We start from the raw sequence: 142,892 nt of genomic DNA on the forward strand, positions 1-142,892 counted from the left end.
GGCTTAAACAATTGTTAACATTTTGCTATATATGCTTTCTCTTTCATGTTGTCTCATACTCTCACTATAAACACACACACACACACACACACACACACACACACACACACACTTTTTGTTGTTGAGATGAACTATTTGAAAGTAAGTTTTTGCTTTAAGTGGGATAAACTACAGGATAAAAAAGAAAGTAAGTTGAGGCTGAGCATGGTAGCTCATGCCTGTAATCCCAGCACTTTGGGAGGCCAAGGCAGGTAGATCACTTGAGGTCAGGAGTTCAAGACCAGCCTGGCCAACATGGTAAAACCCCATCTCTACTAAAACTGCAAAAATTAGCCAGGCATGGTGGTGGGCGCCTGTAATCCCAGATACTTGGGAGGCTGAGGCAGGGGAATCACTTGAACCCAGGAGGCAAAGGTTGTAGTGAGCCAAGATTGTGCCACTGCACTCCAGCCTGGGTGACAAAAGCAAAACTGTCTCAAAACAAATAAACAAACAGAAAAGAATAAGAAAGTTGGCACATATCATCCCCAAACCCCCTGACATGCATCTCCTAAGAATAAGGACATTCTTCTACTTAACCACAATGTCATTAATACTCCTAAGAAAATTAGCAAAAATTCTATAATGTAGTGTATTACCACTCCCTCTGCAACTTTCTCCAACTGTCCCAAGAATATCTTTTATAGTTTTCCCCAACTGAACCAGAATCCCATCAAGGTTGACTAATTTTATGTGGCATGCCTCTTCAATCTGTTTTCAACTATTCTATTGACATCCATTCCATGACATTGACATTTTACAGAGTCTCGGCCAGTTGTCTTGTAGAATGTCTCACATTCTGGATTTTTCTGATTGTTTCCTCATGGTTTTAAACTTTTTACTCTATCCCCTGAATTTCTTGTGAACTAGAAGTTAGGCCTGGTTTGATCAGAAAATTGGGGAACTCCTGGCCAGGTGCAGTGGCTCACGCCTGTAATCCCAGCACTTTTGGGAGGTCAAGGTATGCGGATCACTTGAAGCCAGGAGTTCGAGATTAGTCTGGACAACATAGTGAAACCTCGTCTCTACTAAAAATACAAAAATTAGCCAGGCATGTTGGCACGTGCCTATAATCCCAGCTACTCAGGAAGCTGAGGCAGGAGAATCGCTTGAACCAGAGAGGCATAAGTTGCAGTAAGCCGAGATCATGCCACTGCACTCCACGCTGGGCAATGGAGGAAGATTCATCTCAAAAAAAACAAAAGAAAGAAAGAAAACTGAAAAATTGGGGAACTTCCTATTAGAAGCACCTAGTGTCAGATTGTTCCAGTTAGTGAAGCGAAAGTGACGACAGCCAAATCTCTCCATCATAAACATAAATTATTTCTTTCGAAGTTCCTAAGTAATCATTGGCTCTAGCCTTTTTAACTATACTTTAACACAAACCAAGATTTTAATTAAAAAAAAATTTAAACATTGAGAGGGCATATAAAACATATCTAAAAAGTATGAACAGTGAGATAGGGCAGCTCTGCTTTTTACCAGAGAATGCCTTAATAACTAAAGCATAATGGCATCAGAGCATAAAATACTGGCATTGAAATCAATTTAAACATACATCCTATAGTAGAAAATAATGTTAGTTGGACGGTACCCTAGAAGTAAAATTGAGTTCAACTGCCTCACTTTGCAGATGCAAAACCTGAAGCTTAATCAATTTTGTTAAGGCCAATTCATTAAGGCCAGAAAGCAGAAGTAATTTTTGAGTGCTTACTCTATACTGGGCATTGTTCTAAGCACTTCACATGAGTAACTCATTTAATCCTCCCAATAGCTTTACGAGGATAGGTTATACATTCCATGCCCCCATCCCCTGCCAGTCCTATTTTTTACCAATGAGAAAACTGAGACAGAGAGAAGTTAAGTGACTTATCCAGGATCCACACCTCATAAATTAGGGAGCTAGGATCAGAAGCCAGGGAAATTGACTCCAAAATCTGTGTTTAGCCTTACAAGCTATGTTACTTGTGGCTACATGGCCACAGCTAGTTAGGAATCAAATTAGGCTCTAGGTTCTCTAAGAACAATTCTACTCTCTATCCAGAATTCTAAAACCGGAGTGAATTGACAGGTTCTTGCAACCTGGCACAGTACTGATTTCAGCTTGCACTGGGCTCTCTATATGAGCAGGCAGCTGCTAATTACCTATGAAAATGAAGGATGGGCCGGGCGTGGTGGCTCAAGCCTGTAATCCCAGCACTTTGGGAGGCTGAGGCGGGTGGATCACGAGGTCAAGAGATCGAGACCATCCTGGTCAACATGGTGAAACCCCATCTCTACTAAAAATACAAAACATTAGCTGGGCATGGTGGCACATGCCTGTAATCCCAGCTACTCAGGAGCCTGAGGCAGGAGAATTGCTTGAACCAAGGAGGCGGAGGTTGCGGTGAGCCGAGATCGCGCCATTGCACTCCAGCCTGGGTAACAAGAGCGAAACTCCGTCTCAAAAAAAAAAAAAGAAAATGAAGGATGGATAGGCACTGAAGATTCAGCATAGCTGAACACCAAACCCCCTCCCCGACAAAACCAATAAAAGCACTTGGCCTTTGGGTATAATACTGTATCACGTTTGCAGCAGATTTGTTTCTTAACTATGTTTTGATAGGATTGCTATTAAAGTCAGTTTCTATTCTTTATACAACCTCAAAACAGCAAGGGATCATGACTGGTGGAAATGCCTTGCATGATATGCCTCTGTGGAAAATGAGAGTGGACTGCAAAAGCTCTTCTCCACCCCGTTCTTTCAATCCTGCATCCCAGGTCTTGGTCTGTGTCTTACTGATTTCCCATGTTAATTATTTTAACCTTGTTCTCAGTGGCCTCCTTTGCCTCTCATTGCCATAGAAACCCATTCTATTGTAAGAATTGTCTTTCTTGCCCGTTCCTTTGACCCAGGCCCTCTACTTAAGTCCTCCTTCAGTTCCAAATCACCTGCTGAATTAAATCTAAGCTCCTTGATCTTGGCTTCCAGGATGTTCTATAATTCGCTCCTCTTTTTTTCTCCTTTTAGAAATAATACATTCCTGGAGTGGAGGTTAAAGTAGATCACTGTCAACCAAAATATTAACTGTAATAACTAACATATTTACATAGAACTTTAGAGTTAAGTAAAAACCTATCCACCTACATCACCTCATTTAAGGCTCACACTCTTCTATATTATGTATAATTATTTTACATTTACATAAATATAGATAGATAAAGCAGATAACATGATTATCGTTTTAAGTTTGATAAAATTGGGGCCCAAAGAAATTAAATGACTTGCCCTATAAGAATTTATTGGAGCTGAAGCTACATCCTTTTTCCGTTTTTTTTCTTTTTGAGATGGAGTTTCACTCTTGTTGCCCAGGCTGGAGTGCAATAGCCCGATCTCCACTGCAAACTTCCACCTCTCAGGTTCAAGCAATTCTCCTGCCTCGGGCTCAACAGTAGCTGGGATTACAGGCATGCAGCACCATGACGGCCAATTTTGTATTTTCAGTAGAGACAGGGGTTTCTCCATGTTGGTCAGGTTGGTCTTGAACTCCCGACCTCAGGTAATCCGCCCGCCTCAGCCTCCCAAAGTGCTGAGATTACAGGCCGAAGCCACCATGTGCGGCCGAAGCTACATCTTAAAATCTAATATTCGGGCTCCCAGGCCATGTATGTTATACTACACAATGTGATTAATAATCCTGTATTTACCAAAACAATTTTTTTTTACATCCTGTAGCAGGCAGAATTCTAAGACATCCAAGATCTCCTTCTGACTCCACCCCCACAGTACATGACATACATAATCCATGGGGCGGTGACTATGAAGAGAGATCACTCCCCTGATTCTGTTATGCAGTGTAGCAGAGTTGATCTTTTTTTTTTTTTTTTTTTAAGACGGGGTTTCACCATGTTGGTCAGGCTGGTCTTGAACTCCCAACCTCAGGTGATCCTCCCGCCTTGGCCTCCAAAGTGCTTGGATTACAGGCATGAGCCACCACGTCCGGCCTTTTTTTTTTTTTTTTTAATTTTTAATTTTTTATTTTTATTATTATTTTTTTTTTAGATGGAGTTTCGCTCTTGCTACCCAGGCTGGAGTGCAATGGCGCGATCTCGGCTCACCGAAACCTCCGCCGCCTGGGTTCAGGCAATTCTCCTGCCTCAGCCTCCTGAGTAGCTGGGATTACAGGCACACGCCACCATGCCCAGCTAATTTTTTGTATTTTTTAGTAGAGACGGGGTTTCACCATGTTGACCAGGATGGTCTCGATCTCTTAACCTCGTGATCCACCCGCCTCGGCCTCCCAAAGTGCTGGGATTACAGGCTTGAGCCACCGCGCCCGGCCTGCCTTTTTTTTTTTTTTTTTTTTTTTTTTTTTCCACAGACTGGAGTGCAATGGTGCAATCTCCACCTCTTGGGTTCAAGCAATCCTTGTATCTCAGCCTCCCGAGTAGCTGGGAAAACAGGAGCACACCATCACACCCAGCTAATTTGTTGTATTTGTAGTAGAGACGGGGTTTTATCATGTTGCCCAGGCTGGTCTCAAACTCCTGATCTCAGGCAATCCGCCTGCCTCAGTCTCCCCAAGTGCTAGGACTACCGGCGTGAGCCACCGCGCCCGACCAAGAGCTGATTCTAAAATCCGGAGATTATCCAGGTGGGCCTGATCTAATCACACAAGTCCTTTCAAAGCAGAGCATTTTTCTCCAACGGTGGCAGGAGAAGAGTCAGAAAGGTGTGCTTCAGCTGGCCCGGAAGAAAGTAAACATCCATGTAGTAAACTACCGATAGGGCTCAAGCGGGATGGACTTCAGAGCGACCCCTAGGAGCTGAGGTTGGCCACCACTAACAGCACACAACAGGCAACTCAGTCCCACGACCGCCGTGATCTGAATTCTGCCTAAAAGAATGAGTTAGGAAATGGATTTTTCTCCAGAGCCTCCGATGCGATTTCGGCCTTGTCTTACCCTGGGCAGAGAACCCAGACACCCAGTAAATTACCAAGGATTACAAAGTGTCTCCCGAGGAGAGTGGTTTTTGTTTTTTTGGTTTTTTTGCGGGGGGCGGAGGTGGGAGGATACGGCTTAAAGAAAAGTTTTTAGTGTGAATGTTTTCAGAGAGTCCAAGAACTCTCCCTTAGCCAGTCTCACTATTTCCTATCCTTTTAAAAGCCCTATCACCCTTTCACTTAAAGCAACTGTCCCCGGGAAGCTTTTCTATTTTGTACGCCTTCTAGGGGGAATGGGACTGAGTAGGGAATGAAATAAAGCGGCCTATAAGGCATCTCACTGTATCTTTTGCCTAGGGAACGCCCTATCATGTCATAGCATATAAACCATCGAGTTATGCATTTGCTGCTAGCTGAAGAGATTATTCCTTGACAATCGTTCGGTCAGAATAGGAACGAATGGTACTCCTGTTCCGAGAACTACAAATCCCAGAAGGCCGTTCGGCTAGAGCGCCTGCGCATCGCGCACCCCTTCCTTTTGCGCTTTTCTTCATCTGGAAAGACCCGCCCCGCGGTGCTGTCGCTCGCGCTGGAAGAAGCGGAAGAAGATGGCGCTCACCAGGTGGGTTGTTGATTGGGGTCCTCGATACGGAAGGGTCTGGGAGTACCAGTCCTTTTCATTACTTTTCCCATAACCTCCGGGCGGTGACCTGACCCGGGGCACAGAATGACGTGGGCCAAGACTACGGCTAGGCCCTCCCGCTGGCCGCGGCTACGACTAGGCCTAGTGAAAGCTGGGGTCTTTGAGCGGTTTCCCCGGTTTAGTTCACCCCCTCACCAAGGCCGAAAGCCGCGGCGTGGCCTCAGACGCTGAGGAGCGCGTTTTTCGCGTAAGCGTCTGGCGGGGAGTGGACAGCGCTCCCTCAGGTCCGCGGCTTGGGCGAACGAGATGGGGTTAGGTTCGGCAGTGGCTTCTTCGGGCGGAGTGAAGCGCGCGGGCGGCGACTGCGCGGCTTTCCGGCCGTTTGCCTGGGGTGGTCTCTCTCCTTTCGCTGTCCGTTCGGTGTCCCGAAATAAGGATTCCTGGCAAAAAGGGGCCCGGAGCTGAACAGAGATTTAAATGAGCCACAGGAGTGGCCGCTGTCTGCGGATATGCACCGCTGCTCCGCACTTCAACTTTGGATCTTAGAATTTCTTCCATAGATAGAACCGCCTCGGAGTTTTGCTGTTTTCGGTTGCCTTAGTAACCGTTGGTAAAGTGCTCCCCGCCTTTAAGAAAAAGATGCTTTTCAGTGGCAGCGTCCGAGAAGTTACGCAGCTCCTACTAGTCCCCAACCTGGCTGCCCCATCTTAAGTGGAAAAACTTTCCATGCGAACTCAGCAGGAAAAGTCTAGTGTTCAGGAAGGTTGTAGGGGACGTAGTCATTTTAGGACATCAGCTTGAGCCCTCTTAACACCCTTCATTCCCCTCACCCATGTTTTTTTTCCTGGCTGATGACAGTATGAATCCAAAAAATGCTTTAATCAAAAACTTATTTTGGGAATTACTGTTGGTGCTTTGCTCTGTCCTGGGGTTTGCGTATACAGAAGGAAATCTGTCCGTGGCTACGGGGAAGATGGGGTGCAAGGCATACGGACATGAAACAGTTACGGAACACAAAATGTATATTTGTGTAATACTAACCTGAATGCAAAAAGAATTAGATGGAATAAGTTATGTGGGCTAGAGAGTTTTCTTCCCCCCTCCTTTCCAAAATTTTCTTTTGCTTTATTTTTTTTTTAAATTTTGTTTATTTTTTGAGATGGGGTCTCACTGTGTTGGCCAGATTGGTCTTGAACCCTTGGCCTCAAGAAGTTCTCCTGTCTTGGCCTCCCAAAGTGCTAGGATTGCAGGCATGAGTCACCATGCCCGGTGTCTGAATTTTTTTTTTTTTTTTTTTTTTTTTTTTTTTTTTTGAGACGGAGTTTTGCTGTTGTTACCCAGACTGGAGTGCAATGGCACGCTCTCGGCTCACCGCAACCTCCGCGTCCTGGGTTCAAGCAATTCTCCTGCCTCAGCCTCCCGAGTAGCTGGGACTACAGGCATGCACCACCACGCCTGGCTAATTTTTGTATTTTTAGTAGAAACGGGGTTTCACCTTGTTGACCAAGATGGTCTTGATCTCTTGACCTCGTGATCCACCCACCTCGGCCTCCTAAAGTGCTAGGATTATAGGCGTGAGCCACTGCGCCCGGCCTGAAATACTTTTCAATAAAAAAATTAGAAATGAGGTCTCACTACGTTGGCCAGGGTGGTCTCCAACTTTTGACCTCCAGCAATCTTCTCATCAGAACCTCCCAAAGGGCTGGGATTCAGGCATGCGTTACCATGCCCAGCCAAGAGTTTTCTTTAGTGAAAGTTACAGGCAGCAAACATTTGACTGCCCCCCCACCCAGGTGTGAGGCACTGTATCAAAGACTAGTAAAGTTATGAGGGGAGACTTTGTGGAAAAGGTGGAATTTGAAATGGACACAGGAAAAATTTCTAGAGATGTCATGGGTATTTTTTATTTATTTTATTTTTTGATACAGGGTCTCACTCTTGCCCAGGCTATAGTGAAGTGGCCCAATCACAACTCATTGCAGCCTCAACCTCCCAAGGCTCAGGTGGTCCTCCTGCCTCAGTGCCCCTGAGTAGCTGGGACTATAGACCCTTGCCATGATGCCCAGCTAATTTTTCTATTTTTAGTAGAGGTGGGGTTTTGCCATGTTGCCCAGCCTGGTCTTGAACTCCTGGGCTCAAGGGATCCACCCATCTCAACCTCCCGAAGTGTTGGCATTACTGATGTGAGCCACCACACCTGGCCTGTCATGGGTATTGTGTGCTTAAAATTACAATGGCAGAATGCAGTCTTTAAATGGCTAGTCTTGGGGACTCCAGAGCTTTCAATACCTACCATCTAGTGTTCATCACTATTCTTTGTAATATCCTTTAAAACAGTAAACGAATTTCCCTGAGTTCTGTGAGCTGCCCTAGCAAATTAGTTGAACCCAAGGATGAGGTCATGGGATCCTGGTGTGTAGTCAGTTGGCCAGTGGCCCGAACCTACTATTGGCATCTGAAATAAGGGCAGTCTTGTGGACTGAGCCCTCAACCTGTGACATCTGACACTGTCTCCAGGTAGATAACATCAAAGTTGAATTGAATTAGAGGATACTTAGCTGGTGTCTAGTAGAGAATTGATAGCTTCCTTAATATGTAGGGAAAAACTGTCACACATCTGGTATCAGAAGTGTTGTATGTTGTTGATTATTGAGTGAAAGAATAGAAACTGAGTTTATTTTAACATTCGGTCTACATGGAGTTTACATTCTAATGGGACAGAAAGACTGTATGAGTAAAATCAATAATGCAATTTCAGGTAATACATGCTAGGAGTAAGATAAAGATAAAGGGTTAGAGAGTGACTCAAGTTTGGGGTGAAGTGGCTATTTTGGGCAAGATGGTCAGAAAACAGCTCTAGAGAGAGGTAACTGATCAGAGACATGAGTGCTAAGATGCAAGCTGTTGAAAGATCTGGAGCTACTCTAGGTGCACTGCCTTTGGGATAGCCCTGCTCTGCAAGGAGCATCAAAAAAGAAAAGATCTGGAAATCTGGAGAAGAATTTTCTAAAAAGCATACAAAAATTTGTTTTTGGGTTTGTTTGTTTGTTTGTTTTGTAGGTGAAGTCTCTCTCACCTAGGCTGGAGTGCAGTGGAGCAATCTCTACTCACTGCAAACTCCACCACATGGGTTTAAGTGATTCTCCTGCCTCAGCTTGGATTACAGGTGTCTGCCACCATGCCTGGCTAATTTTGTATTTTTAGTAGAGATGGGTTTTCACTATGTTGGCATAGCTGGTCTGGAACTTCTGGCTTCAAGTGATCTGCCTGCATTAGCCTCCCAAAGTGTTGGGATTACAGGCATGAGCCACTGCGCCCAGCCGGAAAAATTGTGATTGATTGGTAGATAGATGATATGTAGAAGATAGATTGATAGATAGATTTTGTGGCAGAAGGCATAGCCAGTATAAAGATCATGAAATGGCTTGTTTATGGAAAGATAAGTTTGCAGTGGCATGAAAATGGTGAGTGCCAGGGGAAGCATGTATTTATTTCTCCTATAAACACTTAAGGAGCCCCAGCTGTGAGCTAGAAATCCTGGAGCATTAGGGATGAAAGAAGCATAAGGGATGATTCCTGCAGAGGTACTCAGTCTAGTGAAAGCAGAATAGGTAAATGAGTAGATAATTGCAATAGTTAGATATTCTAGTAGTGGTATATAGAGGGTTTTGGGGGATCATAGAGACAGATAGTTAACCTAAACCGGAAGAGTTATGGAACAGCCCTAAAACAGTCAAACATACAGAATCTGTATTGAACAGTATTTAGATACTATGCTAACTGGTTCATGTATTTTTCTCATTTAATACTTACAAGAGCCGGGCGCGGTGGCTCAAGCCTGTAATCCCAGCACTTTGGGAGGCTGAGGCGGGTGGATCACAAGGTCAAGAGATCAAGACCATCCTGGTCAACATGGTGAAACCCCGTCTCTACTAAAAATACAAAAAATTAGCTGGGCATGGTGGCGCATGCCTGTAATCCCAGCTACTCAGGAGGCTGAGGCAGGAGAATTGCCTGAACCCAGGAGGTGGAGGTTGCGGTGAGCCGAGATCGTGCCATTGCACTCCAGCCTGGGTAACAAGAGTGAAACTCTGTCTCAGGAAAAAAAAAAAAAAAAAGAAATACTTACAAGAACCTTATGAAGTAGATACTTTTATGAACTATTATTACAGATGAGAAAACAGATTCAGTTCTAATCCTAGTTCTTTTGTATTTATACCAAAGTAGTTCAAAGAAAAGAGCATAAGGATAAAAATGTTAAAAATAAGGAGTAGCCAGACATAGTGGCTCATGCTGCCAGCAATCCCAGTACTTTGGGAGGCCGAGGCTGATGGATCACTTGAGGCCAGGAGTTTGAGACCAGCCTGACCAACGTGGGCCAACATCTCTGCTAAACAATAGAGACAGTAGAGACAACCCTGTCTCTACTAAAAATAGAAAAATTAGGGGTGTGGTGGCATGTACCTGTAATCCCAGCTACTCGAGAGGTTGAGACATGAGAATCACGTGAACCCAGGAGACAGAGGTTTCAGTGAGCCAGGATCGCGTCACTGCACTCTAGGCTGGGCAACAGAGCGAGACTCTGTCTCCAAAAAAAGGAGTATAGGAATAAAAACCTGTACACTGCAGTTTAACTCTGGATTATTAGGAATTTTTACTTGCTTGTTATAAGAAATATGGAAACAGACCAGGCATGGTGGCTCACACCTGTAATCATAGCATTTTGGGAGGCCGGGTTGGGCAGATCACCTGAAGTCAGGAGTTCAAGACCAACCTGGCCAACATGGCAAAACCCTGTCTCTACTAAAAATACAAAAATTAGCCATGTGTGGTGATGCACATCTGTAATCCCAGCTACTTGGGAGGCTGAGGCAGGAAAATCGCTTGAACCTGGGAGGTGGAGGCTGCAGCAAGCTGAGATCGCGCCACTGCACTATAGCCTGGGTGACACAGAGAAACTCTGTCTCAGGGGAAAAAAAAAAAAATATATATATATATATATATATATATATATATATATGGAAGCATGGCCAGGTATGGTGGCTCAAGCCTGTAATCCCAGCACTTTGGCAGGCTGAAGGGGGCAGGTCAGTTGAGTTCAGGAGTTCGAGACCAGCCTGGCCAACGTGGTGAAACCCCACCTCTATGAAAATTTCAAAAGTTAGCTGGGTGTGGTGGTGGGCGTCTATAGTCCCAGCTACTTGGGAGGCTGAGGCAGAAGAATCACTTGAACCCAGGAGGCAGAGGTTGCAGTGAGCAGAGATGGCACCACTGCACTCCAGCCTGGGCAACAGAGTGAGACTCTGTCTCCAAAAAAAAAAGGAAATATGGAAGCATAAATGCTTGAGTTTGTCTGTTATGTGAAATACCTGTTAATTTTTGTTTCTGGACATCATTTGCTTTAGTCATAAAATAAAATGACTAGTATTGAGTACTGCCATAAATTATTGAAAAGTATGCTCTTTTGCTGAAAAGGAAAACCATTATAGGAAAAATTGTCTCTGATGGCCAAGTTGCAGAGGTTAGACTAAACATAAGAGTTTTTAAAATTTCTGACTTTTATTATCTTTGCTTATAGCTTTTTACCTGCACCTACTCAGCTATCTCAGGACCAGCTCGAGGCTGAAGAAAAGGCAAGATCCCAGAGATCACGGCAGACCTCATTGGTCTCCTCGCGAAGAGAGCCTCCCCCGTACGGATATCGGAAAGGCTGGATACCTCGGTTATTAGAGGTACATATGGATCTTAAATTTAGATTTATTAAATTGTGCTGAAATTTATTATAGCACACTATAACATAAATTTAAATGTTAGAACCTCTGATTATGAATGTCAGTGTGATAGAAATTCTGGTTATGAGCTCTCAAGATGTGTATTTCCCTCAGAAGATATATCATATTCTTTTTGCCTATTATCTATCACTGCTTTGTGGTCACTAGAGAATTGTACCATTTGTCTATTCCTATATCAAACTATTAAACGTTTACAAGAAAACTAACATTTCATTAATCCAGGAATTGTAGCATATAGAAAATAATCGAAAGTAAAAGATAAGAGAGATGAAAGTGGATTTCATGTTTGGTCTGTTCCTCCTTCCCTCCAGTAATACCACATAACCCTGAAGAGACAACTTTCCTTCGCGAAAAACTCCAGTAGCACTTCCTTTGCTCATTTCTTTCTCATCACTTGTTTTCTCATTTTTAATTTGAGAATGTTAATATATATCTGATACATAGATTAAATATATTTTTAGGGGTATAAGACACAATTTGGTTGATTTGAAGGCAATAAGGGAGAGGGAACCATCTGGCTTCTCCATCTAGCTTGTTGCCAAAGAACAAACTTCTGCTGGGTGCAGTGGCTCACGCCTGTAATGCCAGTACTTTGGGAGAGTGAGGCAGCAAATCACCTGAGGTTGGGAGTTTGAGACCAACCTGACCAACATGGAAAACCTCCTCTACTAAAAATACAAAGTTAGCTAGGCCTGGTGGCGTGTGCCTGTAATCCCAGCTACTAGGAGGCTGAGGCAGGAGAATCGCTTGAACCCAGGAGGCAGAGATTACAATGAGCAGAGATTGTGCTATTGCACTCTAGCCTGGGCAACAAAAGCAAAATTCTGTCTCAAAAAAAAGAAAAAGAACAAGCTTCCTTGGCAGCACCTATTATAATTACTCAAAATACTTCACATTAATTAATTAATTAATTATATTTATTTATTTTTTTGTGGGGGAAGGATGGAGTCTTGCTCTGTTGCCCAAGTCAGAATGCAGTGGCATGATCTTGACTCACTGCAACCTCTGCCTCCCAGGTTCAAGCGATTCTCCTGTGTCAGCCTCCTGAGTAACTGGGATTACAGGCACGTGCCACCATGCCTGGCTAATTTTTTGTATTATTTTGTAGAGACAGTTTCACCCTGTTGGCCAGGCTGTTCTCAAACTCCTGACCTCAGGTGATCCACCTGCCTCAGCCTTGAAAAGTGCTGGGATTACAGGCATGAGCTACTGTGCCCTGCCTACATTAATTTAATACATACTCCTTTGCCTGATTATAGGATAGCCTTCCCATTCTTTTTTTCTTTTTTCTTTTTTTTTTTTTGAGACGGAGTTTCGCTCTTGTTACCCAGGCTGGAGTGCAATGGCGCGATCTCGGCTCACCGCGACCTCCGCCTCCTAGGTTCAGGCAATTCTCCTGTCTCAGCCTCCTGAGCAGCTGGGATTACAGGCGGGCACCAACATGCCCAGCTAATTTTTTGTATTTTTAGTAGAGACGGGGTTTCACCTTGTTGACCAGAATGGTCTCAATCTCTTGACCTTGTGATCCACCCGCCTCGGCCTCCCAAAGTGCTGGGATTACAGGCTTGAGCCACCGCGCCCGGCAGCCTTCCCATTCTTGACCACTTTCTTAACTAGGGAGAAAAGCAAACATTTGAGACCAATATTTTGCCTCCTCAAGACCTCCTCCACTTTAATCAAGCCTTTTTCTTCTTTCTCTCCCAGTATTATTCTGATTCCTGCCTATTTTGCTTCCTAATGTCCCAAGGAATGTACTTACCCTATTAAAAATCTGAAGTGCCTATGCCATTCCTAGTTCTTGTCATTTTATCACTTTTCTTCTTCTTTTTTTTTTTTTTTTTTGAGACGAAGGCTTGCTCTGTCACCCAGACTAAAGTTTAGGGGTGCGATCTTGGCTCACTGCAACCTCCTCCTGGGTTCAAGCGATTCTCCTGCCTCAGCCTCCCAAGTAGCTGGGTATAGTTACATGTCATCATACCTGGCTAATTGTGTTTTCAGTAGAGGCAGAGTTCTGCCATGTTGACCAGGCTAGTCTCAGACTCCTAACCTCAAGTGATCTTCCTGCCTTGGCCTTCGGAAGTGCTGGGATTATAGGTGTGAGCCACCACACCCAGCCACCACCCCATAACTTTTTTTCTGTCCTTAGTAGTTACGATTTTTACTTTACAAATATGAAGGGCTCCACCTTTTTTCACATGCCTTCAATTAGTGATCATAGTATTCATTGAATTGAAAGTTGTAGCTTAGAGCCCTACCAGAAGCCATCTGTATTCTCAATCTCTTCCATGTGTCATTCCCCTGGCTACCAGACTCTATTTTTATTAGAGTTTATAAGAGGAACACGCAACTAGATCATATCTTGTCCTGAGTATTCCAAAAAAACCACATGTGGGTTTCTTTGTTGCTTTTTTGTCAACTCTTTTTCTGGTCCTTATGAATGCTGGTGTGTGAAGGCCAATCATATCGCAGTTATTAAGGGATTTTTGTCCTTTTGTTTTCTCTGATTGTGTAATTTGTGGGAGGCAGAGAAAGTGGGAGGCAGAGCAAGATGAAAGATCATCAAGGAGTCTTATCTGGGGTGAAAAAGTAGTGATCGGCATCATCTTATAGAGGAGTTGAGTGTCTCTGTTGAGACATTATAAATATTTGATCTGTCAGTAGATTGCACAATGGGGGTAACAGGCATCATCTTAAATAGAATGGAAGAAATCTCCTCCATGCATTTCAGCATTATGATACTAGATTGTTTTTAGCTTTTTAGATTCTTACTTGACTATCAGTCATTTTGTATATCCTGGTAGAACAGAACAGTTTATTTGAAAATCAAGCTGAAATGGCCAGCTAATCTGGAAATGCTATGGATGCTTCTTGAGGGGAGTGAATGTTCTGTGGAAGAAGGCATTTTGTTCTAGTTTTCAATGTAAAAGCTGTGATTTTTCTGGCAAGCTTAATGACCACATAATGCTACATCTACAGTTCTGAAGTGCTTATTATAGTTGAAAAACTCTAGCAAATCCAGGCATGTGTCAGATTGATGGCCTGGGTACGGGAAGCACTTTTCTTAGGAATGCTTTAACTCTTTCTCGTTTACAAGAAAATGTCTCTCAGCTTTATTCTCTTGGTTTTCAAAAACTGCAAACATCTCTTTAGCAAATAACTATATTGTGCTTAGGAACTCAGATCTTAGATCTAATGGAGTATTTCTTAAAGAGGTCTTGTAAAAGTGAATATTTGCTTTTTTTTTCATCAAGCCCATTCTAAATGATTAATTTTAATTTGTGTTTTCTATCATTTCTTAGTAGTACTCATTTGGCTGTTTTGAGCTCAAAGAAAGGTATTTCGCAGTAGTAGAAAATACAAACCTTTTTGGAGTCTCAGAAGATCTGGGTTCAAGTCCTGCATATGCTACCTGTGAGAGCTCAGGAAAACCGCTGAATTTTTCTAAATCTGAACATTTCCATGTAAAATACAAGGATGTTAAAGAGTTACAAAGATTAACTAAGATACAAGTATGAATCATGTTTAAAGTGTACTAAGCAAATACTAAATTTTTTAAAACTACTTAAAAATTATACTTGATCCTCATGTTTATTTGATAAACTTGTTAAAATGTTTCATCAGCAAACTTTATTTAGCTTGTTCTGCTTTAGCAGTCTCAGTTTTCTCTCCTAAATAATTATATATAATCACTAGTAGAAACGTAGTAAATTCATTCCTGGATCCTTCCTATTGTATTCATTTGCTTCTCACATAACAATGAATAAATGGTATCATGTTAATAAAATCTAATTCCAAGAAAAAAATCCTTTCTATTTATGCCCTAAGTATAGCTTTACCTGTTCCTCACTAAAATATTATATATATGCTATAATATATACATATATATTTTGCTTTGTCCCAATCATTTTGCTTAGTTTCTTTCTGTATATGTAAAATCCACATTTTCTTGCCATAGCCTGTAAGTTCTTTCATGATTTGGTGTTTTTCACTCATGTTACTTGTGCCTCAAGCTCTGCTGTCCTCAGTAAGCTGTTAGCCCCACTGAATTCTCATTTCCTAAAATATGCCAAGCTCATTCTTGCAGTACGCCCTTCACATTGGCTATTTGCTGTGTCTAGAAAGTGTTTCCCTCGTGTATATATATGTATATGTATCTTCCCATGGCGGCTTTCTCATCATTCAGGCTTTAGTTCACGTTGCTTCTTCACAAAGGCTGTCCCAACCACCCTATCAAAAGTAGCCCCTTTTCCCAGTCTTTGTATTACCTTCATGGTACTTATCACAAACCAAAGATTGTGTTTTTTTATATCTTTGCCTACTAGAATGTAAACTCCACAACAGACCTCTGCTGTATCTCTAACATCTAGCATACTAAGGCCTCGATAATTATTTGCTGAATGAATGTATTTTGAATGTCAAATGACAATTAACTGTTTTATTTAACTACTTCTAATGTATAGGATTTTGGAGATGGAGGTGCTTTTCCAGAGATCCATGTGGCTCAGTATCCACTGGATATGGGACGAAAGAAAAAAATGTCGAATGCACTGGCCATTCAGGTGGATTCTGAAGGAAAAATTAAATATGATGCAATCGCTCGACAAGGACAGTCGAAAGACAAGGTACTCCTCTCATGTTTTCTCTTAATGATAAATATTTTAGGAAAAATTTTTAATTTTGTGGACATGATAAATTTCTTGCTGTTCGAGTTATGTTAAAAGTAGCAATGTCTGAGCATGGTGGCTTGTACGTATATGCCCAGCTACTTGGGAGAGGCAGGAGGTTTGATTTAGCCCAAGAGTTTGAGGATGCAGTGAGCCACTGTACTCTTTTGGGGTGACAGAGCAAAACCCTGTTTTTGAGGGTGGAAAAAAAGTACATTTTAATGCAGTAAATTTTTTAAAATCTGCAATCCCAAAGCCTTACCATCAACTTGTAATTTTTCCTATAGTTTCTTCTAATTTTTCCTATAGTCTTCTGGTTTCCTCCACGTACTGAGAGTACTTAGGTATTTATTTTAATAGTTCATTTGAATATAATAAATTACACAGACTTCTTTTGCCCTAGATTAAGTACAAAACTAGCATTTGCTATCCAGATTTAGGATGGCCCTGCTACTAAGTAATCCATAGGCCAAAAATAAAATTTGCTTAAAATAATGTCATCACAGAACAGCTACACTCAGGGCCAAGGAACTATTTTTAAGAAGACCTAGTTTTTTTTTCTTGTAAATAAATACTCAAGATAGAAGTAAAAGATTTCTTTAGAACTGATGATGTTTGGAAAAATACTTGAGAGCTTTGAGTACCTATCATTTGCCTCTCTCTCCACTGACCAAACTTTTTCAATTTACCCTCTAAAATAGCACTAACAACCCATCCTTTGCTTCTGCATCGTGGCTGCTGAGCTTTTGGGGAAAACAATTATGCAATCTGCAGATTTATATCTCCTTTTTCAGCTCAGCTCCCTTGGTACTCCCACCAAACTTTTAATTCTTACTGCTTTTATACTGTCTCATCCTTAGTGAGTGACTCCCCCCATCTCTTTGAATATAAAGACTATTGGAAGAAAATTGTCAGTTTTCTTTATCCTGCACTTGTTTTTCTTTTCCTTTTAATTTTGTTTCTGCATGAAATGCTTTCTTCTGTCTAAGTGTAATCTTTTTTATTTTATTTCATTTTATTTTTATTTTTTTAATAAAATAAAGATGGGGTTTCACCATGTTGGTCAGGCTGGTCTTGAACTCCCGACCTCAGGTGATTCGCCTGCCTTGGCCTCCAAAGTGCTTGGATTACAGGCGTGAGCCATCACGCCCAGCCTATTTTATTTTTTATTTGTTTTTTGTTTGTTTGTTTTGTTGGTTTTTTTTTCTTTTTTTGAGACAGAGTCTTGTTCTGTTGCCCAGGCTGGAGTGCAGTGGCACGATCACTGCTCACTGAAGCCTCAACCTTCTGGGCTCAAACAATCCTCCCACCTTAGCCTCTCAAGTAGCTGAGACCACAGGTGTGCACTACCATGCCCATCTAATTTATTATTTTTTGTAGAGGTGGGATCTCCCTGTGTTGCTCAAGCTGATCTTGAACTTCTAAGCTCAAGCAATCCTCCTGCCTCCGCCTCCCAAAGTGCTGGGATCATGGGCATGAGCCACTGCACCTGAATCTATACCTAATCTTGCCATATATATTCTGGATCTCAATCCCTTCCCTCTTCCTCTATAAAACTTACCTACTAGTCATTCTTTTCAACAGTTCTACACCTCTCCTCTTGTATTGGCTCTTTCCTGTTAGCAGTTGAATGTGCTTGTTTTTCTTGTCATTTGTTTGTTTATTCTTTTTTAGATTATAGTGTCATGGCACCCTCATAGCTCATTGCAACCTTGAACTCTTGGGCTGAGGTGATTCTCCTACCTCAGCCTCCTGAGTAGCTGAGACTATGGGCATGCACCACCATGCCCAGCTGATTTTTTAATTTTTAGTAGAGAAGAGGTCTCGCTGTTTTGCCCAGGGTGGTCATGAACTCCTGGACTCAAACAGTCCTCCCTCCTCAGCCTTCCAAAGTACTGGGATTATAGATGTGAGCTGCCATACCTGGCCTTGTTTTCTGCTTTCTTTTTCCTTCATAACAACCACCTCAGCAAAGCCATAACTTTGCTAAACAAATGATCATGGCTTTTATTTTATTTTATTTATTTGAGATTGGTTCTTCCTCTGTCACCCAAGCTAGAGTACTATGGTGGGATCATGGCTCACTGCAGCCTTGACCTCCAGTGCTCAAGCAATCCTCTTACCTCTGTCTCCTAAGTAACTGAGACTGCAGGCATACACCACCATGCCTGGCTTTTTTTTTTTTTTTTTTTGTAGAGACAGGGTCTCCCTATATTGCCCAGGCTGGTTTTGAACTCCTCGGCCCAAGCAGTTTTCCTGCCTCAGCCCCTGCAGAGTGCTGAGATTACAGGCTTGAAGCCGCCTGGCCTTTCTTATCTTTTGAAAGATAGGCTTTTCCCCGAGTACCTATTCTCAGTGTTCCCGCTAGCTGCCACTTAATTTTTACCTAATTTTCTTCACTTTTTTTTTTCAGGCTTCTGGTAGGAGTTGTTTTGCCCTCTCTACCTCTTCACTTTCCTTTCACTCTTCAGTTCACTGCAAAATGACCTCACCTAAACCAGTTTGATGAGGTGCTCTCTGGCAAAAGTCTCTTAACACTTTTTTTTTTTTTTTTTTTTTGAGACAGAGTTTCGCCCTTGTTACCCAGGCTGGAGTGCAATGGCATGATCTCGGCTCACCGCAACCTCCGCCTCCTGGGCTCAGGCAATTCTCCTGCCTCAGCCTCCTAAGTAGCTGGGATTACAGGCACGCGCCACCACGCCCAGCTAGTTTTTTGTATTTTTAGTAGAGACGGGGTTTCACTATGTTGACCAGGATGGTCTCGATCTCTCGACCTCGTGATCCACCCGCCTCGGCCTCCCAAAGTGCTGGGATTACAGGCTTGAGCCACCGCGCCCGGCTTTTTTTTTTTTTTTATAACACATTGTCTTTACAAATTTTTTTTTCTCACTCTGTGAGGCTAACCAAAGAACACAGCATATTCTCTTTAATGTAATTTATTTGCCGTTCATATGCTGATGACTGTTGAATCTGTGTTTCCAGCCCAGTATTCTCTACTGCACTTTAGGTCCTTATATCTTCCTGGCTACAAGGGCAAGTGTATCTAGATCTCCCTGAAGTACTACTTAATCAAATCCAAACCTAAATACATAATTTTCCACTTAATCTACCTGCTATTTCTCTAACTCTGTAAGTGGTAGTGATATTTTCCTAATTGTTTATGCTGAAAGCCTGGGAGTCATTTTTCCTTTTTATTATACTGATTTTTAAAAATTACACAAATAATATATTGTCATGGTAAAAGATGCCATAGGCATATATCATAAGTATATACAGTCCTGCCCACTTTTCTCCTGCTTTACTTCCCAGAGGTAACTGCTGTTACTACAGTGATGTATATAATGCCAAATTTTTATTATGGATTTAGATATTTAAGTATATCCTCATTTTACATATACATACACACTTACAAACTTTTGTTTACACAAATGGAATTTTAATGCCCATAACTTCCTTTGACTTGCTTTTTTTAAAAAAATATATTTGACAATTTTTGTTAGTACATATAGGTCTCCATTTTTTAAATTAATCTATATAGGATTCCATGGTGTGGATATCTGCTGGTTTTGTTAAGCATTGGTGGCTTTTAGTTTTACAAACAGAAGTATATTCAAGATCCACATACAAACATCTTTTTGAACATGAGTATTGGTTTAAAATTCTTAGATGTGGACTTACTGGCTCAAAGGATATTCAAATTTCACGTGTGACACATACTGCCATTATGTTCTCTTTGCTTAGTAATCATTCTAGTTCTTGTTTCCCTCATACCTTCCATCTATTTAGTCACTGTGAACAATCTTATTTCCTTAACAGTTCTCAAATATATTCCCCTCTCTAGTACTTAGTGCAGGCCATTGCTGGCCTGAACAAACAAATGCATCCATGTCTGTTTATCTTTCTCTCTCACTGTATGTATACACAGGTATGCAGAGCTAAAATCTTTCTGTGGCTTCCATGGTCTGTAGGGTAAGGACTAAGCTGCTATGGCATGCCTGACCCCTTACTCACTTTTCTAGCCTAGCCTCAGCTCTCATGAACAGAATACTGAAATCAAAAAATAAACAGTTCAGTTTTAGCCATTCTATTTTCACTATAAAATAAATACCAGTATAGGTGTTTGTTTGTTTGTTTTTGAGACAGAGTCTTACTCTGTCACCCAGGCTGGGGTGCAGTGGCACAATAACGACACAATGCAGTCTTGAATTCTTGAGCTCAAGTGATCCTCCCACCCCAGTCTTCTGAGTAATTGGGACTACAGGTACACACCACCACACGCCTGGCTAATTTTTGTATTTTTTGTAATGACGGGGTTTCACTGTGTTGCCCAGGCTGGTCTTGAACTCCTGAGCTCAAGTGATCTGCCTGCCTTGGCCTCCCAGAGTGTTGGGATTACATTTGTGTGCCACCGTACCCAGCCAAGGTGGTTGTTAAGGAGATAAAAACTTTCTTTTTTTTTTTCTTTTTTTCTGAGAGAAAGTCTCACTTTGTTACCCAGGCTGGAGTGCAGCAAGGTGATCTCGACCTCCCAAGTTCAAGCAATTCTCCTGCTTCAGCCTTCTGAGTAGCTGAGCTTACAGGTGCCTGCCACCAGGCCTGGCTAATTTTTGTATTTTTAGTACAGACGCGGTTTCACCATGTTGGTTAGACTCGTCTCAAACTCCTGACCTCAAGCAGTCCACTTGCCTTGGCTTCCCCAAGTGCTGGGATTACAGGCATGAGACACTGTGTCTGGCCAAGAAGAAAAAACTTTCTTTCCTCCCCCCACCATTTTTTTTTTTTAAGAAAAAGCTTTCAAACATTCCCTGTAAATGTTTGCCATGAGGAACTACTTGTAGTTCCCCTAATGTAATGCTTTCTCTCTTTAGACTTTCCATGGATATCCTCCTTTTCCTAGAAAGCTCTACCCTTATTCGTCGTCTGACTTAATTCTATTGCTTTCCATTCTTAGCTCACTCTTCACTATTCCAGGGTGTTATCCTGGACCTTCCCTGGCTAGAGTGAGTGTCCCTCTTTTCTGCTCCCAGTGTTTATCGTAGCAATCATCACCTTTTGTTGTAATTATCTGTTCACTCATAATCTATATCATTTGACTATAAATTTTTTTTTTTTTTTTTTTGAGACGGAGTTTCACTCTTTGTTACTCAGGCTAGAGTGCAATGGCATGATCTCAGCTCACCGCAACCTCTGCCGCCTGGGTTCAGGCAATTCTCCTGCCTCAGCCTCCCGAGTAGCTGGGACTACAGGCGTGCGCCACCATGCCCAGCTAATTTTTATATTTTTAGTAGAGACGGGGTTTCACCATGTTGACCAGGATGGTCTCGATTTCTTGACCTCATGATCCACCCGCCTCAGCCTCCCAAAGTGCTGGGATTACAGGCATGAGTCACCGCGCCCAACCGACTATAATGTTTTTAAGGGCAGGGATTATATATTTATATTTTCCTCTTTGATGCCTTACATACTGCCTGAAAGCTTCAGACATAGGCATCCACCAGTGTTTGTTCGGTGAATAATAGTGGTTTTCATTGTGTAACACAAAACCACTCCTTCTGAAGCCAGTGAGGAAGTATAGTCCACTCCTGCAAAAGGAAAATTCGGTCCCTATACATGGAGAACATATGCTGGGAATTTAACCCTGTATCATGGAGGCCTTCACTTGACTCCAGCTGTCTTTGTTTTGGTGCATCTCTCCTTGGGGGTAATCACTCTTCTTTATTGGTACGTGCTACTTCTCTAGTCCCATTTGGCAGGAAAAACAACATCTAAGGGCAATAATTTGGAGTTGGCAGGTTGTGTTATTTAAATGAAATACAGCTTTAGTCCGTTTTGCATTATATTTCAAGACTGGAAACCAAGAGTTTTATCTGATTTCTAGGGAATGATACTTAAATCACAATCTATATTTTGATTATTTTGTATTCAAAATAGAGTAGAACTGTTCAAACTGAACTGTTTATTTTTGGATTTTAGTATCTTGGCCGAATAAGATCTCTAAAGCATTGTTCCTTCTTTTTTCTTTTTCTTTTTGAGACCGAGTCTTGCTCTGTTGCCCAGACTGGTGTGCAATGGGGCAATCTTGGCTGACTGCAACCTCTGCCTCCCAGGTTTAAGTGATTCTTCTGACTCAGCCTCCCACGTAGCTGGGATTATAGGTGCACACCACCATGCCCAGCTAATTTTTTTTGTATTTTTAATAGAGACAGGGTTTCACCATGTTGGCCAGACAGGCTGGTGTCAAACTCCTAACTTCAGGTGATCCACCTGCCTCAGCCTCCCAAAGTGCTGGGATTACAGGCATGAGCCACTGTGCCTGGCCAGATCGTTCCTTTTGTCTATAATGCAGCCACTAGAAATGAATACCAAACTGGTACCACTCTCAGGTTTATATCTTTTTGTTGTTGTTGTTGTTGTTTTCTAGAAGTGGATAGATTCATGCATGAAGTTTTGGAATGCATTGAATAATTCAACATTAATTGAGTAACTATTGGCATTATGGGAGCACTTCTTGATTGTTTGAGAATGTCTTCAGCATTGTACAGTGTTTAGCCTAAGTGGCACTACCTATGAATGCCAGTAGTATCCCCATCCCACCCCCATTGTCTTAACCAGAAACACCTCACACATTTATGGAGGCACTGGGAGAGAAGAGTTAGAGGTGGCAGTGATGCCCTGTTTGACAACCACTGATTTAGAAGAAATAGAAATTGACTGTATAATGTACAAAGTAGGATTTTTAAAATTTTGTTATCATTCCAGAGACTAAACAGTTTATTGTATTTCTGAATTCGGACCAAGATTTCTGATTTACTTCAAAGAAGTCTGGTATTCTTTAGAAACCAGGGAGTTCTCATTGAAGTATTAATAGTGAAAGAGTAAGAATGGAAAATGCTAGCTGTTAGGTATAAGAGGTGAGAAGAGTCAGTGAGGATTCTAAGATGTAATATTCTAGGACAAGTCTAAGGCAATTGATCTCTCTACATGTGAAGTAAGTACTGCGTATAGGACTTATTAGTAATACAAAATTGGGAAGGAAAAAGTTTTTTAGCGTAAATCTTCATAGAATCAAATGCTTTTTTCCGAATTATGATTTGAGTGATAAATGTTGAAATAAGGGGCTTGGTGTATGAATTTTTGCCTCTGAAATAGTTATATAAGAAATATCACATACAGGCTAAGTGTGATGGCTCATGCCTGTAATCCCAACACTTTGAGAAGCTTGAGGTGGGAACAAAATTTGAGGCCAGGAGTTTGAGATTGGCCTGGGCATAATGAAACCCTGTCTCTTAAAGAAAAGAAATGTTACATACATACTGTACCTAAAAAATGCCTTCAAGCTATTACCCCAAAAAAACCCTAACAATTTTAAACTGACTCCACTATAAATTGTATGTTATCTTATTTGTGTGATTTCACAAACTAGCTATGGGAGATAGTGTTTTCTTTCTGTCTCATGTAGTGAACGTTTTGACAGGCTTATCCTTTCAGTCAGTCTAGTTCTTTGCTAGTTATCCGTAATAAAATATCTGTTTCACAGATGAGTTACTGCTTTATCTTGTTGACAAAGCTTATTTGTTCCTCTGATACTTTTAAGAGTATAGTATTTTTCAGATTACCCTCCCCAGCCCCCTTGCCTCCTAGAATGGACCAGTTTCTTTAGCACATTTAATTCTCAGACTATAAAAATTTGGGGGTTTGGCTGGGTGTGATGGCTCACGCCTGTATTCCCAGCACTTTGAGAGGCCAAGGTGGACGGATCGCCTGAGGTCAGGAGTTTAAGACCAGAGTGGACAACATGATGAAACCCCGGCTCTACTGAAAATACAAAAATTGGCCAGGCATGGTGGCAGGCACCTGTGACCCCAGCTTCTCAGGAGGCTGAGGCAGGGGAATCACTTAAACCCAGGAGGCGGAGGTTGCAGTGAGCTGAGATTGCCTTACTGGACTCTAGCCTAGGCAACAAGAGCAAGACATTGCATAAAAAAAAAAAAAAAAAAAAAAGAAAGAAAAAACGAAAAAAATCGGGGTTTTATAGTTAATTACTGTGGAGGAATCTTGCTTTTCAGATGTCCTTCACTCAGCCTTGTGAGATGCTAAAATCTTACTGATGCTCATTTGAAGGGTTATTAACTTTGGAATACCCAAATAAGAAGCAGCAAATGACTCTTGTATGCTAAATTACTATTGACATTTTATGTTGAACATGTATGACTACCAGGGACCCATTTACTTAGAATCCTTTCCCTATAACGATTGCTATGGAGAAGTGATAAACTCGTCATGATTAACTCTTTCATAGACTCGGTATTTTTTTCTAGTGTTGTTATATAATTTTCACCTTATGGTTGTATAAGTTTTTCCATCTTGGAAGGAAATAAGACTTTTGAGGTCAGTTAATAGCTATGTGATCTTAATGTACTGAGCCTCACTCTTTTCAATAGAGTGAGTTTTATGATCCCTTCCAAAATGAACACTCTTAGAGTATGGTGACACTAATAGCTCACATATCAGTAGTATGTGTTTTGTGCTAAAACATCTTATGCTGTCCTACCTGATCCCTTTTCTCATTCTTGAGAAAAGCAAGCTGGAGATTTCAGCGTATAGCTTATATAAAGTTATGTAGGACCTAAAATATAAACTTATTTTTTTATTCATTCATTCATTCATTTACTCTTTAAAATAGAGGTGGGGTCTTGCCATGTTTCTCAGGCTAGTCTTGAATTCCTGGGCTCAAGCTATGCTCCAACCTTGACCTTCCAAAGTGCTGGGATTACAGGCACAAGTCACTGTCACTGTTCCTAGCCTATAAACACCTTTAGCATGTGATAGAGCATCTCTAAAATTCGTTTATATATTTGTTTGTACAAAAAAAATTGATTGAATATCACCTTCGGACTAGTCATTATTATAAGCACAGGAGATACTTTTTTTTTTTGAGACAGAATCTCGCTCTGTTGCTCAGGCTGAAGGCAGTGGCACGATCTCTGTTCACTGCCACCTCCTTGTCCTGGGTTCAAGTGATTCTTCTGCCTCAGCCTCCCAATTAGCTGGGATTACAGGCATCAGCCCCCACAGCCAGCTAATTTTTGTATTTTTTTAGTAGAGACGGGGTTTCACCGTGTTGGCCAGGCTGGTCTCCAACTCCTGACCTCAGGTGATCTGCCTGCCTTGGCCTCCCAAAGTGTTGTGATTACAGGCGTGGGCCATCACATTTGGCCAGTAGATACTTTAATAATAAGGTTGCCCAAGGCTGGGCACAGTGGCTCACGTCTGCAACCTCAGCACTTTGGGAGGCTGAGGCAGGCAAATTATGAGGTCAGGAGTTGGAGACCAGCCTGGCCAATATGGTGAAACCCCGTCTCTACTGAAAAAAAAAATAACAGAAATTACCCGGGCCTGGTGGCACGTGCCTGTAGTCCCAGCTACTCTGGAGGCTGAGGCAGGAGAATCTCTTGAACCCGGGTGGCGGAGATTTTAGTGAGCTGAGATTTCGCCACTGACTCTAGTCTGGGTGACAGAGTGAGACTCTGTCTCAAAAAAAAAAAAGAAAAAAAAAAAATATATATATATATATATATATTTTTTTTTTTTTTTTTTTTGCTCACAAGTAATATGGGTATTATCATTGTGCATACCTCATAGGGTTGATAAAAAGGTTAAATTTAGTTAATAAACTCTAAAAACAGGCATGTAAAGTGCTTACTAAATAGTAGCTATTATTATTTTGATTTTTTTTTTTTTTTTTTTTTTGAGACAGTTTTGTTATTGTTGTTCAGGCTGGAGTGCAATGGCGCAGTCTTGGCTCACAGCAACCTCTGCACCCTGGGTGCAAATGATTCTCCTGCCTTGGCCTCCCATGTTCCTGGGATTACCATGCCAGGTACCCATTACTATGCCAGGCTTATTTTTCTATTTTTAATAGAGATGGGGTTTCACCATGTTGGTCAGACTGGTCTTGAACTCCTAACCTCAGGTGATCTGCCGCCTCAGCCTCCCACAGTGCTGGGATTACAGATGTGAGCCACTATTCCCGGCCCTATTTTTATTGTTTTAATAAGGGAGACAGATAATAAACAAGTAAGGTAGATAAATAATTTCATGCTGTGAACAACAGTCTTCATCACAGGAAACAGTGTTATGGAGCAAATGATTGGGTGGGGAGGGGTTGCCACTTTAGCAAGGGCAGTCAGAGGAAGCCTCGCTAATGCAGGACCTTTGATCTGAAACACACAGATTGGGAGCTTACTTGAAGAACAATGAACAACACTCTGTAAAGTCCTAGAATTGGGGAAAAGCATGTTATGTTCAAGAAACAGAGGATGAGCTAGTGTGACTGAAGCATAATGAGTGAGAGAGTAAGAGTTATAAGGGGAGATTGAAGGCATAGGCAAAGTCAGGTCAAGTTGTGTAAGCCATGAAGTGGCTCACACTTTTTTGCTCTGTTGTTTGGAGTATAAAATTAGAAATAGCATCCATTTCCTTTAAACTGTTTTAAAGAATGATGTATGATAGACTTTATTAATATAAGACTTTGCTTGTAGTAGTAAACATTTCTACAAAAAAAAAATTCTGAAGATCTCAAGTGCCTAGGAATTTTATTTTCTTCGATATTTATAAGTTGTCCTTTTAATGTACATCAGAATTTCTGACCAAAGCATTAAAGTGTAGAATGTCTATTATTTATTGAATTTTCTGTATTTCTTTTTTACTTTAAAATATGCAATGAAACTTTTTATGAAAATATTTAAGAAGTATAGACGGACCTGAAAGCAACCAATATTCTGTTTGTTAAGGGCCTGCCACATCAGCGTCACCGTTAATAGCAACCATGTTGGGCCTAGTAGAAGTCATATAACAGGCCTCAATTTGGATAATGGATATAAAATAAGTTATATATATATATATATATATATATATATATATATATATATATAGAATATATATCTTTCTTTTTCTTTTTTTTTCCTTTTGTCTTTTCACAGAAGAAAGGGTTATGGGTTTTTTAACTGTGGCACACGTTTATTTTCTTAGTCTGTGAATAGAGTTGATGGCAGAAAAGAGAAGCGTTGTAAGTAGGATGAGGTCAATAAAATTTTCCAGACCCAGTGAATTTGGAAATAATACTTGGTAACCTGACTTAAATTCTGTTGAGTTTGTAATCCAAGATAATGGTCCTATAGGCAATTTCCATTATCATTAATTTCAAGTCCTAGTGAGCCTCAAAAATAGAGATCATCAATGCATGATTTTGTTGGCACAGTTTATTTGGATACTGACTTGATTAGAAGAGCTCAAATAATTTAAATGCATGAGGTCAAGGGAAAATTACTAACTTATAGCCAGGGTAGCAATTTATGTTTATATATTTTAAGCTTCCTTGATTTTAAAATCTAAAAGACAAAATCTGTGTGTCCCAAATTTTTAAGTCTACTGAGAGGACGTGTTGACATCTGAAGCGCCTGAATGAGGTTTCTTTTCATTGTTTGCTTTTCTTAAGCCTACTTGTGTCTGAACATTTTAGGTCATTTACAGCAAATACACTGACCTGGTTCCAAAGGAGGTTATGAATGCAGATGACCCAGACCTGCAAAGGCCCGATGAAGAAGCTATTAAAGAGGTAATGGGGAATTGATGTATTTGATGACCATTTACATCCTGATTAACTTCCAAACTCTCAGTGTGATGTTTCCTATTTCAGATAACAGAAAAGACAAGAGTAGCCTTAGAAAAATCTGTATCACAGAAGGTTGCTGCAGCCATGCCAGTTCGGGCAGCTGACAAACTGGCTCCTGCTCAGTATATCCGGTATGAATCTTGCCAAGAAGACTTAGTTTCATTTTGGACTCGATTCAGCTTGGGGAGTCACTAACCCACTTAGCAACTATTATAATGCATTGTTTTGAATAATGACTTGAAGCCTGTCTACTCTCTTTACAGACAATTGAAAGCAATATTTAAGTTGTCCACTTTGGTTTTTGTTTGTTTATTTGAGGTAAGCACTCTCTGTTGCCCAGGCTGGAGTGCAGTGACACCCTCACAGCTCACTGCAGCCTGACCTCCTGGGCTCAAGTGATCCTCCTGCCTTGATGCCACCATACCTGGCTAATATTTTAATGCTTCGTAGAGACGAGGTCTCACCATGATGCTCCGGCTATTCTCAAACTCCTGGACCCAAGCGATCCTCCTGCCTTGTCATCCCAAAGTGCTAAGATAAGGTGTGAGCCACCACACTTGGCCTCTTTTTATGCTTTTTTTTTTTGGAGACAAGAGTCTTGCTTTGTTGCCCAGGCTGGAGTACAATGGTGTGATCTTGGCTCACTGCAATCTCTGCCTCCCAAGAGATTCTTCTGCCTTAGCCTCCCAAGTAGCTGGGATTACAGGTGCCCGCCATCATGCCTAGCTAAATTTTTATATTTTTAGTAGAGACAGGGTTTCACTGTGTTGGCCAGGCTGGTCTCAAACTCGTGACCTCAAATGGTCCACCCTCTTTGGCCTCCCAAAGTTCGGGGATTACAGGTGTGAGCCACTGTGCCCAACCTATGCTATATTTTTGTTTTTCTTTTTCTTTTTTTCTTTTTCTTTTTTTTCTGAGACAGAGTCTCTGTCACCCAGGCTGGAGTGCAGTGGCATGGTCTTGGTTCACTGCAACCTCTGCCTCCTGGGTTCAAGTGATTCTCCTGCCTCAGTCTTCCAAGTACCTGGGATTGCAGGCATGTACCACCATGCTCAGCTAATTTTTTTTTTTTTTTGCAAATAGCAGAATTTCCTTTAAGGCTGAATGATATTCTGTTGTGTGTATGCATGTATGCACACACACAAACACACATCACATTTTCTTTATCCATTCACCCACTGATAATCTGATTCCATATTGTGGCTATTGCAAATAATGCTGTGATGAACATAGGAGTGCAGATACCTCTTTGAGATACTGATTTCATTTTCTTTTTTTTTTTTTTGAAGACTTAATTCTCTTATATTCCTACTTCTCCTTCCCTATTCTCTCAGTATATTGTAAGTTATAGTTAAGCACTAATATTTTCATTATTGTAACAATTCACTGCTCAATCAGGTGGTTTATAATGAGTATAATTCCATTTCTGCATAACTGTTTTTCTGTGATGATGACCTTATCATTTTCTTTTCTTTTCTTTTCTTTTTTATAAGAAAAAGAATAAAGAAAAGGAAGAAAGAGAAAGAGGAAGAGGGAGAGAGGATGGGGGTATTGCTTTATTGCCCGGGCTAGAATGCAATCTAAATATGGGTATGCCTATAATTGTCCTTAATAATGGAGATATGAAAGAAAATGAGGGAAGAGAATAACAAAGAGCCAACCAACATTTCGTTTAAACTTCTAAGTTGATATGATGTGGTACTGATAAGACTGTATATTTAGTATATTTAAAGTGGAGAGTTCTATAAATGTTAATTACATTTACTTGTTCCAGATCTGAGTTCAAGTCCTGGATATCGTTGTTAATTTTCTGTCTCATTGAGCTGTCTAATATTAATGTTGAAGTCTCCCACTATTATTATGTGGGAGTCTAAGTCTGTTTATAAGTCTTGTGTGTCTGTGTATTCCTGTATTGGGTGTGTATATATTTAGGATCTTTAGCTCTTCTTGTTGTTGCATTGATCCTTTTATCATTATATAATGTCCTTCGTTGCTTCTTTTGATCTTTGTTGCTTAATTGTAACTTCTGCTTTTTATTTATTTATTTTAGCGCTCTGGTTGGTTGGTAAATCCTTCTCCATCCCTTGTTTTGAGTCTTTGTGTATCCTTCAATGTGAGATGGGTCTGGATGCAGCATACTGATGGGTTTTAGTTTTTTATTCAAATCGCCTGTCTGTCTTTGGATTGGGGGATTTAGTCAATTTAAATTTAGAATTAATAATAATATATGTGAGTTTAATACTGCCATTTAATATTAGCTGGCTATTTTGCCCATTAGTTGATGTAAATTCTTCATTATATTGATGCTCTTTTTGGTATTTTTTTAGAAAGGCTGATACTGTTCGTTCCTTTCTGTGTGTAGCGGTTCTTTCAGAAGCTCTTGTAAAGCAGGCCTGGTGGTGATGAAATCTCTGAGTGCTTGCTTATTCACAAAAAACTTTATTTTTCCTTCACTTGTGAAGCTTAGTTTTGCTGGATGTGAAATTCTGGGTTGAAAGTTCTTTTCTGGCCGGGCGCGGTGGCTCAAGCCTGTAATCCCAGCACTTTGGGAGGCCGAGGTGGGTGGATCACGAGGTCAAGAGATCAAGACCATCCTGGTCAACATAGTGGAACCCTGTCTCTACTAAAAATACAAAAAATTAGCTGGGCATGGTGGCACGTGCCTGTAATCCCAGCTACTCAGGAGGCTAAGGCAGGAGAATTGCCTGAACCCGGGAGGCAGAGGTTGCGGTGAGCCGAGATCGCGCCATTGCACTCCAGCCTGGGTAACAAGAGCGAAACTCTGTCTCAAAAAAAAAAGAAAGTTCTTTTCTTTAAGGATGTTGAATATTGGTCCCCACTCTCTTCTGGCTTGTAGGGTTTCTGCTGAGAGATCTGCTGTAAGTCTGATAGGCTTCCCTTTGTGGGTAACCTGACCTTTCTTTCTGGCTGCCCTTAGTATTTTCTCCTTCATTTCAACCCTGGTGAATCTGACGATTATGTGCCTTGGAGTTGCTCTTCTTGAGGAATATCTCTGTGGTGTTCTCTGTATTACCTTGAGTTGAATATTATCCTGCCTTACTAGGTTGGGAAAATTTTCCTGAATAATGTCCTGAAGCGTATTTTCCAGCTTGGATTCATTCTCTTCGTCACATTCAGGTACACCTATCAAGCGTAGATTAGGTCTTTTCACATAGTCCCATATTTCTTGGAGACTTTGCTCGTTCCTTTTTATCCTTTTTTCTCTAATCTTGTCTTCTTGTTTTATTTCATTGAGTTGGTCTTCGACCTCTGATATCCTTTCTTCTGCTTGATCAATTCGGCTATTAAAACTTGTGCATACTTCACGAAGTTCTCGTATTGTGTTTTTCAGCTCCATCAATTCACTTATATTCCTCTCTAAATTGTGTATTCTTGTTAACATCTTTCTTAGTTTCTTTGGCTTGGGTTAAAACAAGTTCTTTTAATTCACAGAAATTTCTCATTATCCACATTTTGAAGCATGCTTCTGTAATTGGAACACACTCGTTCTCCATCAAGCCTTGTTCTGTTGCTGATGAGAAACTATGATCCCCCGCTGAGGGAGAGGTGTTCTGATCTTGGGTATTCTCCGCCTTTTTTGGCTGTTTTCTTCCCTTTGTTATAAATTTATCCATCTGTGGTCTTTGTATTTACCATCTTTGTAATTGGGTTTCTGAGTAGACGTCCAACTTACTGATTCTCAGCGCCGAAATCTGAGCAACCCACTGCACCGACTAAATCAGCGGCGTTAAGATTGATGGTGCTTTTCTGACTCTGCACCAAGAGTCGCGCTGGTGACCCGTGGGGCTTCTCCGCTGGGAATCTCCTGGTGCGTGAGCATCAAGAATTCATGTGAAGGTGTGGCGTCCTCTTGTTCTTTGCGCTTTCACTGGGAGCTACAATCCCGAGCTGCTAGTGATCAGCCATCTTGGATCTCTCTCCAATTTTTATATTTTTAGTGGAGATGGGGTTTTACCATTTCGGCCAGGCTGGTCTCAAACTTCTGACCTCAGATGATCTGCCCATCTCAGCCTCCCAAAGTGCTAGGATTACAGGCATGAGCCAACTGGCCCGGCCCTATGCTATTTTCAAAATACATTTTTTGTTCTTAGAAATTAACAGTCACTTGTAGTATATGACCTAAATCACAATTATTATTTATAGTTTTCCATTTATGGGTAATAGATATCTTTATAATACTTCTAAATTTTGAGGTGTTTCACTTGACTGAATCTTTGCATAGAGATGAATCACATGCAGGTATTAAGGGAAAATTCAGAGCCTGTAGGGCTGCTGTTATTATTCTTTTCTCTGTTTTATAACCTATGATTAATCAAAAACTTCTGACTGTAAATTGCCTGCTGGGATTATTATGAGTGTTTTTTCCCTAGATGCAGGCATAGCAAATAGGTACTGTTTTCTAAACTGCTTATCTGTGAAACTGAACACTGCATCTTCGATGTTGGAAAATGTATGAGGTTGGGTTATCTGCACACTAATACCACTCAAGCTTTTATTTCATCTGTAACTCATAATTTCTGTTCTTTTATCTCTCTTACTGTCTGCTTTGTCTAAATATTTTGTTAATTTTCTATTAATACTTTGTGAAAGGAATTGAAAATGTAGTCTAGCTTAAGGTTGTAACAGAAGGAAAATGCCTTCTGAAAGCTTGAACTAGTTACACCTTTAGTTTTTATCTGCTTTCTTCAGATACACACCATCTCAGCAAGGAGTGGCTTTCAACTCTGGAGCTAAACAGAGGGTTATTCGGATGGTAGAAATGCAGAAGGATCCAATGGAGCCTCCAAGGTTCAAGTAAGTAAAAAGGAGGAGGCTACTAATACACACAAAAATATGGATGAATCTCAAAACAATTATGCTGAGTAAAGGAAGCCAGGCAAAAACAAGTATGTACACTATGATTCCATTTATACAAAACTCTAGGAGAGAGTTTTTCTGTAGTGACAGAAAGATCAGTGATTGCCTCTGTGGAAGGAGGTAGGGACAAAGAGGAGATGGGAGGGACAAGAGGAATAGACAAGGGGCAAGCAGAAACTTCTGGGGATGACAGGTATGTTCACTATCTTGATTGTGATGATGATTTCACAGGTGCTTATTTGTGTCAAAATCTAATCAAATTGTATACTTTAAATATGTACAGCTAATTAAATGTCAATTATCTCAATAAAGGTGCTTTTTTAAATGAAAAAAGTTATATTACTCTGCAAAATGACAATAATATTGGGAGGTGGGGTGAGTAACAATGATGACAAAGTTGGCCATATTTTATTCATTGTCATAGTGGAGTGGTATGTGCATTTCATTATACAGCCTCTGTTTTTGTCTATGTTTGAAACTTTTATGCAAGAAAAAAGAGGAGGGGAGACTTGATGTGATGACTAAAAGGGAGGAAACTATATCACTCTCTGGTTGTGTTTTGATTTATACTTCAGGATTAATAAGAAAATTCCCCGGGGACCACCTTCTCCTCCTGCACCTGTCATGCATTCTCCTAGCCGAAAGGTATTCTTTGCTGTAGTCTAAAATCTTTTTTTCTACTCATGATTATTAGTTTTATAGATAATTTCCCGATACCTATACAGGTACTTGTCACCACACTGACTTGTAGTTTCTTTTTTTATTTTTCAAGATGAAGTATCAAGAACGCCTATGAAAATTTATGTAACATGTTAGCTATAAGTTTTGTTATTAGTAACCCAAATCCTCCTTTTAATGGAATGGACAGGGTCTGCCGTTTCACTTAAAAAGATGTTACAGGAAGTGAATATATTGGTTCATTAGGTCTCTGATAATTTGAGTGACTTTTAAGATACGTTTTGTTACTCCAAAGAACAGTTTTTCATCCAAAAGAAGTCACATTGGCTGGGCACAGTGGCTCACACCTGTAATCCCAGCTCTTTGGGAGGCAGAGGCAGGTGGATTATCTGAGGTCAGGAGTTTGAGAACAGCCTGGCCAACATGGAGAAACCCCGTCTCTACTGAAAAAAAAAAACAAAAAAACCACACACACAAAATTAGCCGGGTGTGGTGACGTATGCCTGTAATCTCAGCTACTGGGGAGGCTGAGGCAGGAGACTTGTTTGAACCCAGGAGACAGAGGTTGCAGTGAGCCAGGATCACACCATTGCACTCCAGCCTGAGCAACAAAAATGAAATTCCATCTCAAAAAAAAAGTCATGGAAAAATACTAGCCAACATTTATAACTGTCAAAAATAATTTCTAGATTATTTTCCATTTTTCACAGTAATTCAAAGTTATCGCTAGAATTAATGATACAGTAAACTAGTGCTAGCAAACAAATGGATTGTTGGCCTTTCACTATGTATGTGCATATGTCAGTGTATTTGGAGCTGTCTTTGAAGATAAAGATGATACTTAGATTACTTTGTAGACTATGAATCTAACCCTGTCTCTTCTTTCACTCTTAACTCAGATGACTGTAAAGGAACAACAAGAGTGGAAGATTCCTCCTTGTATTTCTAACTGGAAAAATGCAAAGGTAAGTAAGTTGTAAAAAATATCAGTCTCTGTTAGTACTGTAACCTACTGGAAAACACCAATAAAAGCAACTACAGCCTAGGTAACTATAGTTGAAACAACACATGGCTTAACTGAAGATTTTCAAAAAGGAATGCCCAAATTGGTGACTTTTTTAATGTAATAAAAATGTTAGTATGCCAGGCACATGAATACCATGTCAGTTTTTCTTTTTGTTTTGTTTTGTTTTGTTTTGAAACAAAGTCTCATTCTGTCACCAGGCTGGAGTGCAGTGGCACAATCTCAGCTCACTGCAACCTTTGCCTCTCAGGTTCAGGTGATTCCCCTGACTCAGCCTCTTGAGTAGTTGGGACTATAGGTACATGCCACCACACGCAGCTAATTTTTTATATTTTAGTAGAGACAGAGTTTCACCATGTTGGCCAGGATGGTATCTATCGATCTCCTGACCTCATGATATGCCTGCCTCAGCTGCCCAGAGTGCTGGGATTACAGGCGTGAGCCACCAAGCCTGGCCCCATGTCAGTTCTTTTAGTGAATTGTAGCTAGCAGAAGCACATAGAGAAGGAATAAATACAATAAAGTGCCGTATAAATACAAGATGGTATTTAGAAACTCAAATTGATATCAAAAATTATTTCTAAAAGAAACTGGTGGAAAAGATTATATGACAAAAGAACAGAAGTTTGGTTAAGTGCTTTATTTTTTATTTAAATGGGGTTTCACCATGTTGGTCAGGCTGGTCTTGAACTCCCGACCTCAGGTGATCCACCCGCTTTGGCCTCCAAAGTGCTTGGATTACTGGTGTGAGCCACCACGCCCAGCCTGGTTAAGTGCTTTAATTTTCAACTACTTGGCTCTGTAGTAGCGAAGATTTAAGCTATGTATTTCTAATAATTGCCGAAACTTTCAGGAGTTGTTAAGAATCTATCGATTGTGGGATAGATTTTCTAATCACTCTTTCCTCTTCCCTGAATCATAGTTCATGATTTTATTTTTGATGGGTGAAGAAGACCATTAAGTTTCTTAAGGGAATTTATGTATTCATCCTAAAAGAATTTGTTGGCTGGTCTGATTTAATATTATGTAACTGGATGGTATCTTGAGCTGGTTCTGTAACACTTTATTTTATTCTGAAACTGTGGACTAAAGGACAACATTTAAGAGACTAGTCAGAAATCTGGAAAGTAAAGCTAAGCCTGAAAGTTAACATAGATATTCAAGCATAGTTCTTGAGTTACTGAGATGCAAAGTTTTGTAATGTAGAATTTTAGTTGTCTATCTAACCTTTTTTTTTTTCCTTTTCTTTCTTTTTTTTTTTTATTTTCTTTTTTTTGAGACAGTGTCTCACTCTGTTGCCTAGGCTGGATGATTATGGCTCACTGCAGCCTCAACCTCCCAGGCTCAGGTGATCCTCCCACCTCAGCCTCCCGAGTAGTTGGGACCACATGTGTGTACCACCATGCCTGGCTACTTTTTTGTATTTTTGGTAGAGATGGGGTTTTTCCATGTTGCCAGGCTGGTCTTGAACTCCTGGACTCAAGCAATCCACCTGCCTTGGCCTCCCAAAGTGTTGGGTTACAGGTCTGAGCCACTGTGCCCAGCCTTTTTTTTTCTATTTACTAAAACTTCGGGGTTCTAAGAATACAACAGATCATTAAGACAGTACAGCAGATTTAACTTCTGTAAGTGCTAAGATCATAGTGATTTATTCTATCTTTATTTGACTGTTATATTTACTTGAGCAACTATTGAACTGTTTGACAATGACTTCCTTTTATTATAATCCACAATTACTAATACAAGTATTTAGTTATCCAGAGCTTGGCTTCTGAAATCCTGTTGTCTGAGTTTAAATCCTAGTTCATCCACTTAACAGAATGACCTTGGGGATGTTACCAAAGCATCAGTGAAATGGACACAATAATGTTAGAAGCTTTGTAGAGGTATTGTGAAGGTTAAATGAGACCATCAGTGTATTTGATCTTCTACATAAAGCACTCATTGATAGCTCCTGTTGTTTTGCATCATTATGAAGAAAGATATAAGGAAAAAGAACCTCCAGTTAAGTGGTTCTCAAAATGTGGGCATATTTAAATTTAATTTTAGCCAGGTTCGGTGGCTCATGCCTGTAATCCCAGCACTTTGGGAGGCTGAGGGTGGATCACCTGAGGTCAGGAGTTCAAAACCACCCTGGCCAACATGGTAAAACCCCGTCTCTACTAAAAATACAAAAATTAGTCAGGCATGGTGTTGTATGCATGTAGTACCAGCTACTCGGGAGGCTGAGGCAGGAGAATCACTTGAACCCAGGAGGCAGAGGTTGCAGTGAGCTGAGATCACAGCACTGCACTCCCGCCTGGGTGACAGAGCAAGACCTCATCTCAAAAATAAATAAATTAGGCCGGGCGCGGTGGCTCAAGCCTGTAATCCCAGCACTTTGGGAGGCCGTGGCGGGTGGATCACGAGGTCAAGAGATCGAGATCATCCTGGTCAACATGGTGAAACCCCGTCTCTACTAAAAAAAAAATACAAAAAACTAGCTGGGCGTGGTGGCGCATGCCTGTAATCCCAGCTAATTAGGAGGCTGAGGCAGGAGAATTGTCTGAACCCAGGAGGCGGAGGTTGCGGTGAGCCGAGATCGCGCCATTGCACTCCAGCCTGGGTAACAAGAGCGAAACTCCGTCTCAAAAAAATTAATTAATTAATTAATTAAATTAATTAAATTAATTTAACTTTAAGTACTTCTGTGACTGGGTTTTCTGTCTGCTTTCCTTCTAGGGTTATACAATTCCATTAGACAAACGTCTGGCTGCTGATGGAAGAGGACTACAGACAGTACACATAAATGAAAATTTTGCCAAACTGGCCGAAGCCCTCTACATTGCTGATCGGAAGGTTGGTTGGTTATCATTTAATGCTCTTGTTACTTTTAAAATCCATTCTTTATTACCTAAGGTACTGATAATTTAACTATAGTACTGAGCACCTAGAGAGTCTCACCTATGGTATGCGTGTCAGAGATGACAGCTACTAATTGCAGCTCTGTGTATGCTCCCAGCCTTTGTAGATGTGTACACACACCCCACAGTGGTGATCCAACTCCCTCACAACATGCCAGAATAATGATTTGATAGGACGATCCATTTTATGAAGATTGCTAGGTTTCATAATTCTCAATTTCAAATTTTCCTCTATGTTACATGTCCCCCAAAAGGGCAGTTGCAGGAAAAGGCGGATAAACATTCTGATGAATTGAATGCTAAATGGCATTAATAGCATTGGCCATCTATTAATATTATATACTGTATTAAATATTATGGAATTAGGCTGGGCACAGTGGCTCATGCGTATAATCCCAGCAGTTTGGGAGACCGAGACGGGTGGATTGCTTGAGGTTGGGCGTTAGACCAGCCTGGCCAACGTGGTGAAACTCCACCTCTACTAAAAATAAAAAAATTAGCAGGGTGTGGCATGCACCTGTAATCCAAGCTACTTGGAAGGTTGAGGCAGGAGAATCACTTGAACCTGACAGGTGGGGGTTGCAGTGAGCCAAGATTGCACCACTGCACTTCAGCCTGGGCAACAGAATAAGACAGTTCATCTCAAAAAAATATATATAAATATTATGGAATTGATATGTAATGTTGAAATTCACACACATCATAGCATGTGTTTAGAACATAGAAAACTGTGTCTTCTGTATCACAGTGAGTACCCTTATAAAAGTTCTCTAGCAGATGTAAGTTAAGATTTTCTCTTGAGTTGACTTGCTTAATTTTGAACATGTAAACAGTCCCTTATTTATTTATTTTTGAGATGGATCTCACTGTGTTGCCAGGCTGGTCTCAAGCTCCTGAGCTTAAGCAGTCCTTCCACCCTGGCGTCCCAAAGTGCTGGGATTACAGGAGAGAGCCACTACACTTGGCTTTAATTTTGTTTTTTAGATTGTTTCTGAGAAAGCATTATTGAACTACTTGACTTACAAGATTAATTGTGGTCACTATAGTTTCATTCACTAAAATATTCCCAGAGAAAAAAACTGACCTTGCAGTGTCTTCCAGGCAGGATATCTTTTAGTGGAAAAGAATCTTTGTTTTAATTAACAGTAACAAATCTGAATTCTGTATAATTGCTCTTACCAGCCAGATGTTAGGGAGTTGGATGATAGCTATAAATATTTATCCCGTGATAGTGTCTTGTTTAACAAATGACTTTACTAACAGGCTCGTGAAGCTGTGGAAATGCGTGCCCAGGTAGAGAGAAAAATGGCTCAAAAAGAAAAGGAAAAACATGAAGAGAAACTTAGAGAAATGGCCCAGAAAGCCAGGGAGAGAAGAGCTGGGATCAAAACTCATGTGGAAAAAGGTATGACATTCTCATTACTGAACTGAATTTACTTGGTGAACAAAATATATCTCATTTTAGAAAATCTTTTTTTCCTACTGCATATAAAGTAGGTACATATAAACAAAATTTAGATATTTCAGGTATAGTTTAGAAATGGAAAGTAATCTGTGCGTTAGTAAGCTGAAGCAACAGGCGATAAGAGTATATATTTAAAGACGGGCCTTCAGTTTGGGACAGTACCAGAAGTTTTTAAACTTCTGAGCAATATATTTTTCAAAATTGCATTATTACTCAAATGATAGGCTTGATTTTTCTCTTATTTTAATTGCAATACTTAAGAGAAATCAGGTCTCTAACTGAATAATTCCGCTCCCTCATACGGTAAGATAATCCAGAGTTTTTCTGTCTTGTAGTCTAATGCATTTCTAATCATTAAATCTTCCAGTATTTTCTCTCTGGCTTTACTTAGTGGTCTACATTGGTGTATTAATTCAATTGAAGTGGGAAGATGAATCCTCATTGAAATTTTTTAAGGGTGGTTTTTCTTGCATTACTAAATTCTTACCTAGTACATTTATTCATACTTTCATTTATGTAGTTCATATTGAGCATCTGCTTTGTGCAGGGTTCCCTTTTAGACGTAAGGGGTTTTTGCTAGACAGTGGATGGGGGAATGGGATGCAACAGTTAACATTCTAGTGAATGTAGACAGAAAAAAGTTAATCATGTAGTGTAGTAAAAGGTAGTAATTGCTGTGGAGGAAAAACAATACAGGGAAGGAGGATATAAAATTGCCAGAAGGTGAGAGTGGTCAAAGAGCCCTCACTTCTGAGATAGTACTTTTAGCAGAAATACTTGAAGGAAGTAAGGAAGCAAGCCATGTGACTATCTGGGGGAAGAGCATCCCACAAAGAAGGGCCAGCAAGTACAAGGCTCTGAGATGGGAGTATGCCTAGTGTGGCTCAATAAAGAGCAGGCAGGACAATAAGGCTGGATTGTTTGAGAAAGAAGGGGATGAGTAGGAGATGAGGTGTCAGAATAGTTAGGGCAGGTGGGAAGAGTAGTGGCCAGATTATGTTTGGCCACTGCCTAACCATTGTAAAGATAAACTTTCTACTTCAAGTGAAAAGGGAAGCAATTGCAGGGTTTTGAGTAGAGTGATGCGATCTGACATATTGTTTTCCAGCTTTATTGAGGTATAATTGACAAATAAAATTCTATAAAGTATACAAGAAGATGTTTTAGTATATACTGTGAAGTGTTCACCAGTGTCCTGCCAGTTAACTTACCAATCACCTCTTACAGTTACTTTTTAAATTTTTTGGTGAGAACATATAAGATCTACTCTCTTATGTTACTAGATGGAAAGTTTCTACTGTTGTCAAAAAAAAAAAAAGATCTACTCTCTTAGCAAATTTCAAATATACAATGCAGTATTGTTAACTATAGTTACCATACAGTATATTAGATTTCCAGAATTTACTCATCCTGCATAAATCAAACTTTGTACCATATGACCATTTCCCCTAACATACATTTTTGAAAGACCTCCCTGGCTGCTGTCTTAAAAATACATTACTGTGAAATGGGCATCGGTTAATGCCTTCCAAATAAACTATAAGATATGGTAACAAGTGGTAGCGAAAACATGGTCAGATATTGGATGTATTTTGGTGGTAGAGTTGACAAAATTTGTTTGTGGATTAGATGGAGATACAAAAAAAAGTAGGAGTTAAGGATGACTCTGCACCTGGTCTTTCCTGCTGTTTTATTATGAAAATTTTCAAACATACAGAAAAGCTAAAAGAATTATATAACCTACCACTTAGTCTACGCTTAATTTTTTTTTTTTAACAATTAACATTACTCCCATGAAAGAAAAGCTCAGGACTTGACAGCTTCACTGCTAAATTCTTCCAAACATTTAAAGAACGAAATACCAGTTGTACTCAGACTATTCCAAAAAATGGAAGAGAAGGGAGTGCTTCCAAATTTATTCTACGAAGTCATTAGACAAATATACAACAAATAAGAAAACCACGGCTAACATCCTTGATAGTTATAGATGCAAAAATCCTTAACAAAATTCTAAGAAACAGAATTCAACAAGACATTAAAAAATCATTCATCATATCAACTGAACTATCCTTCATCCCAAGGATGCAAGGATGATTCAGTATATGCAAATCAGTAAGTGTGATACATCACATTAATAGAACCAAGAATAAGAATCATAGCGTCATTTCAATAGAACCTGAAAAAGCATTTGATAAAATTCAACATCCCTTCATGATGAAAACGATTAACAAAGTGGGCTTAGAAGGAACATACCTAAAAATATTTAAAGCCACATATGACATACCCACAGCTGACATTATACTGAATGGAGAAAAATTGAAAGTCTTTACTCTGAGATCTGGAACAAGGCAAGGGTGCCCACTTTCACCACTATAATTCCATATAGGACTGGAAGTCCTTGACAGAGGAACGTAGGCAAGAGAAAGAAAGAAAGGGCATCCAGATTGGAAAGGAAGGCAAGGCACAGTGGCTCACACCTGTAGTCCCAGCACTTTGGGAGGCTGAGGCAGGTGGATCACTTGAGGTCAGGAGTTCAAGACCAGCCTGGCCAACAGGGTGAAACCCTGTTTCTACTAAAACTACAAAAATTAGCTGGGTATGGTGGGGCTCACTTATAATGCCAGCTACTTAGTATGCTGAAGCACAGGAATTGCTTGAGTCCGGGAGGCAGAGGTTACAGTGAGCTGAGATCATGCTACTGCACTCCAGCATGGGCAACAAAGCAAGACTCCATCTTAAAAAACAAGGAAGACATCAAATTATATTTTGTCAGAGACAGTATGATCCTATATTTAGAAAAACCTAATGACACTAACCAAAAAACTTAAAACTGATAAATGAATTCAGTAACATTACAAGATACAAAACCAACATACAAAAATTTATAGCATTTCTATATACAAATAGCATACTCAAAAAAAAAAACAAACAACAACAACAAAACAAATAGCATACTCAAGCTGAAAAACAAAAAGGCAGTCCCATTTATAATAGCTCCAAAAAACTACCTAGGAATAAACTTTTTTTTTTTTTTTTTTTTTGGAGATAGTCTCACTCCATTGCCCAGGCTGAAGTTCAGTGATGCAGTCTTGCCTCACTGCAACATCTGCTTCCTGGGCTCAAGTGATTCTCATGTCTCAGCCTCCCGAGTAGCTGGGACAACAGGCATGTGCCACCACCCCTGGCTAATTTTTTTTATTTTTAGTAGAGATGGGGTTTCACTACATTGGCCAGGCTGGTCTCGGACGTCAGGTGATCACCCACCTTTGCCTTCCCAAAGTGCTGGGATTATAGGCACAAGCTACTATCCCCGGCCTCATAAGAATAAACCACAGAAATGAAAGATCTTCACAAAGAAAATGATAAAAGACTGATGAAAGTAATTGAAGAGGAGACTGGGCATGGTGGCTCACACCTGTTATCCCAAAACTTTGGGAGGCCAAGGCAGAAGGATTACTTAAGGTCAGGAGTTCAAGACTAGCCTAAGCAACATAGAACATATATTCTCTCTCTCTCTCTCTCTCTCTCTCTCTCTCTCTCTTTCTCTTTCTCTCTTTCTTTTGTTCTAAGTACGACACAATAGCACCCTATCTCTTATTTTTAAAAAAATTAAGTTAAAAATAAAAAGACATTGAAGAAACTTTCCATAGTAAATGGAAAGATAGCCCATGCTCATGAATTGGAAAAATTAGTATCGTTAAAATGTTTATACTACCCAAAACTAGCTATAGACGCAATGCAATCCCTATCAAAATACCAGTGGCATTCTTTTTTTTTTTTTTTTTTTTTTTTGAGACGGAGTTTCGCTCTTGTTACCCAGGCTGGAGTGCAATGGCGCGATCTCGGCTCACCGCAACCTCCGCCTCCTGGGTTCAGGCAATTCTCCTGCCTCAGCCTCCTGAGTAGCTGGGATTACAGGCACGCACCACCATGCCCAGCTATTTTTTTTGTATTTTTAGTAGAGACGGGGTTTCACCATGTTGACCAAGATGGTCTCGATCTCTTGACCTTGTGATCCACCCGCCTCGGCCTCCCAAAGTGCTGGGATTACAGGCTTGAGCCACCGCGCCCGGCTCCAGTGGCATTCTTTACAGAAATAGAAAAACAATACTAAACTTTGTATGGAACCACAAGAGACCCCAAATAACCAAAGCAATCCTGAATAAAAAGAACAAAACTGGAGGCATCACACTGCCTGGCTTCAAAATATACTACAAAGCTTTAGTAACTAAAGCAGCATGGTACTGCCATAAAAAGAGACACATAGACCAGTGGAGCACAATAGAGAACCCAGAAATAAATGTATTGGTTGTAAATGCATGGAATTTTTTGTTTGTTTGGAGACAGGGTCTCACTTTGTCATCCAGCCTGGAGTGCAGTGGTGTAATCTTAGCTCACTGCAACCTCTGCCTCCCAGGCTCAAGCTGTCCTCCCGCTTCTGCCTCCCAAATAACTGGGACTAAGGCATGCACCACCATGCCTGGCTAATTTTTGTATTATTTGTAGAGACAGGGTTTTGCCATTTCACCCAGGTTGGTCTTGAACTCCTGGCCTGAGTGATCCATCCGCCTCAGCCTCCCAAGGTGCATTATAGACATGAAACCCACCGTGCCCAGCCCATGCATGGATTTTTTTTTTTTTTTTTTTTTTTTTTTTGAGACGGAGTTTCGCTCTTGTTACCCAGGCTGGAGTGCAATGGCGCGATCTCGGCTCACCGCAACCTCCGCCTCCTGGGCTCAGGCAATTCTCCTGCCTCAGCCTCCTAAGTAGCTGGGATTACAGGCACGCGCCACCACGCCCAGCTAGTTTTTTGTATTTTTAGTAGAGACGAGGTTTCACTCTGTTGACCAGGATGATCTCGATCTCTCGACCTCGTGATCCACCTGCCTCAGCCTCCCAAAGTGCTGGGATTACAGGCTTGAGCCACCGTGCCCGGTCCATGCATGGATTTTTAACAATAATGCCCAAAGCATACATTGGGGAAAGGATAGTCTCTTCAGTAAATGATGCTCTGAAAACTGAATATTCACGTGCAAAAGAATGAAAATAGATCCCTATTTCTTATCACATACAAGAATCACATTAAAATGGATTAAAGACTTAAATGTAAGGCCTGAACTATGAAACTACTAGATGAAGACATTGGGACATGCTTCAGAACATTGGTCTGGGCAAAGATATTTTGGGTAAAATCACAGAAGCACAGACAGCAGAAGCAAAAATAGACATATGGGATTGTGCCAAGCTAAAAGGCTTCTGCACAGCAAACAGTCAGCAGAGTGAAGAGGCCACCTACAGAATGGGAGAAAATGGTTGCAAACTATCCATTTAAGAAAGAATTAATAACCAGAATGTACAAGAACTCAATTCAACAGCAAAGAAACCAGATAATCTTGATTTTAAAATGGGCAAATGGGCTGGGTGCAGTGACTCATGCCTGTAATCCTAGCACTTTGGGAGGCCAAGGTGGGTGGATCACCTGAGGTCAGGAGTGCAAGACCAGCCTGGCCATCATGGTGAAACCCCATCTTTAAAAAATAATAATAATAATAAATGGGAAATGATCTGAATAGACAGTCTCAAAAGAAGACATAATTATGGCTAACAGGTATATGAAAAAATGTTCGGCATCACTAATCATCAGGGAAATTCAAATCAAAACCACAGTGAGATATTATGTCAGCCCAGTTAAAAATGGCTATCATTAAAAAGGCAATATCAGATGCTGGCAGCGATACAGAAGGGGGAATGCCAGTACATTGTTGGTAAGAATCTAATGTAGTACAGCCACTATGGAAAACAGTATGGCAGTTCTTCAAAAAACTGAAAACAGAGCTACCACATGATCCAGCAGTTCACTGCTGGTTATATATCCAAAAGGAAATCAGTGTATCAGAGTGATATTTGTACTCCCATGTTTATTGCGGCATTCTTTACAATATCTAAGATACGGAATCAAGTTATTTGTTCAGTAGATGAATGGATAAAGAAAATATGGTCTGTATATACAATGGGATATTACTCAGCCATAAAAAAAGAATGAAATCATGTAATTTGCAACAATATGGATGGTACTGAAGGTTATTAAGTGAATAAGACAGCACAGAAATACAGATACTGAATCTTCTCAGTTTTATGTGGAAGCTAAAAAAGTTGGTCTCAAGGAAGTAGAGAGTAGAATGGTGGTAACCAGTGGTTGGGAAGGATGCTGGGGATGGGAAATGAAGAGAGATTGGTTGATGATAGAAAGAGTAAGTTCTAGGGCTGAGCGCGTTGGCTCAAGCCTGTAATCCCAGCACTTTGGGAGGCCGAGGCGGGTGGATCACAAGGTCAAGATATTGAGACCATCCTGGTCAACATGGTGAAACCCCATCTCTACTAAAAATACAAAAAATTAGCTGGGCATGGTGGCACGTGCCTGTAATCCCAGCTACTCAGGAGGCTGAGGCAGGAGAATTGCCTGAACCCAGGAGGCGGAGGTTGCGGTGAGCTGAGATCGCGCCATTGCACTCCAGCCTGGGTAACAAGAGCGAAATTCCGTCTCAAAAAAAAAAAAAAGAAAAGAAAGAGTAAGTTCTGATGTTCCTAGCACAGTGGGGTGAATAGTTAATGATTATTTATTACATATTACAAAATAGTTAGAAGATTTAGAATGTTCCCAACACAAAGAAATGATATATATTTGAGGCGATGGATATCCTAATTACCGATTTGATTGTTATGTATTTTATGCATGGATCAAATATATATGCCCCATAAATATGTGTAATTATTATATCAATAAAAGTTAATTTTAAAAGCAATTAACATTGCGAGGTTTGCTTTATCACATATTTGCCCATCTCTAGAATTCACATTTAAAACTTAAATACTGTTTATTAGACTTAAATTAATTGCAAATAAGGTTTAAAAGGCTGAATGTGACTACAAAGAAATTTGGAATTTTCTCTCTAAAGAATATTCTGTTGTTCAAAATATTGGCTGGGCATGGTGGATCACTTGAGGTCAGGAGTTCAAGACCAGCCTGGCCAATATGGTGAAACCTTATCTCTACTAAAAATAAAAAATTAACCCAGCATGGTGGTATCTGCCTGTAGTCCCAGCTACTTGGGAGGCTGAGGCAGGAGAATCACTTGAACCTGGAAAGCGGAGGTTGCAGTGAGCTGAGCTCACACCACTGCACTCCAGCCTGGGCAACAGAGCAAGACTTTGTCTCAAAACAAAAACAAAAACAAACAGGCCTGGCACGGTGGCTCATGCCTGTAAATCATTTTGGGAGGCTGAGGTGGGCAGGTCACCTGAGGTTAGGAGTTTGAGACCAGCGTGACCAACATGAAGAAACCCCATCTCTACCAAAAATACAAAATTAGCCAGGCATGGTGGCACATGCCAGTAATTCCAGCTACTGGGGAGGCTGAGGCAGGAGAATCACGTGAACCCAGGAGGCACAGATTGTAGTGAGCTGAGAACGCACCATTGTACTCCAGCCTGGGCAACAAGAGCCAAATTCCGTCTCAAACAAACAAACAAAATATTAATGGGGCTGGGTGCAGTGGCTCACATCTGTAACTCCAGTACTTTGGAAGACCTAGGTGGAACGATCACAAGAGCCCAGAGTTTGAGACCAGCCTCGACAATGTAGTGGGACTACATCTTTTTTTTTTTTTTTTTTTTTTTTTTTTTTTTTGAGACGGAGTTTCGCTCTTGTTACCCAGGCTGGAGTGCAATGGCACGATCTCGGCTCACCGCAACCTCCTCCTCCTGGGTTCAAGCAATTCTCCTGCCTCAGCCTCCTAAGTAGCTGGGATTACAGGCACGCGCCACCACGCCCAGCTAGTTTTTTGTATTTTTAGTAGAGACGGGGTTTCACTATCTTGACCAGGATGGTCTCGATCTCTCGACCTCGTGATCCACCCGCCTCGGCCTCCCAAAGTGCTGGGATTACAGGCTTGAGCCACCGCGCCCGGCCAGGACTACATCTTTACAAAAAAATTTAAAAGTCAGGCATGGTGGCACCCACCTGTGGTCCCAGGAACTTGGGAGGATTAGGCAGGAGGATCACTTGAATCTAGGAGGTTGAGGCTGCAATGACCCATGTTCATGCTATTGCACTCCAGCCTGGGTGACAGAATGAGACCCTGCCTCTTTTTTTTTTTTTTTTTTTTTTTGAGACGGATTTTTTGTATTTTTAGTAAAGACAGGGTTTCACCATGTTGACCAGGATCGTCTCGATGTCTCGACCTCGTGATCCACCCGCCTCGGCCTCCCAAAGTGCTGGGATTACAGGCTTGAGCCACCGCGCCCGGCCAAGACCCTGCCTCTTTTTTAAAAATACATATATATACACACATACACACATGCACACATATGCACATATATAGTAGATAATATAGTGAAGTACTTTTCAACTGTTCAAACAGAGGATGGGGAGGCACGTGAGAGGGATGAAATCCGGCATGACAGACGAAAAGAGAGACAGCATGATCGGAATCTTTCCAGGGCAGCTCCTGATAAGAGGTAGGTGTTAAGATATATACCATTCATGAAGAGTGGCCTTTTTCTGCCTTTCAGAGCAGAATTTTATAAAGTCTACTAAGATCAGTTTTGCTTCTTTTTCTTTAATATGATAACTTAATAAATTAGCACTTAATTTTCTTGTTAACTACTTTGTTTTAGCTCTAGTTGACTGTCTCTGAAAGGAATCTTTTCTTCCATTACCTTAAGTCAGTTAGAATTGGTAATGATGGGAATATGGAAAAGGGAATTGAGATCAGGTTTGTGAAAAGGAAGTGGTAATAAATTTGGACTGTTTAGTCGGTTCTTTTCCTACCGTAAATGGTGAGACATGGATTATATGCCTCTTCCTTTAGACAGGAAATAAGCTGTCATGCCTTTATTGAGATCATTTTATATGCATAGTACTGCATCTAGTACAATTGAGAAGAGCAGTTTTGAAAGAAGTGAAAATCAGCTCATTCTTAGGAGTAGTTTAACTTACAGTTCAGAAAGACAGCTAGCCATAAAACAATTTGAGAAAATCTGCAAAGCACTTTTAGTAAGTATAAATGTATAGAACAAACTACATATATGAGGGCATAGTGTAAAGTAGGGTGGCTGAGGACTAAAAGTTCTGAAAAGTAGAGAAAATAACTGAACTACAAAGGTGAAATTCTGAGTGAGGGTTAAAGGCAAATAAAATATTTTCTTCCCAAATGAACAGTTTTTTATGCTGTGATCATCCTATGAGCTACTACGTTTTTCAAGTTACATTTTAAACAAGAAAAAGAGGTTGGGCGTGGTGGCTCATACCTGTAATTCCACAGCACTTTGGAAGGCCAAGGCAGGTGGATTACTTGAGGTCAGGAGTTCGAGACCAGCCTGGCCAACATGGTGAAACCCTGTCTCTATTAAAAATACAAAAATTAGCCGGTTGTGGTGGCAGGTGCCTATAGTCCCAGCTGCTTGGGAGTTTCAGTGAGCCAAGATCATGCCACTGCATTCCAGCCTGGGTGACAGAGCAAGACTGTCTCAAAAATTAATTAAATAAACATGAAAAGGATTCCTGCTGGTATTAATTGGCATATTTCATCTCCCTGGATAAATAATGTCATGGAGAATCAGAGACTCTTACTCTTGAGTTTAGAGTTCAGGATAAAGTACATGTAGTAGAAGGAGAAGCAAGTGTGAAAGTGTTTAATTAGTGACAGTATTGGTAATTCCTAAGTTAAAAATTACAGTAGCCGGGCAGCTCATGCCTGTAATCCCAACTCTTTGGGAGGCTGAGGCGGGTGAATCACCTAAGGTCAGGAGTTCAAGACCAGCCTGACCAATATGGTAAAAACCCATCTTTATAAAAAAATTAAAATTACAGTAGTTCCATAGATAAATTGGGCCCTCAAAACCAGTAAATTGGTTATCAGAATTGATAACATAGAAAAGCTGTAAAATTGTAACTGCATGAAAATAAAATAGCCTATAGAAATCATTTTGTGACCTGAGTTTTTAGTAAAATAAGATATGACAGTTACCATGGTTTCATTGGGATGTAGATTGCGTATATAATAAAACAGCCAGGAAACCAAATTAATCTGAATGTCAAAAATCATGCTAACCAATTCAGTTACTGACATGTTTTCCTCAAAATTCTAGTGGGATAAAATTACTAAATGTGGTTAAATAAAAGAGCTGATTCTAGCTTATTTAAAATGATTCATGTGCTGTATCTAATTTGTATCTACTTCCCAACCCCCAAACCATCATATAATGATAGTAAATGTAGACCATAGCAATTTTATACCTCAGCATTATATCTCATATTGTAAGGTGATTGCTTATATTAAAGAATTCCATGTCAACAAGTCTGTTAGATGTTCTTTTGAGCTAACAGGACGTCCTAATTGTAAAACTTTCCCTCTAATCCGAAATGCTTTATAAGGGCTACCAGCTTGATTATGTATTATCAAGGAATATCTGTTCACAAGACACGAATGTGACATATTCATGTCCTTTGCTTAAGATTGGTTTCATTTCAATTGAACATATTCAACTTGTCTATAGAGTTTTCAGTTACTGATGTCGTGTTTCAAAATAGGTCGAAACTTCAGAGAAATGAAAATCGGGATATCAGTGAGGTCATTGCTCTCGGTGTTCCCAATCCTCGGACTTCCAATGAAGTTCAGTATGACCAAAGGCTCTTCAACCAATCCAAGGTACAAGTTTAAGAACAGCATATTGTGTGTGTTGATGTGAATATCCTCAGGGAAACAAAAATTAACATACTTTTACATGTGGATGTAAATGCCAGCATGATGACAGAAAAAAAATGAAAGTTGTATGTTGAAACTTGAGACAAGAAGAAGAAACAGTTGATTTTAACTTTTAAAATCAACTGTTTCATCTTGGGATGGGGACAGGATACTTGTGTTCTGAGATTTTAACTTCTTTTTTTAAATTTTTTTTCCCACCCGCCCCCGCCCCCCAGATTTTAACTTCCTATAGTGGGTTGAGATTTGAGACACTAGGAGAAGAAAGAAATTAGTGATTAAAAACTTGGTGTTGTGGTATGTCAATCTTTTGTTTCTAAAATAGAGCCAGGGAGGTCAGGCACGGTGGCTCATGCCAGTAATCCCAACACATTGGGAGGCTGAGGCAGGCAGACCACCTTAGGTCAGGAGTTCAAGACCAGCCTGGCCAATATGATGAAACCATGTCTCTACTAAAAATATGAAAATTAGCCAAGTGTGGTGGTGCACGCCTGTAATCCCAACTACTTGGGAGGCTGAGGCACAAGAATTGCTTGAACTGGGGAGGTGGAGGTTGCCGTGATTCAAGGTTGTGCCACTGCACTCCATCCAGCCTGGGTGACTGAGTGAGACTCTTATCTCAAAAAAATAAAATAGAGCCATTGTCCTACAGAAGTGCCTCTTGGGGTTTTTGTTGTTGATCTTTGGATTTTTTTTTAATGCCATAGAAGTATGTCAACTTGGGAATCTTTTATAAATGAAACTGTAAAACTGGATTAAAGTACTAGGCTGGCTGTCAGGAAATGTGATTTCTAGTGCCAACTGCCATTAGCTAGTTAGGATATTTTAAGCCTGGGAAGACACACAAACATGCATGCACACATACACACAAGGTAAGAATACAGAAGTCTAAGTTCTACTGGGAAATAGAGTGGAAAACTTAATTACGACTTGGAGATTTTAAGGAGGTCTTCTAAGTGACAATTATTAGGTACAGTTTATATTGTTGGTATTGTTCTAAGTGTTTTGTTATTATCTCACTTAATTCTTACAAAAATCCTATAAATATATCATACCATTATCTCTCATGTTATAGATGAGGAAATTGAAACACAGGTTTAGCTTGTGACTGATGAACTACAATTCAAACTAGGTATCTCTTGATTTCAAAGCTCTCTTAACTACTATACAATGGCAACTTAACAGCTGAGAAAAGAGATCTAGGGGTGAAATTTCACATAAGTAAATATTTTGAAGATGATCACCTATTAGAAGCTTAAGCTTAAAACATTTAAAAATTGTGATGAAAATTTTGTGGCTGGGCACTGTGGCTCATGCCAGTAATCGTAGCACTTTGTGAGGCCTAGGCGGGCAGATTGCTTGAGCCTAGTTCAAGACCAGCCTTGGCAATATGGCAAAGTCCTGTCTACAAAAAAATTAGCTGGGCATGGTGGCAACACCTATACTCCCAGCTATTTGGGAGGTGGAGGTGGGAAGAACACCTGAGCACAGAGAGGTCACAGCTCTGGTGACCTATGATCATACCACTCAAACCACTGCACTCCAGCCTGGGCAACAGTGAGTCCCTGTCTCAAAAAAAAGGCCGGGCGCGGTGGCTCAAGCCTGTAATCCCAGCACTTTGGGAGGCCGAGGCGGGTGGATCACGAGGTCAAGAGATCGAGACCATCCTGGTCAACATGGTGAAACCCCGTCTCTACTAAAAATTAGCTGGGCATGGTGGCGTGTGCCTGTAATCCCAGCCACTCAGGAGGCCGAGGGAGGAGAATTGCCTGAACCCAGGAGGCGGAGGTTGCGGTGAGCCGAGATCGTGCCATTGCACTCCAGCCTGGATAACAAGAGCGAAACTCCGTCTCAAAAAAAAAAAAAAGTGTTGTTTCTTGTTGACTTAAGCTTTCCTTGGAGAGCCATATATTGTCTTACGCTGTAGTAACAATGTTCTCAGGTGATTAAGGGATATAACGTTTCACAGTTCTTTCATCTTCTTGCTACCATATCTATACAGATTGAAACTGTCAAGTACCTGCTTATCCTCTTTTTCTGAGACAGTCTTACTCTGTTGCCTAGGCTGGAGTACAGTGACGTGATCTCAACTTACTGCAATTTCGGCCTCCCGAGTTCAAAGGATTGAACTGCCTTAGCCTCCCAAGTAGCTGGAATTACAGGCGTATGCCACTATGTGTGGCTAATTTTTTTAATTTTCAGTAGAGAAGGGATTTCACCATGTTAGCAAGGCTGGTTTTGAACTCCTAACCTCAGGTGATCCATCTGCCTCTGCCTCCCAAAGTGCTGGGATTATAGGCATGAGCCACCAAGTTGACCCAATATCCTATTTTAATGACTACTTAAGGTAGTTAAACTTAATGAGTTGCCCTTATTTAATCTACACTTCTGGCTAAGACCAGTTGGCCAGTGCGGTGGCTTATCCCTATAATCCTAGCACTTTGGAAGATCAAGGCAGGCGGATCACCTGAGGTCAGAAATTCAAGACCAGCCTGGCCAACATGGGGAAACCCTGGCTCTACTAAAATGTACTAAAAAATACAAAATTTAGCTGGGTGTGGTGGCGTGTGCCTCTAATCCCAGCTACCTGGGAGGCTGAGGTGGGATAATCACTGGAATTGGGAGTGAGCTGAGATTGCACCACTGTACTCCAGCCTGGGTGACAGAGCGAGACTCTGTCTGAAGGAAAAAAAAAAAAGAATCCAAAGTTGTTAGGAACAAAAGTTTGTGCTGTAGCAGTTTTTTAATGAAGATCTTTTTTTTAATTTGCTGTTCAGATTTTTGAAAATGTGAGCTACAAATTAGCAAGAGTTTATTCTAAGCATGTTATCAGATTCAGCTTTTAATAAACATTAATGTCATCCATTTTCCACAGGGTATGGACAGTGGATTTGCAGGTGGAGAAGATGAAATTTATAATGTTTATGATCAAGCCTGGAGAGGTGGTAAAGATATGGCCCAGAGTATTTATAGGCCCAGTAAAAATCTGGACAAGGACATGTATGGTGATGACCTAGAAGCCAGAATAAAGACCAACAGGTACCACGCCATACAATTCAATTTCAGTGTTTACACTGGTGAAAACAAAGTAGTTCATAGTCTTTTCTCTTTTTCCCTAGATTTGTTCCCGACAAGGAGTTTTCTGGTTCAGACCGTAGGCAGAGAGGCCGAGAAGGACCAGTTCAGTTTGAGGAAGATCCTTTTGGTTTGGACAAGTTTTTGGAAGAAGCCAAACAGCATGGTGGCTCTAAAAGACCCTCAGATAGCAGCCGCCCCAAGGAACATGAGCATGAAGGCAAGAAGAGGAGGAAGGAGTAGACACAGGTCTCTTTCAAAGTGAATGAACTATTATCCATAACCCTAATGATGCAAGTCATATGGGGGAACACTTTGTAAATGGTCAGGATAAAAACCAAATCTGGGTGCCAGGTCCCAGCACTACTTTTTATTACTGGAGAATTGGGGGGGATAGAAAATTCTACTTTGAATTATTTAGTTTTTTTAAAGAGTAGGTTGTGTTTGTGCTTCTCCCACCTTTCAGCATTTATAGAACATGCTGCCCCACATACAAAATCAAGACCACTTCCTTTTGTGTGACACTAGTAGTTTGGGGTTAATATTTTGTGTAAGAACAGCTGCCTGTGAGTAAAGATACCCCAACCACAGTGAGTAGAAGGATGTTCACATATTGGAACTGTCCTGCCAAATAAATTTTGCCCTTATTGTGCTCTGTTTTAATTTGGAGTGGGCAAAGTAAGCTCTTGCTTGATGCAACTTGTTTCAAATAAAAACATTTAGACAAAATTCTCAGTTACGTTAACTTTATTTAATAGGTTAGCAGTCTCAAAAATCTTTCTCTTCATCAGGTATTTGCAAAATTTTTGGCCTTTGAGCTTGAACCTGGAGCTAAAAAAAAAAAATAAACACTGTAAGGAAGGAAAGGCAGTGTCTCCAAAAACATTCAAACTGAAAATTGCTTTTTTTTTAAAATTAGGGAGTCAGTATAAATAACTCAGTTGTTATTTGTACCTTGTTCTTTTGTTTTCTCTTCAAATTCCTTTTTCCATTTGTCGCTCTTACGACTCCCTACCCCTCAATTAAAAATTATAAATCAGGCAGGGTGTGGTGGGTCAAGAGGACTGCTTAAAGCCAGGAGTTCAAGACCACCCTGCAACATAGCAAGGCCCTGTCTCATTAAAAATAAATTTAAAAGTAAAATAGTAAATCAATTTGGCCCAAGATCACATGGTGGGAGAGCCAAGATTTCAGCCCCAGCTTCCCTAACTGGAACATTCCACATTTAATATCTATTTAACTGACAGTATCTACATGTATATATGTATCGGTATAGAAACAAATTTACCTTTACTCCATCTATAATATGACTTTCCTGTTGTAGTGCATTCTGAAGTTCTTCTTCTGAAGAAAACTGAACCCAACCCATACCTCTGTGAAAACCAGTCTCTTTGTCCTAAAAAGCCAAAATATATGAAAAGATTAATCATGAACTTGAGAAAGTATCCATGAGCTCCAAATCAAACTACCAACTTTTCTCTGCCAAAATCAGACATGTGTGTGTGTGTGTGTGGCAAGGTCTTGCTCTGTGGCCCAGGGTGGAGTACAGTGGTATGAATACAACTCGCTGCAGCCTCAACTTTCTGGGTTCAAGCAATCGTCCCACCTCAGCCTCTTCAGTAGCTGGGATCAAAGGTATACACCACTACTCCTGGCACATTTTTTGTATTTTTTGCAGAGATGGGGTCTTGCCATCTTACCCAGGCTGCTTTCAAATTCTTAGGCTCAAGCAGTCCTCCCACCTGGGCCTCCCAGTGCTGAAGTGCAGGCATAAGCCACATGCCCAGCCCAAAATCGGATCACAGGCTTTTTTTTTTCTTTCTTTTGAGACAGAGTCCTGCTCTGTTGCAAGGTGCCAGGCTGGAATGCAGTGGCACAATCTCGGCTCACTGCAACCTCCGCCTCCCGGGTTCAAGCAGTTCTCCTGCCTCAGCCTCCCAAGTAGCTGGGAATACAGGCGCGCACCACCATGCCCAGCTGATTTTTGTATTTTTTTAGTAGAGATGGTGGTTTCACCATGTTGGCCAGGATGGTCTCGATCTCTTGACCTCAGGATCACAGATATTTATAAATGCCAGTAACCTTGCTTTTCACCTTTTCTGATTACCCAAGGCTAAATCCCTATGTTGTTAAACTTAACTCTGTTTTCCTTGCTGCCATTAGAAAAGATAATATGTCATGAGCTTTCTGTGTCATTCTAGATCCACACCATACTAATAGTAATAACTAAGGGAAATTTTGATCAGTACTCTTGCTTCTAAGCCTCATTTCTAGAAACTAGAAAAATCAATCCTCAAAACCTTGTTGCACCTGTGATCATTTCTGAACCCAGTCAACCTCATCACCGCCACTACTATCAGCACATGTTCCTAATGAAAAACAAGAAAAGATAATATTTAGTCCTTAACCTAGTTACCAACTTCTGGCTAAACAATTTTGCTACTTTCCCTTATATAAAAGGCAGAGTGCCTTTCAACTTATACATCACATACGGAAAACAGAATCTAGAGTGCTTGGATGTACCCTGCCCCTCCAGCCCTTCAATAGAAAAAGGATACTAAGATGTCTAGACCCTGTAGATGACAAACGTCCTCATTAGTCTCATTCAAGTTATGCTGTACTTCAAAAAAAAAAAAAAAAACCTTAGAAATTGCTCCGCTACTTCAAAGATAACTTTGTAAGGATTAACCTAGAATACACAAGTTTCTGGTGATGTCGTCCCAATGATCCATTCATTGTAGATACGACAATTTCTAAGGCATTCCTTTACTGTCATGTGAGCACTTCCACAGTCAAAGGCATTAAGAAGTTTGTTTATATTAAAACTCAGGCCCAGTACAGCGGCTCAATTCCAGCACTCTGGTAAGCTGAGGTGGGTGGATGGCTTGGATGGCTTGAGGTTAGGAGTTCAAGACCAGCCTGGCCAACATGGTGAAACCCCATCTCTACTAAAAATACAAAAATTAGCCAGGTGTGGTGGTGTACACCTGTAGTCCCAGCATTCTGGGAGGCTGAGGTGGGTGGATCACCTGAGGTCAGGAGTTTGAGACCAGCCTGACCAATGTGGTACCCCATCTTTAAAACAATACAAAACTTTTTTAAAACTTATTCTGGGTGTGGTGGCTCATGCCTGTAACCATAGCACTTTGGGAGCTGAGGTGGGTGGACTGCTTGAGTCCAAGAGTTAGAAGCCAGCCTAGGCAATATGGTGAAGCCCCATCTCTAAAAGGAATATAAAAAATTAGCTGGGTGTGGTGGCACATGACTATAGTCCCAGCTACTCAGGTGGCTGAGGCCGAAGGATTCCTTGAGCCCAGGAAGTCAAGGCTGCAGTGAGCATGACTCTACCACTATACTGCAGCCTGAGTGACAGAGTGAGACCCTGTCTCAACAACAAAAAACTTAGATAATATGTACCTAAGAAAGGAACCAGGATTTCCAAATTGAGTACAATGGATTTGACTAAAAATTATTTTTCTTCTTGTCATTTTATTTTGTTTTACCAAAATCAAAGCCTTCTCTAAGATGTTTTCTTTCCAGGTCCCATTTTTTAATTATAGACCAAGAAAAATCTATTTTTTTTTTTTTTACAAGGAACTTTGCATTTAAATACTCTTGAAAAAACTGAAGTTTTCAAACTTACATAAAACATTTCATGTCCATAATACATGTGCCCAATTTTTCTATTCAACTATATAAAATTCCATTGCATCAGTGACTTAATATCTAATTGATCCTAGTGATGACCATTTAGGTTCTTTCTTCTTAAACAGTGCAGCTTTTGAGCACACATTTCTGTAGGATAAATTCTTAGAAAAGGAACTGCTAGATCAAAGCACATATAAATTCTTAATTTTGGTATTTTATCAATCACACATCAGAACTGAAGGTGCCAGTTAAACTTCTCAACAACTTGAGTGCCAGTTTCCCTATACCTTCTCTGGCACTATACATAACTAATCTCTTAGTCTTTGGGAGTCAAGTAACATCAAACCAAAAATTAAGAACTTAAGTTCCTAGGCCGGGCACAGTGGCTCACGCCTGTAATCCCAGCACTTTGGGAGGTCGAGGCAGGTGGATCATGAGGTCAAGAGATTGAGACCATCCTGGCCAACATGGTGAAACCCCATCTCTATTTAAAATTTAAAAAAAGAAAAAAGAAGAACTTAAGTTCCTTTATGTTGTTATTTTACCAATGCCCTTACAGTGCTGCAAGGAAAAAAGGGTTTCAGTGAAGTGTGTGTAAACGGTGTGTACTCACATCACACCCTAAAAAGCCCACAGAAAAATACAGCCCAAGATAAATTTATAGGCTTTCTAGACCCTCACAAGAAAACAAAGGAAATGTAATTAATATAAAAATACTGTTTTATTAGTTCTAAAAAAGAAATGGTACTCCTTTGTTTGTTTGTTTTTTGTTTTGTTTTGTTTTGAGACAGAGTTTCACTCTTGTTACCCAGGCTGGAGTGCAATGGTGCAATCTCGGCTCACCGCAACCTATGCCTCCTGGGTTCAGGCAATTCTTCTGCCTCAACCTCCTGAGTAGCTGGTATTACAGGCACACGCCACCATGTCCAGCTAATTTTTTTGTATTTTTAGTAGAGACGGGGTTTCACCATGTTGACCAGGATGGTCTCGATCTCTTGACCTCGTGATCCACCTGCCTCGGCCTCCCAAAGTGCTGGGATTACAGGCTTGAGCCACCGTGCCCGGCCTGAAATGGTACTCCTTGAAGATAAAATATCCTCTGCCAATTATCAGAGATCTCAAGTTCTTATTAGAATACTGTAGTAGGCAAAATTCTAAGATGGGCCCCATGATCTCCGTGCATTCCCCATGTTACACCCTATATAATCCCCTCCCCTTGAGTGTAGGTAAGACCTGACTTGCTTCTAACCAAAAGAATATAGCAAAAGTAATGAGATGTCACTCCTGTGATTATGTTCTATATAAGATGCCACCCTAGCAGACTGGAAAAGCCCTTGCTGGTTTTAAAGAAGCGAGCTGCCATATTGTAAGAAAGCCTAGCCGGGCGCGGTGGCTCAAGCCTGTAATCCTAGCACTTTGGGAGGCTGAGGCGGGTGGATCACGAGGTCAAGAGATCGAGACCATGCTGGTCAACATGGTGAAACCCCGTCTCTACTAAAAAATACAAAAAATTAGCTGGGCATGGTGGCGCGTGCCTGTAATCCCAGCTACTCAGGAGGCTGAGGCAGGAGAATTGCCTGAACCCAGGAGGCGGAGGATGCGGTGAGCCGAGATCGTGCCATTGCACTCCAGCCTGGGTAACAAGAGCGAAACTCCGTCTCACAAAAAAAAAAAAAAAAAAGAAAGAAAGCCTACAGACAAACCAAGTAACAAAGAACTGCAGGCAGTCCCTAGGTGAGAGCAGCTCCCAACTCAGAGCCAAAGGTCAGCAAGAAAAGACCCCAGTCCTACAGTTAAAGATGGATTCTGGCCAGATGTGGTGGCTCGTGCTTGTAATCCCAGCACTTTGGGAAACCTAGGTGGGTGGATCACTTGAGGTCAGGAGTTCAAGACCAGCCTGGCCAACATGGTGAAACTCCATCTCTACTAAAAATATAAAAGTTAGCCAGGCGTGGTGGCATGTGCCTGTACTCCCAGCTACTCAGGTGCTGAGGCAGGACAATGGCTTCAACCCAGGTGGCAGTGGTTGCACTAAGACAAGAGCGCAGCACTGCACTCCAACTTGGGCAACAGAGCAAGTCTCCATCTCAAAAAAAAAAAAAAAAGCCAACCAAATGAGGAAGCTTGGAAGTCAGTCTTTTTCCCCAGTTGACCCTCTGATGAGACACACCACAGCCCCATCTGACACCTGGATTATATAGCTATGTGTGACCCTAAGGAAAGGACCCAGCTAAACTCTGCCCAGCTGTGAGATATGTGTTGTTTTGAGCCATTATGCTTGTGATATTTTGTTATACAACAAAAAAACTAACATAAATACCTATGATAAAGCTTTTTTATTTTTTAATCAGTATCACTCAGAATGTTATCAATAAAGACTGTAGGCCAGGCATTGTAGCTCAAGCCTGTAATCCCAGCACTTTGGGAGGCCAAAGCAGGGGGATTACTTGAAGCCAGGAATTCAAGATCAGCCTAGGCAACATGGCAAGACCCCTATCTCTATAAAAATAGGCCAGGCACAGTGGCTCACACCTGTAATCCCAACACTTTGGGAGGCTGAGGTGGACAGATAGCTTGACCGCAGGAGTTTGACGAGACCAGCATAAGCAACATGGTGAAACCCCGTCTCTACAAAATATACAAAAATTAGCTGGGTGTGGTGGCGCATGCCTATAGTTCCAGCTACTCAGGAGGCTGAGGTGGGAGGATCACCTGAGCCCAAGAGGCAGAGGTTGCAGTGAGCCATGATTGCACCACTGCACTCCATCCATGGGACAGAGGAAGATCTTGTCTCTTTAAATTAAAAAAAAAAAAGTCTGGATGCAGTGGCTCACACCTGTAATCCCAGCACTTTGGGAGGCTGAGGCGGGCAGACCACTTGAGCTCAGGAGTTCGAGACAAGCCTGACCAACACAGAGAAACCCTGTCTCTACTAAAAATACAAGTGGTACATGCCTATAATCCCAGCTGTTCGGGAGGCTGAGGCAGGAGAATCACTCGAACCAGGATGTAGAGGTTGCAGTGAGCTGAGATCGCGCCATTGCACTCCATCCTGAGCAACAAGGGCAAAACTCCATCTCAAAAAAAAAAGAAAAAAAATTTAAAAAATTTTCCAGCCTAGGCAAGAAATGCCATCTCCACTAAAATATACCAAAAAAATTAGACGGGCATGGTGGCACATGTCTACAGTCCCAGCTACTCAGGTGGCTGAAGTGGGAGAATCACTTAAGCCTGGGAGGCAGAGGCTGCAGTGAGATCAGGCCACTGCACTCCTGCTGGGGCAGAGTGAGACTGTGTCACAAGGTACATAGAGAAATAATTTTTTTAAAACTTTAAGTTTTATTTTCTTTTTAAAATTTTTTGTGGGTGTACAGTAGGTATATATGTTTATGGAATACATGAGATGTTTTGCTACAGGCATGCAAAGTAAAATAAGCAAATCACGGAGAATGGGGTATCTACCCCCTCAAGCATTTACCCTTTGACTTATGGGGTATCTATCCCCTCAGGCATTTATCCTCAGAGTTACAAATAATCCAATTATATTCTGAGTTATTTTAAGATGTACAATTAAATTATTATTAAACATAGTCACCAGTCACCCTGTTGTGCTATCAAATAGTCTTATTCATTCTATTTATTTGGTACCCATTAGCCATCCCTACCTCCCCTCGTTTTCTTAATACTTACAAAAGGTAAAATACACCTTTTTATACGGCCAAACTGTGCAAAGTGTTCTCTCAACTGACCTGTGTGGCAGAAGAAAACATATTAATAGTTACTATCTTTTGGATTCTCTATCTTAAATTGTAGATAGAAACTAAAAGTGGTCCCAGGGTCACCAGACTTTTTGTGGACAGGAACTACTTTGCATTTCCTTAAAGGTTTGAGATTTGGGCCCAGTGCGGTGGCTCACGCCTTTAATCCCAGCACTTTGGGAGGCCGAGGCGGGTGGATCACAAGGTCAAGAGATCAAGACCATCATGGCCAACAAGGTGAAACCCCATCTCTAATAAATATACAAAAATTAGCTGGGCATGGTGGCGTGCGCCTGTAGTCCCAGCTACTCAGGAGGCTGACGCAGGAGAATTGCTTGAACCCAGGAGGCGGAGGTTGCAGTGAGCCGAGATCGTGTCACTGCACTCCAGCCTGGGTAACAAGAGCGAAACTCCGTCTCAAAAAAAAAAAAAAAAGGGTTTGAGATTTAGGAAGCTGCTATGGTACTGGCTATAAAGCCATAATGTACCAGGTTTGATAGGAGGTGAGGAGGGGAGATGGACTGACAAGTCGCTGAGGTGGCTACAGTCTCCATCCTCAGCAAATATTGAGTGTTTTCATCCTATTAGTTACTGTGCTATGTGGACTATGATCCCTGTGAGCAGATCACAAAGAAGAAAAAGACAAATTACAATCCAGTGTGTTTCCAGCTATACTGAAGGTTTCCAAATAAAATCCTAATTTACTGTTCTTTCATTCTTTCACAATTTGTTAAGTACTGTTCTTTCATTCTTTAACAATTTGTTAAGTTGACCTCACCTACCCTTCCTGCCTTATTTCCCCCTGCTGGCCCCTAGTTACTCTCTAGTACAACAAACTGAATCATCACTATCTGTCCTGTGGATTCCCATCTTTGCATATGTTGTTCTTTCCCCTCAGTATGTTGGTAATCCTATCTCCCCCAACTATCCTTCAAAACCTAAACCAAATACATCCACTGAGTATTATTTTATTGGGCTCCTACTGTAATACAAGACAATGTACTAGCCCTGTGAAACTTCAAAGATTAGAGTATATGATCTTAAAAACTAAAAACTACATGATCTGTTTCTCTTCTGAACTACAGTGCTTGTACTTCACTGATTTACTTTGTATAATACCTGTTTAGTTCTCCTAGTTCACCAAAACCTCACTGGTTCAACAAATGCCTAAATTTATTGTAAGTCTCTTCATCCCCACTACTATACTGTAAGCTCCCTCAGCATATAAACCACTATGTTTACAGTGACCAATGAACAGTAGAACCTCAGTATTGGCTAATGAATAAGCAAATGTCCACTAATCCTTCAACAATCAACAGAGACTAAGTTTTGAAGGGCTCTAACGGTAAGTCAAACCAACTGGCAAGATCAAGATCTCACAGAATATGATACTGGAGAACAAAATAATGTTAAACATATGTTTTATACCAGACAATTAAAGTCCTAGAAGACACTGATTTCAAAACAAACCATCTCTGGAAGGTAACCGACTTTCCAACCTGCCTAAAACTGAAGGAGAAACAGCTGCAAGCACCAAGAACAATGTCTACCACATAATAGATACTCAAATAAATATTTGCTGAATCAATGGAACAACGGAGAGAAATTTTTTTGAAGTTGTACATAATGCCGACTCTTTTTGAGGGTTTTAAACTAGCCCTTTATTGCCTGGAAACTTGCATCTGCAAGACGCTAATGAAACTCCTCAGCCTTTCCATGAAGTTTCACAGGGCCTATGGGAGACTACTGGGCTTGGTCTTCACCAACGACATGTTTAAAAGATGGGGCACAAACCAACCTATTTCCCATTCTACTACTCACATCTGAGCCACAAAAACTAAGAAACTAAATCCTGTTCCATTTTGTTTAAAGGGGCTGACCTGATTACATGAATATCTACAAAAAAGCGACCACAACTGTTTACATGTTGGTAAGCAAATATAAAAACCTTATTTCAGGCCGGGCGCGGTGGCTCAAGCCTGTAATCCCAGCACTTTGGGAGGCCAAGGCAGGCGGATCACAAGGTCAAGAGATCGAGACCATCCTGGTCAACACGGTGAAACCCCGTCTCTACTAAAAATACAAAATATTAGCTGGGCATGGTGGCGCGTGCCTGTAATCCCAGCTACTCGGGAGGCTGAGGCAGGAGAATTGCCTGAACCCAGGAGGCGGAGGTTGCGGTGAGCCGAGATCGCACCATTGCACTCCAGCCTGGGTAACAAGAGCGAAACTCCGTCTCAAAAAAAAAAAAAAAAAAAAAAAAAACCTTATCTCAAAACTGCAGTTGACAAAAATCGAAGGTGATGAGAGATTTCAGAATTATTTCAATCTTTATCTCTAGACTAGGCCTCTCCCATAAGCTACAACTTTAGTTATCGTGAAAATAACTATCATTTGTTGAGTACTTAAACTACTGTATATCTAACACAAATCTAGGAAGTTTGCATATAAACTCAATCCTCTCAACAATCCTCTAAGTTGGGTATTGACTCCATTTTATCAATGAGTAAACTGTGGCCCAGTGTGAGCCCTTTTCCCATATTAATTTCAGTTATTCAGGTAATATAGCGATTAAATGTCCGAGTTGGAATTCTAACCCAACAATTTGTCTTCAGAGTCCACTTCTCAGCGACACTGATACACAACCTCTGTCCAATTGCCTGATGGAAACCTCACGAGTTTCTCAAACTCAACACATTCAAATTTATCTTCCCTTGGCCTGCTTGCTCCTCTTAACTTCTAAATAAGCTATTCACCAATGCTAAAAACCCGGTTATAATTCCTCCCTTTCCCTTATTCCGTACACTTCCCCCTACTTAAGCCATCACGAAACGGCATCTAGTTTGCTTTTGAAAGATAAATGGATCTGACCACCCTCCTACCATCGCTCAAAGTCAGGTCCTCACCTTTTAAGTACATTAATGAAATTCCCGTTTAGCACCTCCCCACGCCTACCATTTTGCCACCTTGAATCCATCCTTCACACTACAGTCAAAATTATCCCTTCTAAATTGTAAATCTGGGTTTCCAAGTAAAAAGCCTTCACACCAAATCACTCCTAAAGGCAAAAAGCCGGTAAATTCACGCCCCCAAACGCTCAAGGGACATCCGTAAAGGGTTAATTGCAAACAAAAATTCTTTCTGCTCACTTGCATACTCAGGAGCACTATCCTCACTCAGCCACCACGCTGACGTTTAAGTACCCTGCAAAAAGCATAAGCTTTGAGGATCACTTGGATCTAAAAATTCCGTAACTCCCACATCTCCATCACTCACTCGACGCCGCGGTCCAAGGAATTTTTCTCACAAAAGCAACCGACCGACTGGCAGTTCTACGCAGCGCCACAGGACCACTCGCTGCTAAAGCCGCCATCTTTAGACTAAAGGACCTTCTCTAGCTGGGGTCGCGGGCCCGGACAAAGTTTCCGGATCCGGAATATGGGAGAATCTGCTTCCGGACCAGAACAGCCCGCGAGATGGGGAAGATGGCGGCGGCCGTGGTCTCCGTGGCGACTCTGGCAACTGAGCCTGGGGAGGACGCCTTTCGGAAACTTTTCCGCTTCTACCGTCAGAGCCGGCCCGGGACCGCAGACCTGGGAGGGGTCATCGACTTCTCGGCGGACCATGCAGCCCATGGCACGGGTCCTGGTGCCCACAAGGTACATAGAGAAGAGGGGCGCGCGCCTCTCCATCGCTTCCCCTCGCTTCTTGGAGGGGCTTCCGTGTCTTCCTCGCCGCTTTTCGCCTCCAGACCGATTGTTATTGAACGATTCCTGCCCTCCTTTGGCTGCGGAGTTGAACGTCGCACTAATCATCACACTAGCAATAGTGTTGAGATCCTCGTTTCTTCAGGCTGCCATTTCCGGCAGGAGCCTCTGTCAAAAGAGCCTGGGAATCGGTGTTTATTTCTTCCTATAACTGTCTACTCACATTTCTGTTTGGGTTTTTGTAAAACCCCACAGAAAGTCTTCGTAGGTGGTAAGGAAGCGTTCTGCCCCTTGAAAAAACCACTCCCGAGGAATCCCTGAACTGACAGGGATCCAGCGCTCTTTGTTAAGCCGCTGTGCGTAAAACTAGTTCCTGTCTTCTCCTCGGGGCCTTTTAGAAGGAGGTCATTGAAGGATTCTGAGAGAATCCCTCCGTGTTGAAAATAAATGGCAAACAAGTATATGTGGAATACAGGCACCGTCCTTTCTTTTAAATTTCCCCCATGGAGATTAAGAAAGATAATACAGGCCTGGAGTGGTGGCTCATGCATGCAATCCTAGCACTTTGGGAGGCCGAGGTGTGTGGATCGCTTGAACCGAGTGGTTCGAGACCAGCCTGGGCAACAAGGCAAGACACCCCCCACCCCCATTTCCACCAAAAATAGAAAAAATTAGCCAGTCTCATAACCCGATCTCAATTATATAGATTTTTTAAAAAATTTTTAAAGGAACGTAATAGGCAAGAGGGAAAACGGGGGGAACCAAAATCGTAGTTCAATTTACATTTCCTTTCTTTACAATCCACTTTAACCTTGAGGATATGCATCCTTTTTCTCTTGCTGTTGTCCACAGATGTCTAGATGAGGCGTTCTTTCCAAGCTTCCTAACAGCTCTGATAAAATTGGGGTGTTTTAGTATTAAGTGTTAATGATTGCATACTTGAGGTCAGCTTTTCAGCACCTTCGTTTGTTAGCAAAAAAAAAAGTCATAGAGTTGTCAACATACAGATTAAAGTCCACACCCCAAGAATAATACACTTTTCTCTGGAGAGCCCTTCAGACCCTCATTCAGCTCCTTTTACCTACATTTTACCATAATATGTACACACTTTTTGGAATGTGAGCCACCAGAGAATAAGCCATTGTGTGTCTAGTACAGGTCTTAAAAAAATACTAAATAAATACAGTATGTGTTGAGTACATGAAAGCTTCGGTGTTTAGTTCCCCAGCTCAAAGTAGATTAAAGTAGTAATTAAGAGAAGTTACTTTACAAGCCAGCTGATGGGACTAGTGGAGAAAGTGGTGGTTAACAGTCTGGCAAGGGAGAAACTAGAAAACGTTTTATAAAAGCTCAGGATGTGGTTCAGTTTAGCATATAATAGAATAGGTTCACTAACATCACCTCCAAGAGTGTGTTGAGTTATAGTGCAGTATTAAATACAGCCTATTTAAGAAATCATGACAAAATGCTTGAAAGTGTTTTATTGGCCAGGCACAGTGGCTCACACCTGTAATCCCAGCACTTTGGAAGGCTGAAGCAGGCAGATCACCTGAGGTTGGGAATTCGAGACCAACCTGACCAACAAGGAGAAACCCCATCTCTACTAAAAATGCAAAATTAGCCAGGCATGGTGGCAGGCGCCTGTAATCCCACCTACTCTGGAGGCTGAGACAGGAGAATCACTTGAACCCAGGAGGCAGAGGTTGCGGTGAGCCAAGATCACCCCATTGCACTGTAGCCTGGGCAACAAGAGCAAGACTCTGTCTCAAAAAAAAAAAAAAAAGTGTTTTATTGGACTGGGCGCGGTGTCTCACACCTGTTATCTCAGCACGTTGGGAGGCCAAGGCCGGAGGATCACCTGAGGTTGGGAGTTCAAGACCAGCCTGACCAACGTGGAGAAACCCCGTCTCTACTCAAAATATTAAGCCAGGTGTAGTGGTGCATGCCTGTAATCCCAGCTACTTGGGAGGCTGAGGCAGGAGAATCGCTTGAACCTGGGAGGCAGAGGTTGCAGTGAGCCGAGATCAGCCATTGTACTCCAGCATGGGCAACAAGCGAGATTCTCCATCTCAAAACAAACAAAAAAAAGTGTTTTGTCAGCCCCTAGGTACCTGGAAAACTCAGCTGATCAGTACTTTTAGAGGGTTTCAGATAGCCATTTTATTATTTTATTATTTATTATACATCAGCCAACTATTGATATTTTGTTTGCGAATCTCCAGACTTGGAGAAGTTGATAGGATGAAAGATCATTCTCTTTCAAAGAGAATGTTTCATATATATGTATATAATATTATATACACTCTTTTTTCCTAAGACAGCATCTCACTGTGTTGCCCAGGCTGTAATGCTGTGGCATGAGCTCAGCTCACTGCAACATCCACCTTATAGGTTTAAGCAATTCTTCTGCCGCAGCCTCCCAAGTAGCTGGGACTCTAGGCGCACGCCACCACACTTGGCTGTCTTAATGTTTTTACATCAGTGACTGTATAGTGGGTCTGGTAACCAATGTAACCAGCTATCCGTTAGATACTAATGTAAAAAGAAAACCCCCTGAAATACTAAATTCTTTTTTTTTTTTTTTTTTTTGAGACGGAGTTTCGCTCTTGTTACCCAGGCTGGAGTGCAATGGCGCGATCTCGGCTCACCGCAACCTCCGCCTCCTGGGTTCAGGCAATTCTCCTGCCTCAGCCTCCTGAGTAGCTGGGATTACAGGCACGCGCCACCATGCCCAGCTAATTTTTTGTATTTTTAGTAGAGACGGGGTTTCACTATGTTGACCAGGATGGTCTCGATCTCTCGACCTCGTGATCCACCCGCCTCGGCCTCCCAAAGTGCTGGGATTACAAGCTTGAGCCACCGCGCCCGGCCTTTTTTTTTTTTTTTTTTTTTTTTTGAGACAGTTTTGCTCTTGTTACCCAGGCTAGAATGCAATGGCACGATCTCAGCACCACAACCTCTGCCTCGCAGGTTCAAGTGATTTTCCTGTCTCAGCTTCCCGAGTAGCTGAGATTACAGGCATGTACCACCATGCCCTACTAATTTTGTATTTTTAATAGAGACAGGGTTTCTCCATATTGGTCAGGCTGGTCTCGAACTCCCAACCTCAGGTCATCTGCTCACCTTGGCCTGCCAAAGTGCACGTATGAGCCACTGCACCTGGTCAATACTAAATCCATTATAATTAACAAAAGTAGAAGTTATAGCATTGGTTTGACATTTCATCTAAAAGAGGGCAAGTATTATACTTTTAGCAAACAGGATCACCAGTGTTTTATTGAAACATTTTTCTTTCTGTTTACACAGCATTCTCTTTTCATTCTCTTTTTTTTTGTTTTGAGATGGAATCTTGCCCTATCCCCAAGCTGGAGTACAGTGGTGCTATCTTGGCTCACTGCAACCTCCACCTCCCAGGCTCAAGCAATTCTGGTGCCTCAGCCTCCCGAGTAGCTGGGATTTCCCAGCTAATTTTTGTATTTTTTAGTAGAAACAGGGTTTCACATGCTGGCCATTCTGGTCTCGAACTCCTGACCTTGTGATCTGCCCCCCTCAGCCTCCCGAACTGCTGGGTTTACAGGCATGAGCCACTGTGACGCCAGCCTTCTCTTTTCATTCTCTCACCCTCTCCAGCTTGGTGTTCCTTATAGCTCTGTTTAAATACCAACTCTACACAAGTGTCTCAAAAGCGTTACTGTTACCCCTATCTGAAGTAAATAGCTTTGTAACTCAGGATATTTCAGTACATCAAACACCTTTCATCATTCAGTTCCATAAGAAGTTGCAAAGGTATGATATCATAGGAAGAAGTAGTTTTGAAAGCCAAAATCAGTCTGCTTAAATTTTCTTATTTTCTTAACTTCGGGTGATTCTACTGTTAGTATATAGATGAGAAACTGCGATTCCAAGACATTAAGTGACTCATGTAAAATATCTAGATCAAGTAAGCAGTAGAGCTAAGATTAACCCCAAACTTACTACTCCTAGCTTTGGCCTGGCACAATGGCTCATACCTCTAATCCCAGTGCTTTGGGAGGCCAACACAGGAGGATCACTTGAGCCCAGGAGTTTGAGGCTGCAGTGAACTATGATGAATACCACTGCACTCTAGCCTGGGCAACAGAGCAAGTTCCTGTATCTTAAAAAAACAAGAATCCTACCTTTGCCTCATACAAGAAATATCTTTGGAGATTTGAGGTTCCCAAAGTTGACCTGCAAAATAGATTTAGCCCTTTAAGTTCTGTTTCTTTTCTGCCAGGTGGTCACATCTCAGCTAAATGTGTCTTCTGTCAGTGAACACGATGCACGTAGAGCAGGTCTTCAGCCCATCAGCAAGTGGCAAGCCTATGGACTCAAAGGCTATCCTGGTGAGTTTAACTGACCTCAGAGAAGGCAAAATCACTCAGTCATTGTGTCTTCAAAGAAGGAACTGTGAGCAACTGAATAGACAAAGGATACACATAATAAAAAGATGTTTCATTTCCAAACTCATTCTAGACTGTATGTTGTCTAAGATGTCCATTTTGAAAGGATAGAACAGGAGTCAGCAGTGCCTACAAATGTGGCTGAAAGTGGCATGAAAAATTAAAAAATAAAGCCGGGTGCAGTGGCTCACGCCTGTAATCCCAGCACTTTGGGAGGCGAAGGCAGGTGAATCACGAGGTCAAGAGATCAAGACCATCCTGGTCAACATAGTGAAACCCCGTCTCTACTAAAAATAGAAAAAATTAGCTGGGCATGGTGGCGCGTTCCTGTAATCCCAGCTACTCAGGAGACTGAGGCAGGAGAATCGCCTGAACCCAGGAGGCGGAGGTTGCGGTGAGCCGAGATTGCGCCATTGCACTCCAGCCTGGGTAACAAGAGAGAAACTGCGTCTCAAAAAAAAGAAAAAAAAAAAGAAAAATTACAAAATAAGAACATTGACTCTGGACTCCCTGCCACAACTCTGAACATCTGATTTGACAAAAGTGTTATGAAGAATAATTTATTATTGTAATAAATGTCAAATAATAGTTATGAATAATTCATAATTGCCGCTGTAGTCACATTCTCAAATGGCATAAAAACTGAAAACTTGTTGCTGGCTGGGCGCAGTGGCTCACACCTATAATCCCAGCACTTTGGGAGGCCAAGGTGGGTGGATTATGAGGTCAAGAGATCGAGACCATCCTGGTCTACATGGTGAAACCCCGTCTCTACTGAAAATACAAAAAAAGTTAGCTGGGCGTGGTGGTGCGCGCCTGTAGTCCCAGCTGCTTGGGAGGCTGAGGCCGGAGAATTGCTTGAACCCAGGAGGCGAAGGTTACAGTGAGCCGAGATTGCACCATTGCACTCCAGCCTGAGTGACAAGAGCGAAACTCTGTCTCAAAAAAAAAGACAAAAGAAAATAAAAGAAAACTTGTTGCTATCAAGGCTGAACATTGCTCACACCACCTTGCCAACACTTAGAAGGCCAAGTTGGGAGGATCACTTGAGCCCAGGAATTTGTGAGCAGCCTGGGCAGCATAGTAGGTCCCTGTCTCTACCAAAAAAAGAAAAAAAATTTCCCAGACAGAGCCTCACTCTGTCACCCAGACTGGAGTATAGTGACATAATCTCAGCTCACTACAACCTCCACCTCTCAGGCTCCAGAGATTTTTCTGCCTTGGCCTCCCAAGTAGCTGAGATTACAGGTTTATGCCACCACGCCCAACTAATTTTTGTATTTTTAGTAGAGACAGGGTTTCACCATGTTGGCCAGGCTGGTCTCAAACTCCTGACCTCAGGTGATCCACTCACCTTGGCCTCCCAAAGTGCTGATATTACAGACATGAGCTACCTTGCCTGGCCAAAAAAAAAATGTTTTTAATTAGCCAAGTGTGGTGGCATGCATCTGTAATCTCAGCTACTCAGAAGACCGAGGTAGGAGGATTGCTGGAGGTACAGTGAGCCTAGATCATGCCACTGCACTCCAGCCCAGGTGACAGAGTGAGACCATGTCTCAAACAAACAATTCTAATAGACTTGTCTGCAACTTTTAATTTAGTAACATTGGGTAGCTCATTTTACAGAGAAAGAAATTAAGAAAATAATGAAGAATGGTTAATGTTACTGACCATTTTTCTAGGCTCCTGGGGCCATTGTAAAAGTTTAACATTGCCCTGTGATATCAAATATGGGTTAAAAGTAAGGGAAATCTTTAAAAAGAAATGTTTTTGGCCGGCCGCGGTGGCTCATGCCTATAATCCCAGCACTTTGGGAGGCCGAGGCAGGTGGATCACGAGGTCAAGAGATCGAGACCATCTTGGTCAACAAGGTGAAACCCCGTCCCTACTAAAAATACAAAAATTAGCCGGGCGTGGTGGTGCACGCCTGTAGTCCCAGCTACTCGGGAGGCTGAGGCAGGAGAATTGCTCGAACCCAGGAGGCGGAGGTTTCAGTGAGCCGAGATCGTGCCATTGCACTCCAGTCTGGGTAACAACAGTGAAACTCCGTCTCAAAAAAAAAAAAAAAAAGAAATGTTTTCATTGTGCCAGTGGCCGGGAGTCTTTCGTACAGCTCTTAGTACATTATGACCACTGAAATACTTGTGAATAGCATGGGAAGATATAATAGCATGACTCCTCTTGAGTTTGGGTAAATGTAGAGCATGTATCACCAACAGTCTTGTTCTTGGAAGCCGTTCTTCACCTTTCAGCTCTAGCATCTGTTTTTTGTTTTGTTTTGTTTTGTTTTTAGACAAAGTCTTGTTCTGTCACCCAGGCTGGAGTGCAGTGGTGTAATCTTGACTCACTGCAACCTCTGCCTCCCAGTCATTCTCCTGTCTCAGCCTCCCAAGTAGCGGGACTACAGGCACCTGCCACCATGCCCAGCTAACTTTTTTGTGTTTTTAATAGAGATGGGGTTTCACCATGTTGGTCAGGCTGATCTCGAACTCCTGACGTCAGGTGATCCACCCACTTCAGCGTCCCAGAGTGTTAGAATTACGGCATGGGTCACTGCACCCAGCCTCTAGCACCTATTTTTAAGGCCATGATTCTCTGTTGCTCTAGGCTCTCTCCCCTTAACAGATTGTTCATGCCACAAACTTAACCCCACTTGGGTTTTATATTGTCCAAACTGCTGTACTTGATTTCTGAGGTTTTCTAGGATTTACTGCTTAATTAAACCACATCTTTTGAGTGGGTGCTTCACTATATCCTTGGAAAGTTTATTCTGTTTCTCTTCTCATTGTAAGCTGTGTTTATTTTATTTATTTAGTTTTTACTTACTTTCCCCCATAAGCTGTATTTAATAGAAATATAATGGCCAAAATATGGGAAAGAACAGTCTTTTCTTACTCTGAGTTGATCAAAAAGATTGTGGGTTTACTTCTGGATCTTTTAATCTGAAGAAAGCTGAGTATACTACAACCTGTCTGTACACTCTTGTGTGAGGACGTATTATCTATCCTCTTGAATAAGAGGATAATAGGTCTGGAAACCAGAAACAGAATCTAGGGAAGAAAAGCCTTATGGGGGAACATGACCGCATTAAACATGGAAAAATTGTCTTGCACGAGAAGTGGTGGGAAGCAGTGCAGACCAGTGGTTAAGGCATAGGTTCTGGTGTCAGGCTACCTGGGTTTATATCCTGGCCCTGCCATCTACTAACTGCAAGACTTTGGGCAAGTTTCTTAATTCTCTTGCCCTCAGTTTTGTCATATGTAAAATATATATAAGAATAGTATGCCGGGTGCGGTGGCTCAAGCCTGTAATCCCAGCACTTTGGGAGGCTGAGGTGGGTGGATCACAAGGTAAAGAGATCGAGACCATCCTGGTCAACAAGGTGAAACCCCATCTCTACTAAAAATACAAAAAATTAGCTGGGCATGGTGGTGCGTGCCTGTAATCCCAGCTACTCAGGAGGCTGAGGCAGGAGAATTGCCTGAACCCAGGAGGTGGAGGTTGCAGTGAGCCGAGATCGTGCCATTGCACTCCAGCCTGGGTAACAAGAGCGAAACTCCGTCTCAAAAAAAAAAAAAAAAAAAAGAATAGTACCCACTTTACAAGGTACTTGCTAGGCATGGTGGCTCATGCCTGTAAATCCCAGCACTTTGGGAGGCTGAGACAGTGGATCACCTGAGATCAAGGGTTCAAGACCAGCCTGGCCAGTGTGGTGAAACCCCATCCCTACTAGAAACAAAAATTAGCCGGGCATGGTGGTGGGCATCTTTAATCCCCGCCACTCAGGAGGCTAAGACAGGAGAATTGCTTGAAACTGGGAGGTGGAGGTTGTAGTGAGCTGAGATTGCACCACTGCACTCCAGCCTGGGCAACAAAGAGTGAAACTCCATCCCAAAAAAAAAAAAAAGTCCCCACTTCACAAGGTTCTTATGAGGATTACATGTTAGTATATTTGTTAACTGCTTAGGTCCGTGCATTTATCAAGCACATAAAAATGATTTGGGGTTGCTCCAGGTGTCAGAATCCAGGACCGATGACTGAAAATTATAGAGAGGCAGATTTTATTTTATTTTATTTTATTTTATTTTATTTATTTATTTTTTGAGACAGAGTTTCGCTGTTGTTGCCCAGGCTGGAGTGCACTGGCTTGATCTCGGCTCATTGCAACCTCCACCTCCTGGGTTCAAGTGATTCTCCTGCCTCAGCCTCCCAAGTAGCTGAGATTACATGCATGTGCCACCACACCTGGCTAATTTTGTATTTTTAGTAAAGATGGGGTTTCTCCATGTTGATCAGGCTGGTCTTGAACTCCCGATCTCAGGTGATCACCCACCTCGGCCTCTCGAAGTTCTGGGATTACAGGCGTGAGGCACCATGCCTGGCCAGATTTTTTCTTTTTATAATATATTTAATATATAAAAAATATATATATTTAATAAATATATATATATAATATATAAATATATAAATATAAATATATATAAATATGTATTTATTTATATATTTTCATATATATATATATATATGTATGTATGTACATATGTTGTGTTTTTGTTTTTGTTTTTGTTTTTTGAGACGGCGTTTTGCTCTTGTTACCCAAGCTGGAGTGCAATGGCTCGATCTCGGCTCACCGCAACCTCCACCTCCTGGGCTCAGGCAATTCTCCTGGCTCAGCCTCCTAAGTAGCTGGGATTACAGGCACGCGCCACCACGCCCAGCTAGTTTTCTGTATTTTTAGTAGAGACAGGGTTTCGCCATGTTGACCAGGATGGTCTCGATCTCTCGACCTCGTGATCCACCCGCCTCAGCCTCCCAAAGTGCTGGGATTACAGGCTTGAGCCACTGCGCCCGGCTTGTTTTTTTTTTTTTTAAGACGGGATTTCACCATGTTGGTCAGGCTGGTCTTGAACTCCCAAACCCAGGTGATCCGCCCGCCTTAGCCTCCAAAGTGCTTGGATTACTGGCGTGAGCCACCATGCCCAGCCAATTTTTTTTTTTAACCTGGAAAACATGTAGGTACAAAGTATGCAGATTTGGGGGGTTTTTTGTTTGTTTTCTTGAGACGGGGTCTCATTCTGTCACCCAGTGGGGTGCAGTAGCACAATCATGATTCACTGCAGCCTTTACCTCCCAAGTTCAAACGTTCCTCCCACCTCAGCCTCCCTAGTAGCGGACCATTGGGTTTCACCACTACGCCCAGCATATTTTTTTTTTTTTTTTTTTTTTTTTGGTTGAGGCGGGAGTCTTACTATGTTGTCCAGGCTAGTCTGGAACCCCTGGGCTCAAGTGATCCTCCTACCTCGGCCTTCCAAAGTGCTGGATTACAGACCTGAACCACTGTACCTGGCTGGGAGGCAGCTTTTAACCCAATAAGAAGAAGACAACAGTTATCTGAAATGGACTGCCTAAAGAGAAGTTAAATTTCCTGTCACCATTCAAGCTTGGACTAAACCGGAAGCATTATTCCATTAGTCGGATATGTTTGGATTATTATAATATTATTTATTTCATGAACTTGTGATGATAGCAGATGGTGGGTTGTGGGGTGAGGGAGGGGGGGTTCCTATCTTTTTCCAGAATATTGATGATCCTATCACTCTCCTAAATTATTTGAAGAATTTTACTGATAAATGAAACATAAAATCCAAGTGTATCTTGGAGCTACTTTTAAAAACATGAAAAATCAGATTAGCGCTTAAAGATAAAAATTGTCTGTATGAGGTTTCCTTGATGCCAAAAGGTCAATGACTTTGTTCATTAGGTTTAGTTTGGAGTATCTGCTATTGACAGTACTAAGTGGTAGAACAGGATTAATCAGCTGCAATGAGGAACCTGTCCACATTGAATATCTCTGAGCTGTCTATATATTTTTTTTCTGTATCTGCAAGAATCTAGACATAGAATTTTAAGTGCTTTTAGTAAGATTTAGTAAATAGAGGAATCTTCAGGTTCTTTTCTTTTTTTTTTTTTTGAGACAGAGTTTCGCTCTTGTTACCCAGGCTGGAGTGCAATGGCGCGATCTCGGCTCACCGCAACCTCCGCCTCCTGGGTTCAGGCAATTCTCCTGCCTCAGCCTCCTGAGTAGCTGGGATTACAGGCATGCGCCACCACGCCCAGCTAATTTTTTGTATTTTTAGTAGAGACGGGGTTTCACCATGTTGACCAGGATGGTCTCAATCTCTTGACCTCGTGATCCACCCGCCTCGGCCTCCCAAAGTGCTGGGATTACAGGCGTGAGCCACCGCGCCCGGCCAATTTTCTATGTATTTCTACGTCAGCATAACCTCCTTTTCAGCTGAATCGCATGTGGTTTTAAATCTCTTTCAAATTCTGATAGTGGACCATTGATGATGTTCAGAGATTCATTTGGTTAGAGCCTAGTATTTAAATGCAAAGAGCATAGATTTGTTGCCTGTGTGGGCTTACTGGTTTTTCTTGTTCCTTGGCCACAGATCCAACTTTGTCTGTCATATCCCAGACTGTCTAATCCCAAATGTGTGCAGGCCTTGTGATGGGCCAGGAGAGAGGGATGAATCAGTGAAGTCATGTTACCCCTCTGAGCTTCTGTTCTCTTATCTGCAAAACTGGATTAATAACTTCCTCATGGAGTTACTGAAGATTAATGAGATAGCATAAGGTTGCTAGCACAGTGGCTGACATTTGTAGGCATCTAGGTATTTTTAGCATCTACTGTAATTAATGACAGGAACAAACCTATGTATTGTTAATAGCTGTTATTAAACTTTATCATTATTCTATGTCTAAATTATATGCCAAAGAGAAGAGAGGAAAAGTCGGTAATAACAAAGTTGTTTCTGTATGAGGCTCTCAGCCCAGTGTCTTTACTGTCTGCTTACCGTAGTAATTCTCTCTAAGGATATTTCCATAAAATGTATTGTTACTGCTAATAGTCTAGACCAATAGTTGGCAAACTATAGTTTTATTGTAAACACAGTTTATTGAAATACAACCATACCTTTTTGTTTACTTACTATGTATGGCTACTTTCTGGCTACAGTGACAGAATTAAGTGCTAAAAAGACCAACTAAGGCTGGGCGCGGTGGCTCACGCCTGTAATCCTAGCACTTTGGGAGGCCGATATAGGTGGATCACTTGAGGCCAGGAGTTCAAGACCAGCTTGGCCAACATGGTGAAACCACATCTCTATTTAAAAAAAACAAAAAAAAAAAACAAAAAAAAACAAATAAGACCAAGCACAGTGGCTCACGCCTATAATCCCAGCACTTTGGGAGGCCCGAGGCAGGCAGAACACTTGAGGCCTGGAGTTCAAGACCAGTGTGTTCAACGTGGCTAAACCCTGACTCTGCTAAAAAATAATAATAATAATAGCCAGGTAATCCCAGCTACTCAGGAGGCTGAGGCAGGAGAATCACTTGAACCCGGGAGGTGGAGGTTGCAGTGAGCCAGAAATTGCACCTACATAACAAAGCGAGACTCCGTCCCAAAAAAATAAAAAATAAATAAAGAGACCAAATAACCCTCAAAGCTTAAAGTCTTTACTCTCTAGTCCTTGACAGAAAATGTTTGCTAACCTCTGGTCTAGACTAGATCTGGAGTTCAACCAGGAACTGAAGACCTTTAAGTTATTGTCAACATTTAACTCAGAAATCTTTAAGCTTTAGTCTGTTCATCTGTTTTTAAAATCCCTTTGCAAGGGGGAACATTACACTAATTATGTGATGCATGTCTTTTATATCATTGCTTAGATTCCTTCTTGTTCCTCAAGACCTGCCCCAACCATGCTCAGTCTTGCTGAGATGACCTTGCTGTTTATCTGGGAAAACTGAATCCTTTGGGCACAAACCCTTTCAGCTTCCAGTGGCCCCACACTTTTAAACAAATGTTTTCATTTCCACATCCAGTCATAGAGGAAGAGGAATTCCTTCAGTTCAGAGCCAGTCTCTCTACCCTTTGAGCTCACCTTCTTTACCTCTTCCAGCTTTGAAGACCTTGCTCGGTTTCTTCTGATTCCAACTGGCTCTTCTCTGTTGGCTCTTTCTTCACAATCTGTAAGCATACTTAGGTCTTGCCAGTCCTTAAAAAACATGACTATGCCTAAGCTTTTATTTTCTTTCATAGCTGGTCTTGAAAAAGGAGTTTAACTTGTCTTTATTGCCCCTTCTTTCTAGACAAGGTTTTTTATCCTTTAATCTCTAATTTTTTTTTTTTTTTTTTTTTTTTTTTTTTTTTTTTTTTTGAGACAGTCTGTTTTTGTTACCCAGGCTGGAGTGCAGTGGTGTAGTCTCAGCTGACTGCAACCTCTGCCTCCTGGCTTCAAGTGATTCTCCTGCCTCAGTTTCCCAGGTAGCTGGGATTACAGGTCCCTGCCACCATGCCTGGCTAATTTTTGTATTTTAGTAGAGACAGGGTTTCACCATGTCGGCCAGGCTGGTCTCAAACTCCTGGCCTGACCTCAGGTAATCTGCCCATCTCAGCCTCCCAAAGCACTGGGATTACAGGCATGAACCACTGCACCTGGCCTATTACTAATCTTTTACAGAGGAGGAAAATGAGGTTAGGTCGCTGTCAAGGTCACAGAGACCTTTAACACACTTAGAGTTGTGTGTTAGCTATAGTTGTTTACAAACACAGAGATATTACAGAGACAGTAATTGCAGGAAGCAACTGTCACCCCTACAACTGGGAGGAACAACAAAAGAGCTTGGGATTACTATATTGAGAAGCTTGGAAGAGGGACTACATGGAACTGGGGCTTAGACTTCTGAGGAGAGGACGTAATGAGACTAATTCTGGTGAAGTGGAAAAACTGTATTAGAACCAACTTCCGCCCTCCAGTCTTCCATTAGTGACCCTTATAGGTACAGGTTAGCAGAGAGCCAGCTGGCAAATAAGAAAGGGAGTTGGCAGGGTCTCAGCCCCATGTTTATGAAGTTAAATATAGAAGAGTGGATTTGAAACTGAGAGAAAATAGACCAATAATCAGCACGCCATTCATTAGATGATGACTTTCAAATCTGTTTTAGTTAAAATTTATTATAAGATTTCATATAATCATGCCTGTAATAAGTGAAATAGGCAAGTAAAGAAGTCTTGGATGTCTCTAAATGGCAAGACCTGATAAGAATTAGAGGTGTACTTTTAGCACTGCCATTTCTGAAGTTTGCTTTGGAATAACACAGTTAACCTTGTGGAATATTTGTTTCTGTTGAGACTACCCAGAAAGCCGGACACATTTGCATAGTGGTAGATGTCTAATGTTCATCAAAACCTAGCTGTTCATTAACTTGAAGCATGACCAAAAAAAAAATGGGAACTAAATTTTAAAAATAACAAAATAGTGGATATAACGATGTCAACAAACAAAAATCATTTGAATAACTGACGGATAATTTCCCCCTCTTCTTTTTTTCCCACCCATCTTTTGTATAGGGTTTATTTTTATCCCAAACCCCTTCCTCCCAGGTTACCAGTGGCACTGGGTGAAACAGTGTCTTAAGTTATATTCCCAGAAACCTAATGTATGTAACCTGGACAAACACATGGCCAAAGAAGAGACCCAAGATCTGTGGGAACAAAGCAAAGAGTTCCTGAGGTAAGTCTTGTCGATCAGAATAAAGTGTTAATACTCAGCTCAGATCCTCACAGTATTTGAAGGAACTGTTCTGTAACAATGCAGTTTAAGTGACTGGCCAGATTTTTTTTCCCCCTCATTGTTTCTAAGCAAAAACAGCACAATTGTTTTCTTTCCCCAGGAATATCTGGACAGATGCTTTGACAGTTAAATTAAATTGAGATCCATTTTGAAGACTTGCTTATCATAGCTTAGATATTGAGTTCATCCTCGTTAATCATCACCTGATCCGTTTCCATTCAGCCTCAGCCATTTTTTTCTACTCAAAGTGAGTTCGTTTGAAGGCTTGTAGTGTCCTGGGAAAGGTAGCATTGAAAGCTCTTTGCTTCTACTCTCCTAGATGGATTTAATGGTACTAGCTGTTTTATGATAGTTGTTTCTCATGAGAAGAACTAGTATTTTCACCTCATGCTTCAGCATTCATTCATTCATTCCACCAGTACTTAATGAGTATCAGTAGTGTGTCAGGCATGATGCTAGGCTTCGGACACACAAAGATAAAGGCACCTTCCCTGCCCTCAACGAGTGTCAAGAATGCATTATCTGTGGAAATAATTATTGTAGAGCTCAGAAAGTGTTACGACAGGGTTTAGAAAAATACTGTGGGAGCGTAGAGGAGGAAATAATTATTCCAGGCAGGGTACAAGTATCAAAGAGAAAAAAATGACTTTTTTTTTTTTTTGAGGTAGAGTCTCACTCTGTCCCCCAGGCTGGAGTGCAGTGGCATGATCTCAGCTCACTGCAACCTCCATCTCCTGGATTACAGCAGTTCTCCTGCCTCAGTCTCCCAAGTTGCTGGGATTACAGGCATCTGCCACCAAGTCCTGCTAATTTTCATATTTTTAATAGAAACAGGGTTTCACCATGTCCACCAGGCTGTTTTTGAACTCCTGACCTCAAGTGATTCTCCCACCTTGGCCCCTCAAAGTGCTGGGACTACAGACTACTAATCCAGAAGGTGGAGGTTGCACTGAGCCGAAATCATGCCATTGCACTCCAGCCTGGGCAACAGAGTGAGACTCTGTCTTAAAAGCCACCAAGCCTGGCCTGAAAAAAATCATTTTTTAATTGGGTTATCCTCTTTTCACTGTCCCTTTGAACTGATCCTCAAAAATGAGTAGGAGTTAGCCAGTCAGAAAAGTAAGAAGGTGCTACTGAGTAGAGAAAGCAGCCTGAGCAAAGATGAGACAGAATAAATTGTCCTGTAAGACAGGAGCACAGGATGTATACTTTCTTATGTTTATTCAATAGATACCTATTGAGTTTCTGCTGTTGTCAGACACTGTGCTTGAATGTTAGAGATTCAAAGGCAGATAAGAAACAATTTCTGTCTTCAAGAGATTTGTACTTTAGCTGAGGACAAAAACAAACAGATAATTAGACATAATTTGGAACTGGGCTTGGTGGGTCATGCCTGTAATCTCAACACTTTGGGAGGCCAAGGTGGGAAGATCACTTGAGGCCTGGAGTTACCAGTCTTGGCAACATAGCAAGACCCCATCTCTACAAACAAAAATTTTTTTAATTAGCTGGACATGGTGGTATGCACCTGTGGTCCTAACTACTCGGCAGGCTGAGTAGAGACTGTCTCAAAAAAATTTTAAATAGACCGGGCACAATGGCTCATGCCTATAATCCTAGCACTTTGGGAGGCCGAAGTGGGCAGATCACAAGGTCAGGAGTTTGAGGCCAGGCTGACCAACATGGTGAAACCCCGTCTCTACTAAAAATACAAAAATTAGCCAGGCATGATGGTGCATGCCTATAATCCCAGCTACTCAGGAGGCTGAGGCAAGAGAATTGCTTGAACCCGGAAGGTGGAGGCTGCAGTGAGCCAAAATCATGCCACTGCACTCCAGCCTGGGTGACAGAGCGAGACTCCATCTCAAAAATAAATAAATAATAACATTAAAATAAATAACTACGATTTGGTAGATGTAAGGATAGACATTATAAGATATAATGTGAATGATCATTTAAGTAGCTAGATTGGAGGTAGATTGTAGAAAATGATTCCTGGAAGCGATGGGTAGGCAGAATTGGTAAAACATGAAGCAGGAGAGGTGGATTCGGGCCAGATGGTAAAGGGTTTAGTGATGTAGAGCAGGGATCCCCAAACACCGGGCCACGTACCTAGGCAGGCGACCATTACCACCTGAGTTTCGCCTCCTGTCAGATCAGCAGCATTAGATTCTCATAGGAGCGCAAACCCTGTTGTGAACTGTACATGCAAGGGATCTAGGTTGTTCACTCCTTATGAGAATCTAATGCCTGATGATCTGAGGTGGAACAGTTTCATCCCCAAACCGCCCCCCATTTCTATCCCTACTCCATCCACGGACAAATTGTCTTCCATGAAACTGGTCCCTGGTGCCAAAAAGGTTGAAGACCACTAATGTAGAGCACCAGTTCTGGAGTCAGACTGCCTGTGTTCAAATCACAGCTCTACCACATAATAGCTGCGTAACCTTGAGCAAGCTTCTTCACATTTCTGTGTCTCATAACAGTCTTTTCTTTATTGAATAGTATGAAGATTAAACAAGATAATTTGTGAGAAGTCCTTAAAAGTGCCAGTTAACACCATTTTACCAACTTTGTGTCCTGTTTGGTGTTAAGTGGCCTTAATGGTGTAGTTTTCAAAAACTGTCATGCTGATTCTAACAGAGGAAATAGAAGATTTTCTCACGAGGAAAGGAGAAGTAAAATTCAGTGGTTTTTCTTTAAACCCTGGTCTGTAGGTTAGGGTATAGACAGGAGCAGTGAGGAAAACCCTGTCCATAAGCTTTTAGTAATGTCTTCTTCAGAACTGAGAGCCAGGGAAAGGAAGACCGTGGTTGAGTGAAATTAGTCCAAGAGAACCTACTGCTATTAAACCAGCCTGTATTTTCAAGTAATTGATTTTTTTCCTTCTGATATATGACTCTGCAGAAATCCCAGCTGTCTTCTAAGATAGCTCAGATGAATCTCTGTAATAAATCATCCTGTAAACAATGGTGAGATACCTTTTTTTTGTTTGCTTAATAAATTAGCAAAAATAAAAAATGTGATGGTCATACCTTATGTTGTCAAAGGTTTGAAGAAATTGATATGCTCAGATATTGTGCTAGCAGCATTGAAAATCGATTAAGGGCAAGTTTTCATTCTGTCACTATGTGATGCGTGCTTCAGTTTTCTCTTGTGGGAAATGAAGGTATTGGACTGGATAAGCCATTCAAGGTAATTGAATCATGATCAGTCAGGGTCATGTGGATAGTACATGACAGCTCTCCCAACTTTCCCAGAGTCTCTCAGAAAGGGAGTCTGTTGTTCAAAAAAGTTCCCCTGGAGATTCTGATTAGGTGTCATAACATCTCTGACATTGAGAAACACTGAACTAGAGGACCTCTAAGATCCTTTTGATTTTAATTTTCTAGAATTCTATGGTTAGGGAAGAAAAAACTTTTTTTTTTTTTTTTTTTTTTTTTTTGAGACAGAGTTTCACTCTTGTTACCCAGGCTGGAGTGCAATGGCGCAATCTCGGCTCACCGCAACCTCCGCCTCCTGGGTTCAGGCAATTCTCCTGTCTCAGCCTCCTGAGTAGCTGGGATTACAGGTACGAGCCACCATGCCCAGCTATTTTTTTGTATTTTTAGTAGAGACGGGGTTTCACCCTGTTGACCAGGATGGTCTCGATCTCTCGACCTTGTGATCCACCCGCCTCGGCCTCCCAAAGTGCTGGGATTACAGGCTTGAGCCACCGCGCCCAGCCGGAAAAAACTTTTAAGTAGGAAATGAAGGAGACATACTTGAACTTAAGCAAAAATAGTACTGTTGACAAAATTAGGGTACGTTAATTCTATGTTTTCTTCCAAGTGAATAGTGTAGCTAGAGATTCTTGTACAAGTGTACAAAGACTTATGTGCAAACATCTTCATTGTGACATTGTTTATAACAGAAAAAAAAAAAAGCAAAACAGTCTTTTTCATCAGGAGGAGACCAGATAAATCTAACATGACATATCCCAGACGTAGAATGCAGCCACTGTGCGAGCATTAAAAAACTTTTAAGGTAGGGTGCAGTGGTTCACGCCTGTAATTCCAGCACTTTGGGAGGCCAACGTGGGCAGATATGAGATCAGGAGTTCCAGACCAGCCTGACAAACGTGGTGAAACCCTGTCTCTACTAAAGTACGAAAATTAGCCAGGCGTGGTGGCACGTGCCTGTAATCCTAGCTACTCAGGAGGCTGAGGCAGGAGAATCACTTGAACCCAGGAGGCAGAGGTTGCAGTGAGCTGAGATCATGCCAATGCACTCCAGCCTGGGCAACAGGGTGAGACTAAATCTCAAAAAAAAAAAAAACTTTAAATGCAGTCCTCTAGCATATATCCTAGGCTTCAAAGCCAGAATAAATTCAGCCATTTCTCATCATCTCCATCACAACTGCATTGGTCTAAGCTGCCATCATTTCTTACTTAGAGCACTGCAGTAGCCTCCTAACCAGTTTCCCTTCTTAGCACAAACTCAGGTGTGGTTCCATGGGCCCACCTTGATTTAACAGTGACACTTCCGTTACTCAGGAAATTTCAAGGGTTTAGAAGCTCCCTGGCAGGAGCCAGGGACAAAGACCAGTCAAATTCTTTGTTATATAAGATCATCACATTTAGAAAAAAAATCCAGAATCCTTACCATGGCCTGTAAGGCCGAGATGATCTGGCCCCCAGCTACCTCTCTACTCTTATTTCCTACCAATCCTACCTCATTTCCTTTTCATTTGTTATTTGTTTTTTTTTCTTTTTTCTTTTTTTTTTTTTTTTTTTTTTGAGACGGAGTTTCGATCTTGTTACCCAGGCTGGAGTGCAATGGCGCGATCTCGGCTCACCGCAACCTCCGCCTCCTGGGCTCAGGCAATTCTCCTGCCTCAGCCTCCTGAGTAGCTGGGATTACAGGCACGTGCCACCATGCCCAGCTAATTTTTTTTTGTATCTTTAGTAGAGACAGGGTTTCACCATGTTGACCAGGATGGTCTCGATCTCTCGACCTCGTGATCCACCCGCCTCAGCCTCCCAAAGTGCTGGGATTACAGGCTTGAGCCACCGCGCCCGGCTTTTTTTTTTTTTTTTCAGACGGAGTTTCGCTCTTGTTACCCAGGCTGGAGTGCAACGGCGCAATCTCGGCTCACCACAACCTCCACCTCCTGGGTTCAGGCAATTCTCCTGCCTCAGCCTCCCGAGTAGCTGGGATTACAGGCACGCGCCACCATGCCCCGCTAATTTTTTGTATTTTTAGTAGAGACGGGGTTTCACCATGTTGACCAGGATGGTCTCGATTTCTTGACCTCATGATCCATCTGCCTCGGCCTCCCAAAGTGCTGGGATTACAGGCATGAGCCACCGCGCCCGGCCTGCCTTTTCATTTGTTCTTCTCTGCCACGTTGGCCTCCAGTATTATCCTTAAACACATTAGGTATGCTCAGATATTTTTTGTACAGGCTGTTCTTCTACCTAGGAACTCTTCCCTTAGATAAGCAGTGTCTTGCTTCCTTAAGTCTCTGTTCTGATACTATCTTAGATATCCCGTATTAAATCAAAAAGGATCCCATGCTTCCCCTCATTCTTTCTTATTGCTTTAGTTTGTTTGTTGCTACATTATTTTAGGGATGGCATTTTGCTATACTGCCCAGAATGCCTCGAACCGGGCTTCAGCGAGTTCTCCCAACTCAGCCTCCTGAATAGCTGGAACTACAGTTTTCTGTCTTATTTATTTATTTATTTGTTTATTTGTTTATTTATTTATTTATTTATTTTGAGGCAGAGTTTCGCTCGTCTTGCCCAGGCTGGATTGCAATGGCATGATCTCAGCTCACTGCAACCTCCCCATTCCGGGTTCAAACGATTCTCCTGCCTCAGCCTCCCAAGTAGCTGGGATTATAGGCATGCACCACCACACCCAGCTAATTTTGTATTTTTAGTAGAAACAGGGTTTCTTTCAGTAGAGATGGGGTTTCACTGGTCAGGCTGGTCTCGAACTCATGACCTCCTGAGCCACCACCTCAGCCTGCCAAAGTGCAGGGATTACAGGCATGAACAACCACACCCAGCTCTATTTTTTGTTTTTTAAATTTTTTTGCCTGATTTTTTAAATTATTATTCAGTGTAACATAGTTGCCAAATAACAACTTAGCTTTATTTTTTTCATAAATTAGCTTATGAAATACTCTGTATCTGTTTTTATGTATGTGAAAGCTTTTTTCTGCTGATAGCCTCATTGCAGAAGCAGAATTAATCCTGTTTTCTTTCTACTTCTTTAAGACTATTTGTTATCCTAGTATAGCATTTATTGTAGTGATTTGAGTCATCCCATTGCCTTCCTCTCCCATCTTGAAAATTTTGTAGCCTTGATACCTAGCACAGTTCTTTGTATATATTAGAAGGTGCTCAGTAAATATTACTTCAATTAAGTTGATATGCCCTCTTTATTAGTCCAATAAAAAATGCTAAATTTGAGAAGGATCTAAGACGATACAAGCTTTTCTTCTTATTATCACTAATTTAATAAATAATATACATTTGTGTCTTAGAAAATACTTGATGCTGGGATACCTATGAAGAAGAATAAAAGCCCATTCCCTGTCTTTGAGGGAGGGACTGTTAAAGGAGGAATCGAGGTACTTAAATAAGGCATTTGCTGTACCAAAACATGTACACTGGAACAGAAGTTGCAAGGTGCTTTGGGGGTACAATATAGGAAATGACTGAGAGGAAGACTTCCCAGAAGTGAGTGTAAATTGTGTATGGAAAAACAAATTGGAAGAATTTGCTAGGCTGAGAGTGGAGCAGAGCATTTCAGTAGAGAAAACTGTAGTCAGAGGCACAGCCACGAAAAATGGGAGAACAGCATAGCTTGTGGGAAATGCTTGGCGATAACACTAGAAAGGTTAGTTAGAACGAGAATATAAATAGTCCTCCCTGCCATCTAAGTGTGTGAACTTTGTCCTGTTAACGGTGGATATTTATCAAGACTAATAACACATTTTTCACTTTAGAAAAATAACTCTTGTGGTAGTGGAGGAAATGGACTGAAAATACAGTGGTTGTAAAAAGCACAATTAAGAATTTAGTGTAGGTCAGGCACGGTGGCTCACGCCTGTAATCCCAGCACTTTGGGAGGCTAAAGCTGGCAGGTCATGAGGTCAGGAGTTTGAGACCAGCCTGACAAACATGGTGAAATCTCGTCACTACTAAAAATACAAAGATTAGCTGGGTGTGGTGGCACGCCTGTAATCCCAGCTTCTCAGGAAGCTGAGCCAGGAGAATCGCTTGCACCCGGGAGGCGGAGGCTGCAGTGAGCTGCACTTGCACTCTAGCCTGAGCGACAGACAGCAACACTCTGTTTCAATAAAAAAAAAAAAAAAGAGAGAACTAAATCAGAAAAGGCATATTACAGGATGATTCTGTTCATACTGTCACTATAATTTCAATAATTTTTATTGTTAATGATTACATAAACCTGTGTTAATTATAATGTATCCTCTGTTCTTGAATATTAGACTAAATCTTTTGGTGGAAAATTAGTTTGTTGGGGCCATATCAGATGTCTAAAATATTATCATCTTTTGAATTAGTCCCAAAGCTACGTTAGTGTTAGGTTTATTTTTTCAGATCAGTCTGATACTGATGTAATAGTAGAGATTCTTCATAAAATGAGGCTGGGCACAGTGGCTCATGTCTGTAATCTTGATACTTTGGGAAGCCAACACAGAAGGATTGATTGAAGCTAGATGTTCAAGACCAGCCTGGGCAACATAGAGAGACCCTGTCTCTACAAAAAAATTAAAAATTAGCCTCCCAAAGTGCTGGGTTTACAGGTGTCAGCCACTGCGCCTGGCACCTAAGTTAGTTCCTTTTCTAAGAAGCCAACATAACATCTCTCACTGGGTACAGTGGCTCATGCCTGTAATCCCAGCACTTTGGGAGGCTGAGGTGGGTGGATCACTTAAAGTCTGGAATTCAAGACCAGCCTGGCCAACATGGTGAAACCCTTTCTCTACCAGAAAACCACACCTGTAGTTCTAGCTACTCAGGAAGCTGAGGTGGGGAGGATTCTTGCTGCTTAAGCCTGCAGCAAGCTATGACTGTGTGGAGGCCAAGGTGGGGTGAATAACCTGAGGTCAAGAGTTCGAAACCAGCCTGGCCAACATGGTGAAACCCCGTCTCTACTAAAAATACAAAATTAGCCAGGTGTGGTGGCCCACGCCTATAATCCCAGCACTTTGGGAGGCCGAGGCGGGTGGGTCACGAGGTCAAGAGATTGAGACCATCCTGGTCAACAAAGTGAAACCCCGTCTCTACTAAAAATACAAAAATTAGCTGGGCATAGCGGCGCGCGCCTATAGTCCCAGGTGCTCGGGAGGCTGAGGCAGGAGAATTGCTTGAACCCAGGAGGCGGAGGTTGCAGTGAGCCAAGATCGCGCCATTGCATTCCAGCCTGGGTAGCAAGAGTGAAACTCCGTCTCAAAAAAAAAAAAAAAAATGCAAAATTAGCCGGGTGTGGTGGTGCATGCCTGCAATCCCAGCTACTTGGGAGGCTGAGGCAGGAGAATTGCTTGAACCTGGGAGGCAGAGGTTGCAGTGAGCTGAGATCGCCCCATTGCATTCCAGCTTGGGCAATAAGAGAAAAACTCCGTCTCAAAAAAAAAAAGAAAGAAAAGAAAAGAATCTGTTGTTGAACTGAAGGAGATGAAGATACTGTGTTTAGTTTTTTAGTTTAGAATAGTGGTTTTCAAAGTGTAGTTCTTGGACCAGCAGCGTAAGTGTCATTTGGGAACTTATTAGAAATGCAGTTCTTGGCCGGGTGTGGCGGCTCACACCTGTAATCCAAGCACTTTGGAGGCCAAGGCGGGCGGATCACCTGAGGTCAGGAGTTCAAGACCAGCCTGACCAACATGGTGAAACCCCGTCTTAAAAAAAAAAAAAAAAGAAATGCAGTTCTTAAGCCCCACTCCGGGGCTGCTGAATAAGAATTTGTGGGCCTGGACCTAGCCATGTGAGTTTCAGCATGCCTTCTAGATGATTCTGATATACATTGAAGTTTGAGAAACACTGGGCAAAAATTAAGTGTGATACAGACAGGTTCTGTAAAGGCTTTCTGTAGAGCTCTTAGGACTCTCTAGAATCGCCTGTATAGTAATTTGCCATCTTCCAGTAATGGCAAATGGAACTGCCGTCTTCTAGTAATTTGCCAAAATGATGAACACAGAGGGAAAGAGGAGAGAGAGATACCTAATGGATGTTCTCTAGGCCTTTTAGAAAACATGGGGTTGTTCCTTTGGCCATGTATATGCGTATCTATAAGAAGGTGATATTGTCAACTGTGCATGGTAGTTTATGCCTGTAATCCGAGCACTGCGGGAGGCCAAGGCGGTCGGATCACCTGAGGTCAGGAGTTCCAGCCTGGCCAACATGGTGAAACCCTGTCTCTACTAAAAATACAAAAAATTAGCTGGGCGTGGTGGCGTGTACCTGTAATCCCAGCTACTCGGGAGGCTGAAGCAGGAGACTTGCTGGAACCCGGGAGGTGTAGGCTCCAGTGAGCCAAGATTGCACCCCTGCACTCCAGCTTGGGTGACAGAGCAAGACTCCATCTCAAAGAAAAGAAAAAAAAGGAGGATGATATTGTGGACATAATGGAAATGGGTACTGTTCAAAAAAGATTGTCCCCCAAGTGTTACCATGGCAAAACTGGAAAGGTCTACAGTGTTCTCCAGCATGCTGTTGGCATTGTTGTAAACAAATAAGAGCAAGAGAATTAATGTGCATATTGAGCACATTAAGCACACTAAGAGCCAAGACAGCTTCCTGAAATGTGTGAAGGAAAATGATCAGAAAAAGAAAGATGCCAAAGAGAAAGGTCCCTGCGTTCAGCAGAAGCGCCAGCCTGCTCCACTCAGAGAAGCATACTTTGTGAGATCCAATGGGAAGGAGGCTGAGCTGCTGGACCCTATTCCCTATGGATTCATAGCATAATAGGTGTTCTCTGGACTGTTAAAAAAAAAAAAAAAGACCCTGCAGCTGGGTGCGGTGGCTCACACCTGTAAACTTAGCACTCTGGGAGGCCAAGGCAGAAAGATTGCTTGAGCCAAGGAGTTTAAGACCATTCTGGGCAACATACTGAGACCACATCTCTATATTTTTGGTTTTTGTTTCATTTAAAAGACTCTGCCATTTAGATACTCAGGGTACCATCTATTTTGAGTTCTGGATTCCAGCCTTAGATGACCAACTTCTTTCATCTTTTACTGCCACTTCTACTCTCTTTCTTTTTCCCACTCCTCAAAAACACATAGCTTCAGTATCCATAAGATCATCATCATCCTTTTCTTCAACAGCATTTTCTTGTATCCTAGAGATTGCCTTAAAATAAGGAATTGGCTGCAAAGTAATACCTTGGAAAGAAAAATAGAATGGATCACCTCTGTAGGGTGCTTATGTAACTCTGGAACTACATTTATATTTCCATTAACCACAAAGTCCGCATGAGTCATGCTTATTTTTCTGTCTCAGGCTACTAAAATAGAACATGTTCTCTAGAGGAGAACATCAGGGAGTTCTTTCATTTGTACCATTAGCTGAATAAACATTGGTAGACCTCAAGTTGTGATCTACAATTTTTTTCCGTTTTTCAGTTTTTATGCACAAATATTAAGTAATATATGGTTGTTATCCATATTGTAATTGTTTAAATCAGTTAGTTGCAGTGGCCAAGCCTTATATATGTTTTTTCCTGAATTACTAGTTTTTGGTCTCCTGTTGTGTCAGGGAGTCCCCAAAACCACACCCAAATTTGATGATTCGCCAGAAGGACTCACAGGACTCAGCATATGGTTGTACTCACAGATGAGATTTATCTCAGTGAAAGCATACAAGGCAAGATCAGCAAAGGGAAAAGGCGCATGGAGCAAAATTCAGGGAAAACCAGGTGCATGCCTCCAAAAGTCCTCTCCGAACGAAGTCACACAGGATATGACAATGGGTTGTGACAAAATCTGTGAAATGTCTACCAAAGAAGCTCAGTGCCCAGGTTTTTACTAGGAGCTTGTATAGGCAGCCTCTGCCTGACATGTGCCAAAATCACAAACCCAGAAGCAAAGCAGGTGCTGGCCATAAACCATATTGTTTGTACAAACAATTTAGGTGCAGTAAGCCATTCTTAACAGTTCCAGAGAATTGTGTGAACCTTGCCAAGGACCATCTTTGTAAGCAGACCATCAGTCAAGTCTGCTATGTCTCTTTTCTGCACACCTGTCCTAAATAAATCTGTGTTTGTTCATTCCTTTTTATCTGCTGGTCTTGATGTATGTATGTGTCATAATGTCCTTCTTAGAATGTAAACTCTGTGAGGACAGATAGCATCTGTTCTGTAAACTCGTTGTCAAACATCAAGATGAATGCCACTTAACAGTGTGGGCCTCAATAAATCCTTTGCGTTTGCTGGTGTTGTGTGCCCGTATTGCCTACTGCATCACTCCCTGTTTAAATGCTGCTCATTCTTCAGTGCCGTGCTCAACTCCCAACTCTGCCAAGAAGCCTCAACTGATTCAACAACTGACTTTGAACTCTCCTTTTTCTTAATTCTCATGCCCCTCAAAAGTCTGCTATTTACTTTAGTACTAGACTTTATACTGTTTTCAGTTTCCCTCGTATTTCTATGTAGACTTTTCATTCTTATATTTGTCATTTCCTGTCACAACATAACTCCTTAAAGAACTCTGATTTTTTCTCTTTTAAACAGCTGTAGTTTTTGGCCAAAATTTTTTTTGATTGATCAATGATGTAAATAACAGAGAGAAAAATTAACTGAGTCATTAGGCCTACCATTCTTGTGTTTTTAGAAGTTTAGAGAAGAGCCAAACAAACAAGCTTCCTCTTCAGAAAAAGAGTAGTTAATCACATAGATTTCATCAGACAAGATATAATTGCAGAAAGGGCACCTCTCAGTTTTATAGAAACCTCCTGTGCTTTGAACAGGGGTATGTTAGAAAACAAATCAATTACAATGGTACTTTAATTGTTAGCCTCAATTATCTAGGCTACATTATACAGAGTTAAAGACGTCATGTTAAACCAGTTACTTTTTATTGTACCTGATGCTATATTTTGCTAAACTTTTTCCCAACCTCCAATTTTGGGAAGCCACCATCAGTATAGACATAGAAATCATTGTGATTAATTATACCCTACTTTTAGTAAACCAAACTGAAAATGTTCTGTAAGTCATATTTTTTATTGCCCATAGTGCTCTTGGTCCCATTTACCATGGACAGGTAAAGACATTTCTTTTGTCATTGTTGTCATTCTTCTTTTATTGTTATTGAGATGCTGAAGGCTTGTGATTTAAAGTTGACCCCATTCAGCAGAGGATTTAGAACAAAAGATTATAAATTAGAAGTGCTAGCATGTTTTTCTCTGTTAACATATTTGTGGTCTACTCATTTATCTCTTCTAATTTCTCCTACTAGTCTTGGCTAACAGCTTTTACCATGTAATACTAAATTTAACTCCAGAGTCCACACAAATGGCTATTGCTGCCATTTGACATGAATAAATCCTCTTTTGTCACCATCTTTGCAGATTCAAAGAAGTGAACAAACGAAGACCCCGAAGTTTACTGGAGAAACTGCGTTGGGTGACCCTAGGCTACCATTATAACTGGGACAGTAAGGTATTCAGATTTTCTTAATTCTTTGGTTTTCTGTTTATAGGCTTCTTTAGCCCATATAATTGTACTTCTTCCTGGCCACGCTTAAGGTATCAAGATTATGTATTTGTGGGATGATCCCTTTCTTTTTTTTTTTTGAGACGGAGTTTCGCCCTTGTTACCCAGGCTGGAGTGCAATGGCGCGATCTCGGCTCACCGCAACCTCCGCCTCCTGGGTTCAGGCAATTCTCCTGCCTCAGCCTCCTGAGTCTGGGATTACAGGCACGAGCCACCATGCCCAGCTAATTTTTTGTATTTTGAGTAGAGACGGGGTTTCACCATGTTGACCAGGATGGTCTCTATCTCTCGACCTCGTGATCCACCCGCCTCGGCCTCCCAAAGTGCTGGGATTACAGGCTTGGGCCACCGCGCCCGGCCAAAGTAATATATTACTATAATAATAACATTTGTATGTCATTTAGATTTCCTTAGTTTAAAACTATCTTTTTTTTTTTTTTTTTTGAGACGGAGTTTGACTCGTCACCCAGGCTGGAATGCAATGGCGCGATCTCGGCTCACCGCAACCTCCGCCTCCTGGGTTCAGGCGATTCTCCTGCCTCGGCCTCCTGAGTAGCTGGGATTACCGGCATGCGCCACCATGCCCAGCTAATTTTTTTGTCTTTTTAGTAGAGACGGGCTTTCACCATGTTGACCAGGATGGTCTCGATCTCTTGACCTCGTGATCCACCCACCTTGGCCTCCAAAGTGCTTGGATTACAGGCGTGAGCCACCATGCCTGGCCTACATTATATTTAGTCATTGTGTTTTCTTAGGCACCTCGTGGCAGTGACAGTTTTGAGTTGCCTTTTTACCCTAACAGAACTATCTTGTTTACGGGTAAAGTATACTAACTAGAGGAGGGTGGAGTAATTGCTTCATGTATGGTCTCAATACAGTATATAGCACAGTGCCTGTTACATAACAGGTGCTTGGGTTTTTGAATTACTTATTATTAAATAATTGGATACCTCAAGAATGGATGGATAGGCCAGGCATGGTGGCTCACATCTGTAATCACAATGCTTTGGGAGACTGAGGCAGGAGGATCGTTTGAGACCAGTCTAGGCAACGTATTAAGACCTTCTCTCTGCCAAAAAAAAAAAAAAAAAAAAATTAGCCAGGCGTGGTGGCATGCACCTGTGGTCCTACCTACTTGGGAACTGAGTTAGGAGGATCACTTGAGACCCGGAGGTCTAGGCTACAGTGAGCCATGATCACAACACTGGGCAACAGAATGAGAACCTGTCTTTTAAAAAAAAAAAAAAAGGTGAGCCAGTGCTGTGGCTCACGCCTGTAATCCCAACACTTTGGGAGGCTGAGATGGGCAGATCACCTGAGGTCAGGAGTTCAAGACTAGCCTGGCTAACATGGTAAAACCCCATCTCTACTAAAAATACAAAAAAGTGGCTGGGCGTGGTGGTACATGGCTATAATCTCAGCTACTCGGGAGGCTAAGGCAGGAGAATCACTTGAACCCAGGAGGTGGAGGTTGGTGGTGAGCCAAGATCTTGCCATTGCACTCCAGCCTGGGAGACAAGAGTGAAATTCCATCAAAAAAAAAGGTGGATAGATAATGCTGTGTTAATATGTTAGATTATTTTTAAGTGATAATTAATCTTATGCCACGGTTTCCTATATTCCTGAGATCATTGTGTATTTTTTTATTCTCTCTACATTTACCAAAGAAATACTCAGCAGATCATTACACACCTTTCCCTTCTGACCTGGCTTTCCTCTCAGAGCAAGTAGCCGCTGCCTGTGGGTTTCAGGGTTTCCGAGCCGAAGCAGGTATCCTGAATTACTACCACCTGGACTCCACACTGGGCATCCACGTAGACAGATCTGAACTAGATCACTCCAAACCCTTGCTGTCATTCAGGTGAGTTAGTTCCAGGGATTTGGGATTACTTTTTATCATGTAATTCTTTTTTCTAAGGCATTTTAACCTAAAATAAATACAGATATTTAACTTTAAAAAAAAAAACGGTTAGACTCTAAATCTTTCACTTCTGGGAATTTTAACAAGTTATAGTTACTATTTCTGTTTAAGACATATGGAGCCTACCTTTTATCATGAGAGATATTGTCAGTGCTTTGTGGAATAGACAGTGGAAGGCCAAAAAAGTCAAATGCTTTGCTTTTGGAAAAAGGGCTTTGCTTATTCCTTTGGAATAGAAGAGCAAAATATAGAGCAAAGCACAAAAACCTGAGTAGTTTACTCTCCTTGTCTCCCTAAAAGTAAGTTTAAATTTGTGCCAAGTGGCCAGGCGCGGTGGCTCACGCCTGTAATCCTAGCACTTTGGGAGGCCAAGGTGGGTGCATCACCTGAGGTCAGGAGTTCAAGACCAGCCTGGCCATCATGGTGAAACCCCATCTTTTAAAATAAATAAATATATTTGTGCCAAGTTTTGCACCTGTATCTTTGCAAAGTACCTTTTATTAACTGCTTTATAATGAGGAATGATAAACATAGTAAAGAACTCATGATTTTATTGAAAGACTCAAAGATGCATCAGTAGCTCATGCCTGTAATCCCAGCACTTTGGGAGACTGAGGCAGGTGGATCACTTGAGGTCAGGAGTTCGAGATTAGCCTGGCCAACATAGTAAAACCCATCTTTACTAAAATACAAAAATTAATCAGTCATGGTGGCACACACCTGTAATCCCAGTTACTCTGGAGGCTAAGGCATGAACCCAGGAGACAGGTTGCAGTGAGCCAAGATCGCACCACTGCACTCTAGCCTGAGTGACGGAGTAAGACTATCTAGGCCGGGCACGGTGGCTCAAGCCTGTAATCCCAGCACTTTGGGAGGCCGAGGCGGGTGGATCACGAGGTCAAGAGATCGAGACCATCCTGGTCAACATGGTGAAACCCCGTCTCTACTAAAAATACAAAACATTAGCTGGGCATGGTGGCGCGTGCCTGTAATCCCAGCTACTCAGGAGGCTGAGGCAGGAGAATTGCCTGAACCCAGGAGGCGGAGGTTGCGGTGAGCCGAGATCGTGCCATTGCACTCCAGCCTGGGTAACAAGAGCGAAACTCCGTCTCAAAAAAAAAAAAAAAAAAGACTATCTAAAAAAAAAATCAATAAAACTTAAATGGATAATGTTAAAGCTGAGTTCTCCATTTGCTTATTTAACTGCATCAAATTTTATTTTGCAGCAGTTCTGTGGGCTGTCATAAGTACAGGTAGAAGGTCATGAGTTGGTCACTCATAGACACAAGCCAGAAGAGAAGGATCTTAGCACTGTTTAAAAAGGAGGATTTGGGAGCAATAAATGTCAAGCTGAAATTAGAAAATAACACAGTTGGCAGTAACTTTCCCAGTCATGGTCAGTAAACAAAACTTAACTGTTGTGTGTTGTGTTGTTTTTACTTATTTTTTGTAGCTTTGGACAGTCTGCCATCTTTCTCCTGGGTGGTCTGCAAAGGGATGAGGCCCCCACGGCCATGTTTATGCACAGTGGTGACATCATGATAATGTCGGGTTTCAGCCGCCTGTTGAACCATGCTGTCCCTCGTGTCCTTCCAAATCCAGAGGGGGAAGGCCTGCCTCACTGCCTAGAGGCACCTCTCCCTGCTGTGCTCCCCAGAGATTCAATGATAGAGCCCTGTTCTGTGGAGGACTGGCAGGTGTGTGCCAGCTACTTGAAGACTGCTCGTGTTAACATGACCGTTCGACAGGTGCTGGCCACAGACCAGAATTTCCCTTTAGAGCCCATGGAGGATAAAAAAAGAGACATCACTACAGAAAGCTTCTGCCATCTGGAGGACCAGGATACCCAAGTAAAACGGGCCAGGATAAACCCTGACAGCTGAGACTTGGAGATCCCATCCTTTTACTCAGTCACCTTCTTACTGTAAATGACCATGTTGTTAGGTATTGCCATGAACTTCATCACCCAGACAAGCCAAAAACAGAGACAGGGAAGAACTCATCGTTGATCATACTGTTGCCTTGGAACCCATGCAGAAGTAAACGCATTAGCCACTTTGCTCAGAGAAGTATTCGCCATGGTCTGATCCTAGTTACATGTTGCCTCTAGCGTACGTTAGAAGTCAGTCCAAGAAGCTATGTTCTTCCACAACAGCCTTCTCAGCCTCTGCCATTTCCTTTGAGGGAGGTAGAGGTGAGTTTCCGTGTCTGCAGAGTCTTTAGATACCTCAGATTTTATTAATGGGAAATATAGCGCCCCTCTCTCCACTGCATCTGGTAATTTATGGTAAAATTGGGGTTCCGTGAACCTCTCATCTTAACTCCCTGAGTCATCAAATTATTTGATCTCTTTGATCTTCTCTGGTTCTCACAGAAGAATCCTTTACACTTGAAAACAATGGAACTGGAAAGTCTTGTCTCTTAGAAAAGAAGCTAATCACAACTCTCTCTTGCCAAAAAAATACATGTGAACCCAGGGAAAGAGGAATTTCGTTTTTCCACTTGACATTTCGGGCCCCAGACTCCCTGTTGTCTTTTTAATGCAACTTTAATTGTTGGAATAAAAAAGTCCCAAGGGCCTTTTGTTACTGTTTTCTTCATGAATAAACTCACTTGATTTTAAATTAAAGATCTATATCAGTCTTTGAGGTTTAGTCTGTCTGGGATTAAGGCTTTTTTCCTGTTTTTCTTTGCTGTATTGTTCATGCTATGGAAGCCCTCTAGCTGTTCCTCCTACACCATCCTGACCTGCCCGAAGTATTCTTTGTAGCTGTCTCACAGGAGAGAGAACATTTCTTGATATTCTAGTCATTGCTGTCTTGTCTGAGGGCAGACGGCTTGGAAAATGTCGGAAACACCAAGTTTTCAACAATTTGATTCACTATGTTGTGGGCCAGGTTACTTTACATTTCTCTGGACCTTGGTTTTCTTATTTACAAAATGAAGATACTGTTGACTAGCATCTTCCTAAAGGGACATTGGTATTTAAAAGAGAACGAAGTGCCCCTTTCTAGAAACACAATGTGCCAAAATTGTTTTATTATGGGTTCTTGACATCCTAACTTGCTTGTGTGGAGGGCTGGCTGGAAGCCACTTGGGTACCTACTGTTTGCAGTGCGTGTTGTTAAATTTACATGTCTGTTCTGTCCTGTTCTGCCCCTTTGTAAAATTACTGGCATTGAATATTGAGTTCATATGGTAGTGTCAGGAATTCGAGACCAGCCTGGCCAACATGGCGAAACCCAGTCTCTACTAAAAATACAAAATCGGGCACAGTGGCTTACGCCTGTAATCCCTGCACTTTGGGAGGCCGAGGCAGACAGATCACAAGGTCAGGAGTTTGAGACCAGCTTGGCCAGCATGGTGAAACCCAGTCTCTACTAAAAATACAAATCGGGCGTGGTGGCTCACACCTGTAAACCCAGCACTTTGGGAGGCCAAGGCAGGTGGATCACGAGGTCAGGAGTTCCAGACCAGTCTGACCAACATGGTAAAACCCCATCTCTACAAAAATATATATATACAAAAGTTAGCTGGGTGTGGTGGCGCACACCTGTAGTCCCAGCTACTCAGGAGGCTGAGGCAGGAGAATTGCTTGAGCCCAGGAGGTGGAGGTTGCAGCGAGCCTAGATTGCGCCATGGCACTCCAGTCTGGCGCCTGGTGAGGGAATAAGACTCTGTCTCAAAAAAAAAAAAAAAAGGCCGGGTGCGGTGGCTCAAGCTTGTAATCCCAGCACTTTGGGAGGCCGAGGCGGGTGGATCACAAGGTCGAGAGATCTAGACCATCCTGGTCAACATGGTGAAACCCCGTCTCTACTAAAAATACAAAAAATTAGCTGGGCCTGGTGGCGGGTGCCTGTAATCCCAGCTACTCAGGAGGCTGAGGCAGGAGAATTGCCTGAACCCGGGAGGCGGAGGTTGCGGTGAGCCGAGATCGCGCCATTGCGCTCCAGCCTGGGTAACAAGAGCAAAACTCCGTCTCAAAAAAAAAAAAAAAAAAATTAACTGGGTATGGTGGTGGGCACCTGTAATCTCAACTACTCGGGAGGCTGAGGCAAGAGAATCCCTTGAACCCGGTTGGCGAAGGTTGCAGTGAGCCAAGATCGTGCCATTGCACTCCAGCCTGGGCAACAAGATCAAGACTCCGTATCCAAAAAAAAAAAAAAAGCAAAAAAGAGAAGCCACCTCTTATCTTATTTTTTTATATCCTAAACTCAGGTACATCACCGTGCTCAGAAACCCCCATGAAAATAAGAGGCTTTGGTTGCTAAGGCAGTAGACAATCAACCTGAAGGCTGAACCACTTGTCAGGGTTAAAGTCCTCTGAAAAAGATTACTGTATTCCTCTAGGGACATGGCTGGGCAGATAGCATTGATAGCCACAGGGCCCTACAGTGTATTATTTCTGTTATCTCTGTGGTGATGGCAAAAGGGAGGAGTGGTGGAATCTGCTGTTCTTGGCACACTGAGGGATGTTTGTGCACATGTACGCTGTGTATTCCCTTTTCTTGTTAGGTATTAATTGTCCTGTCCCCGAGTGTGAGCATAGGCCTACACACGGCCACCAGTGGCTTCTGCTTCTGTCTGCTCTCATCCACAATAATCAAGCACTTCTGGAGAGCCACTGGATACTGGACCTGCAGGCTTTGCATCTTCATTTTTAACAGGTGCTCAGCAGAAGGGCTCAGAGCTCAACCACAGGAAAAGAGTGAACAAACTGTGTATCTGGTTATGGAAGATTTTTCTCTGTCTTTGAAGACAGTGACCCTACGTCTGTGTTACTAACCAACTCTTCTTGCCTTTGGAAGGTCACATAGTGTAAGAACTGCCTAAGGGAGTGAAATAAACAGGATTGCTGTTGTCAGGTATCAAGCCCTTGTTATCCATCCAGCAACTACTGAGCGTCTATGACAGGCGTCCCCAAACTATGGCCCCACGGGCCGCATGCAGCCCCCTGAGGCCATTTATCCGACCCACCCCCCCACCACCACCGCACTTCAGGAAGGGGCACCTCTTTCACTGGTGGTCAGTGAGAGGAGCACAGTATGTGGCGGCCCTCCAACGGTCTGAGGGACAGTGAACTGGCCCCCTATGTAAAAAGTTTGGGGACGCCTGGTCTATGAAGTGAGTTGCTGTGCCAGGTGAATGTGACAGGCATTGTTTCTGCCCTCAGGTCCCTCTATGAGTGGAGAAAACACCTACGTAAGCAGGGTTGCCATAAAAGTATGCTGCCATGGGCCAAGTACAAGGTGCAGTGGGAGGGGCATTTAACCCAGAAATGGCAACGACAGTTTTCCTGTAGGAAGTGACAAAGAAGGAGCTAGGCTTAGCTTCACCATCCTGTTTGCCTAAAGGCTGTTTGTTAGTTCCTCTGTTGTTTCATTGGTCTTGTGGGAATAAGAGCATTTGGAAAATTCTGAAGACCTTTCAGCCTTAATAGTTTGTGATTCTGTATGACTCACATGATAAAAATCATTTATTTTGTTCATTGCCCTTAGCACTATCTGCTATTGTATCTTTTTTTCACTCTTTATTATTTGTGTCCTCCAAAGAAGGGCAGGCATTTTTTGTTCCTTTCTTTCTTTCTTTCTTTTTTTTTTTTTTTTTTTTTTCTGTCTTGTTCTGGGCTATTTCCCTGACACCTAGAGTTGTTTTTGGTACGTAGTAGCTGCTCAATTAAATATTGTTGAATGAAGAACATTTTATCATACTCTTAATGTGACATTGTATATCACAGAAGTCCTTTGCAAATAATTGGCTGGAGAAGGGGGACAGCATCATTTTAAGCATTTGTGCATATCCAAGAAGACTTTTTTCTAGGAATTCACTGTTTATTCTGAGTGGGGATGTGGCTCCAAAAGGCACTGCTAGCATCACCAGCCTAACCTAACCCAAATGCTCAGAGTGCCTTGATCAGGGATCATTCCACTACAAGACACAAACCTACTAAATACAAAAAACAACCAAGGACAGGAAGTGCAGCTCCGCCTCACTGGGAATTGGGAAAAACATCAGGACCCGCAGCATCTGCCACATTGCTGTCTCCCCCACTCTCCCTCCCTCTCGGTCTTAGTTTTTTCCTGCCTTTCTGCTTCCTTCTTATTCCATCCCTCTTTGTTAATTTTACTTGCACAGGGCTCCCCTCGGATGGCACCTTCAGCCCCCAGTTTTCCAGGTTACTTGCATATAGATGACCCAAATCCAGATTGTTGGGGAAAAAATCAGCTTGGCATTTTTTGGATCAGTTGTCTACCCCAAATCAGTTACCTGTGGCCCTGATGATACAGAAGACTTAACGCTTCAAAACCAAAGAACGACGGATGGATGGAAAGGAAGTATTTAGTGGAAGAAATGACTGGCCTCTCTATTGGCATTACTATACATTTTCCTTCTGGAATAAGTGCTAGGTCACTGGACAAGGAGATGATAAACGTGGAGTGTGTTGGTGGCTCTCTCCAGCCTCCTTCACCAGACGCTCCTCCCAGGCCCCACCCCACCCCCAACAAACAAAATCCACCCATGCCTCCTTGCCATCCCCCCTGCTTATCACCTCTTGGGCTTTGTCAAAAGGTTGGAGACCAGGGTGAGGCATCTGGTGTCCCCATGATCCCATTGCTTTGGAGACCAGAGGCAACTGAGGTGCTTTCAGCCAGAAAAATATAATTTAAGGCCTCGGCATCTGGCTGGGAGCAGAGACTTGTGTTGCCATGGCAATGCCTCGCTTCATTTAACAGCAGCATATCCCTGAGTTTGGTCACATCCACACTCAGGCACATACAGCACCCTGTCAGCAACCCCAGCCATGCGCACACACTCACATCTGGCAGAAATCCCTCTGCAAGATGCAAAGTGCATTCCCTGCACCCTCCTGCCATCATAGACACCCACAGTCCCTTGTACCCTTTCCTACAACACCTCAGCCCATCAGGTAGATTCCAGAAACACCTCCAGACAGCACAGAACACTCCAGGGAATTTAGAGTGCTCTATAAGTGCAGACCCTCTTAAACAGGCCCACACCGTGTAGAAGGTTGCTGGGGTCCACGTGCTTCTTCAGCATCCCCAACATGCAGCCGTAGCTCTGTCTTCCTTTATCAATTTTGTGTCATCGCCAACCCTTTAATGATGCCCAAGAGGATGGTAACAAGGGAGAAGAGCAGTGGTGGCCAGCGGTGCACAAATCTCTGTTTTCTTGAGAACAGAGGTTAGCACCTCTAGGGGTCAGGGGCAAGGACCAAATCCCTGCAGTAATTACCCAGAAGCCCTCAAGCCCCTACTGATACTCTGTTTCTGCCCCTCCCTTAACCCAGGCAGTGGTAAACAGGATGGATTGCAGCAGAGAGACTTGAAAGCACAAGATCATTTATTGCAACACTATAGTAGTGAAAAAATAGGAATTGCCTAAATGTCCGTTAACAAGAATGGGCGAAATACACTGTGGCACATCTATACAATGATGTACCCTATGGAGGTTTAAAAGAATTATGCAATCCATGTGTATCGTGAAAATAAGTCAGTGTGTAAAGTGTGATCCCACTGATTTTTTAAACTTTAGTATATACACATGGATATTGATAATGTGAAGAAAAAGTTCTGACAAGGTTGGGCATAGTGGCTCACACCTGTAATCCTAACACTTTGAGAGGCCGAGGTGGGAGGATCACTTGAGCCCAGGAGTTTGAGACCAGCCTGGGCAACATAGTGAGACCCTGTCTGTACAAAAATAAAAATAAAAAATTAGCCAGGCATGAAGGCACACACCTGTCGTCCCAGCTACTCGGGAGGCTGAGGTGGGAGGATTGCTTGAGCCTGGGAGGTCAAGGCTGCAGTGAACTATGAGCAGGCCACTGCTATCCACCTGGGCAACGGAGCAAGATTCTATCTCAAAAGAAAATAAAGTAAGTTTTAAACAAGAGAAAGGTCTAAGAAGAATGGAATTGAAAGGAGGTGTTGGGGACAGTTTCTGTTGTCCTTTGCTGCATGACAAACTTAGAGGCTTAGAACAACAATAACTTGTTATTTTTCCTGATTCTGTGAGTTGGTTTGGTAGCTCCTCGACTGGGTTCCCCGAACTCACAGATACAGCTGCATTCACCTAGCACCGGCTGCCAGCCAGGCTTCCCCAGGTGCCCACATGGCCTCTCTTCACCCAGTAGGCTAGCGTGGCTAGCCTGAAGGCTGAAGCTCTAGAACTCAACAATGTCGTATCTGTCACGCTCTGCTGGTCAAGGCAAGTCAGAAGTCAGCCCAGTTCCAAGGGATGAGGAAACCAACTGTCCTTCTCAGTGACATGCATGGCACAGGTACACTGCCAAAGGGCCAGTGGATTGGGATAGGGAGAATTTGTAGCCATAAAACAAACAACTGTGGGCACCTCTCACTTTTTACTCTATGTAATTCTCCACTTTGCATTCAGGTTTTCCTTATGTACATTTGAAGAAAACAGTAAGTGGAAGAGGGAATCTAAGAAAAAGAAGAATGATGAGGACTTTGTTGACACATAATTTAGATTAAAATGTCAAAGATGACCCGAAGGCTACCAGTCTGGAATACTAACTCATAGCAAGCTTTCTGCTTTTTAAATCAACTGTGAAGAAGAGCAGACTGGCGCGGTGGCTCATGCCTGTAATCCCAGCATTTTGGGAGGCTGAGGCAGGTAGATCATCTGAGGTCAGGAGTTTGAGACCAGCCTGACCAACATGGTAAAACCCTGTCTCTACGAAAAATACAAAATTAGCTGGGCATGGTGGCGCGTGCCTGTAATCCCAGCTACTTGGGAGGCTGAGGCAGGAGAATTGCTTGAACCCGGGAGGTGGAGGTTGCAGTGAGCCGAGATGGCGCCATTGCACTCCAGCCTGGGTAACAAGAGCGAAACTCCATCTCAAAAATAAATAAATCAATCAAAGAAGAGAAGATTGGAACATCCAAGGCTGGAGATGTGACAGCATTGACTAAGTGATTCAGTGGGTGAGACACATGAATTTTAAAGAGCAGAGGAGGAAAGTATAGCTGTTTTGCTGGATTCCCATTTTACAGGAAATAAATGTAATCAGCCTTTGAAATAGCTAATCAGCCTTTGAAATAGCTATACATGTGCAGAAGATGTATATATTATCACCAAGCTATCAAAATGGATGGCAGGTTTTTCATTTTCTGCTGGTTCACTCTCACTGCTTGCTGGACGTTAAGTAAATTCCAGAACCACATTCCCACCCATAAAACGAAAGGGTCCTCCTTTAGAACGTTTTTTTTTAAGTGAAGATTTCATATTTATACAATATTCTTGCAAAGTTGGTTTGTTTCATCAGCATGTATGATTTAACAAAACAATAGCCTCAAAGGCGGCCAGGAAAAAAGAAAATGAAACCTTATTCTCAAAATAGCAAGTTCATTGGAAGCATCGCAATTCTCGCTGTGTCCTGAGTGAGACACATGTACATACAGCAGCATGGAAAGCCCCTCATCTACATACAGCACCATGGAAAGCCCCAAGTCAACAGAGAGTTCCCAGGACACAGTAGGGACAGGCAGAAGAATAAGACTATCAGAAAACACCGGAGATGCAGGAATCATCTGAGCACTGACCCCACAGGGAAGGAATGTCGTAGGCAGAGGACAGGATCACCAATGTAAGGAAAGGATATGACGGGGGAGCCTCTTCCTCATTTCTGATGTTTCCTTCCCACAAAAGAAGCTTAATGAGTGGAACTTCCGGAACTCTCTCTGCCCCACTGTTCCCTCCCCCCTAGTGGATGTGGGGGAGAAGCAGTGACTGTTCCCACTGTTTTTTTTATCGGGGAGGAGAGGAAGATTGTGTATTTGTTTGTTTGAGACAGGGTCTTGCTCTGTCACCCAGACTGCAGTGCAGTGACATGATCACAGCTCACTGCAGCCTCCGCCTCCTGGGTTCAAGCAATCCTCTCACCTCTGCCTCCAGAGTAGCTGGGACCACAGGCACCCACCACTACATCCAGCTAATTTTTCTATTTATTGTAGCAACGGGATTTCACCATGTTGCCCAGGCTGGTCTCATACGGCCGGGCTCAAGCAATCTGCCCACCTCAACCTCCCAAAGTGCTGGGAGTACAGGTATGAGCCACCATACCAAGCCTGTTCCTGGATATCTTTGGCTCAGATCCATACCCTTGCCGCTGTCGGGCATGATTCCACATGTTGAGTAGTTTTCTCCCCTCCTTCTGCTTCTATTCTGCCAGAGGAGGCCTCTGCTCCACCCAGTGTTCCTTGGGTCTGTGTGAGCGTCTGCCTGAATGCTGAGGTTCGGGATTGTCAGGCTTAATCGGTTTAAGCCACATCCTGCAATTTGGCCTCGTATCCTAATGAAAGTGACAGTTCACCTTCCATAATTACTTTCTGTTTTATTTCTTGGCTACAAAACCCAGGAAGGAAATAAGAGAGCGTTCTCTTGAAGCCTGTGTCAGTTATTTATTGCTGCAAATATTGCCAGATTTACTTAAAACGATACATCTTTGTGTTCTCACAGTGTCTCTGGGAGCAGCTTGGTTGAGCGGTTGGTGAGGCTCAGGGACGCGCAGGAGGTTGCGGGCAGGACGTTGGTCCGGGCTGCAGTCCTGAGGCTTGATGCAGCTGGGGCATCGGCTTCCAACCTGGCTGAGGGCAGAAGGCCTCAGTTCCACACACGTGGGCATCTCCACAGAGCTGGCGCGTGTCCTCATAACATGGCAGGGGTCTTCCCTGAGCAATGATCCAAGAGAGAAGGAAGAGGAAGTTCCAGTGCCCTTTGTGACCTAGTTTCTACACTAGCACACCATCACTTTTGCTTTATGTTTTTAGAAGCTAGTCTCTGAGTCCACTCCAGGAGGGGAATTAGGCTCCCCGTCCTCAGGAGAGCAGCAAAGAACATGCGGATCTTTCTTTTTTCTTTTTCTTTTTCTTTTTTTTTTTTTTTTGGACACCGGGTCTCGCTATGTTGCCCAGGCGGGAGTGCAGTGACTATTCACAGCCGCAATCCCACTACTCATCAGCACAGGAGTTTGGACCTGCTCTGTTTCCGACCTGGGCCGTTTCACCCCTCCTTAGGCAACCTGGTGGTTCCCTGCTCCGCTCCCGGGAGGTCACCATATTGATGCCGACCTTAGTGCGGACACCCGATTGGCATAGCGCACTACAGCCCAGAACTCCTGGGCTCAAGCGATCTTCCCACCTCAGCCTCGCGAGTAGCTGGGACTACAGGCACCGCGCCCGGCGCGGATCTTTCTTAAAACCACAGAGCCCTCGATAAAAGAAAAGTGGGCTCTCATATAAAAAGCGGGTCCAGAGTTGGAGAAAGAAGCCATTCATCCAACACTTCTGAATGAAGAAGCTGTTAGGCTCATACTGGCCGGGCGCGGTGGCTCACGCCTGTAATCCCAACACTTTGGGAGGCCGAGGTGGGCAGAGCACAAGGTCAGGAGTTCGAGAGCAGCCTGACCAACATGGTGAAACCCTGTCACTACTAAAAATACAGAAATCAGCCAGGCATGCACCTGTAGTCCCAGCTACTCAGGAGGCTGAGGCAGGAGAATCACTTGAACCCAGGAGATAGAGGAAGCAGTCACTCGAGATCACACCACTGCACTCCAGCCTGGGAGACCGAGCAAGACTCTGTTTCAAAATAAAATAAAGTAAAGTAAAGTAAAATAAACAAACAGCTCGGCCGGGCATGGTGGCTCACGCCTGTAATCCCAGCACTTTGGAAAGCCAAGGTGGGCGGATCACGAGGTCAAGAGATCGAGACCATCCAGGCCAACATGGTGAAACCCCATCTCCACTAAAAAGTACAAAAGATTAGCTGGGCATGGTGGGGCATGCCTGTAGCTCCGGCTACTCGGGAGGCTGAGGCAAGAGAATTGCTTGAACCCAGGAGGTGGAGGTTGCAGTGAGCTGAGATGGCGCCATTGCACTCCAGTCTGGGGCCTGGTGACAGAGTGAGACTCTGTCTCAAAAAAAAAAAAAAAGAAAAGAAAAGAAAAAGAAACAGCTCTTACTGAAAACCCACTAACTGCTCCGCTTTGTCTGGGATGTTGCCTATGAAGGCAGAAATACTACAAGATTCTTTTGCTTGAGGTCTGAGTGAGAGAACATATCCTTGAGAGACGCTCTCCTTTGCTCCAGGCCTCCCTACAGGCCCAAGGGAAGCACCTGCCCAGAGCCCTTGGGTCCCTTGTGATCTGAGGACCCAGGACCCCAGCATCCTCTTCCCAAGCGGCCCCGCTCCTGCTTCTCGGCCTCTGCAGCCTCATCCTCAGGTTCATCTTCACACCCGTGTACACACCCCCCAAGCCTACAGCAGCTCTTGGTGGGAACTGACCAAAGCTTGACCCTGCAGGCCAGGCTGTGGAGTGTACACACTCGTGGCGTGGGACTGAGGCAGGAGGAGAAGGCGGCCTCGCCTCCTGGAAAGGAGAGGACACACGGGGGTCCAGGTCTCCACAGCGCAGCAGGGCTGTTCCTTTCCTTCCTCCTCTTTTTTTTCTTTGAAACGGAGTCTCGCTCTGTCACCCAGGCTGGAGTGCAATGGTGTGATCTCTGCTCACAGCAAGCTTCGCCTCCTGGATTCAAGCGATTGTCCTGCCTCAGCCTCCTGAGTAGCTGGGATTATAGGAGCATCACCAGGCCCGTCTAATTTTTGTATTTTTAGTAGAGAGGGAGTTTCACCATGTTGGTCAGGCTGGTCTCAAACTCCTGACCTCTCCCTCCCAAAGTGCTGGGATTACAGGCGTGAGCCGCCACGCCCAGCCTTTCCTTTCTCCTCTTAACTGTAATCCAGCAAGTGCGCACAGCCCGCGGTGAGGGGCTGCGTCCCCTTTACAGCCCAAGACTAGCAGCCCCTCAACAACAGGCGGGTGTGATGCCACTTCTGAGCCCAGGCCTCCCTCTAGTGACCAGTCGGGAGACAACAGGCTCTTTGAGACTCTCCTCCAGGGACACCTCTTCCAGACCTGCTTTCCAGAACACAGATCTGATCCTGTAGTCCCTGGCTTAGAAATCTCGAAAGCAAAGAGCAAAACCTCCCAAGCCCCCTGTGTTCGCACGTGCCTTCGAGCCCCTTAGCCTGCTCCATGCTTTCCCAAGGCCAGGCAGGTGGGCATTCCAGGTTTAAGCCAGCCTGTATCTCCAGGGCGGCTCAGAGCCAGCTTCCAACACACACACACACACACACACACACACACACACACACCCGTCACCTGTTAAACACACACACACACATTGCTCCCTCTGCCACCTGTTACACACATGCCCACCCCATACCTCCCTCCACCACCTATTTACACACATACACGTCATCTCTGCTACATACATGTGCACACACACACGTTTGAATTCTGCAACCACTCTCCCACCAGCTCTACTACACACACACACACACACACACACACACACACACACACTGCCATCCTCCCTTGCCACTGCTTGCCACACAGCACACACTGAACACACCATAGATTTCCTGCCTCTTTTTTTTTTCTTTTTTTTTTTTTTTGAGACAGAGTCTCGCTCTGTCACCTAGAGTGCAGTAGGGCACGATCTTGGCTCACTGTGACCTCTGCCTCCTGGGTTCAAGCAATTCTCATGCCTTTCTTCTGCTAACAATAAACCACCCACCTTTGTCCATCAATCAAACAAACCTTGACTCCTCCATGAAGACTCACGTAACAGCTTCCTTCTGGCTTGCTCCAGTCCTGGTGAGAGTTAACAGTAGCTCCTTGCTGGTTCCTGAAGCACTTTTGTGCAGAACAATCGCTAACATCTGTTAAGCATTTAACGCCAGCCGAAGGCTCCACAGGGATTACCTCATGTGGTCTCACAATAATCCTCAGTGCCAGGCGCTGTTGTCATCCCGTTTTACAGATGTGGCGAATGAGAAGACGGGTTAAATCCTGGGCCCGAGGTGACGGGAGAGCAAGAGCTGGGCGGTGCCCATGTGCTGCCTGGCCAGGGCTCTTCAGCAGGTGCCTTTGCTTCCTGCCCGCTGGAAGCCCCTTCAGAGAGAGGCCTGTTCTCCTGCCTCTGAATGCCCAGCGTGAAGCACCAGGGCCCTGTGCTTGGAGCCTGCTGGACCCACCATGCATTTCCTGAATTGAATGGCAGGGAAGAAGGGTTAGCTCTGCCTATTACCATTTTTCTCAGCTCCTTTAGGTCTGAACCCTGATTTTCCATCTCCCACCTACGGCCAAAAGTCTTGTTTCCCTGCACAGAGCAAGTCAGATATACTTAGCAAATGAAGGCAGAAGCTGTGGGCAGAGTTTGCAGTGTAAGGATGGGGTATAAATTGGGGTCGGTTATCAAAACAGCGGATCCCCTACTCTCCCACCTCTAAACTAATTCACCCCAAACTGGCCAGGACTATTGGAGTTGGCGCTCATCCCCAGGTACTGCCTCAGGACCCCAGCATGTCCCAGACGGCTTCCTCCCTGACCCAGGGCCCCGTCCCCGCTGCCCTTCCTCCTGCCACTGGGGGGCCAGCCTACCTTCCACCTCTCTCCTTACCGGCCTTTCTCACTGCTTTTCTGTAGAAATCTGTGTATGTCTTTTTTCTCGGTTCAGCCACAGCAAACTTATAGAGAGCTGTAACCCCCACAGATACAATTAGTACTCAAACAAGGTGAACGTGCAGGAGCTTGGCCAGAAGGCCAGGTGTTCTATCTGCGGTTTCGTCGAAGCTTTCTACAGAAATTATGATTTCATGAAAGCTTTTGAGGAGATGAGGAAGACTAGTATATTTCAGAGTGCAAAGTGATTTGGGAATATGAAGTATTAGGGTTGAATTACCTAGAAGTTTGTCACTGACTTGGGTTCTTGAACAATGAAACACGAATATGTGGGCTAAGAAACAGTTTCTCTTGATAAAGAAACAATTAACAAATTTTTTTAAAACTGAAACACAGGCAGGGCATGGTGGCTCATGCCTGTAATCCCAGCATTTTGGGAGGCCGAGGTGGGCGGATCACCTAAGATTGGGAGTTCAAGACCAGCCTGATTAACATAGAGAAACCCTGTCTCTACTAAAAATATAAAATTAGCCGGGTGGCGCATGCCTGTAGTCCCAGCTACTCAGGAGGCTGAGGCAGGAGAATTGCTTGAACCCGGGAGATGGAGGTTGCAGTGAACTGAGATAGCACCATTGCACTCTAGCCTGAGCAGCAAGAGGGAAACTTCATCTCAAAAAAAAAAAAAAAAAAAAGAAACGCAAATGTTTAAAGTAGAAAGTGAAAGTGGCCAGCCATTCGACTATAAGATAACCAGTGTTTTCAATTGGTTTATAGCATTACAGATTAGCATGTGTGTGCCTGAGTTTGTCATTTTATCTTTTTCCTTTTTTTTTTTTTTTTTTTTTTTTTTGGAAACGGACTTGCTCTGTTGCCCAGTCTGGAGTGTGGCTGCACGATCTTGGCTCACTGCAGCCTCTGCGTCCTGGATTAATGCGATTCTTCTGCCTCAACCTCCCGAGTAGCTGTAACTATAGACATGCACCACCATGCCTGGCTAATTTTGTATTTTTAGTAGAGACAAGATTTTGCCATGTTGGGCAGGCTGGTCTCCCAACTCCTGACCTCAAGTGATCCGTCCACCTCAGCCTCCCAAAGTGCTGGGATTACAGGCATGAGCCACCGTGCCCGGCCTAGTTTGTCATCTTACTTTAATTTGAATCATAAATGAAGCTCCCTCTCACTCTTTTTTCTTTTGCGCAAGGTAATTTTATTCCAGCAGTCCTAGGTTGAAATCACTGCTGCTGCAAGATCTTGGTCAAAAGCCACACAGATTTGTCCTGATAGAATGCTTTGGCTTCAGTTGGGGAGGAATAAGACTAGGGAATATTGGAACCTTTCCTTCCAGAAGATACCTAAGGCCCTTAGAGCAACTAGTCATAAAAGCTCTACATATAGGCCGGGCGAGATGGCTCATGCCTGTAATCCTGGCACTTTGGGAGGCCAAGGCAGGTGGATCACCTGAGGTTAGGAGTTTGAGACCAGCCTGACCAACATGGTGAAACCCCATCTCTACTAAAAATACAAAAATTAGCCGAGTGTGGTGTCGGGTGCTGTAATCCCAGCTACTCAGGAGGCTGAGGCATGAGAATCTCTTGAACCTGGGAAGCGAAGTTGCAGTGAGCTGAGATCACACCACTGCACTTCAATCTGGGCAATAGAGCAAGACTCTGTCTCAAAACAAACAACAAAAAAAAAATCTCTACATGTAAAATGGTCTTTACTAAGCCATGGAAAAGTCTTTTTACACCATTTCCACAGAACAAGACTTCTACTTACTCATATTTAGCAATACGAAGGGACCGGTTGATATCACATTTTCCCCTGTAATAACGAAATATCACTATATTCAGGTAATTTGCTTGCTTCCCTTCAGGACAAAGCAGAGGATGGCAGAGTCCCGGGAGCCACTGAGGACTCACTTTAGCAGACGTTCATTTATTCATTCCACAAGCACTGGTTGAAGAAACCATGATAATACACGGTTCCTGCTCACACGCTGTGGGAATAATCCCTCTTCTCCACAGGGTGCTGGTGCCATCAAGGGTAAAGCACTCAATAAAGGGTAAAATGCCAGACCTGCGTAGAGCAATGGTTACTGCAGCACACTTCTAACTGATAAGGGCTTGATGCATAAAAACCGGGAGAGCAGTTACATCGTTTTCTAATAAGTGATACCGCTTTTGAATGGGCTGGGCACAGTACCTCACACCTGGAATCCTAGCATTTTGGGAGGCCAAGGCAGGAGGATCACTTGAGGCTGGTGGTAGGCCAGCCTGGGCAACATAGCGAGACTCCAACTCTACAAAAGAATTAAAAATTGGTGCCGGGCGCGGTGGCTCAAGCCTGTAATCCCAGCACTTTGGGAGGCCGAGGCGGGTGGATCACGAGGTCGAGAGATCGAGACCATCCTGGTCAACATGGTGAAACCCTGTCTCTACTAAAAATACAAAAAAATTAGCTGGGCATGGTGGTGCGTGCCTGTAATCCCAGCTACTCAGGAGGCTGAGGCAGGAGAATTGCCTGAACCCAGGAGGCGGAGGTTGCGGTGAGCCGAGATCGCGCCATCGCACTCCAGCCTGGGTAACAAGAGCGGAACTCCGTCTCAAAAAAAAAGAATTAAAAATTGGCTGGGCATGGATGGCGGTGTGTGCCTGGGGCCCCAGCTACTTGGGAGGCTGGATTGGGAGGATCACTTGAGCCCTGAGGCTGGAGGTTACAGTGAACTCTGATTGCAACACTGCACTCCAGCCCTATGACAGAAAAAAAAGATTGGCTAATTTTGTTTACTGATCATATTCTCTCCTGTGGGTTTGTAATTACAAATGAGAATAATAATGTGTATAATATAATGATAATAGTAAGAGTTATCCTTTGTTGAGTGCACACTATGTGCTAGGTACTGGGCTGAGCCTGTCATCTTCATTTTCTCACCTTTTTTTTTTTTTTTTTTTTTTTGAGGCAGTCTCGCTGTGTCACCCAGGCTGGAGTGGCATGATCTCAGCTCACTGCAATCCCCACCTCCCAGTTTCTTTCTTTCTTTCTTTCTTTTTTTAAGACGAGGTTTCACCATGTTGGTCAGGCTGGTCTTGAACTCCCAACCTCAGGTGATCCATCTGACTTGGCCTCCAAAGTGCTTGGATTACAGGTGTGAACCACCATGCCCGGCCACACCTCCCAGTTTCAAGCAAATCTCCTGCCTCAGCCTCCCAAGTAGCTGGGATTACAGGTGCCTGCTGCCATACCAGCTAATTGTGTGTGTGTGTGTGTGTGTGTGTGTGTGTGTGTGTGTGTGTGTTTAGTAGAGACGGGGTTTCACTATGTTGGCCAGGCTGGGTGGCTACTGTTTCGATCCCCACTTTGCAGATGAGGTTCAGAAATATTTAGGGCAAGTAAGTGGAGACCCAGAATTCAAACTCAGTTCTGCCTGCCCCCGAGACCCAAGCTCCGAATTGCTCACTTATCATAACTCTCTTCCCATCTGGGAAACCAGAAGAAGGGACTTCAAATTAGGTGGAGACTCTTAAACACATCTCAGAGGTAACTGAGGCTTTTTGGAGCCAGTCTCAACACAACAATGTACCACAAACAGCGCAAATCTGACTCCCAAAGCCTCTGTGCCCAAAGGTTTTTTGAAAGGAAGAGCAAGAGGTTACACATCACAAAACATCCTAAGCATTTTGTTTCAACATCTTTGCCCCAAAGTCCTACTTTCTCCAGCAGCTGTCCACAAGCCCCTCCTCTTCCTTCTCTCTACTCATTCCGACCTTTTTTTTTTTAAAGACAAAGTCTAGCTCTGTCACCCAGGCTGGAGTACAGTGGTGCGATTCTAGCTTACTGCAGCCTTGAAATTTTCAGCTCAAGCGATCCTCCCACCTCAGCCTCCAGAGTAGCTGAGACTACAGGCATGTGCCACCACACCTGGCTAATTTTTGTGTTTTTAGTAGAGACAAGGTTTTATCATGTCAACCAGGCTGGTCTAGAACTCCTGGCCTTATGTGATGCTCCCACCTCGTCCTCCAGAATGCTGGTATTATAGGTGTGAGCCACTGCACCTGGCCCATTCCTCCCCTTTGAACTCTTCCTCTGCTTCATTTGAGACTTCTCCCTCCTCCAGAACTTTACCCTGGTTACTATCTCAGAGATTATACAGGCTGATAACTCCAAACAGCCTGCAGAAGTGTTTTGTTTTGCTGTTACTCTCCTTGGAAGTGGGCAGGTGCTTCAGTTAATCTCTGAATCACTGTCGCCCTTCCCTGAAGCCTGTGGACTGTGGGTCTGCGGGTCACCCTCTCTTCGTCATCCTCCTCACCCACATAAGTAATTGGCCTGACCTCTTGGATCTCGGGTTTCCAATTATTGGCCTGATTTCTTGGATTTCCAAGCCAAAGCCCTCTCTTTCTTCCCTCCTTCCTTCTTTCCTTCCATCCTTTCTTCCCTCCCTTCTTTAATCCCTCCCTCCCTTCCCTCTCTTTCTTTTCTTCTTTCCTTCTTCCTCTCTTTATCTTTCTTCCCTCCTACCTCCCTTCCTTCTTTCTCTTTCTTTTTTTTTTTTTTGAGACGGAGTTTCGCTCTTGTTACCCAGGCTGGAGTGCAATGGCACGATCTCGGCTCACCGCAACCTCCGCCTCCTGGGCTCAGGCAATTCTCCTGCCTCAGCCTCCTGAGTAGCTGGGATTACAGGCACGCGCCACCACGCCCAGCTAATTTTTTGTATTTTTAGTAGAGACGGGGTTTCACCATGTTGACCGGGATGGTCTCGATCTCTCGACCTCGTGATCCACCCGCCTCGGCCTCCCAAAGTGCTGGGATTACAGGCTTGAGCCACTGCGCCCGGCTCTTTCTCTTTCTTTCATTCTTTTCCTTCCTTCCTTCCCGTTCTCCCTACCTCCCTCCCTTCTTCCCTCCCTTTCTTTCCTTCTTCCTTTCTTTCTTTCTCTTTTTCTTTCTTCCCTCCCTCCCTTCCTTCCCTCCCTTCCTTCTCTCTTTCTTTCCTTCTTCCTCTTTCTTGCTCTTTCTCTCCCTCTCTCCCTCCCTCCCTCTCTCCCTCTTTCTCTCTCTCATTTCCTTTCTTTTCTTTCTTTCTTTCTTTTTCTTTCTTTCTTCCTTTCTTCTTTCTTTCTCTCTCTCTCTCTCTCTCTCTCTCTCTCTCTCTCTTTCTCTTTCTTCTCACTCCGTGACCCAGGCTGGAGTGCAGTGATACAATCTCAGCTCACTGCAACCTCCACCCCCAGGTTCAAGTGATTCTCACACCTCAGTCCCCCACGTAGTCCGGACCGCAGGCATTGCCACCACATCTGGCTATTGTTGTGTTTTTCGTAGAGACAGTGCCTCACCACGTTGCCCAGGCTGTTCTTGATCTCCTGAGCTCGAAGGATCTGCCTGTCTCAGCCTCCCATAGTGCTGGGATTACAGGCATGAGCCACTGCGCCTGGCCTCAACTCTTTTATTTGAAACCACCAGTGCAGCTAGACTTCAAGGTGACCTTGGGGTGGATTTGTCTGCCACGTCTATGAGTGTATTTGAACACCTTGGAAATGTGTCACTGACTAGGAAGACCGTGGCTCTGCACACTATAGTTCCTCTTAACAATTCCAGGCCTGGGCACATCTGCTCATATGAAATTACCCAGCCTGTGCACAATGGAGTGCATGCACCCTGCCCTTAGGCATGCACCCTGCATGCTGATCAACGTTCAGGCATATCTCCTAGGGACCCACTCTTATCACAGATTAAGTCAGTTGTGCAATAAAAAGGGAATGCTTATCACGTCACATGGTGATAAATAATACAGGTTGTTTTAACACTCATTCTAAGATTGGATACTTCTAATCTGCTTTATGATAAGTAAGAATCTCAAGGCTTAAGGATTCAACTTTGAAACAAACTTTCTCCTTTTCCTTTTGAGCTTGGGAATTCATTTAATGACAGTCTTAAGATTACAAGGTGAAGGCCAGGCAAGGTGGCTCACGCCTGTAATCCCAGCACTTTGGGAGGCAGAGGCAGGCAAATCAAAACGTCAGGAGGTCGAGACCAGCCTGGCCAAGATGGTGAAACCTCGTCTCTACTAAAAATGCACAAAAATAGCCGGGCGCGGTGGCTCAAGCCTGTAATCCCAGCACTTTGGGAGGCCGAGGCGGGTGGATCAAGAGGTCGAGAGTTTGAGACCATCCTGGTCGACATGGTGAAACCCTGTCTCTACTAAAAATACAAAAAATTAGCTGGGCATGGTCGCGCGTGCCTGTAATCCCAGCTACTCAGGAGGCTGAGGCAGGAGAATTGCCTGAACCCAGGAGGCGGAGGTTGCGGTGAGCCGAGATCGCGCCATTGCGCTCCAGCCTGGGTAACGAGCGAAACTCTGTCTCAAAAAAAAAAAAAATGCACAAAAATTAGCTGATTAGCTGGGTGTAATGGTAGGCGCTGTAAATCCCAGAGCTACTCAGGGGCTGAGGCAGAATAATTGTTTGAACCTAGGAGGCGGAGGTTGCAGTGAGCCAAGATCACACCAGTGCACTCCAGCGCAGGTGACAGACTGAGAAAAAAAGGTTGCAAGGTGAGCTTTTATCATTTCGAGAAACTTTTCTGTTAAGTGCAGTGTCGTAATCTCGACTCACTGCAACCTCTGCCTCCCGAGTTCAATCAATTCTCCTGCCTCAGCCTCCTGAGTAATTGGGATTACAGGCATGCCCCACCGCACCTGGCTAATTTTTGTATTTTTAGTAGAGATGGGGTTTTGCTATGTTGGCCAGGCTGGTCTCAAACACTTGAACTCAAGTGATCCTCCTGCCTTTAAAGAGGGAACACCAGGCATCTCAGATCAACTTTCCTTTTCCTAAGACTGTAAACTTCCCCTTCTCATTCCTAAGACTGTAAACTGAAACCCTTTTCATATGTAATTCCTAAGACTGTAAGCTGAAACCCTTTTCATACGTAATTCCTAAGACTGTAAACTGAGACCCTTTTCATATGTTAAGCTATGAACCTAAGATTCTTCCATGTGTAACATCTTAAGTATAAGCCTATATAAAGAAGGAATCTTCCTTTGTTAAGGGAGCTTGGATATTAGGCAAATATGCCACCTTGCTCCCGGCCGAATAGACTCCTTCCTCCAATATTCGGTGTCCAAGAGATCTGTTTCCCACGGCTGCTCCTGCAACACCTTGGCCTCCCAAAGTGCTGGGATTGCAGGTGTGAGCCACTCAACAAGCCCTTTCTGCTCCTTCCTTGAATAGGATCATATTTCCTTGCTTGTTGACATCAGGCTTTGATCATGTGATTTGTTTGGGTCAAAAAATATGAACAGAGTGATGTGTGTCAACGTTAAAGCCAGAGTGCTAACAGCCAGCAGTGGCTTCACATGGTTCTCTCTTCCCTCTAGCACAGCAAGGACGGCCAGGCTCTGCTGGGAAGGTGACATACGGCTGCCCCAGATGAACACAGGGCATGAGTGAGAAATAAACCTTATTATATGCCACTGAAATGTTGGGACCATTTGTTACAACCTAACCTGTCCTGACCAAGATGTATGCAAGCAAATCAAAACTTTTTTTTTTTTTTGAGATGGAGTTTCACTCTTGTTGCCCAGGCTGGAGTGCAGTGGCATGATCTCGGCTCACTGCAACCTCCACCTCCCGATTTCAAGCGATTCTCCTGCCTCAACTTCCCAAGTGGCTGGGATTACGGGCATGTGCCACCACACGCAGCTAATTTTGTATTTTTAGTAGAGACGGGGTTTCTACATGTTAGTCAGGCTGGTCTCAAACTCCTGACCTCGTGATCCACCCTCCTTGGCCTCCCAAAGTGCTGGGATTACAGGTGTGAGCCACCACACCCAGCCACAAACCAAAACTATTAACTCTGATGCTGAAGCTGACAGGACAGGAGACTGCAATAAACCCAATTTCATTTTTCCCTACTCATTGACATGATCTAATTGTTCTCATTGATTGAGAAGTGTTGTAAATTTAAACTTATAAAATAATTATATACTAATAAAATTTTCTCTATGATATAATACATAATACACACACACACACACACACACACACACACACACACACATATGTAGTAGTCCCCCTCACACACAGTTCTGCTTTCTATGGTTCCAGTTACTCACAATACGGTATAGTAAGATATTTTGAGAATGAGATGAGAGACACCACAGTCACATCACATTCATTATAGTATATTGTTATACTATTTTATTATTGTTGTTGTTAATTTCTTACTGTGTCTAATTTGTATGTATAGGAAAAACATAGTATATGTAGAGTTCAGTACCGTAAGCAGCATCAGGCATCCTCTGGAGGTGCTGGATGTAGCCCCAGGGAGGGAGTGGGGGACTACTATATACACACATATGCATATATACAGTCTCTGTAAATGTTTGAAAAAAAAAGTTCTGCTTGTAAAAATCACGAAACTCTCAGGACAAACTTCTGATGTTTATGGGACAGATCGCCCCCAAGACAAAGCTCAGGTGAGAGCTGTCAATATTGGCTTTTTTGGCATCTCCTTTTGTAAGCATTTTTTGCCAGTCAACCCGTTTCTAATGACCTTCTTTCTTGAAGTACGTCCATAGCATTGATCCACCTACTATGTCGAGTACTGCAAACCTAGAAGCCATTCTATATCTTCAATGTAGTATGTATATGTCTGCTCAAATCCACTATGAGTGAATTATTTTAAAATTATTGCAGTAGGCCAGGCACAGTGGCTCATGCCTGTAATCCCAGCACTTTGGGAGGCCAAGGCGGGTGGATCACCTGAGGTCAGGAGTTTGAGACCAGCCCGGCCAACACGGTGAAACCCTGTCTCTATCAAAAATACAAAAATTAGCCAGGCATGGTGGAGCATGCTTGTAATCCCAGCTACTAGTGGGGCTGAGGCAGTAGGATCGCTTGAACCTAGGAGGTGGAGGTTGCAGTGAGCTGAGATCATGCCATTGCACTCCAGTATGGGCAACAGAGCGAAACTCTGTCTCAAAAAAAAAAAAAAAAAAAAAAATTATTGCAGTAATACATGTACGCAGTAAAAAAGGCATACCAGAGATATGTGGTCAGTAAATTGTCTCTCCCTTCCCTAACCGGCAGTATCGCTTCTTGGAAGTAATTATGTGAGGAATTTCTCATCAGGGCCAGTTTCACAGGAGTGTTACTGGTAGAGTCACATAGGCTCCCAGCTCAGAAGGACCTATGCTTTGTTTAATGCTCTGCCATTGCCATCTTGAATTTTTTTTTTTTTTTTTTGAGACGGAGTTTCGCTCTTGTTACCCAGGCTGGAGTGCAATGGTGCGATCTCGGCTCACCGCAACCTCCGCCTCCTGGGCTCAGGCAATTCTCCTGTCTCAGCCTCCTGAGTAGCTGGGATTACAGGCATGCGCCACCATGCCCAGCTGATTTTTTGTATTTTTAGTAGAGACGGGGTTTCACCATGTTGACCAGGATGGTCTCAGTCTCTTGACCTCGTGATCCACCTACCTCGGCCTACGTAAGTGCTGGGATTACAGGCGTGAGCCACCGCGCCCAGCAATTTTTTTTTTTTTTTTGAGATGGAGTCTCACTCTTGTTGCCCAGGCTGGAGTGCAATGATATGATCTTGGCTCACTGGAACCTCCACCTCCCAGCTCTAAGGGATTCTCCTGCGTCAGCCTCCTGAGTACAGGTTGCTGGGATTACAGGTGCCCACCAGCATATCTGGCTAATTCTTGTATTTTTAATAGAGACGGGATTTCTCTATGTTGGCCAGGCTGGTCTTGAACTCTTTTCTCTTTTTTTTTTTTTTTTTTTTTTTTTGAGACGGAGTTTCGCTCTTGTTACCCAGGCTGGAGTGCAATGACGCGATCTCGGCTCACCGCAACCTCCGCCTCCCGGGTTCAGGCAATTCTCCTGCCTCAGCCGCCTGAGTAGCTGGGATTACAGGCACGCACCACCACGCCCAGCTAGTTTTTTGTATTTTTTTAGTAGAGACGGGGTTTCACCATGTTGACCAGGATGGTCTCGATCTCTTGACCTCGTGATCCACCCACCTCGGCCTCCCCAAGTGCTGGGATTACAGGTGTGAGCCACCGCGCCCGGCCCCGGTCTTGAACTCTTGACCTCAGGTGATCTGCCTGCCTCAACCTCCCAAAGTTCTGGGATTACAGGTGTGAGCCACCGCACCTGGCCAATTTTAGAAGTGTTTTCATCATACATATGTTGAATTCATAATTTAACTCATTATTAGTTCTTGGTAGACACACATAGCCTATGTGTAATGACAGCCTAAGCTATGGGTGTCACTTATACAGCTAGATAACTTCTTTTTTGTTAGTTTGTTTGAGTCTCATTTTCTCATCCAGGCTGGAGTGCAGTGGCACAGTCATGACTCACTGTAGCCTTGACCTCCCAGGCTCAGGCAATCTCCCATCTCAGCCTCAAGAGTAGCTGGAACTACAGGTGCATACCACTATGCCCAGCTAATTTTTGTAGTTTTTGTACAGATGGAGTTTCACTATGTTGCCCAGGCTGGTCTTGAACTCCTGGCCTCAAGTGATCTTCCCGCCTCAGCTTCCCAAAGTGCTGGGATTACAGCCATGAGCCACCACACCTGGCCCTTCTCAGCTTTTCTATCACAACTTCTCTGTATTAAACTTCCTCTCTTTCAAGCGTTCAAAGTGGTTTCCCCTTTCCTGTTTAGCCCCAGCATAATTCTCTGTATCATTCTTGCAGACATTACGTGCACTGTGATACATCCAGCTCTAGTCACCGGCATACAGCGTGCTGCATAACAAACTCATTCTGAAAGTAGGCTGACTGGAGTTTGAATCCTGACTCCAACCATTTCCTAGCTGTGTGACATTAGTCTTTCTAAGCCTCAGTTATCTCATCTGCAAAATCAGGATAATACTAAAAGCTATCCTGTAGAGGAAACAGTGCTTGAAACATACTTAGCATAGTGCTTGACACACAGTAAGTGTTCAGTGTTAGCTAATATAACAGGAGGAAGGTCAGGGGCTTGTGAGAAGCTGACGGTGTCAACCATAATTCCCAGACTGTTCTCATAATTTATGTTGTGTGCATTGTGCAGCATTGTGACTCTCTTGTGTAGCATCCTAGAAACTTGTTTATAATCCCCTACCATGCCCAGAACAGTGATTAGAACATAGGAGAGCCTCAGAAGGTTGGTTTGTTCTTTGTTGGAAACAGGTGCTTGGTGCTGCAAAGAAAAATCAGCACTGAGACAACAGATCTCTCAACAAGGCAATTTTTCTTTCTTTTTTCTTAAAGTCCTTTCCAACAGACTTGATTTATCTTTTTTTTTTTTAAGATGAGATTTCACCATGTTGGTCAGGCTGGTCTTGAACTCCTAACCTCAGGTGATCCACCCGCCTTGGCCTCCAAAGTGCTTGGATTACAGGTGTGAGCCACCATGCCTGGCAGCAAAGCAATTTTTTGCTTGTTTTATTTCCTGCATCGCAGGAAATGTACTCTCACTAGCCATTTTGCCATGAGAGTACAATGAACAAAGGAAAAGCAGACATATTTATCCCTTATGCATTTGGGGTCATCCTTACTGCTGGGTTTGAGCTCTGTTGGCCGGAGCCAGACATCACAATCTAAACTAAAACCCGATTGGCTAACAACTTAAAACTCTTTAAAACAAGTAAAAGCAACCGCTAGCTGGGACATGCCTGTGAGCACATCCAGCACAGATACCTTGGTTAAAGTACAAGGACATAGAATATATTAGGTGCCTGTAAGCATGGCATGTCTAACAGCTAGGATAGGGCTTAACAAATAGTTATTAGCATATTTATGATTTATTCTTTAACAAGAAACTTTTTTTTTTTTTTTTTTGAGATGGCGTTTCACTCTTGTTACCCAGGCTGGAGTGCAATGGCGCGATCTCGGCTCACCGCAACCTCTGCCTCCTGGGTTCAGGCAATTCTCCTGCCTCAGCCTCCTGAGTAGCTGGGATTACAGGCACGTGCCACCATGCCCAGCTAATTTTTTGTATTTTTAGTAGAGACGGGGTTTCACCATGTTGACCAGGATGATCTCTATCTCTTGACCTCGTGATCCACCCGCCTCGGCCTCCCAAAGTGCTGGGATTACAGGCGTGAGCCACCGCGCCCGGCTCAGAAACTTTTTTTTTGAGACAGAGTCTTGCTCTGTCACCAGGCACCAGGCTGGAGTGCAGTGGCATGATCTAAGCTCACTGCAACTTCCACCTCCTGCGTTCCAAGTAATTCTCCTGCCTCAGCCTCCCAAGTAGCTGGGACTACAGGTGTGCACCACTGTACCCAGCTAATTTTGTATTTTAGTAGAGACAGGTTTCACCATGTTGGCCAGGATCATGTTCATCTCTTGACCTTGTGATCCGCCCACTTCAGCCTCCCAAAGTGCTGGGATTACTGACGTGAGCCACAGCGCCCAGCCACAAGAAACTTTAAAACGGAACTTCTCTACTTCCCACATTCTTGATTTTGTAATTACCATGGAATACCTTACATTAGGCCTGCCCTCTTTCTATACCGCTTAAAACTGGCACTGATCATGTCATGTCCTTAGTTTCTGGGACTTTTTTTTTTTTTTTTTTTTTTTTTGAGAGGGAGTCTCATTCTGTCACACAGGCTGGAGTGCAGTGGGGTGATCCTGGCTCACTGCAACCTCTGCCTCCTGTGTTCAAGTGATCCTCCCGCCTCAGCCTCCCAAGTAGCTGGGATTACAAGTGTGCACCACCACACCCAGCTAATTTTTGCATTTTTAGTAGAGATGGGGTTTCACCATGTTGGCAGGCTGGTCTTGAACTACTGACCTCAAGCGATCTGCCTGCCTTGGCCTCCCAAAATGCTGGGATTTCAAGTGTGAGCCACCGCACCCGCCAGTTTCTAGGCCTTTAACCAAAGGACTCCAGTATCTACAGAGTCCTGTCTCCTCTCCCCACTCACCCCTCACATACCCAACTCAGACCCCAGTATTTAAAACCAAAAGAACTGCTGAGAACTCCAGACCAGAAATCAGGAAACTTTTTCTGTAGAGGGCCAGATAGTAAATATTTTGGGTTTTGCAGGCCACTTACAGTTTCTCTTATAACGACTCAACTCTGCCTTTGCACCGTGAAGCAGCCATTAATGAATGAGCCTGGTTGTGTATCATTGAAACTATTTCTGGGCACTGACATTTTCATTTCATATGATTTTCACACATCACAAACTATTACTATTCTTTTGACTTCTCTTTAACGGTTCAAAAATGTAAAGACCATTCTCAGCTCTCAGGCGGTACAAAAACAGGGAGTAAGCAGGATTTGGCCAGCAGGTCATAGTTTTCGGTTGGCTTTTGCTCAAGCTCCTGTCTTCTTTCTGTTGCCCTCTTTCTTTCCTTCTTTGCTGTGTGACACTAAGTCACTTAGCCTCTCTGGGCCTCAGTTTTTTTTTACCAGTAACTCTGGAGTGGCAGTGGATGAGTGTTTTTCAAAACCAGCTCATCAGGAAAAATGGGATGGAAGGAGGAGCAGGAGGGAAACTATTGGTTTTATAGTTTTATTTTTTTCCATCTATCTTATCTTTTTAGGCTTACAGGTAAAATTCCATTTTTTTTTTTTGAAACGGAGTCTCTCACTGTCATCCAGGTTGGAGTGCAGTGGCACGATCTCAGCTCACTGCAACCTCTGCCTCCCAGGTTCAAGCAAGTCTCCTGCCTCAGCCTCCTGAGTAGCTGGGATTACAGGCACGTGCACCAAGCCCTGCTAATTTTTGTATTTTTAGTAGAGACGGAGTTTCACCATGTTGGCCAGGCTGGTCTCGAACTTCTGACCTCAGGTGATCTGCCATTCTCTGCTTCCCAAAGTGCTGCGATTACAGGCGTGAGCCACGCACCTGGCCAAAAAGTTTCCATTCTTAAGACACACACACAGACACACACACACACACACACCACATACACACACATTTATGTATTTATGTATTTATTTGTTTATCTATTTATTTAATTTGAGACAGGCTGTCACTCTGTTGCCCAGGCTGGAGTGCAGTGTCACAAGCATAGCTCAATGCAGCCTGGTCCAAAAAATTTCATTCATTTATTCCTTCCTTCCTTCCTTCATTCACAACGTCTGACTCCGTTGCCCAGGCTGGAGTGCAGTGTCACAGTCATAGCTCAATACAGCCTCAAATTCCTGGGCTCAAGTGATCCTCCTGGCTTAGCCTCCCAAGTAGCTGGGACTACAGGTGCACAACACCTCACAAGGCTAATTTTTAATTTTATTGTAGAGATGAGGTCTCCCTTTGTTGCCCAGGCTGGTCTCCAACTCTGGACTCCAGCAATCTTCCAGCCTTGGCCTCCCAAAGTGCTGCAATTACAAGCGTGAGCCACAGCTCCCGGCCTTAAAATTCCATTTAAACAAAAAGTATCCTAACTACAAATACTTTTGGGAAACTGCTAGTTGGTCAGGGGGTTCAACCGTTTTTCCTGCCTCCGTCGGTAACATTTAATGGGGCAGAGGTGAAACTGGTGTAAAAGTTACTGTCCTCCTTTAGCAACCCCTTCCTGACCGAGGGTGCATTTGTTTGTGTCTCCGATCCTTTATTCCAGTTACCAGTTCCATTCGCTTATTCATGATGGAAACGTTTGCTGAGCGCCTCCGGTGCGCAGCCATGTCTATCGAGTCCTGGATGGGCTGCAGCGAATGGCGCATGCGCAGAAGCGGCTGAAGGTGCCCGGGCGGAGCGCGGCGGCCTGAACCACCCAGGAGCGCTGGGAAAGAGGGAGGGCGGGAGGGAAAGCTGGGTCCAGGCAGACCTCGCTCCTGGGTTCCCAGAATTGTCCGGCCGTTCCTCCAAAGCCCCAGCTATCTTGCTTCCCTGACTTCCTTCCGGCACTTTCTGCAAACATCCTTCAGTTTCCCCAGCTAGCCTCTCGCCAGCGCATCCTCCCCGCCCTTGGCCCTTCCCGCACACGGGGAGCGGGGAAGAGGGTGGAAATCACGCCCTTCTCCCCGTGCTGACCCCGGCTGCCGCTCGCCCTTCTCGGAATGGTTCGCGCCCACCCTCACCGTCCTGCGATCCTTATCAGGGTCTGCTGCGTGGAAACCCGGCCACCCTCGGGGCTAAGTTCCGGCCTCCAGTACAGTTTTCTGATCCCCGTGGGGACCATTATCAAGGCCGATCCAATCTGTTTCAGTGACCTTTTTCTAGATTAAAACGTTTTTGCCAGCGATTGCCAGGAACACACACCAACACAGTTCTCTTTGGGACTTCAGCCTAAAATAACCGGACGGCCTGATTTTCACTCTTTGGGCGGGGAGGTGAGGGAATGGGGGATGGGCTAATCGTACCCAGTGTTTCCTCAGTGACAACTTTTCTTCTGTAGGGCCGCTCCTTCCTTCCTTATTTGTCTTCCCACCTCTTCTTAATTCCTCATAGAAAAAAAAAAGTCCTGGCTCATGCCTGTAATCCCAGCATTTGGAGGGGCCGAAGGATTACAGGCGTGGGCTACCACTCCCAACTAATTTTTTTTTTTTTTTTTTTTTGGTTTTGTATTATTAGTATGGTGGGTGGATCACAAGGTCAGGAGTTCGAGACCAGCCTGGCCAACATGGTGAAACCCTGTCTCTACTAATAATACAATTAGCCGGGCGTGCTGGCAGGCGCCTGTGGTCCCAGCTACTTGGGAGGCTGAGGCAGGAGAATCACTTGAACCTGGGAGGCGGAGGTTGCAATGAGCCCAGACTGCGCCACAGCACTCCAGCCTGGGCAATAGAGCGAGACTCCGTCTCAAAAACAAAAACACTTAGATCAACTTTTTTTTTGTAATGAGTTAGAGGCTCGCTCTGTTGCCCAGGCTGGAGTGCAGGTGCATGCTGTCGGCTCATTGCAGTCTAGAACTCCTCAGCTCAGACAATCCTCCCACTTTAGCCTCCCAAGTAGCTGGGAGCACAGGCGCACAGCACCACGCCTGGCTACTGTTTTGTTTATTAGTTTGTTTTGCTCTTTGAGGCAGGGTCTTATTCTGCCACTCAGGCTCGAGTGCAGTGGTGTTGCAACCGCCCAAGGGATTCACCTTGCTTGCTGCCTACACAGAGCAGATTCATCAAGACAGGGGAATTGTAATAGGGAAACAGTAATTCATGCAGAACTGGCTGTGCAGGAGACAGGAGTTTTATTATTACTCAAATCAGTCTCCCCCAGAGCATTTGGGGAGCAGAGGTTTTAAGGATAACTTGGTGGGTGGGGGGAAGCCAGTGAGCCAGGAGGGCTGGTTGATCAGGGATGAAATCACAGGGACTCCAAGCTGTCTTCTCGCGCTGAGTCAGTTTCTGAGTTGGGGGCCACAAGATCAGATGAGCCAGTCTATTGATCTGGGTGGCGCCAGCTGATCCATAAAGTGCTGGGTCTGCAAAATATCTCAGACACTGATCTTAGGAGCAGTTTAGGGTGGGTCAGAATCTTGTAGAGCCAGGCTAACTTTTGTAATTTTTGTAGGGACAGGGTTTCACTGTTGCCCAGGCTAGTCTTGAATTCCTGAGCTCAAGTGATCCACCTACCTCAGTCTCCCCAAGTGCTGGGATTATAGGCGTGAGCCACCACACCTGGCCTATGGCTGCTGTTTTTGTTTTCAGGATGTAGTCTCGCTCTGTCTAGCCCAGGCTGGAGTGCAGTGGCAGGATCTTGGCTCACTGCAGCCTCTGCCTCCTGAGTTCAAGTGATTCTCCTGTCTCAGCCTCCCGAGTAGCTGGGACTACAGGCGTGCACCATCACATCCAGCTAATTTTGTATTTTTAGTAGAGAAGGGGTTTCATCATGTCATCCAGACTGGTCTTGAACTCCTGACAGTTGATCCACCTGCCTCAGACTCCTAAAGTGCTGGGATTACAGGCCTGAGCCATTGTGTCCAGCTGCTACTGTTTTTGTATTTTATTTTTTGTAGAGACAAGGTCTCACTATGTTGCCCAGACTAGTCTTGAACTCTTGAGCTAAAGGAATCTGCCCACCTTGGCCTCCCAAATGCTGGGATTATAGGCTTGAGCCACCATGCCCTCCGGAATCTTGACTTTTTTTTTTTCAAGATGGGGTTTCACCATGATGGCCAGGCTGGTCTTGAACTCCTGACCTCAGGTGATCCACCCACCTCGGCCTCCCAAAGTTACAGGCGTGAGCCACCACACCTGGAGTCTTAATTGAGGAATTTCTCAGCTACCTCCTACCTACCTCTTACCTGTCTCAGCTTTCCGCCTACTGTTAGAGTATGTTCCTTCTTGCTGGGCACGATGGTTTACCTCTGTAAGCACTTTGGAAGGCCAAGGCAGGTGGATCACTTGAGGTCAGGAGTTTGACACCAGCCTGGCCAACACAGTGAAACCCATTTCTACTAAAAATACAAAAACTAGTCAGGCATGGTGGCCTGCACCTATAATCCCAGCTACTTGGGAGACTGAGGCAAGAGAATCGCTTGAACCAGGGAGTTGGAGGTTGCAAGGAGCCAAGATCATGCCACTGCACTCCAGCATGGACAACAGAGTGAGACTTCATCTCAAAAAGAAAAGAAAAAAATCTGTTCCGCCGGGCGCGGTGGCTCAAGCCTGTAATCCCAGCACTTTGGGAGGCCGAGGTGGGTGGATTACGAGGTCGAGAGATCGAGACCATCCTGGTCAACATGGTGAAACCCTGTCTCTACTAAAAATACAAAAAATTAGCTGGGCATGGTGGCGCATGCCTGTGATCCCAGCTACTCAGGAGGCTGAGGCAGGAGAATTGCTTGAACCCAGGAGGCGGAGGTTGCGGTGAGCCGAGATCGTGCCATTGCACTCCAGCCTGGGTAACAAGAGCGAAACTCCGTCTCAAAAAAAAAAAAAAAAAAAAAATCTGTTCCTTCTTCTCGGGCTGAATGTCCCCTTTCCACCCACTCCCTAACTTACCTAATGTGACTCATCTCCCTTCCTCTCTGCTTCACGAAGTATAGTAGACTCTTTAGGGCTATCTTTTAGACCATGCATGCCTTTTCTCCGAGAATTTCCTACACTCAGAGGCATACCCTTCAGGGATAAGCCCCAGGCTATGTTTGGGTGATGACTTTGCCCCTATGGAATTAACTGCGACAGACTATACATGACTCACAACTGGGTCAAGCATATTCTCTTTCGTGGACTTTGGAATTAGCCTGAGGAGCTAACTGCAGCCTGAGTTGGTTGGTCTCTTGGATCAGGAAATGCAGCTAGGGAGAGCTTTGCCATGTGAATGTTGGATTGGTGGAAACTGATCTGTAGAAAGCGCAAAGGATCCAGATTCCCAGAAGCAAAGATGAGACCGGAAGAGAGGGGTATGACTGCTTTCTAGTTCCTGCCTTCTGATCTTCAGGAGGAGCTACCCTGGGGTCCCTTGAGACTCACAGTCAAAGTGTTATAGTCTGTACAAATTAAGATGTACTGGCCTGCAAGTAAGAAAATCTAAACGATAGTGACTTGAACCACTGGCACATGTTGTTTCCTTAAGAAGTCAGGGCTGGGCACAGTGGCTCACACCTGTAATTCCAGCATTTTGGGAGGCCAAAGCAGGAGGCTTGCTTGAGCCCAGGAATTCAAGACTGGCCTAGGTAACATAGAAAGAAACTGCCTCTACAAAAAACAACAACAACAACAACAACAACAACAACAACAAAAACTGGCACAGTGGTGTGCACTTGTAGACCCAACTACAGGGGAGGCTGAGGCAACAGGATTACTTGAGCTGAGGAGGTCGAGGCTGCAGTGAACTGTGATTGCACCACTGTACTCCAGCCTGGGCGACAGAACAAGATCCCATCTCAAAGAAAAAAGAGTCTGGAGTTAGGTAGAGCCGGGGTTTCTTCCGCTCAGCCATGTTATCAAAGACCCGGGGTCTTTCCATCTTTGTGTCACTCAGCATGTTGACTCTTCATTCTTTTGCTTGTTGCCTCATGGTCTCAAAATAGCTGCCATGGCTCCAGACATCATGTCCTCCATTTATTGCATCAAGTAATTGGGAAAGGAGCAGAAGTAAAGGGCTCAATTTTTGCTGAAGAAAAATCCCTCATTTTCAGAGGCCCCACAGACTTCCTTATCTCATTGGATAGAACTGTGTCACTTATCTACACTATCTGCAAGGGAGGCTGGAAGAGTAAGTGTCTGGTAAAGGAAAATTGGGTTTCCGTGATCACCTTAGACCAATTATGACGCATGGGGCTGGCAAGGACATTTGCTTCGCTGAGATCAGTGAATTTCCTCCCTGTCCCTGAATAAAACCAGCAGGGAAAAAGGGTAGAGAGGGGTGAGGGGAGAGGTGACACATAGAAAACAGTATCTGCTACACCTTCCCCAAACTTCCTGTTCCATTTGAGCTAGTTTACTTATATTTGTCACTTGTAACCAGAAGAACTTTGACTGAGGACGCCTATTAAAGAGAAATACCTTGGCAAGGCACTGTGGCTCACGCCTGCAATCCCAGCACTTTGGGAGGCTGAGGCGGATGGATCAGTTGATGTCAGGAGTTCAAGACCAGCCTGGCCAACATGGTGAAACCCCGTCACTACTAAAAATACAAAAAGTAGCCAGGCGTGTTGGCAGGTGCCTGTAATCCCAGCTACTCAGGAGCCTGAGGCAGGAGAATCGCTTGAACCCAGGAAGTGGAGATTGCAGTGAACCAAGATCGCAACACTGCACTCCAGCCTGTGTGATACAGTGAGACTCTGCCTCAAGAGAGGGAGAGGGAGGGAGGGAGGGAGGGAGGGAGAGAGAGAGAGAGAGAGAGAGAGAGAGAGAGAGAGAGAATTGCCTCCTTCCATGTTTCTTGGGCTCACATAATTACTCTTGATCTCTGCTCAATGATTTTCTTCACACGAGACAGGTGGTTAGGGTACCTGGTTAATGTGGGACATGTTAGTCCACTCTATTAGGATGATCTATCAATGGTCCTGGCTTGGAGGATCTGGTTTCTTTCTTCTTTTCTCTCTTTCTTTCTTTTTTATTTATTTTATTTATTTATTTATTTTTTGAGACGGAGTTTCGCTCTTGTTACCCAGGCTGGAGTGCAATGGCGTGGTCTTGGCTCACCGCCACCTCCGCCTCCTGGGTTCAGGCAATTCTCCTGCTTCAGCCTCCCGAGTAGCTGGGATTACAGGCACGTGCCACCATGCCCAGCTAATCTTTTGTATTTTTAGTAGAGACAGGATTTCACCATGTTGACGAGGATGGTCTTGATCTCTTGACCTCGTGATCCATCCGCCTCGGCCTCCCAAAGTGCTGGGATTACAGGCGTGAGCCACCGCACCCGGCCCTCTTTTCTCTCTTTCTCTCTCTTTTTTTTAGGGGAAGGGAAAGAGGAACGGAGGGCTCTTTTTTTTTTTTTGATGGAGTTTTGTTCTTGTTGCCGAGGCTGGAGTGCAGTGGCACAATCTCAGCTCACTGCAACTTCAAGACCAGCCTGGCCAATATGGCAAAACCCATCTCTACTAAAAATACCAAAATTAGCCAGGCATGGTGGCACACACCTGTAGCTCCAGCTACCTGGGAAACTGAGGCACGAGAATCACTTGAACCTGGGAGGCGGAGGTTGCAGTGAGCTAAGATCACATCACTGCACTCCAGCTTGCATGACAGAGCGAGACTCCATCTCCAAAAAAAAAAAAAAAAAAAAGGTAACAGTGCAACATTCACTTGGGAATACTGGAAAAACTATTCTTCATGCAATGTGTATAAAGAAAATAGAATGTGCTTTTGGTAAAAGATTATAAGAAGGCACGAGAGCCACGCGTAGGGGCTCATGCCTGTAATCCTAGCACTTTGGGAGGCCAAGGCAGGTGGATCACTTAAGGTCAGGAGTTTGAGACCAACCTAGCCAACAGGGTGAAACCTCATCTTTACTAAAAACACAAAAAAATTGGCCAGGTGTGGTGGCACGTGCCTGAAATTCTAGCTACTCAGGAAACAATTCTAGCTACTCAGGTAGCTGAGAAAAGAGAATTGCTTAAACCCGGGAGGTGAAGATTGCAGTGAGCTGAGATCATGCCACTGCACTCCAGCCTGGGCAACAGAGCAAGACCCTGCCTGAAAAAAGCAAAACAAAATAAGTAATTTTTTTTTTTTTTTTTTTTTTTTGAGACAGAGTTTTGCTCTTGTTACCCAGGCTGGAGTGCAATGGCGCGATCTCGGCTCACCGCAACCTCCGCCTCCTCGGTTCAGGCAATTCTCCTGCCTCAGCCTCCTGAGTAGCTGGGATTAAAGGCACGCACCACCATGCCCAGCTAATTTTTTTTATTTTTAGTAGAGACGGGGTTTCACTGTGTTGACCGGGATGGTCTCGATCTCTCGACCTTGTGATCCACCCGCCTCGGCCTCCCAAAGTGCTGGGATTACAGGCTTGAGCCACCGCAAAATAAGTAATTTTTTTTAAAAAAAGAAAGCATGAGACTGTGGATTTTTTTTTTTTTTTTTTTTTTGCCTAGTTTAGAGGGCTAAAGGATACTTTTAAGTTGGGATAAAACTGAAGGTTTGAGCAAGTTGTGGAAGGATTACAAAAGATTAATCTTTTTTTTTTTCCCCTTTCTTTCTTTCTTTTTTAAAGACGGGGTTTCACCATGTTGGTCAGGCTGTTCTTGAACTCCTGACCTCAGGTGATCCGCCCGCCTTGGCCTCCAAAGTGCTTGGATTACAGGTGTGAGTCACTACGCCTGGCCAAGATTAATCTTGTAAAAAAATTCTGTATGTGAACACACTGTCTAAAATTAAAGGGATATATTATTCAGTTTATCCGTAAATTGAATATCTAATAAAAGCACAACATAGTTTTCTTAGAGCATCGTTCTGCTCTAAGAAACTCAGGAGGCTGAGGCAGGAGAATCACCTGAACCCCAGAGACGAAGGTTGCCGTGAGCCAAGATGGCATGCCACTGCACTCCAGTCTGGGTGACAGACTGAGAGTCCATCTCAAAAAAAAAAAGCTACTTGGTGACAAAAAGGAACAAAGATACAAGCAACAACATGAATGAATCTCAAAATATAATGCTGAATGAAAAAAGCCAGACAAAGAAAGAATATACTATATTCTTTCATTTATATAACATTTTAGAAAATGTTAACTAGTCTGTAAGACAGTCTGGGAGGACAGTGAAGGAGGCGAGGGATTCCAAAAGGGCAAGGAATCTTTTGAGGATGATGGATATGTTCATTGTTCTGATTGTGGAGATGATTGCACAGGTAGGTATATATATATATATATATATATATATATATATATATATATACACACACACACACACACACACGTCAAAACTTATCAAATCATACACTTGAATATATTCAGTTTACTTACTATTAATTGTACCTCAATAATGCTGTGAAAAAGGCCAGGGGCGGTGGCTCACACCTATAATCCCAGCACTTAGGGAGGCCGAGGTGGGTGGATCACTTGGTCAAGAGATCAAGGCCATCCTGGTCAACATGGTGAAACCCCGTCTCTACCGAAAATACAAAAATTAGCTGGGCATGGTGGCGCACGCCTATAGTCCCAAGAACTCGGGAGGCTGAGGCAGGAGAATTGCTTGAACCCAGGAGGTGAAGGTTGCAGTGAGCCGGGATCGCACCATTGCACTCCAGCCTGGGTAACAAGAGCAAAACTCCATCTCAAAAAAAAAAAAAAAAAAGCTGTAAAAAATATTGTACCGAAGGATTGTAATAGTTAAAGGTGCTTTAAGTTCCAATTTTTAAAAAACACAAAACTTCAACCTGCATAAATAACTAAAGAGAATTTCTTGACTCCTGCGTAATTGAAATGTCTAATGTGGACCTCATGCATGGTTTGATCAGAGCACCAGCTCCATGCGTCTATGAGCTGCTGTACTCACTTCCTGGTGTAGCTTTTATTCTTAGTGGGGTCTTCCTTGTGGTAGCCAAATGGCTGTAGCAGTTGTAGGTCTCACATTCACATACTGCACCTTCTGGGAAAACAGACAGGTTTCCTTCCCCTATTCATTGAACCAAAATCTCCAGTCTTAAGCATGATTGCATCAACTATGCTCTTGTGTCTGTCCATGAACCACCCCCTGTCATCAGATCCTGAGAAATAGTCAACCCTGTAATAAATGACTGCTAACCAGTGAAGGAAGGGTGGAATCCATACCGGAAAAGCAACCACCTGTAATGCGGGATATGGGCCAGTAGATAAGTATGGGGTGGTCAGCATGGATAAGGCTGGTTTGGATTAAAATAAAAGGTGACTCTAAAGTTGTCATTTATTCTTTAAAATATGTTGTTGGTATAAAAGAGAAATGTACTATCTTTTGAAATGTTCAAATGTCAGGCCTTAAAGTCAGTACAATAAAGTTCCTGACTGAGAGGGGTAGCTAACGCCTATAATCCTAGCACTTTGGGAGGCCCAGGCAGGTGGATCACCTGAGGTCAGCAGCACGAGACCAGCCCGGTAAGTATGGTGAAACTCTGTCTCTACTAAAAATATAAAAATTAACCATACATGGTGTTGCGTGCCTGTAATCCTAGCTACTCGGGAGGCTAAGGCAGATTTGCTGGAACTCAGGAGGTGGAGGCTGCAGTGAGCCGAGATCACACCACCGCACTCCAACCTGGGCAATAGAGGAAGACTCTGTCTCAAAAAAAAAAAAAAAAAGTGCCAGGCGCAGTGGCACATGCCTGTAGTCCCAGCTACTCAGGAGGCTGAGGCTGGAGGATCTATTGAGCCCAGGAGTTCTGGGCTATAATGCGCTATGCCGATCAAGTGTCCGCACTAAGTTTGGCATCAATATGGTGACCAGGAGAGGGGGACCACCAGGTTGCCTAAGGAGGGGTGAACCGGCCCAGGTCGAAATGAAGCAGGTCAAAACTCCTGTGCTGATCAGTAGTGGGATCGCACCTGTGAATAACCATTGTAGTCCAGCCTGGGCAACATAGCAATACCCTGTCTCTTAAAAAAAAAAAAAAAGTTCCTTTCCCTAACTCTTTTGGGCATCCCTGTTGCATTCCCATTGCCTATCTAATTCCCATACTTTTTGGGACATTTATTGAAAGAACCTGTCATGTAGCTTTGGAGTCTTTGGGAGCATAAACAACAGAATAGTCTTCTTCTAGATATAGGTTAAAACGGCCCCCCTAGATATCAGGCGCCAAAAATTATTGGTTTTGTAAGTGGTATAAGATAGAGAAAAAGGGCCGGGCATGGTGGCTCACGCCTGTAATCCCAGCACTTTGGGAGGCCAAGGCGGGTGGATCACGAGGTCAAGAGATCGAGACCATCCAGGCCAACATGGTGAAACCTCGTCTCTACTAAAAATACAAAAAAATTAGCTGGGCATGGTGGCGCGTGCCTGTAATCCCAGCTACTCAGGAGGCTGAGGCAGGAGAATTGCCTGAACCCAGGAGGTGGAGGTTGCAGTGAGCCGAGATCGCGCCATTGCACTCCAGCCTGGGTAACAAGAGCGAAACTCCGTCTCAAAAAAAAAAAAAAAAAAAAGATAGAGAAAAAATGTGAGAAAAAGTTAGCAAAATATTGAGGGTAGTCGAAGAATTCCAAAGGCCATTGTGGAAGAAGTTATGTTGTCTAAGAATATGTAGCATTGCCAAGTAAACATAAAGAAAGTGATGGGGACAATAGCTAAATCTTTGAAGGCTTCTATGATGAAGTGGAAAAGAATGACAGCATTGCCTTCCATCTATTCTGTGTAAATATGCATATTCCATCACACCACTAAATTCATATGTCACATTACCTAGGAACAAATGCAACTTCTTATTTATGTCTTTTTTTTTTTTGAGACGGAGTTTCGCTCTTGTTACCCAGGCTGGAGTGCAATGACACGATCTCGGTTCACCGCAACCTCCGCCTCCTGGGCTCAGGCAATTCTCCTGCCTCAGCCTCCTGAGTAGCTGGGATTACAGGCACGAACCACCATGCCCACCTAATTTTTTTTTGTATTTTTAGTAGAGACGGGGTTTCACCTTGTTGACCAAGATGGTCTCGATCTCTTGACCTTGTGATCCACCCACCTCGGCCTCCCAAAGTGCTGGGATTACAGGCTTGAGCCACCATGCCCGGACCATTTATGTCTTTTTTTAAAGCAATTTTTAAATTGAGATATACTTCACACATAATACAATTCAATTTTTGCCATTTTAAGTTCATGATATATAACATTCAAAGCTGGTATGTTGCCTCAGGAGTCCTTTATTGTTCTCTCTCTCTCTCTCTCTCTCTCTCTCTCTTTTGAGATGGAGTCTTCCTCTGTTGTCCAGGCTAAAGTGCAGTGGCGTCATTATGGCTCACTGCAACCTCCGCCTCCCAGGTTCAAGCCGTTCTCCTGCCTCAGAGTCCTTAGTAGTTGGGATTACAGGTGTGTGCCACCATGCCTGACTAATACTTTGTATTTTTAGTAGAGATAAAGTTTTACCATGTTTCCCATACTGGTCTTGAACTCCTGACCTCAGGTGATCCACTAGCCTCAGCCTCCCAAAGTGCTGAGATTACAGGTGTGAGCCACCACGCCTGGCCCTTTATTGCTCTTTTTTTTTTGAGACGGAGTTTCGCTCTTGTTACCCAGGCTGGAGTGCAATGGCGCGATCTCGGCTCACCGCAACCTCCACCTCCTGGGTTCAGGCAATTCTCCTGCCTCAGCCTCCTGAGTAGCTGGGATTACAGGCACATGCCACCATGCCCAGCTATTTTTTTTGTATTTTTAGTAGAGACGGGGTTTCACCATGTTGACCAGGATGGTCTCGATCTCTTTTTTTTTTTTTTTTTGAGACGGAGTTTCGCTCTTGTTACCCAGGCTGGAGTGCAATGGCGCGATCTCGGCTCACCACAACCTCCGCCTCCTGGGTTCAAGCAATTCTCCTGCCTCAGCCTCCTGAGTAGCTGGGATTACAGGCACGTGCCACCATGCCCAGCTAATTTTTTGTATCTTTAGTAGAAACGGGGTTTCACCATGTTGACCAGGATGGTCTCGATCTCTTGACCTTGTGATCCACCCGCCTTGGCCTCCCAAAGTGCTGGGATTACAGGCTTGAGCCACCGTGCCCGGCCCAGGTCTTGATCTCTTGACCTCGTGATCCACCCGCCTTGACCTCCCAAAGTGCTGGGATTACAGGCGTGAGCCACCGCGCCCGGCCCCTTTATTGCTCTTATAGAGAGTCAATGCTCTGTCTGTATTTCTAACTTTCTTACACAGTTACATATACAAAGAATGTTTATTAATTGCTTTAGGATAATGATTTGATGAAGATAAAGATATCAGTCACTTAGTTAAGTAAACACACAGAACAGTTACCATAAGGAGGGATTAATTTGAGGTAAATTTTGTAGGGAATTTGTGAATGAGGGAGTCTAAAATCAGTGTTTCTTGTAATATCATCTGAAAATGTTGAGACTCTCCGAGGCATTCGCACTTCCTGTTGCTTACTGTGGTCATCATATTTAATCATGCAATGGACATCCATTGCTTATGCACTCTTTTTTCTGGCAACAGCACCCATCTTCTCCCACTGGAAAACCACTGGTCTCCCCTTTTCTGAGCCTGTGGCTTAGAATTGGTGGAGTGGGTGGGCACAAGATTCAGGCCTGGCCAATCCATTCAATAGTCACCTGATGCATGTCACCGAAGCTAGGCCAACAGGAGTCTATCTAGGAATCCTGAGGAGACTGCAGAAAACAGGCAGTGTCTTTCAGTTGAAGTTTGCTTTTTTTTTTTTTTTTTTTTAAGATAGGGTTTCATCATGATGGCCAGGCTGGTCTTGAACTCCTGACCTCAGGTGATCCACCCACTTCAGCCTCCCAAAGTGCTAGGATTACAGGCATGAGCCACTGCGTCCGGCCTCAGTTAAAGTTTTAAAGCTGATTGAAAGCAAGCTTGTCCACCACAAGCTATCTTTGCCATCACATGGTGGCAGCCTTTCTGGAAATAAAGCTAATTCAGAGGAACCCCAAGCCAGGGATGGAGATAGATTCCTGATGACATCATTTGAGTACCTGGATCCAATCAGATCTACTCTTGATTTTTGGTTATGTGAGTCAATAAATCCTCTTTATGCTTAATCCAATTTAAATTCAGTTTCAAAACTTACAACTCAGAGTCTTGGCTAACACCACCATTATTACCATAATCTGCATCACCATCTCTTCTCCTCCCTCTTGAAGCCAGAAGCAAAAGTCCACTTGCTTCCAGAAGCAGAACCTGAAGTGATTGCAACATTCAGCCAGGTGAGTGCCCACGGGAAGTTCAGGGTGGCAGTGTGGGGTGTGGTAGAGGAAGCTCTCAGGTGCTTCTGGAGTAGAGGTAACTCAAGGGCAGAGACCTGCCATTGAGACTTAGACTCTGGCTGCCTCTTCCTGGAGCACTCATCTGTATTATTGCAGAACTCCCATTGCAAATGCTTTGTTAGGTACAGACTAAAATCGCTACTAAATGCTCAGCTGGCACCCTGGAGGTGTATAATCAGGAACCATTGTTCCTCTCTTTTTTTTTTTTTTTTTTTTTTAAGACAGGGTTTCACCATGTTGGTCAGGCTAGTCTTGAACTCCCGACCTCAGATGATCCCCCCACCTTGGCCTTTTTTTTCTTTTTTTAAGAGACAGGGGCCGGGCGCAGTGGCTCACGCCTGTAATCCCAGCACTTTGGGAGGTGAGGTGGGTGGATCACCTGAGGTCAGGAGTTCGAGACCAGCCCGGCCAACAAGGAGAAACCCCATCTCTAAAACAAAACAAAACAAAAAAAAGAGACGGGTTTCACTATGTTGGCCAGACTGGTCTTGAACTCCTGACCTCAGGAGATCCACCCGCCTTGGCCTCCCAAGCCCCATCATTCCTCGTAAAGCTTCATGTTTGCATGCAAGCATTCATTTAAATAGCTCAGGCCTCATGATCATAATGCAATTCTAAACTCTTGCCCCAGGACCTGCCTAGTTTTGTGGATGCAAATATTGCCACTGAAAATAATCCAAAACCATTATCCAAGATTTTCCTTCAAAAGTGGGATCAGAAACCCAGGGAGAGAATTGGTCTATTTCACTGACTCTATTGGATTAGGAATAATGAAAGGGCAGACACTTCGTGCCCACCCAGGGACGCCTCCTCTAACTTGGCCGGGCGCGGTGGCTCAAGCCTGTAATCCCAGCACTTTGGGAGGCCGAGGCGGGTGGATCACGAGGTCGAGAGATCGAGACCATCCTGGTCAACATGGTGAAACCCCGTCTCTACTAAAAATACAAAAAATTAGCTGGGCATGGTGGCATGTGCCTGTAATCCCAGCTACTCAGGAGGCTGAGGCAGGAGAATTGCCTGAACCCAGGAGGCGGAGGTTGCGGTGAGCCGAGATCTCGCCATTGCACTCCAGCCTGGGAAACAAGAGCAAAACTCCGTCTCAAAAAAAAAAAAAAAAAAAAAAAAAAAAGAAGAAAGGGCAGACACATTTCCTGTAAATCGAGATTGAAAGCTCCATAAGAGCAGTGACCATGTTACTTTCTATTTTTTTCTTTTTTCTTTTTCCTTTTTTTTAGCCTGTCCCTTTCCTGCTGGAAAATAAATACTTTCTATTTATCACTGTATTTGTGGTACCCAACATGATGCCCAGCAAAAAATACTTGTGCGGTTGGCCTAATAAATAAATGAATAAATGAAGCATGAAAAGTTTAAAAAGGGAAGACCAGGCCGGGCGTGGTGGCTCATGTTTGTAATCCCAATGTTTTGGGAAGCCAAGGTGGGTGGATCATTTGAGATCAGGAGTTCAAGACCAGACCAGCCAACATGGCAAAACCCCATCTCTACTAAAAATACACAAATTAGCTGGGCATGCTGGCACCCGCCTGTAATTCCAGCTACGTGGGAGGTACAAGAATCACTTGAACCCAGAAGGCGGAGGTTGCAGTGAGCCAAGATCGTGCCACTGCACTCCAGCCTAGGCAACAGAGTGAGATTCAATCTCAAAAATTTAAAAAAAAAAATAAATAAATAAAGGAAGACCAAATGGTGCTCTCAGAGTCAGGTTCAAATAATATCTCTACATTGTCTATCTCCGGTTTTCATGCAAAAGCAGATTACCTCTGAAGGGCCCTTTCCATTTCATCTGTGTTTCTTTTTCTTTTTTCTTGAGTGGGGTCTTGCTATATTGCCCAGGCTGGTCCTGAACTCCTGGGCTCATGTGATCCTCCTGCCATTGCCTCATGAATAGCTAAGATTACAGGTGCATACCACAGTATGCAGCTCTCTCTTGTGATTCTTCTGCAGCCTTAACCAACCGACATAAAGGACATTGACCATTTTTGCCCACCCAGTGTCTATTCCCTTTTTCTGTTAGGTCTTCCATTTCCTTTTGAGAAATCACCTCTTCTCACTGAATATGCTCTTCTTAGGAGGGCGCATCTTGGTAAGCACCTCCCACCATGAAAAGTGAAGGAAACTTTTTCCTTCTGTTTGCACCTGTAAGGACCTAATCGTAAGCAGTGTGTCCTAAACTTAAGCAAGCAGATAGTCTCTCCAGTACTTGACTCTCGACCAAGTGACAAAAGGATGAAAGGGGCAGTTGGAAGTCATTTGTTTTGGCAGGGATGTTGCTGAGAGAAAAATTTCAAAGAAATTAAATTTAACAGAATTTAACTGAGCAAAAATAATGATCCTCAAATTGGGCAGTCCCCATCCAGAACCAGAAGATTCAGAGAGATTCCAGCACTGTCACATGGTCAGACAGGATTTATGATCAGAAAAAAAAAAAAAAATTAACATACAGAAAACAGAAGTGAGACACAGAAACAGTTGGAACGGTTATAGCTCAGCGTTTGCCTTATTTGAACACTGAACAGTTGGCTGCCTGTTGAATGGTTGAAGAATGGCTTCTGTTATTGCCTGAGGCTTGGCTACTTATTTGATTTTTTTTGTTTTTGAGATGGAGTTTCGCTCTTGTTGCCCAAGCTAGGGTGCAGTGGTGCAATCTGGGCTCACTGCAACCTCTGCCTCCCAGGTTCAAGTGATTCTCCTGCCTCATCCTCCCGCCTGCCACCACGCCTGGCTAATATTTTTGTATTTTTAGTAGAGACAGGGTTTTACCATATTGGCCAGTTTGGTTTTGAACTCCTGACCTCAGGTGATCTCCCTGCCTTGGCCTCCCAATGCTCTGGGATTACAGGTGTGAGCTGCCACCCCAGGATGGCCGGCCGCTTGCTACAAATACCTGAGGTTACATCCTGTTTATATATCTAGTTAGGTTTGTGTTTACTATCCAAGGAGAAACCTTTAGGTGGAACTTACAAGGAGGCAGCCTTAGGTTAAACTTAATTTAAAGGCGTGCTCCGCAGTTTCTGCCAGAAATATTTGTTGTGGTTCTTGCTGTGTAGCTCTCTGATGTTCCAGTGGCTCCTAACTTTTTCTTTTTTTTTTTTTTGAGACGGAGTTTCGCTCTTGTTACCCAGGCTGGAGTGCAATGGCACGATCTCGGCTCACCGCAACCTCCGCCTCCTGGGTTCAGGCAATTCTCCTGCCTCAGCCTCCTGAGTAGCTGGGATTACAGGCACGTGCCACCATGCCCAGCTAATTTTTTGTATTTTTAGTAGAGACGGGGTTTCACCATGTTGACCAGGATGGTCTCGATCTCTTGACCTTGTGATCCACCTGCCTCGGCCTCCCAAAGTGCTGGGATTACAGGCTTGAGCCACCGCGCCGGTCGGCTCCTAAGTTTTTCTAAGCCTGGTCCTCTGGCCTTCAGTCAAGTCTCTGAGCTGCTAATAACGTTCCAATGAATTTGACTTCCCTTCTGTGTGTAAGTCAGCCAGCATTGACTTGCAGCGCATGCAACCAAGAACCTTATCTGATAGTGCTGACCGGCTGCTCCTCCAGCTAAATAACCTGTGTTTTTTGTTTTTTGCTTTTTGTTTTTTGAGATAGAGTCTCACTGTGTCACCCAGGCTGGAGTGTAGTGCTTCTGGGTTCAAACAATTATCTGCCTCAGCCTCTCGAGTAGCAGGGATTACAGGCACCCACTATCCTTCTCAGCTACTTTTTTTGTATTTTAAGTAGACACGGGGTTTCACTATGTTGGCTGGGCTCGTCTTGAACTACTTACCTCATGATCCACCCACCCTGGCCTCCCAAAGTGATGGGAATACAGGTGTGAGCCACCATGCCCGGCCTATAACCTGGTTTCTTTTACTTCATTTCTCTCCCTATACAGCCATCTATGCATAGACTTTTTTTTTTTTTTTTCCTGCCTCAGGTTTATTTGTACCAATAGCACAGGGGGACCCCAGCCCCATGCAGATGGCAGCCTGGGGGGACGGGGTCTCACCAGTCCTTCTGTCCTCACGTTGGCAGACAGAGATATCTACTCTGAAGCCTTTGTGGGGGCTTGGGCACCTTTGGGAGCCTGAGCTGGAACTGAAGTTGGAGCTGCAGCCTGGGCCTTGGTTTGATCCTTGGCCTTGGCCTTTGGCCGGCACAGCCTGAGCCCCTTGGCAATAGGGGCACGAGCACATGTCCCAAGCTTGGGGTGGGCAGCGTAGGCAAGTCGATCTAACTTGTGGCTGACACCCTTTGGGATCTTGGGCTTCACCTCCTGGGGCTTTATGAGGACCGTGGCAGCCTCGGCACGTGTATGCATGGCCTTGGCCTTGCCAGCCTGCATCTTCTTTAGGTCTTTCTTATCGTGCTTCTTGGTAAAGATCATGTTCCTCAGGAACTTGGGGTCCACCACCTGAAGAGATTCATATCTTTGTGATTGGGGTTTCTTCATACCATTTCTGCGCCATTTTCGGGACTGGTTGTGTATGGTATGGTTCTTGGACTTGGCCATGTCTGCACCTAAGCCATGGCTCCTGAAGCGCCTAGAACTGGAAGAGAAAGGGGGCGCATAGCCCTTTTAAAAATGCTGTACTGACAGCCTCCTTCTTTAACATCCATTCCAAGCTATTGTTGTTCATCCTTTTCACTCCCAGGTTCTATCTCCCTGAGTTGAACACTGATAGGGTTGTTCCTCCCTTCTCTGCTACGCTCCTTCTTTGTCTGTAACTGATTCCTCATCTCCAGCAGTTTGACCTTGTGCTCTGGCCATTGTGATTGGTAAGATTTACCCATCTTCACCCTAAGCTAGGCCAATCAGATTTCTTTCTTGAGAGTGTAGAAGTTTGACCTCATGAATGTGAAAGTTGTAGGTTGCTGAGAGCTAAGCACCAGAAGTGGTTTGGTTAGGAGGAAGGAAGATCCATAATGATCAGGTCCTGAGGTTTAGGATTTTTCTGAGTGCCAACACTTCTTCATCTTCAGGAGAGTTCTAGTAAATTTACCTTTCTTGAATACATTTTCTAAAATTGGCTTATGGTATCCACAACCAAAAAACCTTAATTAACACAGTCTCCACATGATAGAAGGTTCTTTGAAGACAAGGCCAGATTTTTTCCTTTTTTTGAGACAGAGTCTTTCTTTGTCACCCAGGCTAAAGTGCAGTGGTGTGATCTCGGCTCACTGTAACCTCTGCCTCCTGGGTTCCAGCAAGCCTTGTGCCTCAGCCTCCAAAGTAGCTGGGATTACAGGCATGTGCCACCACACCTGGCTAATTTTTATGGTTTTTGTAGAGATGGGATTTTGCCATGTTGGTCAGGCTGGTCTCAAACTCCTGGCTTCAAGTGGTCTACCTGCCTCAGCCTCCCAAAGTGCTCAGATTATGAGTGTGAGCCATCACATCCAGCCAAGGCCAAATTTTAATTAATTCATTCAGTTATTTGTTCATCAAACATTTATTGAGCATTTGCTATGTGACAGGCATGTGGTAGGTGCTGGGAACCCAAAGATGAATTAGACAATCTTCTCAATTCTCCCAGCTTGCTGCCTAGTTGTAAGTATAAATGTATTCAATCAATCATTCGTTCACTTAACAAGTAATTCATTTATTCGATGAATAATTACCAACACCCCCTGAATATTATGTAACAGGTCTTGGTACTAAATGCTTTTCTTTCTTTTTTTTTGAGACAGAGTCTCACTCTGTTGCCCAGGCTGCAATGCTGTGGTGTGATCTCAGCTCACCGCAACCTCTGTCTCCTGAATTCAAGCATTTCTCTGCTTCAGCCTCCTGAGTAGCTGGGATTACAGGCACCCACCACCACGCCTGCCTAATTTTTGTATTTTTAGTAGAGATGTGGTTTCACCATCTTGACCAGGCTGTTCTTGAATGCCTGACCTCGTGATCCACCCACCTCAGCCTCCCAAAGTGGTGGGATTACAAGTGTGAGCCACCACGCCCAACCTAAGTGCTTTTCTTAATTCTCCAACTCTATGAGGTATATCCCATTTTACAGAAGGAACTGAGTCACAGAGAAGTTAGGCAGCTTTGCCTAAATCATAAGGATTCTAAGTACTGAAACTGGTTTTCAATTATGGTATATCTGACTGCAGAGCTCTTGCTTCTAATCATTATGTAACCTCCCTCTCAAAGGACCTCAAAGCAATGTGACACATCCTTACATAGGTGTGTATAAAGTTCACGGAGGAGAAAGCAACTAATTTTTGGGGGAGGTTGGGCTTCAAAACACGCTTCACAGTTGAAGTAGTTTGAGCAATCTTGACGGAAGAGAAGGGTTATGTTTCTGGTGCCTAGCATATTACTTTGCATATGAACACTGTAAAATGATGATGAAGTAGCTTATGCATCTGGAAGGGGTTGTTTTCCAGTGTACATGGAGCCTGGGGTGTTTCCAACTGCCTACTGCAGCATCAGTTTCATGATTTAGCAATGGCATGTGAAGTAATCAGATCCTCTGTATCACTGATGCTCACAAAATCCTGTAAGGTAAGTAGTACAGGTACACACTTTGTAAGATGAGTGAGGAAACCAGGGGTGAGTTTGCATGACTTGTCCAAGACTATACATGGTGAGTATGTGGCAGAACAAGACAAGGGGCCAGTCCCGAAGGAGGGACTGGCTAACAGGATTCCTCTAATCTAGCCAGGCTCCTTTACTCCTCTTAGGCTGCAGTTTAGGTTTTGCTCTTTCCAGACTCTGCATTTGGGTTTCTGAAGGTTTCCTCAGAACACACTCCCCAGCCATGCAGCTCTCCAAGACCCATCATCCTCCAAGATTTAGCTCATTGCACATCTTCCTCACAAGTCTTCTCCAAATTCATTCAGCTCACTGCCTAAGCTTCAGGTAAATCCCTTAGCCCTGCTTCCATCCAGATTCCTGCCCTGAAAACTTTCTACATGGTCAGACTCATCACTGCCATTCAGCTTTCCTCATCAGAACTCCTGTTCTCATCAGAACTCCGGTTGCCTAATCTCTCTAGCCTTAGGTTGGTCTTTTTTTTTTTTTTTTTTTTTTTTTTTTTTTTTTTTTTTGAGACGGAGTGTTTCGCTCTTGTTACCCAGGCTGGAGTGCAATGGCACGATCTCGGCTCACCGCAACCTCCGTCTCCTGGGTTCAGGCAGTTCTCCTGCCTCAGCCTCCTGAGTAGCTGGGATTACAGGCACACGCCACCATGCCCAGCTAATTTTTTGTATTTTTAGTAGAGACGGGGTTTCACCATGTTGACCAGGATGGTCTCGAGCTCTTGACCTCGTGATCCACCCGCCTCGGCCTCCCAAAGTGCTGGGATTACAGGCTTGAGCCACCGCGCCCGGCCCAGGTTGGTCTTTTACTGTTGTTTTCTTTTTCTTTTTCTTTTTTTTTGAGACGGAGTTTCGCCTTTGTTGCCCAGGCTGGAGTGCAATGGCGCGATCTCGGCTCACCGCAACCTCCGCCTCCTGGGTTCAGGCAATTCTCCTGCCTCAGCCTCCTGAGTAGCTGGGATTACAGGCACGCACCACCATGCCCAGCTAATGTTTTTTTTGTATTTTTAGTAGAGACGGGGTTTCACCATGTTGACCAGAATGGTCTCGATCTGTCGACCTTGTGATCCACCCGCCTTGGCCTCCCAAAGTGCTGGGATTACAGGCTTGAGCCACTGCGCCCGGCTTGTTGTTTTCTTTATATGCATATATCTTGTTTCTCACTGAAATGTAAGCTCCATGAAGCACAGCCATATGCTTCATTTTTAGCCTTATACATACAGACATATATTCACTTTGGGATCAATAGTGTTTGTCAACTCAAAAAGGATGTGTGGGATAAACGATCCCACCTTCTGTTAGATTATTCAGCTCCTAAGTCATGCAAAACTGACACCTTGTGTACCCCCTTTCTAAAGCTCCTGCAGGGTGGGGTAAGAATGCAAGGATTCTCAAGCCGGGCGCGGTGGCTCAAGCCTGTAATCCCAGCACTTTGGGAGGCCGAGGCGGGTGGATCACGAGGTCGAGAGATCGAGACCATCCTGGTCAACATGGTGAAACCCCGTCTCTACTAAAAATACAAAAAATTAGCTGGGCATGGTGGCGCGTGCCTGTAATCCCAGCTACTCAGGAGGCTGAGGCAGGAGAATTGCCTGAACCCAGGAGGCGGAGGTTGCGGTGAGCCGAGATCGCGCCATTGCACTCCAGCCTGGGTAACAAGAGCGAAACTCCGTCTCATTAAAAAAAAAAAAAAAGAATGCAAGGATTCTCATAGGTGCATTCAGCAATTACTAGTAACCAACACTTAATAAATGCTTACTAATTGCTAGGTTCTGTACAAAATACATTACATGCATTAACTTATTAAATCTTTATGACAGCTATTACTATCCCCACTGAACAGATGAAGACACGTATAAGTCACTCAGCTAGTAAGTGGTACAGCTAGGATTGAAAGCCCAGACCGACTCGAGTCCATACTCTTTTTATTTATTTATTTATTTATTTATTTTATAAAGACGGGGTTTCACCATGTTGGTCAGGCTGGTCTTGAACTCTCAACCTCAGGTGATCTGCCCACCTTGGTCTCCAAAGTGCTTGGATTACAGGCATGAGCCACCACGCCCGGCCAGATTCTATACTCTTTTTTTTGAGACGGAGTTTCGCTCTTGTTACCCAGGCTGGAGTGCAATGGCGCGATCTCGGCTCACCGCAACCTCCGCCTCCTGGGTTCAGGCAATTCTCCTGCCTCAGCCTCCTGAGTAGCTAGGATTACAGGCATGCGCCACCATGGCCAGCTAATTTTTTT

The 142,892-nt window shown here is 43.4% G+C and overlaps 3 protein-coding genes across 3 annotated transcripts; 2 read left to right on the forward strand and 1 right to left on the reverse strand.

Annotated features, from left to right (window-relative positions):
* The first annotated feature begins 5,502 nt into the window (after positions 1-5,502).
* SNW1 (SNW domain containing 1) lies at positions 5,503-53,253 on the forward strand. Its single transcript, XM_003924606.4, has 14 exons — positions 5,503-5,586; positions 11,186-11,339; positions 15,860-16,021; positions 27,585-27,680; positions 27,762-27,868; positions 32,448-32,552; positions 33,191-33,260; positions 34,193-34,258; positions 37,039-37,155; positions 38,484-38,625; positions 47,106-47,202; positions 49,277-49,394; positions 52,324-52,487; positions 52,568-53,253. Exons 1-14 carry the CDS (start codon positions 5,573-5,575, stop codon positions 52,764-52,766), a joined length of 1,611 nt encoding a protein of 536 aa, XP_003924655.3. The 5' UTR covers positions 5,503-5,572; the 3' UTR covers positions 52,767-53,253.
* Positions 53,253-63,334, reverse strand: SLIRP (SRA stem-loop interacting RNA binding protein). The gene is made up of 4 exons (XM_010335323.3): positions 63,206-63,334; positions 59,862-59,920; positions 53,812-53,919; positions 53,253-53,354 (listed from the first exon to the last, which is right to left on the reverse strand). The coding sequence occupies exons 1-4, from the start codon at positions 63,300-63,302 to the stop codon at positions 53,292-53,294; spliced, it is 327 nt and encodes a 108-aa protein (XP_010333625.1). The 5' UTR covers positions 63,303-63,334; the 3' UTR covers positions 53,253-53,291.
* A 39-nt stretch (positions 63,335-63,373) lies between these two features.
* On the forward strand, positions 63,374-94,971 carry ALKBH1 (alkB homolog 1, histone H2A dioxygenase). The gene is made up of 6 exons (XM_003924605.4): positions 63,374-63,588; positions 67,892-68,000; positions 77,470-77,632; positions 90,277-90,367; positions 92,089-92,282; positions 93,796-94,971. Exons 1-6 carry the CDS (start codon positions 63,406-63,408, stop codon positions 94,223-94,225), a joined length of 1,170 nt encoding a protein of 389 aa, XP_003924654.3. The 5' UTR covers positions 63,374-63,405; the 3' UTR covers positions 94,226-94,971.
* Positions 94,972-142,892: the final 47,921 nt, after the last annotated feature.

This window comes from Saimiri boliviensis, chromosome 2, assembly GCF_048565385.1.
Source record: "Saimiri boliviensis isolate mSaiBol1 chromosome 2, mSaiBol1.pri, whole genome shotgun sequence".
NCBI classification, from domain to species: domain Eukaryota; kingdom Metazoa; phylum Chordata; class Mammalia; order Primates; family Cebidae; genus Saimiri; species Saimiri boliviensis.

Excerpts from the sequence above, each read along its gene's own strand:
- SNW1 (XM_003924606.4), top strand. Across the intron at positions 16,022-27,584 it reads AAGGACAGTCGAAAGACAAG|GTCATTTACAGCAAATACAC; the intron begins GTACTCCTCTCA and ends TGAACATTTTAG. Across the intron at positions 34,259-37,038 it reads CTAACTGGAAAAATGCAAAG|GGTTATACAATTCCATTAGA; the intron begins GTAAGTAAGTTG and ends CTTTCCTTCTAG.
- SLIRP (XM_010335323.3), bottom strand. The coding sequence starts at position 63,302 with ATGGCGGCTTTAGCAGCGAGTGGTCCTGTGGCGCTGCGTAGAACTGCC. Across the intron at positions 59,921-63,205 it reads TCCTTGGACCGCGGCGTCGA|GTCAGTTGAGAGAACACTTT; the intron begins GTGAGTGATGGA and ends TCTGCCACACAG. Across the intron at positions 53,355-53,811 it reads ATATTATAGATGGAGTAAAG|CTCCAGGTTCAAGCTCAAAG; the intron begins GTAAATTTGTTT and ends TTTTTTTTTTAG.
- ALKBH1 (XM_003924605.4), top strand. The coding sequence starts at position 63,406 with ATGGGGAAGATGGCGGCGGCCGTGGTCTCCGTGGCGACTCTGGCAACT. Across the intron at positions 63,589-67,891 it reads CGGGTCCTGGTGCCCACAAG|GTGGTCACATCTCAGCTAAA; the intron begins GTACATAGAGAA and ends CTTTTCTGCCAG. Across the intron at positions 77,633-90,276 it reads CAAAGCAAAGAGTTCCTGAG|ATTCAAAGAAGTGAACAAAC; the intron begins GTAAGTCTTGTC and ends CCATCTTTGCAG.